Source organism: Phaethon aethereus, assembly GCF_964289735.1.
Source record: "Phaethon aethereus genome assembly, chromosome: 25".
Classification (NCBI taxonomy): Eukaryota; Metazoa; Chordata; class Aves; order Phaethontiformes; family Phaethontidae; genus Phaethon; species Phaethon aethereus.
Genome location: NC_138601.1, coordinates 6,426,029 through 6,569,807, shown reverse-complemented (window position 1 = coordinate 6,569,807; position 143,779 = coordinate 6,426,029). Strand labels below are relative to the sequence as shown.

The window sequence follows — 143,779 nt, the reverse complement described above, 5'->3', positions numbered from 1 at the left end:
CCTGGCAGCGGGTGTCTAATGCAGTTTCAATGCTTCTTCTCCGATTTAGACTATTGAAGCATTAAAATCTGCCTCAGCAATGAGATAGAATAAATTGTGGCACGGAAGTTTTTAGCTTCTACAGGTGTTTTAAAAGTCACAGGCTGCTGGGGAGTTTGTGAAAGGTGATGCTGTGATGCAGGTGCCACTGGAAAATGGTGGGCATCTGCCTTGTAAACTGACTGAGAAACCACTGCTGTAGGGACTTTCCAGGCTCTGCAGAGAGATTCACCCTATGCCAGTACGCAAGCAGAAATTACTGGAGGTTCTTCTCTTTTGAGTTACAAGATTTCTGCCAAATTCAGGACACAAATACCGCCAGGTCTGTGCTTGTCCTGGGACAGAGGTCCTGACGGGAAAGTTTCCATCTGGCTTTGGGTCGGCCCATATGAAGATTATGGGTGCACAGAGCTCTTAAGTCAGCAGCTTTCGTTGGCTTTAGACTCTTTAAAAAACCAGATAAATAGATTTGTAGGTTTTTAATGATATAAGGCACTTGTGAGCGACTTGGCATATCACAGAGGATTCACTTCACGAGGGAGCAGCGGGGTGGAGCTGGAGCGAGCGCCTCTGCGTCTCAGGTGCAACAGCGAAATGCTAAAACGTAGCCGTGAGCAAGGAGCCTTCGGTCTGAATCACGCTGGGTGTTGGGAACTCAAGCGGAAGGAGAAGATCCTGTGTGTGCCGTACTGCTTCTAGTGGGATGTGACAAAAGACGTGAAATCGGGGAGAGAAAAATGATGATTCTGGAATTTGGCTCTTGCTTTCAGGGGTGACGAAAAGCGCCGGCAACGCCTCCCGCCTGGGCTATAAAGGGCCCCGAGCCAGGGGGAAGCGAGCACTCGCTGTCTGCGCCGCCGAGCCGGGTGTCTCTCCCCAGCCCTCCAGCCTCCACCAGCCTTCGCCATGAGCACCACTGTCAGGCAATACTCCTCCTCCACCTCCCTCAAGGGCTTCGGTGGCCTGGGGGGAGGCTCCAGCAGGCTTTCCTCCGTGCGTGTTGGGGGGGGAGGGTACAGAGCCCCCAGCGTCCACGGAGGCTCTGGCAGCTACTCCGTCTCTTCCCGCATCGTCTCGGGGCTCGGAAGTGGCTACGGGGGCAGCTACTGCAGCAGCGTAGGAGGGGGCCTTGGCGGCGGCTTTGGGGGTAGCTATGGGGCTGGCTTTGGGGCTGGCTTTGGGGCTGGCTTTGGAGGCGGCGATGGCATCCTCCCGGCTGGCGAAAAGGAGACGATGCAGAACCTCAACGACCGCCTGGCTGCCTACCTGGACAAGGTGCGAGCCCTGGAAGAGGCCAACACTGACCTGGAGGTCAAGATCAGGGAATGGTACAAGAAGCAGGGACCTGGCCCAGACCGTGACTACAGCCCCTACTACAGGACCATCGAGGAGCTCAGGAACAAGGTAGGATGCTGTGATCGACACAGGGGGATGCCTTGTTATCAGAGAGGAAGCAGAAACACTGACTGCCACCTCTGTAATTAGGAAGCGCTAACTATGTCGTAAAAAGTGTCTCAGGTGCACATGCAGAGTGCCAGGCTGGAAATTCAGAGACGTCTCAATGTCAGCTTTTGGTTACATCCTTCTAGATGGAACGAATGGCAGTTTTCCCTGGATGAAGCAGGTATAAAAGGACATAATGCAAAGACGAAGAGGGAGGGACAAGTCTGCATTGATAATGCACATGTGTTTGGAGTTTAAAATGAATGTGCAGGGCAAGTTGTAGGTGTGCCCAAACTGTGAAAGGCTGATGTGGTGTTTGCAAACATTCAGTTACAGCGTTTGCAAACTGGTTTCAGCTGCTGATATTGATGTCATTTAGATGCTAAAGAGAAAAAGAGGGAACTGACCAATACAGTTTTTCACCTCCTTTGGGCAGTCACTGCCCCAGGGCCCGGCGTGATGTGAACCCACCAACCCAGGCAGCTCTGGGGGCATTCCTCTCGGATCTGATTTGATTCCCACCACCCCATTTTGGAGGAAATACTCAAGAGTTGACTTTGTTCTTCTCTGTTACTTCGTACATATGAATTGCCCTCAGTAAACATGAAGGAAGGTGGTGTACAGCCAGAGCTGGCACATGATGCAGGGAATCTACTTCCCCCCCCTCTCCTTGGCCCCATAACTGATGTCCTCCCAGACTCTGACTTGAATCCTCTCCCAGTGTGGATTATTTGCTCCTATATTATATTTTATAATATAAAAATTAGAAGCTGTAGGCGCCTGCTCACTGCATTTTGCTCCATTTCTGCAGTCAAGAAATTAAATCCATCCCAGAACAAATGGCCACAAGGTTTGCCAGGCACAAACAGCCTCCTGGTCCATCTGTCCTGCCAGAAGAGCCGCACAGTGCTGTGGAAGGGGGAGTGGGTGACGACTCCTTGCCCCTTGCATTATCAGCACCTCTCCTGAAGCATGGGAACAAATGCCATCATCAGGTCTCACACATCTTACGTGGCCTCGTGCTGCCTTTTGAAATACTTACTGAGGGATTTTTGGGAAGGGAGGTCACAGAGTAATCAGCGCCTTCCTGCAGTCAGTCTCAGCCGTGTCTTACTCATCCTGATTCAATACACACTTCTGCTAAGGAAACCCCAAGCTTCCCCAAAATGATTCCTGTCCCGACAGGCTCACTTGTGCTCCCATCCCTTGCTCAGCCAGGAGGAGTTCCTGACACTGATTTAGTGCTTTTGCTTTATCCTCCACCCTCCAGGTCCTGGTGGCCACAGTCGACAATGCTAACCTCCTCCTGCAGATTGACAACGCCAGGCTGACGGCTGATGACTTCAGGACCAAGTAAGCCACATTTCCTGGCAAAATGGAATAAAGTCTGCTGAGGTGTTTGATGAAATGAGGAGAAAATCCAATCCAAATATCAAAAAGGCAATGTGGAAACAAAGCCTTCAAAATGAAGGCGTAATTTCCAAAGCAGATGGTTATCTAAATTTTAGAGGTGCTTAGGGATTGTTTTGCTTCTGTCCAAAACTTCACTATTTTATTCCCATTGCTTGTTCCTCTGTGGTACGACCTCTCCTGCGCAGAGAAGTAGCACTGTGCCTCTGCTGTGAATTCAGCTTGTGTGTGTATAGCTCAACAAAGCCCGGACCCGTAACAGGGCCCAGTGCTATCAGGAGCAAGGTGATGCTGTGGACTCAGATGGACACTGTTTTATCGGTTGCTCCCCTGCACTCACTAGCTTTCACCATCAGAAGGTTGTCCATGCACCATCGGGATCATGCAGGGCTGGCACAGTGCCAGCAGCAGCATGGGCGAAGCGAACAACAAAGGTGCTCTGTCCGCGGCTGTGCAAGATCTTGTGCAACTTCCATGACTGTTCTTGTGCTTCCAGGTTTGAGACAGAGCAGGCTCTGCGCCTGAGCGTGGAGGCCGACATCAACGGCCTGCGCAGGGTCCTGGATGAGCTGACCCTGGCCAGAGCTGACCTGGAGATGCAGATCGAGAACCTGAAGGAGGAGCTGGCCTACCTCAAGAAGAACCACGAGGAGGTGAGCACAGAGCCAGGCTCAAGAAGGTCGAGCCTGGGCCCAGAAATATGAGGCCTGGTCCAACCTTCAAGACTATGCTGAGTTTTGAACTGCTGGGAGGAAAGATGAGAAGTGCTGGCAAGGAAGTAGAGATGGTGCATTCTGGATAACAGCGCATCCTCTCCGCAGCCTGTATAAAACCCACTCACCACTCGTTATTCCAGTAGTGTCCACTGTAGCTGTTAGGGATTCATTAACAATCCGAGCAGCTTCAGGCCCGGAAGGTCTGTCTCCTGAGAAACAAAGACAGCTACAGGCTCTGATTTATTCTCAGAAGAGTTAACTGAAAAGGAGATTTCTTAAGAATTTGGATTATTTTAGTTGTGAAACTGGAGCAAAGGCCCCAGTTTGCTCCCTGCTGACCTGCCCCTGCCAAAGGATGCTACCTTTCCTGAAGAACTCGGTCTTGAGAGGAACATCTTTATATGCTGGTTGTTGGATTGCATGAAGATGTGTTTCCCTTTTGTGCCAGGAAATGAATGCCCTGCGCGGGCAGGTGGGTGGAGAGATCAGCGTGGAGATGGATGCTGCTCCTGGAATTGACCTCACCAAGATCCTGGCTGAGATGAGGGAGCAGTACGAGAGCCTGGCGGACAAGAACCGCAGGGATGCCGAGCAGTGGTTCTTCAGCAAGGTGAGCTGGCTCGCCAGCGGCGCAGCGGGGCATGTGGGACCTGAGGCTGTGCCCACTCGCCGGTGCCGTAACGGCATGGTTTTGCCTTGCTGCAGACAGAAGAGCTGAACCGGGAGGTGGCCATCAACACGGAGCAGCTTCAGAGCGGCAAGACGGAGATCACAGAGCTACGACGCACCATCCAGAGCCTGGAGATCGACCTGCAGTCCCAGCTCAGCACGGTAAGAGGGGCTGGCTCCATGCGGGGCCGGGGGCACGCAGGAGCATGGGCGAGGGGATGCACGGGTGCTCCCATCCCTGCCGCCCTCGGTCCCCTGCTGAACGCGTCCCTCTCCTCCGCACGCAGAAAGCGGCGTTGGAGGGCACCTTGGCTGACACAGAAGCCCGCTACGGCACCCAGCTGGCCCAGCTCCAGGGGCTGATCACCAGCGTGGAGGAGCAGCTGGCCGAGCTGCGCTGCGACATGGAGCGCCAGAACCACGAGTACAGGGTCCTCCTGGACGTCAAATGCCGCCTGGAGCAGGAGATTGCTACGTACCGCCGGCTCCTGGAGGGCGAGGACGCCCAGTATGTAGAGGGGCTTCGCTTGGGTGGGCACATCGGGAGGAGACGGGTAATAGCGAAGGAAATAAAAAATGAACAACCTGCATTCCCCGGAGGGTCCTGTGTGCCCGTTTCCTGACCCATGGCATGCAACAGGGTCTCCCTTTTCTGTCCTACTAGTCCAGAACGGCCCAGTGGTTATCCCAGCGCCGCAGCAACCCCAGGATCCATTTCCCCTCCCTCCAGAGTCTGTGTTATCCTGGGGATGGAGCAGCTACCGCAGCTGCTCGTTGCAGCTGGGACGTGTCCTGCCTTTATGGCTGAATCCCTGTGGCACACATACATCCTTACCATTTTCTTCCTTTCAATTTTGAGATTAGGCAGTTTCCAGAAGGCGTTTTAATCACATACTGGTACAAGAAGAAAAAGTGGGGTTTTAAATAATGATTTTGTCTTAGAGACTACTCACTTTTTTCCCGTTTCTGACCGTTCTTTCTCTCTTCTCCTCCTGTAGCATGTCTTCCCACTATGTCTCGCAGCCTGTGAAAGACGGTAAGAACATAATCGTTCAGCACTGATCACACATAGCTCTGTCATATCCTTAGCCACCTTAGCACAGGCTCTTTTTACTAATGTACTAAAATTACTATTTTATTATTTTTTCAAAATGTGAATTGACATAAACCACTCATAATATACCAAAACATCTTTCAGAAGATTCTTCTGTGCAGACTGAAATTATATAATAAAGTACTTAGAGGTAGGAATGTGGTGGTTATATTGGGTTTCTGAGGCAGTTGGTAATAACAATTCTACCCATGAAAATCTTTAAGACACCTTCTCCTTCCTTCCCCGTAAATAACGGTTCCTTCTTTCTCCACTGTAGCACCTGTAACTACCCGCCAAATCCGCACAATCTTTGAGGAAGTCCAGGATGGGAAGGTGATTTCATCCCGCGAGCAGATCACCCAGGCTGCCCACTGAGGCAGCTGCGTGGTTTGCTGCAAACCTCGCACAGCAAAGCAGCAGAAGATTCCAGCTTATGTGCTCTGGCTATGTAGATCGCAAAAAGCATCTTCTCTTTTTATCACACTCCTGCTTCCCTCACCCTTTCTCTAAGCGCTGTGCTGCGCTCAGAAATCAAATAAAGCTTTTCTTTGCACTTGTGCAAACCAGGGTCTGGTCTCGTTGCTCTGAAGGGCCAGGCTGTCCCGTCCCGCTCCTGGAGCTGTGGGACAAAGCTCGTCTCTGGAAGGAGTAATATTCTCCATCTTCGGTACCCAGGTGGTGGGGCCAGTACACCTACACTTCCATAAAGCCGGAGACCTGGCTGAAGACAGCTGATGCGTGTGGAGGTTTAGAAAGGAACCGATTACATGGGTCGTGGGAGGTGAAACCTGTGGGAGTCTTTGTATTTCGTCTCAGATTTGGCACCGTGACTTTCAGGTCGGGGCAAAGTGCTGCTTTCCCGGCTGCAATGCACAGCAGCAGCAAAGCTGAAGCTTTAACGCAGCGAGTCCAAGCGAGAAAGTGAACAAAACCCAGGTCATGCAGCCAGGACCCCGCAAACGATCCCCTTCCCAGCTCTGCCTCAGCAGCTGCCGCGCTGTCCAGATAACAAGCGTTGTGGGAAAATGCAATTAAGCTGTAGATGTGGCAGGGATACACGGGCTGACGCCCATCCAGAAATACATCGGCTTAGTTTAATTCTTGCTTCCAAAGGCACTGCTAAAGGGTGCGGAAAACAAGTGGTGGTAAACGGTGAGTATGGTTGGTACAAGCAAAAAGATTAAAACTCTTCTGGGAGTTATTTCTGGCACTCCCTGGCCCTCGGTGGCTGCTCCTGACGCAGCAGTTCACGTTGCCGTCAGCTGGCCCAGCCATTCCTGGAAAGCCAGTTCAGACACATTCTTGGCTGGATCTGCCACATTTATTACTTCATAAATCCAAATTCGAAATCAATGGGATGATTCAGCGAGACGCTACTGAATGTGCGTAAGAATAGAGCTGGCCACACATTTTTAAGACCCCTTTCCAGAAAGCCTGCCTGGATTTCATGGGGAGATCGGAGGGAATTGGGGTTTTATTTCAGAACGCCGCCGGCATCCCCGCAGCGCATCACCCGCACCCACGCCGGGGTAGCGCGGATGCGCTCTGGAGGCACGCCGTGCTGCAGCCGTGCGGCTCTGCCCGGTGTCGGCCGGGCCGTATTCCCCGTCCCCACAGGGCGGACCCTCTGCGACCCGCGCGGGGCGTCAGCTGCCCTGCGCACCCTGCGCCGCAGCCCTGCGCGCCGCAGCCCTGTGCGCGCCGGCTCGAAGTACTCCCGGCATCCACCAGCTTGTGGCGGGTGGGGCTGCGGTTTTGAAGCTTACCGCTGACCAACAGCGACCTGGTTTCCAGTCAGGTTCCACCAAAGGACAAGTAGACGCAACCCAGCAAAGGAGCGCTGCGGTCAGAGCGGCTCCCACCGCCGCAGCAGCCCGCGCGGTGCATGGTGCACGGGCCGCGGGTGGACAAAAGGGCACAAGTCCCGACCCGAGGTGGGTCCAGCCCCGCAGCCTGCGCCCTCTCCCCTGCTCCGTGCACGAGGAGCCCCGCGCAGCACGCGGCCTCCCGCAGGCGCCGTGCCCACGGCTGGGTGAGGGCCGGCGCTGGGCGGCCCGAGCTCGGATGCCTGAGAAGGGCCGGGACAGACACCGGGCCTCCCCGGCCACCTCTTAGGGACCCCCGCTGTCCCCACGATGGCGCGGGGGCCGTAACACCGTCTGCAGCTCCTCCCAGCCCACCGCGGTGGTCGTGCCCCGCCGGCCGCCACCCTTGAGACACCCACTGCGGGGTGCTGAAGGGGCCCTGCTGGAATTCGTCCTTACTTGATGTTTTTCTCCTGGAAAAGTCTGGGCACACCCGCATTGCTATAGAAACGACAAATAATACTTCGCTAACAAAATCCCCTGTTTTAATTACTCCTGCTACTGCAAATTGTGAGGGAGGTGTGGAAAACAGGTGTTGATTCTCCCCTGCCTTAAGCATTGCTAATTAGTCCTGACCTTAAGAAACCCACGAGGAGGGAGCTGCGGGTGGTGGCTCATGCAGACAGGCAGCGGCAGCTTGAGGCAGGTTTCAGAAAGTGGTATTTTATTCCAGCAAGATGGTTTGACTTCTCAGGCTACACTGAGTTAATCTGACGTAAAAGACCACTTTAGAAAGAGACATTAAGGTGTGGCTTTTCAGCTCATTTTAGGGAACTTTCCTATGATAGTTGATACTAGGGCAAACTTTATATGCACACGAAAATAAAGAGAGATTTTGTCCAGGTACGTTCATCCACCGGCTCTGCTGATACGTATGTTTGGAGCCAGAACTTCACCTCTGTTCTCCTCCTGAAGTAAGACAGCGTTGCGTGTTTAAACACCAATGTGCTACCATGAAATTACTGTTATGCCATAGAACTGGCATTCTGACTTTGAAATGTATGAAAACCAGGCTCACGGTGTGCATGTGCTCGTGAAACGGAGGCAGAATCTAATTTAATAGTCAGCCTTTTATTTAAAAGAGAGTGTGATACAAACAATATGCAGTCATTTGTGGTTGTGTTCAATGGGCGGTCATGTAAATAATGTCTTAGAATTTTTAATATGTTGTTTTAAGTCTTAATTAACACTTCACGATTTTAATTGCTGCTTTGTGGTATTATCAAAATATCATAGATATTTTGAGCAATATGTATTTTATGACACAGCGGTTAAATAGGAAACAAAAGATGAAAGAAAAGGCAACTTCATGTAAAGGAAGAATATGCTGGTAACCTGGTAATGTGACAGTTATTCATCCTACAGCCAGTCTGTGGGAAGCTGATTACTCCGGCCGGCTGGCCGGCCCGAAAGGCTTTGCTCAGGTCAAGGCTGAGCGTCTGGACTTGCACAGGGGCTCCGTACTGGTTTTGTCACCGATGTTGCCCTTTTTCTGTGCCACCGCTGCACTCGGCAAGGACAACCCGTGAGCTCTGCCCTTTGGTATCACCGGGGTGAAGGCGAGGAAATGAAGACAGGGAGAAAGCACGCTCCTCGGAGAAAGCACGCTCCTCGGAGCGACACGTCCCAGCCGCCCCCGCGCTGCTGCGCCTTTGCCATCTGCAGCTGGGGAGGACGAGCAGAAGGTGGGCGTGCGCTGGCTCCGTGCCCCGTCTCCTGGCGCTCACGCGACAAGAAGATGCTGCCGCCAAGAGACTGAACCCATCCTCCAGCCAGAGCAAACACGGCAGAGGTTCCAGTTCTCCACATCGTACAGACTTGTCTCCGTTCACCAGCAGCAAATGGGAACGTCGCTAGCTGTGCTTCTCCATAGCAGCCGGCTCCTGATATTCCAACTCCTGTACTGTTTCCAGCTTTCTTCAGATAGGGGGGAAGGGAGTCATGCCCTTTAAAGCTACTTAGAAATGTACCTTTGTTGCCTATTTCCATACTCGCTCCCCCCTCCTTTGGCAAATGATCTAAGGAAGAACTTGGCTGTTGGGAAGGGGTTGTTGGGGCCTGTCTGCGAAGACAGTCAAGCAATTCACCATGTACACACATGAGAAATATCTTCTCCTCCACACCCTGCATTATTAGCTAGTGACACTCAGGTCTGTGGTTTCTGCCCGTGACGCAGGCCAGCACGGAGAACAGACAGCGGAGCTGGACCATGCCTGGTGCACTCGGTTTTTGAGCCGTTTTGCTCTTCAGAGGCAACTGATATCTCTCCTGGAGCCCTGTTTACATGGGAGCTGTAAACACCAAACTCACGCTGCCATTGTCGTCCCTGGTCACAACTGACTGAGACGTTCATCACAGAAAACATTGTTAGCATTAGCTGCTAAGCTATGTTACTGCCAATTTTGCACTCTTGTTCACAGTGCTTAGAGTCCAGGAGCTTTTCTCCTTACATCCTTCATCTACTTTATGCTATTCCACATTTTGTCCTGGAGCATCTTATAATTTTTAAGTTATGCCAGCTAGTAGCCACACCCTGCCCTTTCTGAATGGTTCGCTACGCTCCCATTCACAAAGAACAAGACAAAATATCCGCTGCTTACTGCATTTTCATATTCCTCCACTCTTGGGTGGTCTCTGAAGTGAAGAACTGAACGAGCCCTGAAGCATGAACTCCCTTTTCATTGCTTTTTCATTACAGAACATCCCTCCCTCTGTGGATAAAAGAGAGGACTTGCATTTCCAGGATTGGTAGCCAAGTTCCTTCTAGCACCATTGTACTCACGGGACTGTAGATGTGCATTCAGGGCTTCGCGACACGGCTGTTGTCCCTGCAGGTGTGCTGTGTGTACAATGTAAGTAGAGACAGGAAACTGCGGTAGCTGGGACGAAAAGACACAGCAAGAAAGATGCTGACTTACTCCGTCGAAACATTGTCTGAGCAGCTCTGTTTTGGAGCTAACAGTACGAAGCAGTATTAAAATGTAGCCCTGAGCAAGGAGCCTCCTACTTTGAATCACACCTGACTATTTACTTGGAAACGGAAGAAGCATAAAGACGCCCTTTGTGAGATAAAAAGTTTCTAGTGGAATACGACAAAAAGCATGACTAGAACAAAGGCAAAAATGACGATTCTGGAAGTTGGCTCAGATTTTAGGGGTGATGAAAATCATCGGGAATGCAACAGAAAAAAATGCACCGGCAACGCCTCCCGCCCGGGCTATAAAGGGCCCCGAGCCAGGGGGAAGCGAGCACTCGCTGTCTGCGCCGCCGAGCCGGGTGTCTCTCCCCAGCCCTCCAGCCTCCGCCAGCCTTTGCCATGAGCACCACTGTCAGGCAATACTCCTCCTCCACCTCCCTCAAGGGCTTCGGTGGCCTGGGGGGAGGCTCCAGCAGGCTTTCCTCCGTGCGTGTTGGGGGGGGAGGGTACAGAGCCCCCAGCGTCCACGGAGGCTCTGGCAGCTACTCCGTCTCTTCCCGCATCGTCTCGGGGCTCGGAAGTGGCTACGGGGGCAGCTACTGCAGCAGCGTAGGAGGGGGCCTCGGCAGCGGCTTTGGGGGTAGCTATGGGGCTGGCTTTGGGGCTGGCTTTGGGGCTGGCTTTGGAGGCGGCGATGGCATCCTCCCGGCTGGCGAAAAGGAGACGATGCAGAACCTCAACGACCGCCTGGCTGCCTACCTGGACAAGGTGCGAGCCCTGGAAGAGGCCAACACTGACCTGGAGGTCAAGATCAGGGAATGGTACAAGAAGCAGGGACCTGGCCCAGACCGTGACTACAGCCCCTACTACAGGACCATCGAGGAGCTCAGGAACAAGGTAGGATGCTGTGACTACCGAGACATCTTAATTAAAGTCACTTTTAGAAAGATGACTCTGTTCCTAAAAGCCGAAGGGTAGAGTATTAACAAGTGACAGGTAATTGGTCTGAGATGGCAAAACTGAAAGAGCACGCTTGGAAATAATGGTCATAATTTATGAACAGCAGTTTCTTGATCATGTCCTCCGCGAGGCACAAAGATGGGTTTTCTGTCGCTTGTTCAGTTGCAGGGAGAACGATGCGCTGCAAAGCAGGAGTCAGAGGCTACCAGATGTTGGTTTGGGCTACCTGATGCTGCGGGGTGCGTGCTGCCCCATTTCCCACCTTTCCTCCACGCTTCTTAGGCCCCCAGTAGGGACTCCCTTTGCCAGACTCCTGGTTAAGCCTTCTGCAGGCAGGGACTCATTATCTCTTTAGCACTGCTCACTACTGAACGATATGCAAATGGAGATGCTAAGTCGTTCTCATAAATATCCTGCAGATCCGATCTTTTCTAGCCTGATAGGAGGCTCAAGGTAGAAGTTAGAACAGAAAGACGCTGCCCTGTGGGATGCTTGTTCTTTGGGCGGTGCAAACAGAGACACGAGTGACACTCCAGGAGCCGGAACGTACTGGGTTGTGGTAGGTGGCTTCAGAGGTGCTGAAGTCAGGTTTGTGCCCTGCTCTAAAATGCGGGAGATGAAATCACGGCCAAGCTTGTTTCCTTATTCTTAGCAGCTCCCTGGCTAATTTTAGTCAAAGGTGCTTGAACAAAAGCACCCAGAATCTGTCCTTCCTCTCCTACCCTGCCATCGCTGTCCTCCCTCTGCCCACACTACTCATCATGAGCTGGGTCCTTCACCACGGCCCACGCAAGGTGACAGCATCCTTCGTCAGCTCAGGCTCGGCTGGCGGGGATGGAGGTGTGGGCGGTGGGGTAATGACAGTACCTGGTCTGTGAGCGTACATGCCAGGGAAATGGGGCAGCAGCCGCTGACAGGCGCAGGGGCCGGCCCCTGGGGCAAATCGCATACCTAGAATTTTTCAGTTCTTTAACCCTTCCCTTGGGCTTCACCTTGGGGGAAAGGCTCTTGCTTGATACACAAAGCTTCTCTTCAAATTCCAGCTTGCCAGGTGTGCTCTGATCTGCAGCACAAAGCATGTGGAGGCAGAAGCTGTCTCCAGATTTGAGCAATGAAGTGCCGGGTCTCACAGAAACCTCCTGCTTGTGATCCAGAGGGAGGCAGACCCTTCCCTCCCCTCCTGCACCGCAGCTCGGAAAGTACCACATCAATATTCCCGAATTATTGCTTGAGTATCCTCTGAAGCATCAGAACCCAGTGAGAGTTTTTCATTAGCTTGTGGCTACAGAAATTACTGCTCATTAAATGGCCAATCATTTTCAAAATCCCAGAAGAAATCTTTGCACCTCAGGTGTAATTACGAAAGCGGAACGATTCAAGCACAAGGCACTCCTTCCTCAACCCTTTTTGCCTTCTCAGCTAGGCTGTTCAGCACTGCCAGGCAAAGCCCAGAGCGCTGCCAGGACTCCGAGCGTGGTGTGAGCGCCTGGAGGTGCCGCTCCGGCAGGGGCAACAGGCTGAGGCATGTGCGCACGCCAGTGCGTCACCAAGACCGAAGCGGTGCCGATGGGAGATTGGCACGAGTATCCTGTCTCTCTCTTTGCAGAGTCCACGTGGAGGTCCAGCCCGACAGGCAGGAGCTTCAGTGCTGCCCCAGTCCTTCTTCTAAACAGGAACTCAGGCAGCGGCATGCCATTTTTTGGAACTACTTTTTCATCATTCGCTTCCTTTTATCTCCCCCCAGATTCTTGCTGCAACTGTTGAAAATGCCAACATCGTCTTGCAGATTGACAACGCCAGGCTGGCAGCTGATGACTTCAGAACCAAGTAAGTCCAACGCCTTTGAGAGCTCTTAGGAGAAGGGAGGGAAAAGCCAGTTTGTTTAAGGCTTTCTTTTGCTTTTGGCAACTGCAGTCGCTCCACCAGCTCACTGCTCACTAAAAGTGTGACATTTGGGAAGTGTACACCTCTTCCTGGACATAGCATTATCTTGGCATTCCTGCACTGTGGAGCGCTGTGCATGCACATTTCATAAAAGATGCTTGGCAGGAATACGCCAAGGTGGGGAAGGAAACAACAAGAAAACATGTGTATCAGCTGCGCTCCGTGGTGCAACTGTGTGTGTCCCCAGGTTTGAGACGGAGCAGGCTCTGCGCCTGAGCGTGGAGGCCGACATCAACGGCCTGCGCAGGGTCCTGGATGAGCTGACCCTGGCCAGAGCTGACCTGGAGATGCAGATCGAGAACCTGAAGGAGGAGCTGGCCTACCTCAAGAAGAACCACGAGGAGGTGAGCACACAGCCAGGGTCAGACTGGGACCTACAAAATGTGTCTGGTGCACAGTGGAAAGGGGTCAGGTCAAATGTGCAGGTGTTTGCAATTAGGGCTGTCAGGAGACACTAGGCTGGGTAAGGGAGAGGGAAACAATCCCTCCAGACAGGACCTCCAGGAGGAGGTCTGTGGGATTCATACCCTAAGTGCAGGTAAGAAATTTGACATGATGGAAATATACTGGTTTCACTCTGATGTGCATCATGTGTCTCTTTTGTGCCAGGAAATGAATGCCCTGCGCGGGCAGGTGGGTGGAGAGATCAGCGTGGAGATGGATGCTGCTCCTGGAATTGACCTCACCAAGATCCTGGCTGAGATGAGGGAGCAGTACGAGAGCCTGGCGGACAAGAACCGCAGGGATGCCGAGCAGTGGTTCTTCAGCAAGGTGAGCTGGCTCGCCAGTGGCGCAGCGGGGCGTGCGGGACCCGAGGCTGTGCCCACTCGCCGGTGCTGTAACGGCACGGTTTTGCCTTGCTGCAGACGGAAGAGCTGAACCGGGAGGTGGCCATCAACACGGAGCAGCTTCAGAGCGGCAAGACGGAGATCACAGAGCTACGACGCACCATCCAGAGCCTGGAGATCGACCTGCAGTCCCAGCTCAGCACGGTAAGAGGGGCTGGCTCCATGCGGGGCCGGGGGCACGCAGGAGCATGGGCGAGGGGACGCACGGGTGCTCCCATCCCTGCCGCCCTCGGTCCCCTGCTGAACGCGTCCCTCTCCTCCGCACGCAGAAAGCGGCGTTGGAGGGCACCTTGGCTGACACAGAAGCCCGCTACGGCACCCAGCTGGCCCAGCTCCAGGGGCTGATCACCAGCGTGGAGGAGCAGCTGGCCGAGCTGCGCTGCGACATGGAGCGCCAGAACCACGAGTACAGGGTCCTCCTGGACGTCAAATGCCGCCTGGAGCAGGAGATTGCCACGTACCGCCGGCTCCTGGAGGGCGAGGACGCCCAGTAGGTAGAGGGGCTTCGCTTGGGTGGGCACATCGGGAGGAGACGGGTAATAGACACAAACCATGCTGCCTGGGGACTCAGTCCGACTGCAGCTCTCAGGGCTCGTCTTTATGTTCACACCAGCCAGGGGTGCCCAGAGGCTCCGTCCCCAGTTTCTGTCTGCAGTGAGATGGTGTAACAGGCACCTTTCCCTGCTGGAAGGGGCAGTGGTGCCTCTGCCTCCAGGAGATGCAGAGCGGAGCAGTAGCTTTAGCAACCGCTACGAGCTTATTCTGTTTTTCTCCTGCCTGAATACAGAGCCTGTGTAAGAACAACAAAAAGCTTGTCCCTAACTTCTCTTTGTTTTTCTCCTTCTCTCGTAGCATCTCTTCCCAGTACTCCTCCGCTATGTCCTCGCAGGCCGGCAGAGACGGTAAGAACCTATCTCGCTACACGCATTTATAGCAGACAGCTTTGAGACCTGCTTTTAGAGCAGCTGCCAGACTGACGGGGACAAAATCACTCCTCGGGCGTGCTGTGCCGCCTCGCTGGCTGAATCAGAGTGACGGCAGTCAAGAGAGCTCGTGTGCATCTTACAACTGCTAACCACAGGGAAAAGCGGTCAGGAAGGGAAATACCTCGCGCTCCTTTACCACAAGAATGATTTGCCCTAAACAGCCCTTGTGACTGAGCAGCCAGCGTTCTGGCTTTACACAGTCCTGACAACTCAAGCAACACCATGCGTTAAAGGAGTGTGCCTTTCACCTCCGTGAGCTTTCCCGTCAGCGTGGCTCTTCCCTCCTCCTAGCCAACGTAGGGCTGTTTAAAACAGCATTTTCCAGTACCTTGTGGAATTTCTGACACCTTCCTGAAGAACGTGCAATATCTGATAATGTGTTAAGAAATTTCCCACCTTCCTGCCCCCCAAATAACTGTCCTCCACTTTCCTTTTGCAGTCATGACATCTTCCCGGCAGGTCCGCACAATTGTTGAGGAGGTGCAGGACGGGAAGGTGGTCTCCTCCCGGGAGCAGGTTGCGCTCACCACTCGCTAGGAGGGCAAGCAGCTTTGCGGACCCTCGACCCCAGGCTCAAGAGAGCGGCGAGCTGAACCAAGCACTCACCGTCTGAGACCATATGTGGTGGGGTCGTGTCACAGAACGCAGACTGCTTCGCTCATCTGCTCCTCCTCCCTGTTTCACCCTAATTTCACGCGGGTGCCATTGTGCACTCTGTACACATTTAATAAAGCTTTTTTCCCGGTTCCTGCAACTGCAGACTTGTCTGTCACTGATACATGATCTCTCAAAGCCTCAAGGGTTGTATGTTTGTGCCAGGGAAATTCCTAAGAAACAACAAGAAGCAGCCAGTGAGAGGAAGGGAACGGAGGGATATGGGTTCCACCTGGAGCAAAAATAATTTGAGACAGCTTTTTCTACAGAACTTGTTGCTCCTAAACACATGGGACTGACTGAGACATAAACCAGGTAAGTTTGAGACAAAATGAAGGCAATGATGGAAGGATGATATTTGAGGTCAATGTGCCACACGACTGATAATTAAAGCCAACAAAATAAAGCCCAATTCTCTAACTCTTGGTATCATAAAGAATCACTTTCTCCTGTAAGTCGAACTTGAATGACTTCAGCAAGACTACTCCTGTCACGCGTACCATTCTGAGACACGAGCACAACCCCAGACCGGTTGGCAAATCTTACACGGGCCTTCTGTCTTATTTGATTGCCTTTAAATCATGCTATTAGGCACACTGTACGAAAACTTTACACAGGCCTTTTCATGCTGCCCGAGGGCTGCACTTAACAGGTTCTAAAGTAACCATTGCTTAATCCGCAGAGGGATGAGTGGCAGTAACTTTTTTATCGCTATGGCATCTACCAGATCACTGCGAAAATCCTTCCGGAAACACACCAGCTGGTTATCGTATGTCAACACCGTCTGCGGGCAAGCTGCCGCTCGGGAGCGGGCGATGCCGCTTGTGCGCTGGCAGCCAGGTACCAGGTCTGCCTCTGCCCGCTCGCTTCCCGGAGGGGGCCGAGGAACCAAAGGGTGCTGCGCGGGTCGCACGGCCACCGAACGTGTCTTGCGGGCTACACGGGAAAGGAAGTAATTTTAGACCCAAAAGCCTGATGGAATCACTTAGATCCAGCCTCCTGCTTTCTAGCCAGCGGCACTTTTTAGCCAGCTCTGTCCAGTTTTGGACCATGGCCTCACGTTCGTCACCCACGTCAAGAATACAGATTTGGGCCTTAGGCAAAAGGACAAGGTAACAGTTCGCAGTAAATCAGCTTCCCTTTGCTTACGATGATGTACAAGGGGCTCCTGTGGCTGAAGTCAAGCACGCTTGCCTCGTGGATTATTCTTGATGATTCATGCTCCCGCGGCCTCCACAAAGGCATTGCGGTCCTTATTGGACAATTACAAAGGCGTGCTCCCCGCCTGAACGCTCTTGGAAAGAGCTGATGATGTCATGCCGGGCACGACACGACAAGCAAAGGAGAGGGAAGGAGATCGAAGAAGTGGGAAGCCGGCCAGGTCTTTCCAGAAAAGGGAGTGTGAAGAGATGTTATCATTCTGTATTACTGCTTAGCAATTACAGAAAAGGTAGGAAATGAAACACGTACCAGAGCGCGGAGTTCACTGACTGCATCAAACTTGTCTCCTTGCTGGAATACCAGACCTTCTGTGCAGAAATAGGAAGTCTGCCAACCCACGTGAGCTAGAGCCACCTCAAAAATAACTAGATCAAGCAAAATATACTGTAGCATCAAGCTATCTTAGACTTTATAGCAATGGGCAAGGGTGCAGGCTGGAAATGCTGATTAAACTGCAAATGTGCTATTTTTTTTCCACCAGAAGAGAGTTGTTGTATTTCAGTTGTAAATGACAACTTTTTAACTCTAGAGCCATCTGCAGAATGCCCCGAGTGTATGAATACAGCAAAGCTTTCTGAAAACCACAAACATTATGGATTAAATAGGACACTAAAAGAAGTTGTCAGTCCAAGAGTACCTGGCTCTGCCAGCAGCACAGTAAGGCATGGCCACTTCTGCAGCCAAAAGGACACACGGGAGAGATGTATCAAGCAGCATATTTAGTTATCTTTGCTATCTGTCACCCAGTGCTGAGATACCCATTTACATCTGTCAGCAGGAACGGCCTGAAATGAATACCTGAGAAGAGCTGGGAGAGCTGATGGAAAGCCCAGGCTTGTAATCAGTTGATTCAGTTCCACTGGAAGGATCTTATGGGGAGTTTTCCTTATTCACTAACATATGTTTGCGTCAATGAAAAAGGCTTAAATTCTGCATACAGCTCCGCATAACACATAACACTGTTATCACAAACAAGAGACAGGTCCAAGCTCAGGATAAGTAATCGCTGTGTTACGTTACAGTGCTCCCAAGAAGGAAAATACCATGCAACTATTAGGCAATTCATTTTCTATTATTATTCGTCAGTACACACTGTTTGTATCTGTGAAACACGAACAAATTATCACATCCAAGAGATCGACAAACACGGGTTTTGGAAAGCATTTTTCAAATTTTCTGCAAGATGCAAGCACAACAAGAAGTCTCTTGTCAGGATTCAGCAAGGAGCTATAGAAGCAAGTCCTCAGTGAATAATGGTGAAACTTGAATGGATAACAAAACAAAAAGGAAAGCCAAGAACGTCCTTGAAAGGTATTTCATTAGCTGAGAGACAGAGAGAAATATGTAGGATGTGCCAGTGCCAAATTTAATATATAATAGCAAGAATCCTCACAATGATTAATACTTAAATTGAGTATCGTGTTTCCCATCTTTAAAGCTCCGTGTCTGCATCAGACAGTTGTTTTTACAATGCCCTTGAGAAGGAGGATTACTGTTATTATTGCTTCCATCCTACAAAGCATGAAATTGAGACTCGGAGAAGCTGAACGATTTGCCTGGAGTGATTTGCAAAGCTGGGATCAGAACCCTGGAGCATCTGGTGTCCTCAGCAAGATGGGGATCAGTTTTGGTACGCCAGCAACATGCAGAAAAAGAGTGGAATGACAATCACAGCAATAGCTAGGTAAGAAAATACTTTGTAAATAGCAAACCCAAGGATTTTCCATAGGCGAAACGCTGCAGTTTAGCCAACAAGGAGCAGCCGGGAGCCAGGGCTGCCATGTCAGGGCCTCCCGATAAGGCTCTGCAAGCCAGGGGCCAGCCTGTGCGGGCCGGAGGGGCACGCACGAGCCCGGGCTGGCTTCGGGCGCCAGCCAGCGCCTGGCCCCAGCGTCTCTGCCCTGGCACTCCCCGGCGGCTGCTGCGAGCCCAGACCCGGGCTCGGGCGGGCAGTGACGCAGCGGCACGGACAGCGGCTCGGGCTCCGGCAGGACTCGGGGCTCGGTGTCGTGCCTGAGTCACCAAGTCTCCAGGGAAGTTCTCTTGGACATGAAAACAGCTAGTGACTCAGGGCGTGTTTGTACCAACGCGAAATGCTGGATCTCCTTCTCGAGGGCACGTTGTACTTTCTGTGCTTCATATGCAGTAGCTTAAGAAACAGTCTTAAGCCTTAAAATTTCCCGAGACTACCAAAGGACTTCCCTCCGGGGAAACCCAATCTTTCTTCCCCATTTTCAACGCTTTTTTGAACCTGATCATTTTGGGCAGTAGACAAACCCTTGGGGATAACGCCACAGTGGCCACCTCTACCACCGTCCTACTCTCCCCTATAAAGCACAGCACACGACGCAAACGTAAAGCTGAAGTAGAATTCCTTTCTTTCTATTTTTTACAAAGCTCATCAGATGGGAACAGCACCTTTGCCTAGGGGAGGCTTTTCTGCTCATTTGTTACTTGAAATAATAATTTTTCCTCGTCAGGCCTGCACTGCTGTTTCTGAAATGCCTGCCGGGAAACACTGGCACGCCGTCGTTTCTCTCCTCCTCTCACTCCCGGGGGGCACAGGGCTGCCTGCGAGGGGCTCCCGGGTCGGCCGAGGACGGCTCAGCAGAGGCGTTGCCCGTGGCTGGCTACAGGGCTGTGGTGAGCAAATTTCCCTCTGTAGACTCCAGTCTGGAAGTCAGTAAAAGTTAATTCTGGAAAGAGCCTTCCATTATGCATGTAGATACCATCATTAACAGATCTCCTCATACAACAAATGGAAATCTCTTTTAATAAAATGAGGACTGTAACTGCTGGCGGATCTGGAGGTATGCTCTGGTGTAAAAGCAAGAGCTGGTTTTCATAAAAACTTTGAATTTTGGAAAGGAAAAAAGCTACCATGAAGAACACACAAATGCAGTAAAATCAAGAGTGAAACTATTGTTCTCCTTTACAAAGGGTGTAGAAATTCTGATCACCGGTGGCTACACAGACCTATGGGAAGGTCTGAAGTTCAAAAAGGAAGGAAGAAACGTGGACGTCTCTGCTTAGTTTTCGACAATTGAATAAAAACTTCCACTCATTAACGTTTTAACTTTTCTTCTTGAAAAATGGAGTGCCATACATTTCTGAATTAAATGACGTTGAATTAAATGACGTTAAATTAAATGTTAGCTTTGCGTTATTTTTACAGTTCTTCTATGGAAAAAAGACGGATTCTGGCGAGTTCCGCTCCTGATTCACTCCTGTTCCAGCAGCGAGAGCAGCTGCAGGGCTGCTGCTGGCTCCACAGCAGAGGTGCCCGATCCTGACCATGCCACAGCCTCCGCTCAGGATCTCGCCAGCAATGAGGCGTGCCATGGCACCCTGGCACAGGCTTCACTTGCTAATTATGGATGTAACAAAGGATGGACATAGACAGAATCCACGCCACATTTAAGGTGTTCTGGATTTGCACTGTCAAGATAAAATCAAGGCTAATGAACTTACCCAAATGGCATAAGCAATATTTCTGAAGCGGGTTGCACCTGACGCATCCTTTATGTGATGTGTCCAGGTGACCTGGATGCCAAAACCGATGCTGAACACCACACGGGTGAAAGCCAGCCAATATTAGCATGGCTGCATTAATATTATTAATAAAATGAAAGATTCAGATGACAAAACATTTTAATTATTTCCCTTCTTCCTCAATTCAGCATTCCAAAACTAAAATACAGATCTAGTATCTTTTTTAAAATTATCTTTTCTAGTGTCTTTTCAAAATTTAACACATTTCCCCTAGATTATATTTGGAGAATTTCCATGGTGCGAGTCGCAACTGGGTCAGACCTATATGGGATCCGGCTGCTTCTGCGATTCTCCATGTTACTGTTTAGAAATCTTATGAAACATTTTGTGTGGCTGTTCTCTCTTGGCAGCGAATATTCATAGTTAACTGCAGCATTTGCTACTCAGGAAATATCCTTTCCTCTGTTATTTTGGATAAGTATTTGAATATTTTGTCTGCCCTCAGAAGCAGCAAAACAAACACCACTCTGAAAGGGGATGTTTTGCTGCGTGCAGGAGAAGCCGAGGTAACGCATGCTGATGGGTGCACTGCGGTGCAATACTTCCCCGTGCTCTCCAGGAGAAGAGCGTTTCGAGGTCTGGTGACCCCGACCCCAGCAGGTTCTCACGCGGCTGGCGGCCAGGCAGAAGGGGATGGACCCTCCTGCGGGGCACCCTCAGCGAGGCAGCCCGGGCCAGGGCGGTCTCCTGGCTCTGGCCCCAGGGACCGCGCGGCGGCTGAGCGAGGGGGCCGCCTCGCTTCTGGTCACGAGGGGGTCGGACAGGCTCTGTCAGAGAGGACGGCTTTCCCACAGCTTTCACTTCCCGGGTAGACTCGCCCACACCAGGGATGGGTAATTGCTATGATGTTTCACTCCCCGGGCACTCTCGGGTATCGTCGTTTTTTGTGTCACTGTTGTTTAGTTGTCATCACAAGTCAGACCTGATGATTCAGGAAGTAACATTTTTGATGTAGTTTTGAAACACGCTTCTGTTAACCAAAGCATCTTTCTGTTGTGGGATTTCTGGAGACAAACGCCTTTGGGGAAATATTTCCGGCTGAAAAAAAAAATAGCACTAGCCAGGTCACAAGGAGGAAGAATAAACAGCCCTTCTCCGGTGGCAACATCCACAAGGAACGGTATAAATAGAGGACTGCGGGGACGGAGGGCTCACAGCCGGATCCCGCAGCGACCTGTGCAGCTTGCCTTGGGCTCCGAGCTGGATCCTCACGCGCTCACCATGAGCTGTGCCGTCAGGCAGGTCGTTACTACCTGTTCCCAAGGCAGGAGCAGCGCGGGCAGCTCTGCGGCTGACAATGGAAGAAAGGTCTCCTCCACCTCCTCGGGAAGACACGCTGCCTATGACTTAGGTGGTGCAGCTGGCAATTTTTCTGGTGGCAGTTTAAGCGAGGGATTACTTGGGAAGCAGCTGAGTGCCGGCAGTGCCACCGGTGGGAGCTTTGGAGCTACCCAGAGGGCTTGTTCCATCCTTGGATTCAGCGGTGGAGGCATCTGCACTCGAGGCATCGGTGGTGGTTTCACCAGGGCTAGTGCTGGTTGCAGTGATGGGATCTTATTTGCTAACAACGAAAAGGCGACGATGCAGAACCTCAATGACCGCTTGGCCTCCTACCTGGACAAGGTGCGACTCCTGGAGGGGGACAATGCTGACCTTGAGTGCAAGATCAGGGAGTGGTACGCCAAGGTAGGGCCCAGCTGCGAACCACGGGACTACAGCTGCTTTCATAAGGAAATCGAAGACCTTCAAAACCAGGTAAATCATTGTTTTTCAAGAAAATCCTGGTATTTCTTTGGGCTTTGCTTTCACATGTGGATAGACCAATGTCCAATGTCCAATGTCTATGTCTCTGGCTGTGCCCATGAAGCAATGCAATGGTTTAGGTGAAACGGATGGTTTCAGGGAGGAGGTTTCTGCGCTTACAGAGACCTGGAGTTTCAGCACAGCCTGCTCCCCCAAGCTGGCACGCGGGTTTCCCCAGAGTAATGCCAACTAACTGATTAATATCCCAATATATGGAATTGTTGTAAAATAAGCGGGTTGCATTACCCCAGGTAGGTGTTTCCTCCAGGGCCTTCTGTAGCCAGAGAACGCCACAAGCCCACATCTCTCTCCTGAATTTTCTTTTCCAGATCCTCTGTGCAGCCATGGAGACTAACAAAATCCTTCTGAACATTGATAACAACAGGATGACGGCTGATGACTTCAGAGTGAAGTGAGTACGGTCCCGTGCTGGACCGAGGGGTTCGCACTGCCTGTGGAAGGGTCGGCGAGCGATGGTGACGGGGAAACCCTAACGCTCTGCTTGTCATGCTGCCGCATTAAAACGCAGACCTCTGTGAAAGGCGTGGGTACCATCGGCAGTGTTCGTAGCATTGCATGCCTGATGTGAAAGAAGAACTTGGTCCTAAATTTTTTCCCCACAAACTCAACTCAAGGGCTTGCCAGGGTTTGCTGACATGCTGACCTTTCTTTGTTGCTTGTGGCTTAAGGTATGAGACCGAATGTGGTCTCCGGCAAAATGTGGATGCAGACATTTGCAACTTACGCCCCGTCCTGGATCAGCTGGCCAGCTGCAAGACCGACCTGCAGCTGCAGTGTGAGGCTTTGACTGAAGAGATGTGTTGTCTGAAGACAAATCACTCGGAGGTCAGATTTCTCCTTCCTCTTAGAAAGAAAAGAAGAAAGAAGAAGGAAAGTCCCCCCGAGTGTGAATATTACTGATGCGGTGCATGTGTTCTCTGCAGGAAATGAACTGTCTGAGGAAACAGGCGACTGGAGATGTGAGCGTGGAGGTCAACGCCTGTCCTGGCCCAGACCTGAGGAAGATCCTGGAGGATCTGAGGTGCCAGTATGAAACACTGATGGAGCGCAACCGCAAAGAGACTGAGCAGTGGTATGCCTGCAAGGTACTGCGTACATGCAGAGCTGTACGCTACTCTGCCTGTCGGGGGAAAAGGGAAAAATGGGAGATTAAGAACACGTACGGGAAATGTCTTAATATCAGCAATTCTGTCATGGATGTGCTCAGCATCTAATGGTACTGCCCACTTTGAGTGCTCTTCTGTTCATGGCTGAGGAGCCACCGCATGGTGTTACAGGGTCACAACGGAATAAACGAGGGTCTTTAGATTCGGGAATACTCAGGTGCACTGCAGGGTGTGCACAAGCAGTGCGGTGAAGCCCGTGCCACAGTGAGATGCTGTGGCGAGGTGAGGAAAGGGCTGCTCTTTTCTAACTCTGCAGGTGGAGGAGGTGAATCTGGAGGTCATCACAAGCAGCCAGGAGATCGAGTCAAGCAACAAACAGGTCACTGAGCTGAGACGTCAGCTGCAGGCCTTGGAAATCAATGTACAAGCCCAGCTCACTATGGTAGGCAATGCCACTCCGATCCACACCTGAGAGTCCCCCGCTCTCTTTGGAAAGCTGCGCAACCGGAGCTGTACCTGGAACCGGGTGGGCTGAGCTGGCAGCATACCCAGGTACCTTTGTGCTCTTTCCCTTCTCAGAAAGAAAACCTAGAATCCTCTTTAGCGGAAACCGAATGTCGCTACAACAAATACCTGGCTGAGCTACAGAGCCAGATCTCCTGCGTGGAGCAGCGGCTGGCTGAAATACGAGCAGAAATGGAGTGCCAGAACCAGGAATACAAGAGCCTCCTGGACGTCAAATGCCGCTTGGAGCAGGAGATTCAGACCTACCACTGCCTGCTGGAGGGCGGGCAGCACGACATCATGTACGTAGACTACAGACAAACCCGGGCACAGTAAAATCTCTACGCTTTGACTTACAGGGGTACGAAAATTCATGATAGAAACGGTAAAAGCAACACTGTGGTGAGGAACCAGTATTGACCTGTTACCAGACAGAGCCTATTAGCAACCCACGAGGCATTTGAGGATTTGGCTCTGACGAGCGTCCGGAGCACAAGCCAGAGAGCGTTCCCGCTCCTGGGCCGGGGAAGGCAGCCGGGGGAGCCCCCCCGAGCTGCCCCAGCCAGCTGGGCAAGGTGCAGCATCCAGCTCGTTACAGGGCGGTTTTGGCTATGCGCTGGGCAAGGTCTTTTGTGAACGCTGTCATTTAACTGAGTTTTATTGGCTTTGCCACAGCTAGACAGGATTAGGGACTGGCAGTTAAATTAACTGAAACAATAAATTATCTAAACATTTTCAGTTTCACACAACAATTTTAATTAAAGTTTTAGGAAATTTAATTTGTATGCAAAGCAGTTGGCTCTTCCCTGCCTCCCATTGCCTGAGATTTTGAAACAGTGAGGCATGCTGTTAATCTCCTAAATGCCTGCATACGCACATAACTGGCCTGAGCACCCACCTGCTCCATTAGTTTGGAAAAAGAGATATTTTAATGGTGGTGCCCCGAGGTGGGCTCTCCTGGACTCTCCAGTCCTAAATGAGTTACATGAAAAATCAGTTCTTGTTCCAAAACGCCAGTTGCAATGGATGAAACAGCACTGTCAGAGCCTGTCCCGGAGCCTCGGGTAATCCCGAGTGTGTCAAGATGGAAAAGCAATCGCTGTCAACAGACAGGCAGGATGGAGGATGTGCTAATTGTTGCTCTTAATGACCCTCGTGGTTCACAGGGGAAATGGCCAACAGTGACTGAAGAGACACAGCTAAAGCCAATGCTACGGGTAGCTCTGGGTCATGGGGCAGATCTCCAGGGTGGGAAAGTCGGGGGCTTTGGCTACCAGAGCTGTCTCGTCTCCACAGAGGGCCGGTGGGGAGAGGAGTCCCTGCGACACCAGCTGGAAGAAGCGGTGGGCTTAAAGCCAACCTGTGTCAGCCATGCCTGCCCTAAGCCTGTGTGCTCTGAGTGAGGACGCGTAAGGTGAGGTGTCCTCTCGAAGCCTGCGAGTGCGGCCATGAGTCGCTGCTTTAGTCCTGCTACATACCTGGGGAGAGGAGGATGGGAGATCTCCAGGCTTTTCCAGGTGGTGAGGAGGGGCTGGAGACGGTTTCTTTTCCCCAGAGGGAGTCAGACGTGCAGGATTGCGGTTGTGACTGGTGGTAGAGCACGGGGATTAGTCGGGCTATGGTAGAAGGCAGTGGGGAGGGATGCATCTTTGGTACATTTATAAACCTGTGCATAGGAAATATTTTTGAAACTGAGGGGTTACCAGTCGTAAGTGTGTTTGAATAGGACCTTCAGCACAACACAAAAATGAGGAGCTGGCAGGGGCAATCAAAGTCAGTTGTGAGTTTTTCACCAAATATATAAAATTACGCAAACTAGGGAGAAGAGGGAAAAGAAAGGTCAGCACGAGAGCAAGGGGGGTGTGAGAGAAAGCCAAAGGGGTGTGGAGGAAACCCCTGACAAAGTAAAGCTTCCTGCTCTTTCTCAGCAGGTCGCTGCAGATGAGAACGCTTCCCCGCCAGCCCCGCCGCACTCCCCTGGGGAGGTCTCTTGAAGAACAAACCATTTGGAAAAAGAAGGCAAAAATAACCTGACAGTTCTCAGTTCTGCTTAGGGCTCCAGTTGGAAGGGGCTTTGCAGAATGGCTGCCTTCCTGCCACCCACGCTGCCTGCTGTCTTCACCGTCTGCTGCTGCTTTGATCCACTCACTGGTCTTCCCTTGGGCTAATCTGTTTTGAAATCAGTTGTTTGACGACTACCAAAGCTTGTCTCTAATAAAACGTTGCTACTACTGACACAGCCTTGAACTTGAGCAATAATTTCTACAAGTAAATGAATATACAAGTATTTACAAAATTGTTACACAGATATTTCAATTTCTCATACACCTTGGTGAGAAATCTACCTCTGATCTTTTTCCACAAAGCAATCATTACAGGGGAAAAAGAAAAATATGCAATGTTCCTATCTGTGCCAGTGCTCCTGCTGAATTCCATGGCTGCAGAACGGTGATGGAGGGGCAGCTGCACGAGGATGGAGGAAAGGGACCAGCTGATGCTGTGGAAAGGAACACTTGCAACCACAGGAGGAAGCTAAGCTAAGACATGAAGTAGGTGATGAGGAAAAAAACATCCAGGGAGGCTGGAGAGCGCAGAGGAAGAGTTTCAAGGCAGTCTGACTGACGATCTTCTATTGAAAGACACTTCTGAGCAAAAATCGAGTTTTCATTAAAGTAGGTGTGTGCTAATATAACACAACATAACATAATGTAATGTAATGTAACGTAATGTCATACACAATACCTTTGAGTTGTTATGAATGTGCAGTAACAGCATAAAATCAGGAACAACAAGTTTTCCCAAATAATACTGAAGTAGTAATTTTGAAAGCAAGGCTCTGCTGGACTTGACACACCCTTCTGGTGGAGGAAAACAATTCCCAGAGAAAATGCTAAAGAAAGAACCCCTAAATGGATTTAAAAAAAAGACAAACAGGAAGAACCAGCTGGCAACATGTGGGTAGATAAAAGGGTGAAACAAATTCATACGTGGGAGAGGATTTTTTTAAAAGTAAGATATAATAAACAGCCAGAAAAAAAAAGATGCTGGTATTTTATTACCACAGAAAAAGGAATTACAAACACATTCAGGAACACAACTGCATTTTGCTGCTTGTGCAAGCAAAGACTCAAGATCCAGCCTGTCCCTGTTCACTGGTGGCAGTACCCAACACACGCGTCAGGCCGCGAGCGGCGCTTACAATCTTTGCCCCTCGTTACGTGGCTGTTCGCCATTTTCTGTAATGAGATATTGGATGGGGACCTCCTCCCTGTGCAGAGGTCTAATGTGAAGGCTTCTCGCAAGACTACTTCAGGAATCTGACGAGTGAATTAGCGTCCATTTCTAACAAAAGAAACAGCTCAGAGGTTTCTGGGATGACAACATGGGACAAGCCAAAGCTTGACCACACATTTCTGCTACTCTGGGCAGAAACGACAGCAAAGATGGGACTTTCGTTTCTTGCTCTGCAGAAAGCCTTGTCTGCTCACGTGTTGCCCCTCGCGCTCTAGGCTTTCAGCTCCAAGTCGCATGTTGTGTCTTTACGACGGCACCAGCCGGGGGACCTTTGAGGGATGGCCTCTCCCCGTCCAAGTAACAGGCACTTGTTAGCCCCGTGGGGGTAATTGCTCTAACGAGCTTCTGGACAAGGCTCTGTGTTAAATACTTTCTCTACTGAGTTCTGTATCTCCCATTCCTGCAACACTAATTATGTTGCGCATTTCAGTATTATTTAACCTGCCGCCGTGTTTACACCGCACCTCTGAGGTCACCGCATTAAATGCAATGCAGAAATAAAAAGATGCCTTCCACGCCTAATGAGTTTAGAACCCGGGCAGTGATGGGGAATGGTGACTGTGGAAACAGCGTAGCAAGAGACAGGGAAGAGAGGACAAATGAAACGCAGACGACGCAGTGCATGGGATGACAGGAGCAGAAATGACCTGGGAGACGGGCTGCAGCCTCCTGAAGGCAAACGGCTACCGTGTTCCGCGTACACAGCCGCTCATAGGTATTTTTTATTTTCTAATGTGCGGATCTTGTAAAGCAAGAATGAATGGAGTATCTCAAAGACAGAGGGAGACTTAGGCTGAAGGTATAAGATTGGGAAAGGAATCTAAGGATAAAAAGAGCAAGGGTGGGTGCCGCAGGGGGGGGGGGGAGTTGCACCAGCCCTCGAGCTGGTAAGCAGAAGCTATCAGCATCACGACCAGTGGCTGCAGATGAAATGTGCTGTGATTGCTCTAGCAGATACGGTCTCTGTCTCACGGAGAGAGCAGACACGTGTGAATTACAACACCATCAGAAAAAAACCCTGAGGAGTGAACAAGCCAGAGGTTTAAGACATCAGTGAAGAAACAGACAGAAAACAACTAGTTTTGCAAATTGCCAATGCTGGAAATCAGCCACGAGTTAAGGACTGCACTGCACAAGCGATTATACCTGATTACAGGCACTATGCTTTTTTAATAGTAGGCCATATTCTGGTGTGATGTATAAACTATAATTTCTCTGTAAAAGTCTATTTCATAAAATACGCAGACAGGTACAGTCGCACTCACGCCCATAGTAACTATCTGTGGGGTCTGTGTTTTTGTCTACTTGCTTGTGGAACTTCTATAAAGAATTACATAGATGAGTAAACTGCTACTATAATCAAGCAGGAGATTTCTCAGCTCAGTACACTGAATAATATCCTTTAAACCGCCACTATGAACCACATATTGAAAGTTTATTGAAATTAAGAGACTTTTTAGTACAAGGATGAAATAAAGATAAAAAGACGGCCCTCTGGGAAGGCTCTGGCTGGCCTCCACCTCTGGCCATCTGTCTCTGTTGTATCGCTGGATGGTATCTGGGTGCAGGAAGCACCCGAATACTCCAGTTCTGCTTGTCAGGTTCTGGCTGGACCCACGCGGCTCTGCCAGCAGGGACCCCAGGTTAAAGCCTTATTTTTCCTCCCGACGGGCACTGCACTCAGCTGTCCATGCAGGAGTGAAGCTGCTGTAGTTTTGTTCACCCGTCAGTATTCCCGTCTGTCCTAATACAAATTCTCTCGTACTCTTCTTTGCCATGATAATCAGTAGTGCTCCCAGAGATGCAAATGCTGGGAAGTCTGGCTGCGCCGTCATCTGGTAGGCGCTGGAAGGGAATTAAAGCCCTTCACAAAATGAACCAGGGAAGATTGTGAGGTTCAGTAGGAAGAAATCTGGTTCTGTCCACCTCCATGTTCTGCTGAACTTCTACTTCATCACTAGCAAATGCTCAGAGGTAGTTTGGAGATGTGAACAGTCAGCAAGAAAGAAACTGAAAGAGTAATCACCTTGGTCTCTGAGGCACATTTAAGACCTAGGATCATGCTGTTACCAAACACATTGTGATAATTATTTCACTTGCCTTACAGGAATTTTGCTAAATGTGGTGGTATAAACCAATGAGTCATTAGCCAGAAAAAAGTCATGGTCTGCATTTGAAAGATGGGATCATGAGGTCTGGAGCCAGCAGTATCACATCAAAGAAGTGTTTAATAAGTGATGCCTAATGGCTATTATGCAAATTATTAACGGTAATTACAAGTGACAAGATAAAATCATATTCTAGTAGGGTTGCACAAACATCACTGAAGCAATGCTTATGAAAGCAAAGGTCTGTCGAATTAGACACACCCCTCTTGTAGTTGACACAAGAAAACATTATCAACTTCGATAAGGAAAGCGAGCGGAGCGCGGAAGAGACGGGCTGACGTTCTGCAAAAAGGCTGCACAGGGACGTCGCAGTTCCCCCGGGGCAAACCCCACTGCCCACAGCATCTCTTGAAAACGTAACACCGTCCTGCCTCCTCCTGAGCTGCCCATCAGCGCGTGTCAGTATTTACACTTACTACCTCTTCGTCCACTTTCAGATCTCTTCTTTTCCGTAATGCCCACGAGACTTGCCGGCCTTTGCACTGGCTCTGTGCCGAGAGCAGGGCTAACCACGCTGGCTAGCAGCCTGTCGTTGCCTCCTCTGCTTCCATCTGTATGAAACCATTTGTTTCCTCCTGTCTTATATTTAGGTTGTAAATCCTTTTGGGACCTTTGTATGTCTTAGACTTGCACAGCCCTTTCCCACGCAGTGTTCTGCCCCAAGGCTATGCCCCTAGGCTCCAGGAACATGAATAATAACAAAAGTGGAGGTTTAGTGGGGAGAAAAGCCGCTACTGATGGATGTTTCAGGACAAGACGGTGGCTCACAGCTAGAGAAAGAAGGGAGCCATTCAGGCAGCAAACACACACGCCTCTGCCTGGTGTGGCGAGGTCTCAGTACCAAGCCTCTGAGCCTTGACAGCAAACACAGCTGCAGCTATCCAGCACATGAGTGAGAAAAACGATCTAACTGGTTTTAAAATATGGGCTGGTTAGTCAGGGACTGGCTTTTGGATGTGTTTGCTGTATCAGACCCACGTTCCACATCCCAGTGAAACTGGCAGGAGCCCAGTAAAACGCCAAAGAATGTAATTCTTTGTATTATGTAAATATATATGTAAATATAATATGTAAATATCCCAAATATGAGTATGTTGGACATTATGAACAGCTGAATCTTTACTGCTAAAATGTGATTTGGTAGCCTGTGGACCTTGCAGCCAGGACATATGTAAGAGGTTGATCAATGATGCAAACCAGTTTGTTTTCTGGAGCAAGACCTATTCCTTCTTCCTCTTAGGTAACTGCTGAAAGAAGTGGGTGCCCACCCATAGAGAAGCGCTCGGTATCTGCAATGTCCCCTCCTAAACCGAAGGTTCTGAAGGGGAAAGAAAGGCAACCTCAGCCCAGAGCACTGCGCTCTGTAGATTGCTATTAGGTAACTTCTGAAAACCTACACAGCAGAAGCAAAGCTCCAAGCGATCCAAACATTATATTAATTTCTGTTGGCTCTTACAGCCACACCCAGTCTTCAATTATATTCCTCAAAATGACGGATGAAAGGAAGATTTACTCCCTATCCTCCTCTTTGCTCGTGATTTTCAGTACTGTGAGTCCAGGCTGCGTGGGGAGCACGGGAGATGTGCTTCTATGGGGAGGATGGACTTGTATTTCAGGCACTGCAGTCTTAGCTAGCAATCTGCGCTCCGAGAGACCCTGTCTCTGTCCTTGAGCAAGTTATTTCACTGCACCATATGAATAATGAATATCCTAGGATGCTGCCAGCCTTGGGTAGGCGTCTTTTTATCATTTCTGATCTAAGAAATAAATTATCTCACTGGAGAGCGCAGAGTCCTCACTTATGCTGGTGAGAAGGTGAGCACATCTATATATGCCTGGGGACACTCTCCGACCACGGTGACAGAAGCCACCCAACTGCATTCACAGTACGCCTTCCCACCAGTAAATGAGAGGTGGCTGAGCGTACGAGCGTAGGTTTTCTCTGCCCATCTGCCCGGAGGCGACGGCTGCTCTCCAGGCTCCCTGTCGGGTGTCACACTCACTGCCAAAGAGGATTTATCACGACTGCTCCTGTAAGTATGGACATACTTGAGTCAAAGGTTACTTGTGAGTAAGAGTTGCTTGGAAATTCCACGCTGTAGGGAACAGAGGCCTCCGTCCCCTGGAGAGCAGAATATCCTCTCATTACAGCAGTCTGCTGGAGAAAGATACTGGCACTGGCAGAGCCAGTTCTCCGAAGGCTCCTCTGGCTATTGCTTGCCTGGTTTTGGAGATCGCGCTCCCATGGCTAGCGATCTGATACGACGCTGGCAAACTCAGTTAAGAAATGCGGAAAGCTTTTCTCCTTCTTATTTTGTGCTCAGCACAATCTTAGTAATGGCAAACACCTGCGGGATCACATCTCAGTCCACCCAGGGAACTGGATCTGTCGCCCATGGATACTCCCTTTCCTGTCATCTCTTTCTTTATCTACGATCACCACAAATTGAGGCAACATGGCCAGCAATTAAAGTAATCAGAAAAGAACTTCAGAGAGGTACTTCATACACTTCAGCTTACATCAAATCTGTGTAACATCTAGACACAGAGGACTTCCAACATTTAGCAGGCCTGATCTTCGCAGACTGTGAGCAAGTTGACTTCTTGTGTTTGCATGACCGGAGAAATATAAGCCACAAATGGGGAACTAAACCCACTCAGTGATTTAAGAAATCTCCCAGTAAAGCATGTGTTAGACCTACTGTCTGTCACTGTGCCAGGTGACAGACATCTACACCACGATACCCCATGTCTTTTCACTGCTACAGTCACTATTATTCACACTGTTCAGAACTGAGAATTTATATTAATTTCCCATTTTTGTTCCACGTACTCTACCATAGCATGTGATATAAAAATGTTTATTGGACTAAGAATAAAATAAATACAAATTAATAGAAGATAAAAGGCACTTTGATGTTATAAATACCAATGTTTCTTCTTTGTACATAATCTAGGGCAACTTTTTTTCTTGACTTGTTGTAAAGTTTGCATCATACAAAAAGCTGATGACTCATAAAACATTATTTTACTTTTTGGAATAAGCTGCTGACATGTAAAGTATCTTCCTTGTGAACTGGGATTTCTAGAGGGAAACTGCCTATGGGCTATTTATTCTTGGCATAAACAGCACGACTAGCCAGCCCCGTGGGAAGAAGAAACACCCTATAGGTGACACCCCCTTTGGAAGGTATAAATAGAGATCTGCGGCAACAAACAACCTACAGTCTGATTCAATATCAAGCTGTGCATCTTGCTTTGGGCTTTGGGTTGGATCTGCAGCTGTCCTCAAAATGAGTTGTAGTATTAAGCAGACAACTGGCTCTCTCAGGGGCAGGACCAGCGGTGGCAGCTGTGTTATTGGTGGCGGTGGTGGTGGTGGAGGAGCACGGATCTCCTCAGTCTCTTCTGGAAGATACACGACTTGCGGGATAGGTGGTAGCCGAGGGTTTTCTGGTAGAAGCTACTGTGGTGGTGTGAATTACGGAGGAGGACTGAGCACTGGCAGTTTGGTTGGTGGAAACTATGGCGGTGGCTTAGGAGCTGCTGTCCTTGGAGGATGTTCAGGCATTGGATTCAGCGGTGGCAGTGCTCGCTTTGGCGGTGGCATTGGAGGTGGCCTTGGTATTGGTCTTGGTGGAGGGGTAGTTGGAGGTGGTTTTGCTGGTGATGGCATTCTTCTTTCTGGTGACGAAAAGGTCACCATGCAGAACCTTAACGACCGCCTGGCTTCTTACCTGGACAAGGTGAGGTGCCTGGAACAAGAAAACGCTGATCTGGAGTGCAGAATCAGGGAGTGGTATGCCAAGCAGGGCCCTTTTTGTGAGCCACGGGACTACAGCTGCTATTACAAAGAAATAGAAGATCTTCAAAATCAGGTAACACCATTTCTCAGCTGCTTTTTCCCTTGTAAGCTTCTCCCACGGTGTCGGTTCACAATGTAATGCAGTTATGAAGAGTAACCTTTCATTGTTGTAAAATGTTTTTTGTAAACAGCCATTAAGACAACTGCCTGTAGAAAGCCCTAGAGCTCGAAGGTAAAAACCCTGAGTGTTTGGACTGCTTCCATTGCTTTTATTCATCAGATATATTTGAAGGGGAAAATGTTATCTTCATGGAATACATCTGGATTGGCTCAGTAGTCTTTCGGAATTAGGTTTGTGCCAGGGTGTTTAAATAGATGTATGCCAAGAAAGCAACTAAAAGAGAAATAAATAATGTATCGCATTAATTTGCCTGAATTTATATTATCCTGTCATCAGTCTTGCCGAATTCCAGTTAAACGTTATTTCCTTTTTTACAAGTTTACTCCTTCATACAGAATTGGGAAATATCAAACATCTAATTAAAAATAAGAACAGAGAGAGCATTGCCATAACACATTTTGAGTATGCAATTTAAAATTCAAAACATTTGCAAAGCATGTTTGGCAAAAATTCTAGGACATCAACGCACAAAGAATAAAGCGAAAAGACTGCAGGAAACAGACAGAATGAGGCAGACATAATTAAATCCTGAAACAAAGCTTTTAAATCTCTTATTCGTGCAAGTAAGATTTAGATTTAAAAGGTTAGGTGGAATGTGGCAGGAGCTGGACAACACTAATTATACCTCCCTGGCTGTCTGCATCTGAACCACGTATTTTATCATTTTCATGCCTTCACCATACTTCACTGACCACTCACCCCTGTGCCTGCTGCACTCCTCAACTCCCCCGCGCCTGCTACCCAATATTTTTAAAAAGAGAGGGAGAGGTTAGGTCTACCAGCACTCAGGGGTGAATATTCTTTTTCCAGATTGTCTGCGCAACCATAGACAACAACAAGATCATTCTGAACATCGACAACAGCAGGATGACAGCCGACGACTTCCGAGTGAAGTGAGTGCCCCTCGGCCGTCCCCCTCCCTGCCGCCGCGCTCCCGCTCGCGGAGCCGTGAGAAGGAGCTCTCGGGCAGGTCTCCTGCGATCCTCTAGTCAGGACAGGCCGGGAGCTGTGCAGAAAAGCTCTTTCCTCCACTGCCTCCAGAGCTGCCCTGATTAGTGGCAGTTCCACGATGGAAAGTTTGGGACAACAAGATGTTTTTGAGTGGAGATTAGAGTTCTTCAGAAAGCAGAAGGGATCTGCAGGCAGGGAGCAGCATGGGTTCACCCCGGCTGCCATTCTGGCTCGTGGTGTCTGTCAAAGGGGAAGTTTTTGGCTTTTTCCTGCTGGAGCGCAGAAACGCGGTGAGTGACACCTCTGCCCCAGCGAAAAGGCTCCGGAGAAGGCAGGCTGAGAGCAGATTTGTCGGAGCAAGCCTCAGACTGCTTTTCTTAGCATCCTGTTAGGCTAGTTAGGAAAATACTGTAAGAGGGATGGATGGTCAAATGGAAAAAAAAAGAAGAGCAAATGGTGGTGGCAGACACTGACAACTCTTCCTGGCTTTCTTTCTCACTCCCAGGTACGAGACGGAGCTGGCCCTGCGCCAGAGCGTGGAGGCTGACATCAATGGCTTACGCCAAGTCCTGGATCAGCTGACTCTCTGCAGGTCTGACCTGGAGGCACAGCTGGAGTCGCTGCGGGAGGAGCTCTGCTGCCTGAAGAAGAACCACGAGGAGGTACGGTCCTGCCCCTCTCCTGTCAAAAGCGTTCACTGATGTGGGACCCATCACCCTCCCTCTGCGTGGTGCCCACCCTGGGGTGCTGCCTGCGGGGGGGCAAGTGGCTGATGGTGACGATATGCGCGAGCCAGGAGCTGTGACTGTCCAGAGAGGCTCTGTGCCAGCGGCTCTGCTCTTCCCTAGCTCCTTCTTCCTAGCTCCCGCAGATTTTTCCATCTTTTTAAAAAATGACACGATCTGGGCGCTGTTTCCAGGAAATGAACTGTCTGAGGAAACAATCGACTGGAGATGTGAGCGTGGAGGTCAACGCCTGTCCTGGCCCAGACCTGAGGAAGATCCTGGAGGAGATGAGGTGCCAGTATGAAACACTGATTGAACGCAATCGCAAAGAAGTGGAGGATTGGTATGAGTGCAAGGTGAGTAAATTTACTCAGCTCTGACTTTCCCAGGCTGACACCCAGGCAATGGTTCCACAGCGATTTATCACATGTTAAAACCACAGAGCATACTGTAACAGCGTTCAGCGTTGGTTTAAATCGACTGCGGGGATACTGCCGCTCTGTGTCCTGTTAACGTGGTGACAGGAATTGCTGCAGGTCAGCGAGACTCGGGGTGGGAACTCTTTGCAAAGCAGTAAGGAGTGAGAAGAACAGGACAGCGGTACCACTGGCAGAGCAAGAGGAATGAGAGAGTTCACCCACACTTTTCTCATTTCATGTTTTCTCCTAGCTTCTCTGTTCTTTCATTGATACTTAATCTGACTTAACATTACGCATTCTCTGAAGCTCTTTACTCTGGATTGGTGATTTTCAGATTGAGGAGGTGAATCGGGAGGTTATTACAAGCGGTCAGGAGGTAGAGACGTGCAACAACCAGGTTACTGAATTGAGACGCCAGTTGCAAGCCCTGGAAATCGATCTCCAAGCCCAGCTCAGCCAGGTGGGTGATCTGGTATAAAGCTCAGCTGTCTCACAGCTATGCTTTGATGTAAGAATTTGTAGCCACATGCAGTGTTCCTCATGCCTGTACTTGCGTTGTGCCACATGTCACTCCTCAGAGGGACAACCTGGAATCCTCACTGGCTGAGACGGAGTGTCGCTACAACAACCACCTCGCTGAGCTCCAGACCCAGATCACATGTGTGGAGCAGCAACTGGCTGATTTGCGTGCGGAAATGGAGTGCCAGAACCAAGAGTACAAGATCCTGCTGGACGTCAAATGCCGTCTGGAGCAGGAGATCCATACATACCGCTGCCTGCTGGAGGGCGGACAGCAGGACCTTATGTAAGTAGGCTTGAGACGCACCAAGTGATTCAATAAAATACCTGTGTCCTGGGAAATTTGACATAAAAGCAAAGTGAGCAATAGGTGGAGGCACCGCGCAGCTCCTTCACCCTCACTGGCCTGTTCTGGCTGCCTGGCAATCAACGGTGATAAGCTGCTTCCCTACCCTGTGCCAGCCATTGCCACAAGAAGAAAGGTCACTGCAATATTCTGCCAATTTTGTGCCAAAGAGGAAAACAGATTGAGAGCAGCAGGGACAATGAATAAACTGTAGTTCTAGTTTATCCGTCATTTCCTTCACTAAAATATTATTTTCCTGTTCCCATAGTCAGCAAGGAGGAATTGGTCAGTCTTCGGGTCTAGGAGGAGGAGTTGCAAGAACAAGTGGAATAGGAGGAGGAGGTATCATTAGAACAAGCCACACGTACACGTCATCTTCCCAGATGCCATCCTGTGCAGCTGCGGAGATACAAGGTAAGAACTACAACACTCCTCAAGATTTCCACAGTCTTCTCTATTCTAATGCAACAAGGACAGGCAGCAAGAACGACCTTTCCCACTTAGCTTACAGGTGCTATTTGAAAGTTTTACTGTCAGGCTACTGGGAAAAACATGATGGGAGGCCACAGAGGACCGGCTACGACGAGAGCTTTTCAGGAGCTGTGACGCTGCTAGGAGGCATAAGAACTGCAAAAAGGGAGGAGAGGGGAGAGCGATAGGAAGGAGAAGGACAGAGTCAGCAGGCAGGCAAGCCACAGAGAACATGGAGAAAGGACTGCCATGAAATCTGGGACAAAGGAAAGGGTAGGAGAAAGCAGAATGCCAAGAAATCGGGGAAAAAAAGCAGGAATCACAGGAACACTGGCAGAACAGTACCAGTACTATTTCAGGGGGAAACTTCCAGCCAAACTGAAAAAAGAAAGAAAGAAATATGGTGACAGTTGGTCCAGGAGAATGAGTGTGAGCAGGGGCACTGTTCTGGCAAGGACCCCGACACCATTCCCTCATCCAGATTGCTGCTGGTGCAATGTCTGCAGCTTCCACCGTTTGGCATTTTTATGTAAAAGGACAGACCATGCTCCAGCTAGCTACAAATCCCACCTGCCTGACTGGCAGGCAGCAATCGGACCTTTCCAGGAAGGAACGGAATTTATCTGAGATTCTAATTGAATTGGCTTGTGAAATGTTCATGTGTGTAGAATGACAGTGTGGGAAATAAACTATTTTTGCTATAAACAAAGTAATGTTTCCTTTGATCTCTCTAGTGCCTTGCAGAAGGATTTGTGATTAAGGAGAGAAATGAGAATATCCAACAAGAGAACCCTAAAGCAGAGCCATGGATGAAGAGACAGAATATTTACTGTATGCCTCTGCAAAGAGCAAGGAGCGTGCCCTTTTGTATTACTCAGCAACGCTAAGCCATGTGTCAGAGGGATAAGCAGACCGTTGGGCCACATTCTGCTTTATTTTGCTATTTGCTTTTTCCAGTCTGTATTGCTGCGTGTGCCCAACCACCATGACTATTGCTGGAGTTAACCAGTAGTATGATCACTAATGTAGCTGCTGGTGAAAAAATTTCTCTAATAAAACTTTGCTTCTGCCTGATGCAATCAAGAAACCTGTGTCTGGAAACTGAGTTCCTTTAGAAAATCAGCTGCTGATCCATGCACAGGGGTCACCTAACCTGCTCAGGATCATACTCCACTGGGAACAAAGCTGCTTGGCCGGCGGGAGCCAGAGAACGGCCTCGCTGACCTTGCAGGTCTTGTCCACCTCCTCCCTGTCAAAGCCTGTAGTGTACCTTGCCCATTCTTGCAGGACATCCTCCATCATCTACACAGCTGAGGAGGATGCTGTGTGTTTCCCACAGAGCATTGTGCTAAAACACAATTTTAGAAAAATTTTGAAAGTCAGTGATGGAGCATCTGGAGACAGGTTGCCTTGGCCACTGTCTAATGCTGACACATCTGGGCTGTGCCCTCTCATACTTCATCATCCCGCCTGGAGACTGTGATTAGGTTGAAGAGGAAATCTTGGTCTCCACAACTGATTCAATTTCTGCTGACATGCCTTATATTCCGACCTATCCCTTTCATTTTATAGGAATCTTCCCACTGGGAAAAGGACTGGAGGCAAAAGGCTACTTTCCTATCTACTAGGGACTGAGTCATTCACTGGTCATCCTTCTATTTCAAAGAGTTTCAACCTGAACGTCAGGAACTTGTTGAAAGATCATACTTACTTTAAACATACCCTCTTTGCAGAACTGGAGAGGGCAGGATGGGAGCTGAAAAAGTGCAGCTCAACAGACAATACAGGGGAGAAAAAGGGCCTTCGGATACACAGAGCCATTATGTATTAAACCTCCCAAGCAAGGCAAAGATCACTCCTCCTTTGGGCCTTGAGCAGCAGCCGTGTAGCTGATGCCGAGTCAGTGTGGACTGGCATGGTAGCGTGCACGCGTCCTGACGCTGCCCTGCTTAGAGAGGCGAGGGCAGCAGTTTGGTAACTCAGCGCCCTGGAGCACTTCTGGTGGGTACAGCCATGGGAACCGGCCGTGGTGAGCTTGCAGAGTCGTTCTGGGTTTGAAGAATTTTCAGATAAAAGCCATTACAAGCTGGAGGGTATTTGGAGGATTAAATTGTCTGTTGGCCCAGAAAACCAAGCAGGTCAGTTTGACATGTCCACTCCACCCTGCAGGTTCACAGCTAAAGGGCAGCACTGGATATGGTTGCTGTTACTTCTGGTACGCTGTGATGTGGCTGTTACAGAAAGAGTCATATTCACTTATGAGGTAACTTGGAAAAGCAAAACTCCTGGTTATTCCTTTGCCATCAAAAGCTGGAGGCTATGGAACAGCCAGCCTCAGGGGAGGAGAAGAAAGAATATAAAGACAAAAACATTTCAGGACCATCTATACAGTATAGTGTGGCACACTTTTCTAGAGTCAGTTCTTTTATATAGACACCAGTTTCTCTGTTGCTACAGAAACAGACTTAACACGACCTGAAACCTCCCAGGAAAGCAGCATCTCCAAGACCCGTAGGTAGCAAGTGTCTGAAGAAGCTCAATCATTAATGTATTGGGGAGCAGATGAAAGGTGCCCTTCTCCTGCTGCAAAAGACCATGGAAAAGCCAATGTCTCGGTGGTATTTCTTTTATTTCATCTACCAGATACTAAACCAAATAGTATCCAGGGGCTAGAGCAGAATAAGAAAATGCAGCACTGCAACAACTGCAATAATGACTTAGAAGAGTGGCCATATATAGAAGTTTTTGAACTCTAATTCAAGTCTTCTTTAAAGATCAGTTCCAGCCCTACAGAAAGTCCTAGACTTGATGCAGAAATCTCAGTAGATGTGTAAGGCCAGTGCTTCACAAGAGATCACAAGAGATACTTATCATGGTTATAATGGCAAATTTCCATTGGTTGGACTCCTCCGTGTTCTCCTCCTCCCACTGTTCTCAGAACTCTGGCTGAGTAGAAGCAAATCTTTCCCTTTTCCTTTCCCATTGCCTTCTCCTGACTTGTTCAGCGCAAAGACAGACAGTAAGATAACCCACTGCTGTCCCTTCTGGCCTCAATCCTTCCCAATCTACGAGTCCTCTCACTCTCATTTCTAAAAATATAGAGATACTCTACTGACGCTCTTCCAGTTTTCAGTCTTCTGGAAACTCTAGGCTACCTACAATATATAAAAGCTTACCACTTTCTTCTAGGAGCCCCAGTTGATTCCCACCAGGTCTGGGCTAGTCTCCTCTTGCGAACTGCTACTGACATCTAGCTGCTCCATCTGATTCCCTGTATTCGTATCAAAAGCCTTCCCACCCTTCCCACCAGGTCCGGCAGGCGCAAGGCATGCACTTTCACAAAGGAGCTGTCCTAAATTCCTGAGAGGTGAAAGAGACCTAATGACATGGCCGGGAGGACTCTAATGATCCAGACTTTATGAATATGCCTGTGGGAAGCCCCTGGGGGTGTACAGACTCAGCTCCTAAGACACTGTGATGTTGTTTGTGGACCTACAAGTTGGGATGCGTCTGGAAAGCATGAGAAGGTAGCTTGTGATAAACAGTTCCCCAGCAGAAAACACCCTGGAAACAACCCACATATTAAAGAGCTGCAAATTATGGAGCAGCAAACCTTGGGCTGGAAACTGCATTTCCATGAGATTTCCATATTTCTTTGTGCTAATGAGACAGACCCAGGAAGCTTATGAGTTCAAATAACTGAATGAAAATAGTAGGGAGAGCTTAATTTATTTTTTAAGGTCTTCAGAACAATTATTTAATTTTATCCTAGCTTAACTAGTGCACCCATTTCCTGGAGACAAAAAGGAAAAATAGCAAGAAAGAGAGCAAGCATGTGCCATGCAAGCATCCTGGGCAAAGATGCCTGCTGAAGGCCCGCAGCAGAAAGAGGTGGGTCTAATGGATAAAGCTACAGGCCCACAGGGGACCAATGTATCTCAGAAGAGCAGGAGCCATCCTCTGCTCTCCGCAATAATTACTGCAGTAGGCATGTAGACATCCTCCACTCCCGTAAAGGAGTAAGTCATTCCATGTTTCTGCCTGCGTTATTCTGATGTGCTAAAATGATAACTGTGGAGCAGGGGAAGGAATGTGTGCTCACTCAGAAAAATGCTTGCTGCAGACAGCTGTTGGGAAACTCCTGAAGAATACGCAGGACAGGCAAAGCTTCAAGCGATGCAATATTACATCAGTTTCGGTTCATTCTTACCACCACACCCTGGCTCCAATTATGTTCTCCAGTCTTAGCAATGAAATCTGGGTATTCCTTCCTAACTTTATTGGAGTTTTTACCTATTCTTAGTTGTGGTCCTTTGTGTTTAGGGACTGAGTGGAGCACAACTTGGAAGGCAGGCAGGCTGACATTCAGGCACTGCAGTCTGATACAGGAGACCTAGGTTCAACTGCAGACTCTGCCAGAGGCGTGCTCTTTGTCTTTGAGTAAACCACTTAGAGCAAGTCTCTCCACACCTGTGTCTCCAGCCTGCTGGAGATAACACAGGAATGCTGCTGGCTTTCATTGTACTGGATAGGTAACATCCAAGGGTGCAGAGATAAGGGGAGGCTTCTTTTCAACAGAAGAAAGAAGAAAAAGAGCAATAAAATGATGGGCAAATCCATGGACACAGGGATACTTCAGCCCTTCACTAAGTGGGATTATTTGCTTGCCATAATAATAGCTATTCCAATCCAGAATCCTGACAGAGACTGAGGATTTGAGCAAGAGTTTGAGCTCACTTGTTCCCTGGCTTGGAGAATTTCTTACAGTGAATGGTTAATTTCAGAAAGCTGCGGAACACCTGTCCTTCTCAACGGCCAGTAGAAACAGGTTCTCCCTAGAGAGAAGGTCATTGCTCTTGGGTCTTAGCAAAACATCTCATGAAAATGAGCTTAGCCTGAATTTTGATGTCAGAAGAGTGAAAGGTTTCTTACCTTTTAATTTCTCTGCCTGGCTAAGAATTGGAGACATTAGTGATAGAGAAGAACCTCTAGCTTGTACTTATCCATCTTCTTCAAGTCAGTGTAGAACTGTATTGGGCAACGATTGCTATGCCAGCTGTATCAGCAATTCTGTCTTTATATTTCGCAGGACAGTAGTCCCAAACCTCTTATTAGAATTCAGCACATATTGAGAGAGAAATTGCCCATAGGTTGTTTCCATTCCCACTCACTGTTTCAAAACACCCACCCTTCCCCAGCAACAATCACTATCCATAATGACGAAAACTGCAGAAATACCTTTCACTGAACAACAGGAAATATTTAAAGTACTTTTACCTTACTTTACGCTCTCTGCATAAAGAAACAAATCCTTTGTGAATTACTGGAGAGCCACAATCATATGTGAAGAACCTTTCATCCATGTCCATTAAGAGATCACTCCACGGTCTCACTTGTCTCGTAGCAGAGTGTTCTGGAGTTGTCATTTTGCCAATGGAGACACTTAAAGGTTAATCTCTGTGTCTCTGATCTTTCCACAAAGTTCTTACATCATTCCTCATACATCATTCGAGAGTCAAACTTCATATTTATTCTTTCTTTTTCATCTTACATATTCCAACATCAGCACCTTGCATGAAAACTGCTTATTCAACTCAAAATAAAATGAAAATAAATTAATGAGAGATAAAGAGCTCTTTGATGCAATAACCTTTAATGATTTCTTCCTGGTATGTAATTTAGGACAGTGTTTTTCCTGGCTTAATGTTGTAAAGTTTGCATCATAAACAAAAAGCTGATGATTCATAAAACATTATTGCTAATGTATTTTTGAAATTAGCAAGAGACATGTAAAGTATCTTCCTTGTCTACCAGGATTCTTGAAAGGAAACTTCCCTTTGAGAAATTATTCTTGGCACCAATGGCTAGAGTAGCCAGCCTTATGGGAAGAAGAAACAGTGGTGACACCCACTGTGGAAGGTATAAATAGAGTTTCGCAGCAACGGACAACTCGCAGTCTGATTTAATATCAAGCTGTGCATCTTGCTTTGGGCTTCTGCTTGCATTTCCAACTGCTGTCGCCATGAGTTGCAACATTAAGGAGACTATTACGGTGTCTAGCAAAGGCAGGAGCAGTGGTGGCAGCTGTATCATTGGTGGTGGTGGTGGAGCACGGATTTCTTCCTATGGGATAGGCAGTGGCAGAGGTTTTTCTGGAAGGAGTTACTGCGGTGGAGTGAATTACGGAGGGGGACTGAGTGTTGGTAGCTTGGCTGGTGGGAGCTATGGAGGTGGCAACTGCTATGGCAATGGCCTTGGTTTTGGCCTTGGAGGCGGTGTGGTTGTTGGTGGTCTTGGTGGCGACTGTTTGCTTTCATCCTGTGATGAGAAGGTCACCATGCAAAATCTCAATGACCGCCTGGCTTCCTATCTGGACAAGGTGAAGTGCTTGGAGAAGGAAAATGCTGAGCTGGAATGCAGAATCAGAGAGTGGTATGCTACACAGGGCCTCTCCTGTGAGCCCCGGGACTACAGCTGCTATTACAAGGAAATCGAAGATCTTCAAAATCAGGTAATCCTCCTTTTCAGTTGTTCCTCCTCTATTTAAGGCTTATTTCTGAATTCGTGCTTAGAGCCTACTACAGTTGTTAGAGGTAGCTTTGGTGCTGTTAAATGCCCTTGCAAACATAAATTCTGGCAAGTTCCCCCATGACATTGTTGAGTGCGGGTGCGCTTTAAAGATGCATGCTGCGATGTTGTACAGGTGGGATAATACTCTTAAGAAGGAAAAGGATGCTTTGTTACGTTGTGTTTTGGCTATACAATTATAAATACGATATTACCAAGCGTGCTCTGAGGAAATGTGGTGTCAGCCCAGTAGGAAGAGAAAAGCAAAGAGAACTATAGAACAAGAGTAAAACATACATGTCAAATGCTGTATCAAATGAAGCATTATAAATTCTAGGTGAGAAAAATTGAGCATTTAAAATTGATTGCTGCAGTGGCACAAAGAGCCTGATATGTGCACAACAAAAGTTATGGCTGATCTTAAGGCTCAGAGGTACCTTCCAACTATCTTCCCTGAAGATCCTTAAGCTGGAAGCCAAGAACACACCAGCCTGAATGTCAGCGGAGCCTTGACGTCTCAAGGAAGGTTCTTTAGGTTCACTTCTTTGGAAGGCATCTTTAGAACTTGCTTCACACCTTGAAACTGGGAAGTCCCATCTCACAGCTCTTTAACTTCCAACCTCTGCAGAGTCAACCTCTTTTCTCTACTGACTGTGTAACGAAAGTAAACTCACTTGACTGTGAGTTAAGGAGGCAAAGCTACCTCCTGCAACTGCTCTGCTCAAGGAACAAGGTTACTTAAGCAAGAAGGTAACAGAAAAAGGAAATTGTGAGAACTTACTACCTAACTGCAATCTAGATACACTTATAGACTATAACAGCAGAGGGGAGCGAGACATCTGTCATGGTTTGCTCTTTTCCAGATTGTCTGCGCAACCATCGATAACAACAAGATCATTCTGGACATTGATAACAGCAGGATGGCTGCTGATGACTTCCGTGTGAAGTGAGTGCCCCTTGGTGTAGACGAAACCCCTTGCCCTCCTCCCTGCTCCTTTACATCATACTTGTGGAAGCTCAGGGCACTAATTACAGAGGCTGCAGATGAGTCTGACCACACCACCACATTAGGACAGGATGGAGTGATGAAATGCGTTTTGCTCTTGGTCAGCAGCCCTCCCTTAATTAGTACTCTCGGGTAAGACATTGGGCAACAGTGTTTGTTGGCGAGGGCTGGGGACCAACGTCGGAGGGAGTGGTCCTTGGTGGTATAGCTGGTGCATTTCCATCACAGCCCAGTGCAGACTGGGATCAGCAAACCAGAAATGCAGCTGAATAAGTGCTATCAAACATACAGTGATCAGGAGCAGGAAAAAATAGATGAGGAAGAAAAGCCTTCACATAACAGACATCAACTGCAGTGCAGAAATCCAAATGCCCACTGCATCCAGCTCAGGCAACAAAATACAGCTTAGAGCAGGTAGGTGGGAAAGGAGATCTTTGTGTAAACTGAGCACATGTGAGACGTTACCGTTCTGAATTTCTGCTTTCTTGCACAAACAGGTACGAGACGGAGCTGGCCCTGCGCCAGAGTGTGGAGGCTGACATCAATGGCTTACGCCAAGTCCTGGATCAGCTGACTCTCTGCAGGTCTGACCTGGAGGCACAGCTGGAGTCGCTGCGGGAGGAGCTCTGCTGCCTGAAGAAGAACCACGAGGAGGTACGGTCCTGCCCTTTCCCTAGGAGCACCATGGCCCTGACATAAAACTTATCCCACGCAAACGTGCTCTAAATTTAAAAGTAAAGATCAACCACTTCCAGGCCACAGCTCTCCCATCAAACGCTCCTGGGGTTCAAACCCGTCTGCCTCATGGGTGACGCGGGAGCTCTGGCGGAGGCGGCTGCTGCTCTTGGGGCTGCGCTGGCGCTGGGAGTGCCAGAGGGGAGTGAAAGTTGCTGCTGACTCCAGTGGATGAGCAAAGAAATTACCCAACAGACTGACTGGGGAAAACACTTACACCATCTTCCAGGGCTCTAGAGCCACAGCTGGGAGCACCCCTGGCAGCGAGGGCTGCTCTTAGCCACCAAGCGCTGCTCTTCTGTGCTGTCTGTCAAAGCCGGTATGTGTCTGACCCGGGTTGTATTGCCAGGAAATGAACTGCCTGAGAAAACAGTCAACTGGAGACGTGAGTGTGGAGGTCAATGCCTGCCCTGGACCAGATCTCAGGCAGATCTTGGAGGATTTGAGGTGCCAGTATGAAACGCTGATAGCGCGCAACCGCAAGGAAGTTGAGGATTGGTATGAGTGCAAGGTGAGTGCCACGTACCTGCTGCGAAACAAACGGACATGCACATTTCAGAGCACAGGAGCATTTCAGAACACAGATACTGAGACAATAAGCAGTTCTTCCTTTACAGTGCAGCCCGAGATCAGCACTCATTTTACCCTGTGTTCCACAGGAGACAGCCCTGTCTGACCAGTTTGTTATGTCCCATCTGGAACAGCCGCATTTGCCGCAAGGCCTTGTGGTGTGTTGTTGGAACTGAGATAGTCCACATTTGGATTAAAGAGACTTAACAGCCAAGAGGTTAATGAGATTTGTAAAAAGAGCAAGCAGTTGAAGCCAGCGGTTAACGCCCAGCGCACAGAGAACTTGCCCTGCTCACTTTCCTTTTTGCTAACTACTCACTGTATTCTGCTTCTGTAAAAGCAAGTTCAATTTACACAGATAGTCTCTGAAGATCTTTACTCTGGATTGGTGATTTTCAGATTGAGGAGGTGAATCGGGAGGTTATTACAAGCGGTCAGGAGGTAGAGACGTGCAACAACCAGGTTACTGAATTGAGACGCCAGTTGCAAGCCCTGGAAATCGATCTCCAAGCCCAGCTCAGCCAGGTGGGTGGTGAGCTTACTTACAGCTCTGACGTGGTTACTGCTGGATTTCTTAGCATGAACAGCCAGACCGACCGATCAGCATGGCGGTGGTGAATAGCTCTTTCATTTTTGCATTGGAAATAATAACCTCCAGGGTGATGCTTAAATGAATGTTGTTTCTGTGTTTGGTTGTCTTGTTCATCAGAGAAATAATTTGGAATCCTCTCTGGCTGAGACTGAGTGCCAGTACAACACCCTCCTTGGTGAGCTACAGAACCAGATCACATGCGTGGAGCAGCAATTGGCTGAAATAAGAGCAGAAATAGAGTGCCAGAACCAAGAATACAAGACCTTATTGGACGTCAAGTGCCGTTTGGAGCAGGAGATTCAGACCTACCGGTGCTTGTTGGAAGGAGGACAGCAGGATCTTATGTATGTAAATCTCTAAATGAATAAATGAAAATAGCAAGGATCTGTATTAGGTATTGGGAATACGAGATAATCTTCAGTCCATCTTAACGCTTTCACTGAGATGAAAAATTTGTCTCATGAGCAGCTTTACTGTGATGAACATTCAAATCTGAACTGTATGTCACTCCTTGGTATTTGCAAAGCAGAGAAACCAAACCTGTTAACTGCTATTTACAACACTGCAACTACTACTAGTATTATGTCAGCATTCATAACAACCTCATTTCTATAGTAAAATGGGCGAGAACTGTCAAAAAAAGAATTAATTGCAAAGCTCTGCATTGCATTTTTGTGCCAAAGGAGGGCACAAATGCAAAGCAACTCTGAACATGAAAAAAGAACGCAATGTGAAATGCCCTAACCCCTAGAAAAGACATAGTTTGAGACTTTGTGTCACGTAGTCAGTCAGCAGTGTCATGTAAAGTTCTAAAATCCCCTATTTCCTTCACCAAATTTATCCCTCTAGTCATGGAGGAGGAATCGGAGTCGGAACTGGTGTAGGAGGAGGAGTCATTAGGACAAGCCACACCTATACTACAACTTCATCTTCCCATTGCCAGCCCCAAGTCCCACCCTGCAAGACTGGAGATATACAAGGTAAAAGCCGCGTTTCCACAAAAAGAAAACTGTTTTTTTCAGTTTGTTCCTTTGTAATAAGGTCAGAAGACAACATACTCTCCTAGGACGTGTTATTGGTATCTTCTCAGAGAATTACTATGCTTTAAGGTATGATCTGTACAATGGATCCATCTGCAGGGCAAAACTGGCTGTGTCACTAAGAAATAGGTGTAAAGAGAGCTCTGACTCAACATTGAGTAGCAGAGAGCAAACGAGAGACAAGAGGGAGCAGTAGGACTAAAAGGAGAAAGCTGAGGAAATGAGGCATAAAGAAAAGATCTGGAAGTAGAAGTAAAGAAGGTGACAGCCAAACAGAGCCTAGGAAAAGAGTCTGGGAGGAGTGAAAAGAAGAGCAAATCTGTAACGTTACAAGTGCAAATTCCCACTAAAACACAATTATATAGGGCATTTCTGGGGTTTCCTGGGTTGTCTGCCAACTGCTCTTGTTTAAGAGTGTATTCTTGAAATAAGGGCACTACATAGACCAAATTTTTATTTGAATGATTTTATGTCTCTTCCAATCAAATAATGCTGCTGTATTTTTTCTCCAGTGACCTGCAGGAGAATTTGTGATTAAGGAGGGATGGACTAGAAGATGATATACAAAGGAACCCACAGACAAAACAAGAACACTCGATGTTCACTGCACACCTCTATGCAGAGAAAGTAAAAGAAATTCAGCAATGCTTTGCCGTGTATCTAAAGGGGCCCACTGGGGGCCACCTTCTCTGTTCTGCTACTTCTGTTCTGTAATGCTGTAATCTCTAGAAGTTACCTGAGTTAGTCAGGATCACTAATGTACTTGCTGGTGAAAAAAATTCTCTAATAAAACTTTGCTTCTGCCTGATGCAATCAAGAAACCTGTGTCTGGAAACTGAGTTCCTTTAGAAAATCAGCTGCTGATCCATGCACAGGGGTCACCTAACCTGCTCAGGATCATACTCCACTGGGAACAAAGCTGCTTGGCCGGCGGGAGCCAGAGAACGGCCTCGCTGACCTTGCAGGTCTTGTCCACCTCCTCCCTGTCAAAGCCTGTAGTGTACCTTGCCCATTCTTGCAGGACATCCTCCATCATCTGCACAGCTGAGGAGGATGCCTGTGTGTTTCCCACAGAGCATTGTGCTTAAATTCATTGCGGAGCAACAAAGGAGGAAGTAAGCGGAGCTGGAGCTCGTCAATGAAAGGAGAACAGAGAGATGAGTGCCAGAAATTTCCATGAAAAAGCAAGCTCAGGATGGTGTATATCCATACAGTTATCGGCTTAGCAGCTGTTCCTGGTGCACAACTCCAACTGCTGTCCGGATGTGTCAGGCATTAAATTGTGAGACGTGTTGGCTGCTGGGGAGTATGATGTCAGTCATACACATCTTAACAGATCTGCATCACAGCCATCAGGGGAGAGGGGGTGTCTTCTGACCTCACCTGGGCTTCTGTAATGTAAGCCTGTCTGAGTGAGTCTGCCCTCTGCAGAGCAAATCCCATTTCTTCTGTGTCAGATCTGCCTGGGGACAGGGACAGTGCAACGCAAGTGCCTCCGCTCTTGGGTGACTGTAAGCAGAGCCGAGAGCAGGTGCTGAGATGACAGCATTCAAATTTCATCATGAATCTCCCCTTCTCTTGTGACAGCCAAGGGGTGGTTGGACATCCATAGCTGTGCAGAGACACCCGCAGGACGGAAAAAGCAGATGGCCCGAAAGCCCTTTTTCTAGCCTGTGTAACATGGCACAAACATTTCTCGCACCTAAACACATGCAAAATATTTTTGGAGTCCTTTGCTGAGAAATTAAAAAATATTTGAAGCATAAAAGCAAGTGCATTTCCCCAAATTCCACTCCTGAATATACCACACAACTGGAAGAGTAGCGTTTCTGCCTCTGCTCCTGGTTGGTTTATGCAGTGCAGTAAGCAGGGAGACGGGGACGGGGGCAAAGGGAGGATGGTATTTTGGCTTTGAAGCAGAGAGGCAACAAGGCTGATGCCCGGTGGGCAGGGCTGTGAGAAGCAGTGGGGATGCGGAGCGGGCAGAGCTGGGAAGGCGGCGCTGGCTCCCTGGCCTCGCCGGAGCTGCTGCCGCCGCACCCCAGGGACCCCTCTCGCGGCTTCGACCAGAGCCTGGGAAGAACCGGGCAGCAACGGCTGCCAGCAGGTGCTGGCTGATGTGCACCAGGGACGAAGGGGTCAACGCCAGCAGCACGCACCCCTTCTCTGGCTTTGTGCTGGGTTTGCCACGTTGCTCTTCCCAGAGAGAGGTTTCTCCCTGGCAGCTGCCCCCCGTCGTACAAACCACCCGCGTTCTGCAGACGTGCCAGCTGCCGCTCGCTCCTCCGACTGAGGATATTGGCCAAAACAGCATGAAGCAAATCCTGCCTGAAGTGAGAGACGGTTCCCCACTGAAACTAAAATCCTGTGAATTTGGCACCTGAGTTTTCACTTTTCAACTGCCATCAGCACTGGCATTTCCCTCTTGCCTCCACGTACGGAAATATCAACCTGAAACACTTGTGAAAACATTTACACTGTTTTGGCTTGGGTTTTTTTTCAGAGGAAAAAGAGAAACTGAACGTGTGTTTGCCTGAGAACAAAGGGCAAAACGGGTAGTCTGCCCAAGACTTAAGCACTGTATTTGATTTCAGATAAAAACTTAAGAGGAGCTGGAATAATAAATTATCATTTCATGCACATGCTGCTTGTTCCAAAGAATAAGGAAACGGAGGAAGCACCTGGTAAATACCAGCAGCCCAGGCATCCTGGTACTTTCCAGGTCTCTCCATAAGGTGTCAGCTGTTCTCAACTGGCAGAGCCAAACGCAACGCCGACCTGCTCCCAAGCGCCTGGTCTGGTGCAGTCCTCCCCTGTCCTCGCTCCAGCCCACCCAGGGAGGGTAAAAGGGCATCATCGCAGCACGTGGGACTGAGAGCAGACACTGCTTCATGTGAGACCTACATCTTACTGAGGCCAGGAGGTGCAGATAAGTTTGGCTAGTACTACCTGTGGCTAAATGTAAGTTACCATTAGACTATAAAGCCAAAGTACAATAATATGTAAATAAAATAATATTATATAAACTGTAATGATACACATATAAACTGTAATGATGTACAGTAATTTCAGTCCTCGTAACGCGTATTTGCAATCACTGCACGGCAGCGGCGCGGGGAAGCATTCCCCCCCGCTGCTGCCGATCCCTGTGCCGCGGCGCTGAGCGATTCAGACACATTTCAGGTTTCACTACATGGGATCTTTGGAGATGCAGGAGGACATCACAGGCCCTGGCCACGGCCTGCAGCCTGCTCTCTAGAGGGCACTCGGCTCTCACCGAGGCTGCAGAAACCCAGCTCTGATTGCTCGGCTAGTTTTCTGCTCACAGAAACACTTGCCTGAACAGATGAAGTAGTGTCTGCGGTATGTGCCGGGGAGATCCTGCTAGCTGAAAACTCGGAACAAGCTATCAGCCCTGACATCGTGCTGCAGCTCGCTCGCCTGTGCTCGGTGGTCACATTTGCAGTGAGGTTGACATGACCCGATTCTGTGTGTGTGACTATTGCAGGAGACAGTGCAGGCTTCCTCCCCGCCTCTTTGCAGGCCCCGGCTGTGTTCTCCTGTGTGTAAGGGCACGGAATGGACGCCAGGCTGAAACTCGCTGCACCAATTTGCTAATACCTGTTTATATTTTTCGAAAGGCGCTGGAATATTTTGCATCATGCCATTGGGCAGGAGCACAGTGAAACCCAGGCTCTCTGTAGGCGTTGTGATTGTGTTACAACAACCCTTGGCTGACGAAGGTTTTGCCAATGAAGTAGCGTTAGGTGAGACCCCAAGGAGTCAGCTGTGAAAGGGGCTGTTTAGACCCAAAATGAAGAAGTTCCCAACCAAAGGGTTTGTACTCTAAAAGTCTCTTACAGCTCTGACTCACCTAATTACTGTTCCTATCATAATCACCATCGTTCCATTGGGTGGTGGATCTTCTGAAGGTGTCCTTTCATGTTTCATCAGTCCCTGCAATAACGAATGAGTAACAGATCAAGTATAATGTATGCCAGAATTATTTTTCTTCCTACAGGAGAGATGTTTGCTGGGTTGGATGCTACTGACCACCCTTACACAGAGGGCAGCAGATCACCTCCCAGTGCTGCGGTCCAGCTTTAACTGACAGGCGGGTGAATGGGCTGTGTCAGGACCATCAGATGCGACAAGGATAGGTTCCAGGGGTATTCCCCATGACCACACATCTCGTGGAGTGGGCAGATGCCAAGACTTACACCCTGCCTTGCAGAAGAGTGCAGGAGAGGTGGGGACTTACTTACTCTCTCACTTCAAAACAGGTATTTAAAAAACCTTCACTTAAAAAAAGCCTATGTATGTTTAGGCATGCAGGGAATGATCATATGCAGATGGTTTTCATAGAATTTCACCGAGCTCTAATAACGCACTGCTTTATTTTATTAGATGTATAGATGGCCGTAAATATACAGAGGAAGAAAGAAACAGAATGAGCAATACATCCTTTAGTATCACTAAGTGATACTAAAAATACTTGAAGATGCTCCCACTGGGCACCAGGGGTTCATGACAATTGCACAAACTGCTGTGGGAACAAACCAAAGTCCACTGATTGAGTGTCCCACTGCTAGGAAAAGAATGGGGCACAGCTTTTTGACACAACTATTTCTAACTACAAAAACTCATTTAGAGAAAATGAAACTTTTCACTGAAATAGTTGGTATTGCCAACATTTTCAACCCCAAATATTTCTGGATGGAACTGCTGCCAGGCACCAACAGCTGAGTTAGTGGGAAAAAAGATTCCAAAGCACATCGTGCCCTCACTATCGAGTAAACAATGGGGAAGCATTAGGTGGGAATTACTTTTTGTTTAGAACTCTCAGTTAATGCACTATTAAAATAGTAAATGTCATCAAGCCCTAATATGTTTCAACTAATCCGAATCAAATTTTCTTAGATTTTTCAGTTTTCAAACATCTAGCTTTTTATTGGGCTAAGAAAAAACTCCTCGTCATTTAAACTTAAGTGGAAAGGAGAACAATTTCATGCTAAGTGTTAGGCAGCTGAACCTCAATGGAAGGAAGAGCAGCGTACATCCTCAGACCAAGAACAGTGTTCTGCCTCCAACACAGTCATACTTCTTTAGCGTGGAGAAATATTTTTCTATGGGATTATCTGGTGTAAATAAAATTGCTTGATGATTATATAATGGAAATTAGTTTATAATGTATAATTACGAGAATGAGTCATATTCCCCAGATAAATCTTCCACAGTTTTTCTCTGTGTAGCAACATAAGCAAATTGAATTTTCCTGACAAGAACTGACCAGAGGTAGGAAGGACGAATGAGGGTTCACCACCACAGAAAAGGGTGGGCAACAGGCCAGTCGTACCCCCACAAACACGCTCAGCAGCCTCAGCAGCTTCTCCCAAACACATCGGTCCGAAGGAGGCTGTGAAGGCAGAGCTCAGGAAGGTGGTGCCACGGGAGCCGACAGGAGCTTGCGCGTGCTCAGCCCACACACCCGTCACCGTGCCATCACGCCAGCCTGCCACCGAGGCCATCTCAGCCTCACCCCCTGCAGCTGCCGCACACACCCCAAAGGAAGAAGACTTCATTCTCTCCTAGCCTCTGCTTTCAGCCAACGCACGTCTGTGTTACCGCAGAGCACATGACAATTCTGCCATTTAAGTGCAACTGGGTGAATGCATGCCCACACCGGGTGAGCCTTTCAGGCTTAAATATTCCACCGTCCTCTTCTGGGCAGGAGCTTGTCACAGTTTCAGCACAGGAAAAGGGAAGAGGCCTCATTGCAAACAACTATGGTGCCATCCGTCCCCAAGGCATCTTCCCCCTCCTCCCCCTCCTGTCTTGGCTCTGACCTGAAGCATGTCAGTCAATGCGCAAGGGCAGGTTTTCCTGAAGCCATTAAACTCTCAGCTTTGAGAGTTCATTGTAATTGCATGGTCTCTCCACTAGTCATGTCCAGGGCAAAAAAACCCCAAAAACTGTTTCAAAATAAGTCCTGTGTTTTAAATCTCACCTTGCAGTTCAATTCACACTTTTTTTTATACCAGTGTGAGAGGCACAGATGATCACCGCTTCTCTGGAGCGGCCTTTCAGAGGTCTCTCAAGCAGAAAAGAATCCCAAAGATTAATTTTTTATTTAATACTCATAACCAACACACCTGAGACACCCCCTGAATACCTGCAAGCAGCCAGGGCTGAGGATGCACAACTCAAAGTCTGTAAGAGACATTCCCTGGTGATAAATGAAGACTCTTGCCTTGTCACGCTCTTCAGCCTCTCCCTAGACACAGCCACAGCTGCCTCTCAGCCCCTGCTTGTTGCAGGAACTGAAGTTTTCTCAGCTTTATTCATCTGCCCATGACTGGGAACTGTCCTCAGCATGGTCAGAAGACATGTCAGTGCCTGTTTCCAGCATTGGTAAGCCCACTGAGGCGGGCAAGTAGAGGAAAGTGAACTCAGGTGCTCGGCTGGTTATGAGCATCGCATCATGGAGTGATGCCAGGCAGTTTTCAGCAACGCCTGAGGAAGCCTTCCCGGCTCCTTGTGCTGGACTCGTCGCACCGCAGGGTGTGACAGCAACGGGCACATCAACTCAGGGTGGATGTGCCTTGATGTGTCTGTGGAGCAGCAGCTTGATGCTGCAATACGCAGCACCAGCCCGAGATTTCATAATGTTTCACTGTTCCATTTCACAGCTACTACTGGGGCTCCTTGCAGTTCCTGCAGAGTTTATTGAAATCTCTCTTCTGCAGTGCTTATCTCTAGATTTTGCTGGAAACGTTATCTAAGATCATCTAGTTAGCTCAGTATACTTGCAGATGCTTGGACAATCCTATGAGACATAACTGCAGAGAAAACTAACACTTCATAAAACAGCTTCCATCTTGCAGCAAACTTTGAAATAAAACATTCATTTCAGGAGCTATTTGTTCCATAAATTCTATCCCTGATCCTGGCCAGTCATTTCCAGATACACTGAATCCATCAGGCTTCTTGATTTTTGAGAAGCTAACCTTCACTCTTGAGGGATGTTGCCTGCATGAATTCTAGGGAAAAAATGGCATTAAATCTTCCTTCCACGAATTAAGCATGAAGCTGTGAAGCATGTTGCACACAAGCATCCTCACTGATACTGAAACTACCCGCACATGTTCTTTTTGTGAATGGAAGCCAAGAAGTTCAGTCAACCTGAAAGGAAGGACTCATACAAACATGTAACAAACATCTTTCCAGACAAAAACAACCCCCTTACTCTTCTGCAGAATTCTACGGAACAACATAGAAACGTATCCATGTGCTTATAACATGGGTGCCAGCAACTGGAAGCTAACAGTTAAACAGCATGTAACCCAATAGTTTCATGAGCCAAAGTAGCTGTTAGTATAGAGGGAATTTTGTGCACTTCAAGAGAAAAGGATTTCTCACTGGAAGACTTAGACGCCACTAATTTTTGTACTGAACCACTGAAATTTCTACAAGCCAGAGAAGGCCTTGCTTCCTCGGACATTTCAGAGATGAAGTCTAGCTGAAGATGAAACTTCAGGTGTGTCCTACTGTGTGGGCGAGGGTGTGCTGGGAGGGGCATTTATAAAAAGATGTTTCCACAAACACTTGCTATAAGTCATAACAAACAAACCTCTAAATTAGCAACAACTGACATCATAAAGGCTGAGTGAGAAAAGAATAATACAGTAAATCAATACAGGAAGTTGGCTATCACACAACTAGTTCAACCTACAAAGAATGACAGCTAACAGACGGCGTTTTGCTAAAGACCATGAGCCTGGGAAGGAGGAGAGGCATGGGAGGCAGTCAGGAAAGAAACACCACATTTTTAAGGCTGAGGTTGCTGTTGGAGCTCAGAAGACTGATGCTCAGCTGAGCTATCCACTGCTACGTATTTGAAAAAGATACAGTCTTAAAAGAAGATGCAAGATAGCAAATATTTCCTAGTTGTGGGCATGCTGTGTCCATGAATGGAAAACAAAACCAAAGGGAAAATGCTATTCTGATGTACAGTTTATCGACGTAATCCCCAAACCAGGAACTTAACCTTTCTCCTCCGAGTAAACGTGTTTTTATTTATTTACACTGCAGAAGGAAAACATCCTGACTGCAATGCTGAAATCCCTTCAGGAGTGAGCACATTACCACTCGTATTCACAGACATGTCAACCGAGGCGAGCCCAGAGCCGGGATACTTCCCCGGGTCTCTCGACCATCCTGTAACTGCATTTGGTCCGAGCACATGAGGAGTTATTCCCTGCAACAACCTGTCATGCTTCCTTTCCTTACAGTCTTACACAGAGATATTTTCCAGTTGTTGTCATCCAATTTTTCGTAATTAAGTTGTTATTTATAAAACATAATTTGGAATAAATTGATGACACATGATATTTGCCAATGTTCCCTAAGTTTTTATGAGAAATTACAAAGATGTCAGAGTGGTTCAGTGTGCTTACAAAATACATCCTGCGGTATGTTTTCAAAAGGCATAAAGCAATAAAGGAGTAAAACCAAGGAGCATACAGCATAAGATAACCATAAACCAGAACCTATTAAGATATCATTTAAGTATAAAAAAAATTAGCTGGTATTCCTTGACAGATATCTGAAAGGGGAAAGAGCATGAGGAATGACTACATTAAAAGAAAAATAGTAACATTCATTACTGTCCCATATTATGACAGTTTATTGTTGTGCTGAAAGAGATGTGAACAGGACGAGGTGAGTGGGATGAGTTTGATTCAGGTGACTGCAAGTCTGTGGACTAGATCACAGAAAAGATCTACCTAATTCAGAGCCACCCAATAGAAATTACATGTTTTGTATTAATAAACAAACGGTCATGAACACTTTGAGTACGGGTTAAGCTTCCTGACACCGTCAAACATCTCCCTTTGGCAAATTACCCTTGGCGTAAAAACTACGGCTTGCAAACACACATGGAAAGAAGGTACTCCCTTTGACAGTGACACCCACGATCTCAGGTATAAATGCAGACCAGGCAGGGTGGAATTTGGAGCTATGATTCCAGAACAACTGTAAGACCAGCTTTGAGTTCTAACCTGAATCATTCGCTGCTGCTGCCACTATGAGCTGCGGCTCCAAGCAGACCTCTAAAAGCTGCCTGCGAGGGAGCAGCGGTGGCAGTGCTGGCAGCGGTGGTGGTGGAGGGGGCAGCAAGTATTCCTCGGCCTCCTCAAGAACAGTCACTTCTAGGACAAGTGGTGGCGGCCGGATTTCTGGCAGCAGTTGTGGCGGAGGAAGTTCCAGGAGCAGCTACGGTGGGGGAGCTGGCAGTGGTAGTTACGGAAAGATCAGGCGCAGTAGTTATGGAGGAGGAATGAGTGGAGGTTATTACGGAGGGGGAATGAGCGGTGGTGGTTATGGAGGGGGAAGGGGCTGTGGCAGCATGGGAGTCGGCTTTGGATCCAGTGGGAGCGGGTTTGGTGGTGGTTATGGAGGAAGCTTTGGTGGAGGTGGTGCTGGTGTCAGTGGTGGCAGCTTTGGCAGTGGTGGCTTTTGTGGAGGGATTGTGGGAATTCTCTCCAACGATGAAAAGCTGACCATGCAGAGCCTTAATGAACGCCTGGCTTCTTACCTGCATACGGTCAGAAATTTGGAAATGGAAAATGTTCAGCTTGAACAATTAATCAGGGAGTGGTACCAGAAGCAAGGTCCTACTGGTACAAAGGACTACAGCCACTATTATGGAAAAATTGAAGACCTTCAAAATCAGGTAGGATGTTCTTTGTCAGAGAAGGTTAAGCATTGACAGACTTTTTGTGATTGAGTAAAATGTTTGAGGCATGGACACTTTCAAACTCACTAAGTGCCGCTCTGGAAGTGCCTCTTGTACTTGCAATTCTGCCTTCTGTGTGTGCATCCAACGATCTCCAGCTACAGGTGGAGAAACAATGCGCACCCCTATAGCACACCCCACAGCCCATTCACTGGCAGCAAGCGCAGACTCTCAGAATGCCTGTAGTGGATTTCAGAGCATAGGACAGATGGTAACAATTACCTTCTGGGATGTGCAGTGCCTGACGTGTCAGTGTGGCCCTCGGCCCGCGGGCATGGAAGTTGAGGTAGAGCTATGGTGGTGACATCAAGCCTCTTGACAGGACCCTTGTACTCACAAATCAGTTTTTGCAGTTCTGATTTCACACAGATACCTCTTTGTTTTGCACTGTAGATGACCTTCCCAGGCTGCTGTATGTAGGAAATGCTGCTCTCGTCAGACACCTGGGAATTATAACAAGAAGATCTCATTCATATTTCTGTCTCTTGTGCAAACCTGAGAGATTCACAGGGAAAATTTTCCTCAGCATATCATCTTCTCTTCTAGCTTGTGACTGCGGCTGTAGAAACCAACAGGGTACTTTTGGATCTGGATAACACAAGGATGACTGCAGAAGACTTCAGGATAAAGTAAATATATATTCCTCTTTTTCAGGCACTGACTTCCTTTCTCCTACTTTCCTCAACTTAGTTTCATAAATTCATTCCATAAACAAATATCAGTCCACAGAGACTAGGGCTCCTCCTGGTTCCATGGCAACACAACTGAAATAACGTGTAAGACTCAAAAATTCTTTGTTATTTCTATAATGATCTTCAATGGGAATAATCCCTATGGCTGTGGAGTCAAAGCTTAAAAACAACTTTATTTTTCAGGAAAGAAAAATTGTGATTTTCTCTCACTGACAGTCAGATGAAAAAGATAGGTGAAACCTGCACAAAGTCTACAGTAAGAAGAGACAATGAAAAAGAGCATAGAATACATTTTAATATTAAAGTTTAATGTTAATAATTAAACTTTGAGTAGCGGCTGCTGATTTCATAATTCTGCTGGTTGAGAGATGCTATGTACTACAAAGTATAGACACAAAAGCAGACACTGAGATACTGGAATATGTCAACTTTTTCATAAATAAAGTCAGTGAGAGAAGGACTGAGAACCCAAGATCAGGGCTGACCTTTCTGCACTGTCCTTGGCACAGGTACGAGACGGAATATGGTCTCCGTCAGAATGTGGAGGCTGACATTAATAGCTTGCGACCCTTGTTGGATAATCTGACTCTGAGCAGGTCCGATCTAGAAATGCAATTTGAGTCTCTGAAGGAGGAGATGATTGACCTCAAGAAGAATCACGAGGAGGTAAGAGCCAGCTCCTTGAAATGCAAACTGAAGAGGAAAACAAGAACAATTACAATATTGGAAATGTGGGGAGGTTTCGCAGGTAACATCTTATGCACTAGTCTTCCCTGCCCTTCTCATGTGCAGCAGCTCGGCAAGGGGCCTCCTGAGACAGGCTGACTGCCAGGCCCCGCTGCTCCCAGGCACCTCTTAGCATGGTCCCTCTCAACAAGCAGTGACTGGGACGTCAAGGCCAGATAATTGCAACAAGAAAAAAACCCAAGCATACATAAATACGTTGTTGAAAGGATCCAGGATGGCTTATGACGTCAGAGCAAGTTAACTGACTTCAAAACTCTTTTACAAAGTAATTTCACCATTTTTGTTTGTTTGTCTTGGGCGTGGGTTTTCTCTGCAGGCAATGAAATCACTGCAAACACAGTCCAGTGGAGATGTGAATGTGGAGGTAAATGCTGCTCCAGGAGAGGATCTGCTGAAAAAACTGAATGATATGAGACAAGAATATGAAAATATTATTCAGAAAAACCGTGAAGAGGTTGAAAGGTGGTATGAAAGCAAGGTAAATGGTTACAGTTTGAATGCTCACAGTACAAAAGCAAAACAATACCAACTTTTGATAAGAACTTCCTGTAGATGAATGACACTTTGAACGACAACATCCATTGCTTTTAGGATATAATGGTAGAATCCCTTTGACTGAAATAAAGGAAATCACAAGTGGGCTTGAACTGCACTGTCAGAGCCATATAACAGGTTTAAGGAGCCCCCATATTACAAGCGGCCCTGCTTCAACTTGTTGTGTTGCCAGATGCTTCCATGATAAACTACAATGCTGACATTGTAAGCACAGCTCCAAAACTCCAATTCTGTATATTAATTTTTCAGATGGAGGAAGTGAGTCAACAAGTCCATTCAAGCGGCCAGGAAGTGGAATCAAGCAACCAACAGATCTCTGTGCTGAGACGTGACTATCAGAGCCTGGAAATTGAGCTGCAGTCGCAGATCAGCATGGTAGGTAACGATCGCTTCTGATCCTTGGATATGCAAAGAACTCGTGAGTTGCTGGAATGACAGATCAGTTACAGCTAGCACCCCATTTAATGAAGACACCTGGCGTGTCTGACACCATGTAACATTTTTCTTCTTTGGGGCATAAGAATGATCTAATCCTGCTACATTCCCATAAACACCATATTTTTTCCTTTATACTCAGGTACAGTCTTTGCAATCCAACTTGGAAGACACAGAACGTCGCTATAACATGCAGCTGCAGCAGATCCAGTGTATGATCGGCCCCTTGGAGGAGGAGCTGGCCAGCATCCGCTGTGAGATGGAGAGTCAGAACGAAGAGTACAAGATGCTCCTGGGCATCAAGACCCGCCTGGAACAGGAGATTGCTCAGTACCGGGCACTGCTTGAGGAAGGGCAGCATGACATTAGGTACATACATTCAGATTAATTAACATGTCATCTTTGCAAACAGGTGAAGATGAAAGTAGCAATATTTATATTAGGAACTAGTGCAACTAATTTGTCATCAACATATTTACTACACTCACAAGAATTCCTACGGAATCTAAATCTTAGCTGGCAGTGTACAAAGCCGTATTATTCCATACTTATGAATTGGACAAAAATGTTTACAAAATTATTTAGAACTATAATTTGCCATTTCTTCTCCTAAGTACAATCAGGAAAATGAATATCTGAATATCTGAAAATGAAAGGTAAGCAAGAAAACAAGTGTCTGTTATAAACACTCAAGGCACCTATTTTGAAAGACTTCTAAAGCCAAGCGTTATCTTTCTTTTTCTTCTTCTGTGCAGATCAGTTAATTTGTCCTTAATGAGGACAGCTTAAAACCAGCTCTCTGGAACATGTTTCATCCAATAGTACTTTCTCAGTCATACCAGGAGCTCAGAGGGAGTCAGAAAGTGGCCTCGATACAGCTGATAGGATGCCAGACACTGGTCATGTTGCTATGAATCTTATACATAACATGCCCTTTCCTCCTTACAGCATCTCACAGGGAGCTGGTGGTGGATCTTCAGGAGGAGGAGGTCATGGAGGAACTAGCTGGTCTTCTGGAAGAGGAAGTAGTGGAGGAGGAAGTAGCTGGTCCTCAGGTGGAGGAAGCAGTGGAGGAAGAATTGGAGGATCCTACGGAAGAACTTCCTCTTCTGGAGGTGGAGGAGGAGGAAGCAGAGGAAGAACAGGAGGTGGAGCCTGTGGTAAAACTTCAGGTGGAGGAGGTGGCAGTGGTGGAGGAGGAGGGGGCAAATCCTGCCACTCCCACTCTTCATCTTCCCCGTCCCAGTCTGGCAACTCTTGTGAAAACCAAGGTAAAAATTGGAATAAGAGAGTACATCCTCTCATTCCCTTTTCTCTCTGAATAGCAGGAAAGGATATGACAACTTCCTTCCTTATTTAGAAATCTGGAGATATTTTTTCTATTTTTTCCCCAACCGTGTTTTCAGTCCACTCTAACATTTGTTCTTACGCAGTACCATATCAACATGGTAATATTTTCACAAGTGACTTGAATGAAGAGGATGTTATGCAGAGCTGTAGCAGAGGACATGTAGAAACAGGAAAAGAAGGGGAAAAAGGAAAAATATTCCCCAATGCAAAGCATGCAGGGAACTAGAGAAGTCAGTAGTTTTGGAATGAAGCCAAATGTTAGAAATGTAACTGGTATTAAGGGGGAATAATAGTTAAAAGCAGGGTAAAGTAGTTGCAACACTCAAGACATTTAAAATATAAGGGGTATTAGCTGCAAAATCCAAAATCCTGAGTAGTGAAAGAAAGGTCTTCTCCATGTCTGATTTCACGGCTGTGGTTCCAGGAGGTGCTGAAAACATGAAGCTCTGCCTGGAAGGGGATAAAACATTGGAGAGAGGAGCAACAATGGAGGAAGTGTCTGAAGCCATAAAAACAATGAGATTGGGTAAGGCTCCGGGTCCCGACAGCATCTCAGACAAATGCCTGAAAATATTGAAAATGGACAGGAAGTTATAATTTTTAGAAAGGTTTTCTTCCACTTCTGATTTTTTAAAAAGAGATGGAAAATGATCCTGCTTTGAGGCTTCCATTTATTCCTTCTTATCAAGGAAGTAGCAGGGATATTAATCTTAGTTAAAGATGTAGTCTGTCTCATAAACATGCTGTTTTCCATCACAGACTGACAGTTGGTCATGAAAATATTGGCTATAGAACAAAAGCCCTGAAGCCATTAATATGGAAAGTAAGAACACTATACAGACTCTCTCGATGCTAGAAACAAAGGCAGTGAATTCAGAAGGATTTTGTGTAATGAGTAAGATTTTTTGGTAAGATTTGGTGTAGATGAGATCTAGGTTTTAAAATATTAATAGGCTTTGCAAACTCCTTCGTAAAAATTTACTCCTTTGATCAAACATCCTATCTGACTTGCAACAGTCCTACGTATACTAGTGCTTGGTAGGCAAGATTAAAATATATTATGTGCCATCCATCTTTGACTTATAAAAATTTCTTGTAAATATCCATACACACATAAACACAGATTCTAAGTTCATCTGTATTTGATTTATACTGCTACAGTCACTCTAAATTTAAAGAGTGATTTACACTTACACAGCGTAAGGAGTGTAAGTGTACAGGTCCATGTATCTAATACAATTAAACTGCAAACACACATGCTTGTACAAATACTAAGGAAGTCTGATGTGGTTCTAACCTTTCCAGAACACTGGGAAAAAAATATAGTCCACTAAGAACTGCACAGTCTGCAATTACGAAGTAACAAAAAGATTAAAAATGCTGAATGAGATAACACTTCTTCAAAGAAATTCTTGCTTCCCTTCCTCTTTCACCAGGGAGTTTTAGAAAGTCTGAGGAGTGATTGGCAAAACCAGCATCCTCCACTCCAGGCCCTTACCAGGGGGCCTTTGGACCAAGCAAGACTACACCTAGCAAGTCCGATCATGCCTCTGTGAAGAGCAAGAGGAAAGACTTGTTCAAATTACTCAACACTGCTCACTCCAGGGGCTCATCAGAACTCTCTGGATGGCCTACCTGCTTCTTCCATCTGAATTTCTGTGCCTAATCACTGTTATCTGAGTTAATCTTTACTGTGATTGGTATTTCTGTCAAAAAAAAAAAAAAAAAGAAAAAGAAAAAGAAAAAAACACCCCCCCCCAAAATACATGCTAATAAATCTCTGCTTCTCTCTGATGCAACCAGAAAGCCATGTCTGGGAGAAATTTCCTTTAGCAGACATTTTTGTTTGACCCAGTTACAAATATCAAGTCCTACCTGTGGAATACATAACAACATGTCAGATTATGTATAAGACCTAAAAGTTTGCAGCGATGTATTCACCATTTAAGACTAACTGGGCAAAACTTTGAAGAATACACAGGTACAATGCTCTGGTGGTCCCTGCAATGGGAAAACTAACAGCCAAAAAACCTACTCGTTTCTGCTATTAACTTCTATCAGGGAAAGAGAGAGTGGGTTTAAGGAACTGACTATTAAAAAAAATCTTCCTAAGGAGTCATAAAAATGCATTACGAACTTTTTTATTATGGAATTCAAAGATGGAAATTTTCAGCTCCCAGTGCCAAAACACCCCTGAGTGCCAAACTGAAATCTGTACAATTAATTGTACAAAACGAACACATTTCGAGCGCTACCTGCTTGGGTACACGTTGGATAACAAGTGGATAAAAGCTCAGTAATAGGATATCCCTACTTTGTGACAGTAGTTATCTGTACTGTAAAATAAATTCATAAAGTTGGAGTATGGACCAAATTGCATGCATAGACCAAATTGCATGCATACGGTCTTACAGGAGAAGGCATTCACAGGCTAGTTTTGCTGATGATAACCATGCCTTGGTGTCTCGTAGCTGTACAATACCCGTCTTCTATGTATTTCCACTTCAGGGCATGTCTAAGTATGGACAGGTATACATTTTACAGAGGAGACTGGCAAATTGTTCATATTTAGGATATGATTTTACAAAACCCAGTGGTAGGTTAAGAGAAAAAAAAAAAAGACATCCAAGAGAAAAGATTCCCAAACCAATTTTAAGGGGTCTCTACCAATCACACAGTAGAGGGACTGCTCATAGCAATAAGGGTGCAAACGCCCTAAAAGAGAGGGAGTGAACTTTCTGTCTGTGTTTTAATTACAGCCACGTTTCCCTCCTTTACGCCCCGGGCGGCTGCCAGCTGGCCTGGGGGTTCCCCTGCCCGCTCCCCCATGCCGTGTCCCTTACAGTGCTTTTCACCCCCGTTGAGGCTAATTAAAGTGTGGGGTCTGCGTGGGCAGAACTTCTCTGGGCTGAACTGCTGAAATGAACTGCATGGGGAATTTCACTGGGAAGTAATTCAGAGGGCTGCTGGCACCCCTGCTCACTAGCACGTTCTTCATCCCGTGCATTTCTCCACTCATCTGCTTAAACACAAACGAAGGGAACCAGGTAGGAGTATCACTGCGACAAGTTTTTCTCTCTCAGTTTTACAGCCATGAGTTTTGTTTTTTCACTCTGAGGAAGGCATCACCCACTAGAGAAGGTTGAGAAACAGAGACTGAGTGTGAGAGCGTGGGAACGGGAATCCTGAACGCCCGAGTCCTCGGCAGATCTGTGCCGGTGATTCACTGCATTGCCTTATGCCAGGCTCTCAGCCAACGTGATTAGTATTTGAAAAGAAAAAAATCTAAGAAGAAATTTTTTTTCTGACCAGTGTCTCTGTGAGGTCCTGAGGAACTGGCTAATCCCCAGGAAGGGCTATTTTGTACATAAGCATGCACTGATATCCCTGACCTGACACACAAAGGGGCAGTGTTCATGACGTTTGGAAGGATACCCCCACCTCCCTCCTACTGCAAAATCACCCACTTCATTTTTAAAACCCTTGCCGCAACAAATCATACTTGTCTCTATACTGCTAGCTGTCCCTTAAACCTGCTTTCTCTGACTGCTCTGCTGGTTTTACACCTCTTGCAGGCTGTGACAATTCTTTCTTGGACCTGCCTATTCAGGACACTAACCAGCAGCCCAAATTAAAGAACACTCCCAATACAGGAGCCCTGCTTCTCATACCTCCTCTAAGAGCCTGCCCAGTTAATCTCAAAAATGTTTCTGCTGAGTGCATGCTTCCTGGCTTTTATAAGGTGATTTACAGGCCATCACCTGGCCTCTGGCCTTCCAGCAACACCCAGGCGCCTGTTAGATATAATTTACTTGGAGGAGCTGTCTGTGCTGGAGCTTGCTGCTCCGCACCATCGCAGCAGCTCTGAGTACTCCTGATACCTCTTGATCCTGTCCTTCCTTCCAAAAATGTAACTTACTTTTAGTATTTTTACTGCCAGTTATCTAATTATCTAGCATTCGTGTATCTAATCCTGCAGAAGAAATTCCACCAAAACAAGTCCTTGTGAGAGCAAAGCGGAATGAAACTGGGAAGAGTTGAAAGTGTGGGAAGGAGAGTCCACGGGGCAGCGAGGCAGTGCCGCACCGCCGCTGGGAAACCAGCACCGCAGAACACACACGCAAACGTTGGAATGGGATGTGTTGGTCTCTGCCATGCCCTTCTGCTGCTGATTTAAATGCTCACACTGATACGTTATAATCATGCACAGAAAGAAGTAAACATTTCTGAGCATCTAGGGTAAATAATATAATATTACTTTTACTACTTTTTCGACTCAGCACGGATTGTACTGTCTTCTTCCCTACCTAAAATCTTTACCTTTCTTAACAAAGTGTTCTTATAATGTTCATTGCGTGTAATGAGTCTGCCTCTATAATGTAAATAAGCTTCAAAATAAAGTTTATTTGCTATACATTACAGTATGTGACAAAATAAATACAAACCACCAATAAACTTAAAAAAAACCTACTTAATGAGCCTTAGTGCTCATTACAGCCAAAAAGGAGACTGAATTTAGATGGTTTCTTACCACACCCTGGAAGAAAGTGCCAGTTTAAGTATTCGTTCCTTTTGCCATTTTGTATATTCAAAATCTGCATCTAGGTTATCCCTAGCATTTGCTTACTGAGAGAACAGGCTTGTGATAACAACAAGCATGCAAAAAAGTTACGTGGAGGAACAGAGCTAGAAAACCAAAACTACGGCAAAGCAGGAGTAAGAAATACAAATATTGTAGTGTCAGGTGTCAAAGCTTAGGGCATGCTTAAAATGGGACTCCAGCGATATTAAGAGTAGTGAGGAGAACTTTGCACTTTTTATTTGCATGCATTTTGTTAGGCATTAATCAGCATAATAAGCTTTAATTTTATGAGCACAAAATGTTGCAATTCGGATACTTATCTGTTGTTTCTATTAGTGCTCTGAGAAGAAAATTGTGGTACGTGTTAGAACAAGACCTTCAGAACAACCTTAGGCAAAAATAAATGGGCACACACACTCCTCTCTGTTTGGCTTCAGCACTCCCAGAGCAATTCCATTGTCCATTTGAAGGCACAGATGTAATTTCAAAATTGCCTATGCATATATTCTGCTGATCACTCTTTTGTTCAGCATTAATTGTCAGTCCTATTAATTGTCAAATGCCACACGGGCTACATTCATGGGCTACAGAATTAGTACAGCAAAGGCTGCCGTTTCACTGCACTGTTGGGGGGAAGGAGGAAACCAGCAAATCTTTCTAAAGCCCACCCAACTCTGCATGAAGGTCCTAGCGGGTTTGCTTCACTTTTATGAGGGGGTAACACAGCGTGCTTAGGCAGTCATTTGCTTTGTGTTGGGTTTTTTTTTGTGATAATTCTCTGTATGGACAATCAAGCAGGGGAGAATCCCCAAAGGCAGACGGCATAAACAGGATTTAGTTACACTTAGACTGGCTAAAGTCCAAAGCTCTGATTCCCAAATCCTGGCTCAGCGGTTATTTAACCACCTAGAATTATTACATTCACTAAATTTTACTTTTTGACTCCTAAGTGCTTCCGCACTTGCTCAGACCAGGCTGAGGCTAAGGGGAGCAAGTCCCAGCTCCTTCCCACTTCCCACTGGCAAGCAGAGACCACGCCGGTTAAATCCTGGGCAGAGCCCAGCGCAGCAGCGTGCCTCCCGCAGGCCAGCGTGACCTTCATCCCCGTGAAACACTTCAAGAGGAGTGGGTGCCTTTCTTTCATACACCACCTCTGGTTGTAGTACCAGAAAGTACGGTATGTGGATTAGCGCCTTTGCAGGCTGGGATTCAAATCTCCCAGCTCCGTCTCTGGGATGCTGCAGCACCAAAGCCGTTAAGGTGACAGACCGGCTGTAGGTGCCCACAGCCTGGAGGGCATCTCGGGTGCTCATCCCAAATGGACTGAGGCACCTGAACTCTAGAGAGAGGCAGGAGACCTTCTTGGCAGATGCTCTTATCGTGCCCTTCAGCTGTTATAGGCAACACAAAAAACACTGTTCCAGTTTGGTACCAACAAAGGAAATTATTCCAATCAAATTAACTTCACCCTGCAGGAGACTGGGGTAGTCACAGAGGGACATCCCCCTGATTCTGGCTCAGAAGGGGATAGGAATGGTCACTGGCAGCTGACAGGCAGTAATTCGCAGCCTGTAAACTGCCTGTCAGTGGCAGGGCACGAAAGCCTTGACCCACGGCTGCCACATCCAAAGGACAAAAACGGTGTGTACATTTTCAGGATCTGAGCAACAAGCATTCTTCCCATCAACCTGCTTGCATGGAAGATCCAAGTTATCCTGCACAAAAGTGTGTGCTAGGAGAGTGTTAGAGGTTTTAAACTTCACAGGCAAGCTCACTGCTGCCTTAATAGTCCTTGTTTCCTTTGCCAGGTCTAATCTAAATTTCTGTGATTTCACTAGAACATTATGAGATGAAGTAGGAATGACGAGCAAGCACAGACTCCTAGGTGAAAACAGATCCTCTCTTCCTACAAAAATTTCTGGTAAGAGTGATGGGAAGAGATTATTAAATAGCCCAAGAGAATAAACTCCATCACTTGCCTGAGGCATGGCATCAGAGTGACATTAAAGTAAGGGGGAAACGTTTCAATTTTTCGGTGCGCAGACACAAAAGTGAGAACACATTTTCTCCAGGACTGTTTTGGATGCAGCAGCTCCAGCCTGTTTTAAAAGTCTCCCAGTTTTGCTAAAATATACAGCGGCGTGGGCTGCTCACAGAGTTTGTCTTCACGCTAAAGCCAGGCAGTCGCTTTGATATATATCACGGAGGGCGATTAAAAGGAAAACAGTAACAGAGAGAGAGTGAAAGAATGTTGGCTGTACTTGAAATGTGGCATGTGCTGAGCTTAACAAGAAGCAGTACGCGGTGTCAAAACATTCAGATACTCTGCAGGCTGAGGAATGCTGGTAGCTGTGGTAATACATGTCTTTATTCTGGTCTGATTTGGAAACAGCAATGTTATATAGCATACTGGATGCCGTACCAACACAAAAATGTTAATGATTAAACTGTGATCATGTATAGGAAAGAGCTGAGAAAAGGTCCTAAAATTGACGGCTCCTTTTAGGTAATTCCATAAATATAAACTTTACATCATCTACGTAACACATTAGCGGAAAGCATCAGAGAACAAAAATTTCTGAAGGCTCTTTAAATGAGCTCAGAAAGGAAAAATTCATCCTGTCCACAGAATGGCTCTTCTCTAGTTTGTAAATATTTGTACAGTTCAATCTTTAATAATCAATAAATTAAAACATGCCAGGAGGGAATTAAATGTATGCAACTTTACAAGAGGATGAAGTACTCATAGTTCACCTGTATTTTTCAGGTGCCTTTAGTATTATAGTCCAAAGAACATACTACATTTGTGAGAACTGTGAAAGAAACAAGATAATACAAGGGAAAACTCTCAGCTGTTAAGAATGCAGCATATCCTAATGGCCAGCGGGTTTTCTATAAAAGCACTAAGATTTAACTAGTAATAAAAATGAAATAATAGCAACACTAAAGACAAAAAAGGCACATCCTATGAACCTAGGACTTAACAGCTACCAAAGATCTAAAAGCAAAATCTTGCATTTGTGTTCCTCCTTTATATGTAAGCAGTGGTAATAATATAGAACTAAAATGAAATGTCGAGGCTATTTAAAGTTCTCCACCCTCAGTGGCTTGACTCTTTGTTTTCTTTCATTGCTTTTATTTTTCAAAGTATTTTCCAAGCATACAGTAAGATATGCCCTTATCAGAAGAACCTTCCAGTATGGACAAGACCCTGCGGTGAACAAGTACATATAGAAAAAACCCCCGATAAATAAAATAGGAAACAATGTAGATTCTCAGAAGGTACATAAACAGATTAAGAGATTCTTTTGGCAAATGTTTGTACTCTTGTTTTAATAATTCCAGAGAATTTTTTGCTCACTATCACTAACAAATCCATAGATTGTTCTAGCTTGTCCATGAGAAGCATCTATAAGGAGTATCACCAGAATCACTGATGGAAATTTGAATGTGATAATCAATTTTACTTACCGTGGTGGAATTTGTGAAAAAAGGACCCCATTGACCAAAACGACATTACCCAGACACAAAGGCAAAACAACATTAAAAAGAAGAAACATTTTGCACATAGTAAACTACATCTTTCAGCGCCAACAACAGAACATGCAGAAGCCCAGAAACTGTTTTTACACTGCTGAGGTGACACTACCATCCTCCAGCTGTGAATCAAGGAGAAATTATCACTTCATCAAGCTACTTGAAATCTTTCATCATCTTTGAGCCATTGAGCATATCAAATAGCAAGATAAAATCAGAGAGCTTTTGAAAGAGATTGCATAAGCAGCAATAAAGCAATGCTGGCAAAAGCACAGTGCAAAGGACAATAGATTCACCCAGAAAATGTTAAATGACATTTAATTTAACAAAAAAAAGGCCAGAGGTTAAGAGGCAGAAATACACTTTGTAAAACAGCCACGCACATGGAGACTGATAGCAGCGTGCAAAGACCAGCAGCAACATCCAACCAGCTTCCAAACCAAGGGGACCCGTGGAAAGCGGGGGCTGCACTACATTGCGTCTGCAAGAGCTCTCTGTGAAGACGCTGAGGCAAGGATGGCCGACAACAAACGACAGTCCCCCGGCTGTGCCCTTCTTTGTCCCCTGCACCCGCGGTTTCGGGGGGATTGCTAACTCTCACAGATACCTTACAGTCATCAGAGGATCAGTGACCAGAGAGGAAGAAAGGCAATGAAGACATTTCAGTAACACGGAACAAAACTGTCACTGGAAAAAGGTACACTTTCTTCCAAGCACACCGTAACAGTCTGGGGTCCATCTACAGCAAGACCACAAACGCTGACTGCTTGCAATCAAGTGGTAGGGACCGGCTGTTCGCACGAACGAAGTCTCTACTGTATTAAAAACAAGGTGTAAGTTTCTTGTAAAAGCTTGCTGTGTAAGAACGGCGCTGAGCGGATGCTGAGGAAACAAGATTCTGCATTTGAACTGGAATATCTAGTTTTCACCCAGGACAAAGATGAAACATTATAACACGAGTGTATTTTTGTAGATGAATCTGGAATCAAAGAGTCAGTCAGCACCATTTGCCCAAGCTCAGGCTCTTCTTATAGCTTTTTCAGAAACATGTAATTCTGTCTTTAGATACTCTAACATCAAATCTAACAATTGAGATGAAAACCATTTACAAGTCCCTCCTGGACAAACTTCTGGGGATCAGTGCAAGACTGAAGTGTAGTGTAGTTTCTTTTGTGGTCTCAACAGTCGGATTTCAACTATTTGTGTAAAAAGCCTTTCAACTTTTCTCAGGATACCATTTTAGAGTCTCAAGGATCTCTGCATTAAGAGCAGTATATACAATCATTTTATCACCTGTAATATATGACACAGTAACAATAGAGAGAATGAGCGGTTTAATATTAAACCATAAAAGATCTTCCCACACAGTAGTTTATAGGTCATTGTCTGCGTTAATATAGCTTCTAATTGTGCTACAATTGACTTTATAATACAATTAAAGTATCCTTAATCTTCCTATTATTTTAGATCAACAGCTCTTCGGTGAAAAAAATCCAGTATTTTTTTTCTCTTTCATTTCTAGGACTTGGCTGTCTATTGTGCTGTATTATTGCTTTCTTCACAAAGGAAGAATTTTGATTTTTAAATAAGAAAACCACTGCATTGCTTGAAAGAGACTTCTCATATAAATAAATATGTTCTCTAAATGATGGCAGGAGTACACAAGTTGGACAATCTAAATAGACAAGCTATTATTAAATAATATAATATTAATAAACTTGCACTATCATGTATAGTGAGAAAAAGAATATAAGCAGTGTAGAAGATCTTAAATGCACAAAATATGAAAGAGCAAAAGAGAACAATGTCTTTGACAATAGCAGCTACAAAAATCTGAGCAAGGGAAGTAGATTAATAATTGAACGCATAAATGCACAGTCTAACATGAGAGATTTGGGCCTTGTTTTCTTTCCTTTAGGGAAGAACTGAGAACAAAAATTCTCTCTGCCTAGTTCCATCACGTACACATTATCTCAACCTTAGCTTCACCATGATACTGTATAAAGTGGCTTTGCCATCATAACGCAGATCCAGGCAAAAGACGACCTACTCCAGAAAATGCTAAATGAAAAGAACACCACCCAAAAGAAACCAAATGTTCGGTCTTTAGCAAACACCATAAACCCAGCAATGGGCTAGACTGCTTGAGATATCAGCACAAAAATATCGTTCAGCAAATTATTCTTGGCACAAACAACAAGGCTGGTAAATGCCCTGGGAGAAGGAAACACCCTGATGGTGACACCCACTGTCAAAAGTATAAATAGAGAGAGCTGGGGATGAAAATTTGCAGTCCTGAATCTTATCAGGCTGTGCATCTACATTTGGGATTGTGGTTAGACTCGTACCTGCTGTCACTATGAGCTGTGGCACTAAGTCTTCGACTAGTACCACTAGAATTAGCAGTGGAGGTGGTGGTGGTGGTGGTGGAGGATGTAGTGGTGGAAGTGGTGGAGGGGGTAGCAGCTGTGGAGTACGTAAGTCTGGTGGATACTCCTCAGTGTCCAGTAGAAAATACACCTCTTCTGGAGGAAGCGGAGGTTTCTCTGGGAGAAGCTTTGGTGGAGGAGTTTCCAGGAGCAGCTATGGAGGGGGCTTTAGCAGTGGCAGTTGTGGAAGGATTAGCCGCAGTTGCTATGGTGGGAGAATGAGTGGTGGTAGTTACGGAGGAGGAATGGGCTGTGGCAGTATGGGAGGAGGATTTGGATCAGGTGGGGGTGGTTTTGGGGGAATGGGAGGTGGTTATGGACCTGGCTTCGGCGGAGGTAGTTTTGGCAGTGGTGGATATAGTGGAGGTGGTTTTAGTGGCTTCGGGGGTAGCGGTGGCTTTGGTGGTGGCAGCTTTGGTGGTGGTGGCGGCTATGGTGGAGGCAGTTTTGGCGGAATGGGCTTTGGTGAAGATGCCGGCTTGCTCTCCACAAATGAAAAGTTGACGATGCAGAACCTTAATGATCGCCTGGCTTCTTACTTGGATAAAGTGCGACGCTTGGAGGATGAAAATACTCAACTTGAACAACTGATCAGGGAGTGGTATAAAAATCAAGGTCCCACTTGTAGCAGGGACTACAGCCAATATTACAGAACAATTGAAGAACTGCAAAACCAGGTATGATGTAATTTGACTAATTTTGTAGAGATTCTCATTAGAACGGCACTTGCCTCCTGCAGCACAATATCCCTATTTGGGGTGATATATCCCCTTTTGTTTTAGCTAGGAAGCAGACCAGTGTGGTGACAAAGCTTGACTACCAGGTTTTCTCTGCTGTGGGTGATGTGCGTATTCTGGCACGCTTGTATTTGGCGCAGGTAGCATTGTTTGGTGCAATGGCAGATCATTACTAGTGCACCCATTACAGGGCCTGTCCAGTGCCCCCTTCAACGCTGTGCTCTTGCTTGTTTGTTCCTTGCTCTCTTGAACAGGAGCTATAACCATTGCTTGCTTATGTTGTGCTACCAGTGGCCATATTAATTGCATCTTTTTGTGACTATACATGTGCATTTAGTATAATTCTAGTCCTCAGCCATTTAATAGTCCCATATCTCCTACATTAATATGGTTATTGCCAATGCAATGGTAATTATGTTTTCCCACTGTTTCTGGAATATGAGGAGTTTACTTAGTTATTCTTTCCAACAAGGTATTACAGTTTGCATGGATATTTGTAAACCAAAATTGACAGCAAAGGCACTTCTTTTTTAAATGGAAGCAATAAACTCTTCTTTCTATATATAGCTCCTGCAGCACTAGTCAGGCTTGACGTTACCATAAAGATATTCTGAAATGTGTTTCTGCATAGGTATTTCTTCCCTCTACCTGTGTGTCAGACTGAAAAGACAACTGGATGAATAACATCTGCCGTCTCCCTTTCAGATTGTTGGTGCAAATGTGGACCTTAACAAGATCCTTCTTGACATTGACAACACCAGAATGACCGTGGATGACTTCAGACTGAAGTGAGTCTTTCCCTTCCTGTCTCACTCCATCTTGCCTCCCTCTACTCTCTGTGAGTTCATATTGCCAATTAATCTCTGTAGATGCTGTAGCCTCTTGGCTCCAATGACAGAATATATAATTGTTGGGAAAAGCATTCTCAGAATTATTTTGTTAGTCTTTCATTATTATTTTTCTCCAGACAAGTTATTGAAGAGTGCCATTTAAAGGACTACATTTTAAGTTTCTCCATCCTTGCATGTAGATTTACAAGCATAAACCTCATGATATAAATCTCATCGAGAGAAATTCTACTGAAATCAAACAAACGTATTGGAGATGGAAAGAGAATTAGGTCCTTCCTTTCAAGAACTGAGCAATGGGATTAAAGACCAAAGATGTACTGATGGGAACTGTTCATAATCAAGATAACAAAGAGGTCTGGCGGCACTTTTACTATCTTTCCTGTCTGTCATTTAGGTATGAAACTGAATGTACTCTCCACCAGAGTGTGGCGAGTGATATTAATGGATTACGTCCACTTTTGGATCAACTGACTCTAGCCAGATCTGACCTGGAGACACAGTTTGAATCCCTAAAAGAGGAACTGATCTATCTCAGGAAGAACCACGAAGAGGTAAGTTTCTCCACACTTGAAAATACTAACTAACAAAAGCTCAAGACTCAGAGAATTTCCTGTGGATTTCTTCCACTAGTAGTAACCAGATTTGAGCTTTGATGATCCAACGTGACAGAATTTGGCTTTGATTTTCAGAAGTATGTAGCATCCATAGCTGCCCGCAACTGATGTAAAACGACACCTAAGTCAAAACGTGGCAAAACGAGATCAGGGAAATGAATGGCTTTCAGGACAAATTACAATTTTGTTGATGAACCCATGGAAGGAAAATTGAATAGAATATAGAGATGAGTCAAAAGAAAATATTTATACTATCTTCAATGATTTTTCCCATTGAGAAGAAAAATATTCATAAAAGGATTTTCACAAAGAGCACGCTGCATAGGATTCCTTATGACCTTAAGAAGAAAATGTCAGGATCAATGTGTATGTGGCGCCTGGCTATATAACTGTAAAGTTTGGCTTAGGAATGGCAGAATCATTCCCTTTCATGACCAGGGCAGATGAGGCCCCCTTTGCAGGAGTGACACAGCTGTGTGAGGATTTGTGTCCCCTTCTTCTCCTTTATTTGAAACAACAACATTTCTCCATATCTTCACCCTTTGACAACCTGGTGATGTTTTTTGTGTTTTTTTTTCAGGAAATGAAAGGACTGCAAACACAGTCTGGTGGTGATGTCAATGTGGAGGTCAATGCTACTCCTGGCATTAATTTGATGGAAAAATTAAATGAAATGCGCTGTGAATATGAACGGCTTATTGAGAACAACCGGAGAGAGGTGGAAAGCTGGTATGAAACGAAGGTAACACACAGGGATTTTTCAGTTACAAACTATTTCACAAAGGATTGGTCCTATTTACGTCCAGCGGAGAAAAGGCAACTTACCACGTATTATTTAGTGGACATGAACTTTAAATTACTTTAAGCAGTTTGCTGTAACAGGTCAGTTCTGGAGTATTAAGGTTATGTAGTAAAGCATATAGAATCTCTGTGTTCCAGTAGCAAGGTGAATTACACAGAGTGAGCTAGTGGAGTGGCATGTAGGAAATATCCATAGTCAGCCTACATTACACCTTTCTGCATTCTTATTAATTGCTTTCTGAATGCTTTTATAATAACCCCACAATGTTTTCTTATTATCAAAAATTCCTCAATTTCGTATGTGCATTTTTCAGATGGAAGAAGTTAATCAACAAGTCCACTCAAGTGGCCAGGAGATACAATCAAGCAACCAACAGATCTCCGAGCTGAGACGTGAATATCAAAGCCTGGAAATTGAGCTGCAGTCGCAAATCAGCATGGTAAGTAAAGGTATTTGCTTCTGCTTCACCTGTGACACAGGCTGTATGTCTCACTAGAATGAAAGAATGGTTACATCTAGAAAGTACTCCATCTGTAGAGAATGGGATACCAGCTTACTTGTCTTCAAACATATGCTTTTTCCTGGTTTGTGAAGATCTCCAATTTTTCCACAAAAATGAGTTAAACTTGCCACATTCCCATAAACACTGTATTTTGTTTTCCGTTTGCAGGTAGACTCTTTGCAATCCAACTTGGAAGACACAGAACGTCGCTATAACATGCAGCTGCAGCAGATCCAGTGTATGATCGGCCCCTTGGAGGAGGAGCTGGCCAGCATCCGCTGTGAGATGGAGAGTCAGAACGAAGAGTACAAGATGCTCCTGGGCATCAAGACCCGCCTGGAACAGGAGATTGCTCAGTACCGGGCACTGCTTGAGGAAGGGCAGCAAGACCTTGTGTATGTAAACTGGCAAAAGAACACAGCATTATGTGAAACCCAGGCTTGCTAGATTAGCCACAAAGACAGGAGATTAACAGTCTAGATTTGCAAAACAGATTTTGTACTGAAATGAGGCTAATTCAGCTATCTTGACCAATCACCTCCCACGTTTGAGGTACTATACCTTTCTTGGCAAACCCGTTCAGAGTATAAATCAAGTGAGGAAAAATGAACACAGAAATTCTGAACTACTGATTTGGGGCTGGGCAGGGAAACCCATGTACAGAGCCTTATACCTTCACCCTGGGTCCAGAAAAGACCAGGAACTGAACAGACAGAAGTCACCTTGGAAAAGACTGTAAGCAGAAAAATGACCATAGTTTTCCAAACATCCACAGAAGTCTCAGCGTGCAGTTCTCTGAAAGTTCAAGCTACTTCGGTTTCCCTTATGCAGTGAGCCTGCTTCTGCTTGTAAGTGGTGCCTGAAAGAACACCTAAAGCTTCATGTTCTACCTTTCCAATTTGGAGTGCAGTGACACCATACACTGATAAAGCAGCAATGCTAAATCTTGCCAGAAATACCTCAGCAGAATGTGGGAAAAGCAAAAACTCTTGCATTCAAGCTGATATTGAAAGGGAGGTTGATTTTTGGCACTGCATCAGTTGTCTTGCTGATCTGTGCTACATTCTAAAAAGAAGTACAGACAAAAGAAGTGCAGGCTTCCGTGCAGTATCTGTAGATAGATTTCCTTCTGAGATCAAAAATGCATTTGATTAACTTTTTTCTCCTTTCTCTCTCTTTGCAGAATCCCGGCAGGAGGAATGGGAGGAGGAATGGGCGGAGGCATGGGAGGTGGTAGAATAGGAGGTGGTGGCTATTCTTCTGTAGGAGGAAGAGGAGGAGGAGGAGGTGGTAGCATGAGTGGTGGATATGGAGGTGGTGGCATTTCCTCTGGCAGTGGAATGGGAGGAGGAATGGGAGGAGGAATGGGGGGAGGAATGGGAGGAGGAATGGGAGGAGGAAGTGGTGGAGGAGGAATGGGAGGGGGAAGTAGCGGTGGATGCAGTGGTATTGTTGGAGGAGGAGGAGGAAGGATGTCAGGAGGTGTCAGCAGTTCCCACTCCTACTCTTCATCTTCCCAGTCTCAGTCCTGCAGGACTGGTGGTGAAAGCCAAGGTGAGAATTGTTGCATGGTCGCACTGTTCCCTCAGTCCCATTCTTACTAATTTATACACTATATCAACATACTCTTCCAGAGGTACACAGTACCGAGGATAAACTAAAATCTCTGGAAAGTGCTAGACTTACTTTTATTAAAAATTCTTTCCTATTTGTGTGCAAAGGATCAACCCTGCTTAAGAAACACACATTCAATTTCTACTCCATTTTGTGGGTGACATCAGCTAATCATGCAGTTAAAACTCCAGCTGTTTTTCTTCATCTCTCATTCTTTGCAGAACCTCATAAATACCGCTGCTTTTGTACCGTGCTGAAGTTTTCCTTTATGCTTTTGGAATGCTTATGGTCACCTGTCACATAATCAAGCTTCTTTTCTTGTCTGGTAAATACTGGTGCCTCAGAGATTCAGTGCTAGTACTGAAGAAATTAATGCTTTCCTGATTTCTGAACAGGGTATGGAAGAAAATCTTTTGACTAAGAATATACATGGAGGATCCTACAGCGCACGACCTTTCGAGCGGAAGTTGGCCCAAACCCTCTACATTCGCCATGCTCCTGCGAAAGACAGGCGCTCCCGGCAGTTCCGCAGCGCTGCTGATGCCACCTGCCCGCGCAGGCCCATCAGAGCGCCCCGGACGACCGCCTGCCATGCCCCACGCGCTGCTTCTGCCCGGAACGCTTTGCGGCTTCAATCGTTGGCACTTGAGCTACTGGCTTTACAGATTCAACCTGTTTGTTACGTGGGTTGTTCTGTATCCGGAAGATGTCACTAATAAAGCTTCATTTCTGCCTGATGCAATCAAAATCCTGAGTGTAGGTTTTTTTCCATTCTATAGGTCCAAACATTTAAGAAGAAAACACAAAGCCATGCCAACACATGCCTCCGAGTAGAAAAGTTGATGATATGTTACAATAGTTAATAATGAAATTTAGAGTTAAAGCCCAATTTCTGAGTGTTCAGGGCAGATCATAATCTTCTTGGAGCATCCTGTGCTGTGCCTTTGTTTTTCAGTAACATGCCAGATACTCTTGTGGAGCTGAGCTCTCAGACTCAGTAGCAGCTGAATATCAGCCCGGAATAGACTGTAGAATCTCACGATTCTACACAAACGCTAATAAAGCTGGCGTCAAATGAGTGCCCACCCAGGCCTGACACAAAGCAACGTGAATGATTACAGAACCATGATTGCGAAATGAGAGGAGCGTTTCAATTTGTGATTCACAAAAACTTAACCAATACATACCAGTTTAAACTGGAAACGCACAAACTTGGGATCTGCTGTTGAACACACAAGAAAAAGAAGTAAAAAAGAAATATAATTTGCAGGATCTTTACAAAGTTCTCCTCCATAAAATGTTAATACTAACAGCAATATTTGCCTTCCACCTGTGACAAATGAAGTACATGTGAAAGTACCTGGAACGTTCACTTTTGGATATAGGAAGATCTATACTGTGAAGAAAACTAACATAAACTTTCAGCCACATCCAACTGTTACTTAAAAACATTCCTGACTACAGTTTGCAAAAAATTGATTGTCTGGCTGCTGCAACAGCTTGGAGCAACTCAACAAACAAATAATCAGAAAGCACTCTCTTACTGTTAGCTACCTTTTGGGAGTTGCATTTGCTTCTGTCCATCTTTTTTATATGCTTTTATACGGTCATTATTTCAAAGAAATTATAGCATAGCTTTCTCCAGTTGTTGGGACAACCTTGTTCATGAAAACAAACAGTAGCTTGTTTCATTGCAGCCCACGCCCATGGATAAAACACATGTCCAGAGACTTAGGTGAACAAAATAACTTTGCCTTCTGGAGACTAACAAATTCAGAGATCAAGGGAAATGAAATATTTTGTCCTAGGCCTTTCAAAGCAGTCTCTTGTGCACGTTTGAGGAATCTCAGGAATTTCTGCATGATATTTTGGAGGAGACAGGGCTGCCAAATTAGGCAGATCGTAAACCACAGCTTTACTAATTTTAACGAGAAGCTGGCATCTGAATTCCTCAGGCTCATTTGAAAGTCTTAGTCCATTGTACAGCTACCGCCCACACAACACAGCACAGATGCAGCTATAGGCTGTGCAGCTCCCGAGTAAACCCAGCAGTGGCAAGCCTGGAAAGGCACATAAAATCCGAGTGCCGGCCCCGCAGGCCGGTCTGCCATAGCTCCCCGAGGCAGCTTCAGCTCGCAGCTGTTTGCAGCGGGCTCTGGCCTAACCCGGCCGGGACAGCATGTCTGTGGGGAAGCCACGTTCCCAAAGCAGGTGCACAGCGGTCCCAGCTCCAAAGGCTAGCAGGGCATCCCGGCAAGCCAGGGGCCAAGATTACCCTGAGGCTGCGCAAGTGAAGGGTGTATCTCGCTCGGACGTGAACTTGCAGGCTTTACTGACACAGGGCTGTGTGCTCAGGGAGTCGCCTCTAGTGGTGAATAGAAAAGAAAATGAGGATTGTGAGGAAGAGGAGCTAGCACCGTCGATTAAAGGTAGAACAGGTCGACACACGATGGTGTGCATCGAGAGAGACCAGATGGAAAATTCATTTCAGAAATACAGGTCACATTGCTGTGCAAACTTTCTCAGCACTTGGAAGCCATTGAGGGAAACAGAAATACTTGATCTACACCAAAGCAAAGTCTGTATGTGTTTGTGTTGCGCTTGCACGAACTAGCTTTTGCAGACTTGTTGAACAGACTTCGTGCTACACAAATACTTCCAGTGACACACAACAGGAAGAGTGATATTCTAGTAATGCTAATTTCTATTTCTTTGGTTTTATTTAGATACTTGGACTACACATATCATGGAGAAAGAGATGTGATCTTCATAGCAAGTGGTGTGTGGATTGTTTCAGAGTAATCAGCTGTGCTTATGCCAGAGCCCTCTAGAGGGTACTGTGTTGTTACCTCTTGCACTTTATACGTACAGCTACCTCCACATATGTCAGTACACACTTCAAATTAACCTTTAAAGAGTATGTATTTTCCTGTCTAGTAATTAGCTTGCTCCCCAACAGGCACCAAGTGCTACGTATCACATGACGAAGTTCAGAAGGGGTTAAAATAGGCAGAATGGAGACAGCACCTAGTAAGACACCCAATTTGGAGAATGAAGGATTTTCAAGAGAAAGTCACTGGGCTGGCTTAGGAAATTAAAAGAGAGTGTGAGAGGGGAATAAGGAATCTCACCGTATCTTGAACAAACATTGAAGAAAACCCTGTGGATCTAGACAATGAGAATGTTTGGATGAATGCGATAGAGCTGGGATCTTCCATAGACAACTATGGAATTTGGGGATATGTGATATGTCCCCCCAAAGGCTGTGGTCACAGAGATGATCCTCCATTCAATATACAGAAGATCAAAATGAAGAACATCATTAATTCCACTGTATCAGTCTAGGGCATATGGATATCCTGTGCTGTATTTTGAGTGCTGTAATTTTGGTGACCCTGTCTCAAAAATAACACAATAGAGCTGGAAAAGATTCAGGGAAAGTGGAAAAGGTATAGAAAAAACTTCTGCATGTGAATTAGATAGTATCCTAGAGTGTTTCAGCCTCAGAAGGAGGCACATCCTGACCAAGGAAACGACAGCATTCTCTCTAAACACAGCAGTATGCAAAATCACAACTGACATGAAGGTGTTTCTAATTAAAGTTATTTAACTCTAATTAGAGATAGTTGACAGAAAGTTGATATGCCATAATTTTGTAGATTTTTTCATTATTCAGTTTCACTCTAAGTTCAAAATTTTGTTTCTATCTTAAGGCGTATTTCCCACATATTGAAGTCCCTTCCCTTCTGGAGCCACAGCTAACACCTCTAGGTTCTTTGGAAGTCACTGGCAGTACCTCCAAGGACATGCCTTTAGGCAGCTGAATTCAAGCTCTGGGATTCAGCACCTCAAGTTTATATCTCATCACATATTAAGCCTCTAAAAACGAAGCACTTCTACAGAGAGCAGATAGATAACGTTCTAGTGGTAACAGTTCACACTTCTCCCCTTCCAATTCAACAATATTTTGTTGACAAGCCTTTCTATATAATTCTTATGATAAAAGAAGAAAATTAGGTGTACAGATATACAAAAGCCTATTGTAAAATCATAAACCTGTTACGAAAACCAAACCCAGAAGACTCTACAAGAATATGGCTTCATCCAGGGTGAAGCTGTGCTATTTCCAAGGAGCCGTCTGTTGGTTTTCAGAGGGGTGGTGGGAGCAGGAATCTTGTTTGTAACCAGCCTCCTTTGGCACCTGTGCTGCTCCAGGAGATGGGCAGGTAGGAGTTTCACTGGGTGTTTGAGAAGCCGAATGGCAGCAGCTACATGCCAAGAGCAAAGCACAAGCGAAAGGTGCTCCTTTCAGGAGTTCAGGACTTCAGCCCCAGCTCTTTTTACATCCATGGGGCACATACAGGCACACCGTCTTCATATTCAAACAATCCTACTCCCTCCCCTGATGCATACCTTCATTTGTAAGGTGACTCAATCCCTTCTCACTCTTCTTTGCTAATTTTATGAGTTTATTTCTTCTTCTGTAATATGGAATCTCTTCTGAAAATAATTCTACATTGAATTCATCCTCCCTCACTGAATAAGCTGATTTTGAGGTAGTCATTCACAGGAGGTTCCACCAGCTCGTTGTGCTTCCTTTGTACTAGCCAAATGACTCCTCTGTAGGAGTTACAGAGCCAATATTTAATGCACAGCTGGAAACCCGAGAATTTGTTTCTGTTCAAGGCTTTTCTCAGTTTCATAGAAGCTTGATCGGTAAAGATGGAAAAAGCAACTCACTGAAGATCCCATATTGCATAGGCAGTGGAAAAAAATACACAATTGTTTCTTACTCTGTGTTTTGTTTTGTGTTGCAAGATATTCCCTCACCGTTGGCAAACACAATTCATTGTAACTAGTTCAGATAATCATTATGTTTTTTCAGATCTAATCTTTTGCGCTGTACCTTTTCATCAAACTATTTTTTACTGCATCATATAATTCAAGGACATATTCTGAGAAATGGCTATTTTCAATATGATTATGAAAACATGAAATGTCAGAAATTTCTCCTCTAAATTTCTTCTGAGTCCATTTAAAATAGTTAAAATAAAAGTAATGGCTCTTTCATAGGAAAAGATTTAATATGTTTCCCCTTGCAAAATTCTACTTTTGTGTCTGTCACACAGTTTTCTTCAACAAGAAAGACGACTGAAATCACTCTCCTGCATTTTCAGAAAAAGATAAATACCACCAGGACCTTCCTCAATATAGGCAGTGACAACAGAGTGAAAAATTCAGTGTAATGTTCTCTTCTGTAACACATATGGGAATGCAGTTTCTAAAATCAATAATTTATTTCAGTATATTAAAGTAGATTTCTAAATAGCTAATGTAACTTTCAAATACATTAAGGAACGAAGAGTCCCTCGCAGGCTGCTAGTCCTGCAAATCATCATCTGTGATCACAGGAGGAAGACAAAAGCTGAAACACCAAATTTCGCCACACAGAAGACAACCAAGGTGGAGCCTTCATTAACTCCTATTACTAGCGATATATTGCCAGATTAATAGAAGCTATGAGATATTATATTATCCAACAAAATATCCAACAAAGAGCCACCCACATAAAATTACAGTGCATGCTTTGTGTGAATCAACTCAGACATACTTGAACAGAATGGTAATGCGTTTTACTTACCTCAGACAAGATTTCCTCAGCACATCACTTTCGGCATGAGCACTATGGCTGGCAGGCTTCATGGGAAGCTGGACCGCCTCGCAGGTGACACCCACCCAGCAAGGTATAAATAGCTGCCAGCGAGGACACAAGGCTGCAGTTTGATTTTCTGCGTCCAGCTGTGCGGCGGGCTTTGCCTTTGGGGCTGGATATCCGATTACTTCCAGCATGAGCTGCAGCATCAAGAGAACGTCCAGCACCTCCTACAGGAGCGGTGGAGGTGGAGGCGTCTGTGGCGGCGGTAGCGGCAGGAGCTCCTCCGTCTCCTGCAGGCGATACGCCTCCTCTGTGATAGGCGGTGGGAGCTATGGCGGGGGAGCGTGCAGCACTGGCTACGGAGGGGGCATGAGCGCCGGCAGCCTTGCTGGTGGCTTTGGTGGAGGCTTGGGAGGAGGCTTCGGTGGTGGCCTGGGAGGAGGCTTTGGTGGAGGATTTGCCGGAGGCTTTGGTGCTGGGGGGGACATCCTTCTGAGCGGCAATGAGAAGGTCACCATGCAGAACCTCAATGACCGCCTGGCTGCCTACCTGGACAAAGTGCGAAGGCTGGAGGAAGAAAATGCCCAGCTCGAGCACCACATCCGGGAGTGGTACAGGAAACAAGCTCCCAGCGTTTCCAAGGACTACACCTCCTACTACCAGACCATCGAACAACTCCAAAACCAGGTAGGAACGCCCCGCTTAGCGTGGCTCCATCTCCCGCACGCACTTCTCCTCCGTAAGGACTTCCTCCTTCCCTCGCGCACGGGCTCTAACGGGGGGGAGGGAGCGACCGGACGGCCTCGCTGGTGGTGCCGCAGGCAGAAACCTGCTGAGCTGCGCTCCCACCTCTTGGCTAAGCAAACCCCCACCCCACAGGCGAAAGGGATGCGCGCTGGGGGCACAGCCCGAGGCGTCAAGGAGTGCCCTGCCAGGCCCAAACGTGCTGGTGCACGTAACTGAAATCCCAGCAGGCATGTGTGGTTGCCAGTCCTTCCCTCTGCTCCCACCCAGTTCAGCTGGATGGAGTGCAAAGCCAGAGCACCTGGACTGCAGGATCGGAACTCCCTTTTTCCCTGCACACTCCTACAGAGACCAGCTGGGAGGGCCAAGGCCTTCCCGTACAATCAGCTCTACACTGGTCCCAAAAAAATAGAGTAAACAGAACATGAAGAAGCACATTGCAGGAAAATGGCTGAATAGATTCATTGGGACACATGGAGAACTCTCTGTAAGTTGAGAAAACGAAGCAAAGAGTTGGGATTTGGGAGCATGGTCTCTGTTAGACTGAGTTTCCTTGAAAAACAAATTTGGAGCACTACCCTCTCATATGGCCCCTGCATTACTGCAGGAAATTCCAAGACCCACAACAACGCCCTACTAAAGCTATAGGTCTTTTTTCTCGCCCTGGATGTCTAGAACACAGAAAGATTTCTCTCTAACTTCTTTTGCAGATCATTTCTGCCACGGTGGACAACAACAGACTGCTTCTGGACATTGATAACAGCAAGATGACTGCTGATGACTTCCGAATGAAGTGAGTAACTCTCTGTGAACCTTAAATATCTTTCAAATACTACTCATCATCTCAGGAGATAAGGCAGTGCGGACCCAAGTGGTGTTACTAAGTTGTGTTTTATTGGGATACTGAACTTGGAAGGATGTGTGCTACTGACTGTCATAATCGCATTTCCCCATTGCTCTCATGTCTGTGGGAAAGGTATGAGAATGAACTGGTTATCCGTCAGACTGTGGAGGCTGATATCAATGGCTTGAGAAATCTCCTGGATGACCTGACTCTGGTTAGATCTTCACTGGAATCCGAGCTAGAGTCCTTGAAGGATGAGCTGATTGCTCTGAAGAGAAATCATGAGGAGGTACGATCCAATGATAAATAGCATGGCCAAGACATAGTCCCTTGATTCCTCAGGGTTCCCAAAGTTGCGTATCAAGCAAATTCAGCCTTATGTCATGTGATTGTCATTCCTTGGTACCTTGATACTGCTTTGCCCACTGTCCCCAACAGAAGAAATGACCTGTGCTCTTTGTTCCTCTCCTCGCACTCTCTGCAGGAACTGAGGCAGCTGCAGTCTCAAACCGGTGGCGACGTGAGCGTGGAGGTCAATGCCGCCCCTGGAGAAGACTTGACAAAGATACTGAACGACCTGAGAAACGAATATGAGCAGATCATCGAGAAGAACCGCAGGGAGGTTGAGCAGTGGTACGAAGTCAAGGTACGTAGCAACGCAGAAAGTGGAGTCTCCTCCTGGGCAAAAACCCAGACAGCCCGGTACTGGGCATGCAATGCCTTTGGCCGAAACGGGGAGGCTGCTCACCTGCACCTCACCTGCACAGCTGGGGAATGGGAAGGAAAGAGCTGCTGGGGAAAGGCTGCAGTGGCAGAGGGGGAGCAGGCCAGGTCTGACGTGCACAGGTGGGTGCAACGTCAGGGTCGATGCAGCAGAGGCTGGGCTGTCCTTGATGAGGTCAGGGTGAAAGGGGGAGGCTCCCTGGCTACCTTAGTTCTCAGCCAGCAAATCTGCTCCCTGAGGGGACTTTCTTACTCAGAAAGTGTGTTTGCGCTTGACTCCTGCAGATTGAAGAAGTCAATCGGCAGGTCACTTCTAGCAACCAGGACATCCAGACAAGCAGCCACCAGCTCACTGAACTGAGACGCGAAATGCAGAACCTGGAGATCGAACTGCAGGCGCAGCTCAGCACGGTACGTGGGGCGGGATCGCCGAGGGCCCTTCCCTCCTTGGAATGGATAGGGAGAGGTAGAGCTCTGGTCCTAAACTCCTGCATTTCCACTTCCAGAAAAACTCGCTGGAAAACTCCTTGGCAGAAGCCGAATCTCGCTACGGCTGCCTGCTGCAACAAATCCAAGGGCAGATTAACGCTGTAGAGGAGGAGCTGGCCAGCATCCGCTGTGAGATGGAGAGTCAGAACCAGGAGTACAAGATGCTCCTGGGCATCAAGACCCGCCTGGAACAGGAGATTGCTCAGTACCGGGCACTGCTGCAGGAGGGACAGCAAGACATTGTGTACGTCTTCAATATTATAACAAGGGAATAAAACAAAATCCTTGTGTACTTAATTGCTAATAGAGACTTCTTGTCCTTGGAGCTACATCAACGTATTTTTGACAGATTATCCAGTGGTTAGGGTTTTTTTGTGAATTAATTTCTCTCCTTTTACAGTGCCTCCCAAGGAGCTTTCCAAGGAGGTGGAAAATCCTCCCATTCATATTCTTCTACTTCCTACTCTCATTCCCCGTGTGGTGACATGACAGGTAAGACAACACTTTGTAAGGACATGCTTATTAGTAGGCTATGTCTACCCCAATGTCTACAATATTTTGTAAGAAAAAAATTTCGTATTTTGGGTTGGGCAAGATTCACAGGTCTGGTAGCCCAGGAGTGAGAGAACCTCACTGACTGTCATGGAGGAATCAGGGGTTGAAATACAGTTAAGTCTTGCCCTTCCCTCTACTTAAATATAAAACAAAGATCATAAACTTTACAGGATGGGATATGCTTTTTTGCTCATTGGAATTAAAAAAATACAGTTCTGAGAAAGTGCCTAGGGTGCTGTTGGGCTTGGAGACTGTGAGCTCTTTCTAACGCAGCATGTTAGGCAAAAGAATTCACGCAGCAAAGATCAGATTTCCCCCTAAGGCAGTGATTTGCCTGGTCTTTACACAGGACAGTCAAGAGTGTGCTAGAGCAATGGCAGTGACGCTGGAATCCTCCAACTAAGACGCACTGAAAAAGGACAAAGCGAGACTGAACCAAGCACTTCTGCAGCATAGCTCATGCAAATGGAACAATCTGGAAGGAGGGTCTGGTCACCTGCCTCATCACCCCTTCTTCCATTCTGCAATCCTTTTCTCACTCAACTTGTCTTTATCAACTGGTTCGTTGTATAAGGGCTTAAATTCTGCTGATAACACTGCCTCTAATAAAACTTTACTTCTGCAATGCAAATAAAAAGAATGTGTCTGAGAAATTTAATTTGACAAACTTTGAGCAGGTATTTACCAAGCTAACCAATCGAATATGGGTTGTCCCTTCATACTTTGTAACATAGTCTCAGGACAATTGATTTTGCATTAAGAAAATGGACACCACACTGAGATAATATCACTGGGTACAAGGAAATGTCACTAATTCTGAGCATGGCTGTAGGAAGGCTGTGGTGAGACTGTCAGAACTCTCTGCTCAAAAGCAAGAGGTATAACTGAAAACAGAAATCCATTCTTGACACAGTTTTTCTCCTTCCTGTGAAGTTACAAACCATTCACCTTTTTGTTTTCTGATGGCCACTAACAATTGCCTTCTGGCCCCTTGCTGCTCTTTACTGAAGACACTGAGTGAAAGGAGAAAGAAAATACAATGATGGGTAACTCTCCGAAGATTATTTAATTAACTGTTAATGTACTGAACTGTGTTCAATGCCACTACTATGACTCATCTGAGTCCATTAATCTCTGGCTTTACTCAGCTCATAATAGCTAGAGTTCCTGCGGGAAGGTGTGACTCAGTATAGGTTGTTCCAGTACGTATGGGTTTCCTGACATCCAGTATTTCTACACCTTTGACTACACAGAAAATTACGTATTGCTAACTTCTGTTAGGAAATACAGTCAACAAGGCAATGTGCCTGTTTCCTTCAGTGTCATGCACCAAAAACTTTCCTATGTTTTATGATAGAAATTTCAATTTAAATACCAATATAACACCAAGAACCCAAATTTTGTCAGTATACTCAATTGAGTTATACTATGCCTTAAGAGGAATGAGAGACACATTTCATCCATGGAAAGTATTTTCTATACTTTATTTTTTGGCTTAAGAAGATAAAATATGCAATAAAATTGGAGCTGACAGGGCAATGCTAAATTAGAACAGCTATTTCATACATACTGTGCTTCCTGAAGATCACAGTGAAGCCCCTTTTCCATCTGTAACTGTGTGCATCCGATGCACAAGATCAGCCAGGTTCCATTCAGCTACAAGTGCCTGCTGTTCCCTTCTCCACCTGTCAAATCTAGTCTCTAGTATTTGCTGTTTCATTTAAGACTGAGGGTATTGTTCTGTTAGACTAGCAAAATGAAAGGTTTGCTCGTCATAAATAACTTACAAGAATATTATTTAAGTTAGGTTTTCTTTCCGTAATCATGTGGCTTGGCTCTGCCAAGACAGTATCATACTTGCAGTCTGTAATGAGTATCCACAAAGAAGAGATACTTCCTATTCACATTGAAAAACTGGGTTTCCAAACTGACTTTTTTCAGTCCAGCATCAGGAATGTGTATGAATAAAAGCCCTTCTCCAAAACAACAAAAAAGCTCATTTTGGGTTTTAACAGTATAGAATGTGATGTAAAGCAAATGCAAACATGACTTTCATCTCCAAAGGCTGCCAGAATTCATTCATGTCTTCACTGTACTTAACATAGCCAAAACAGCTTAAGAAGACATCTTTTTTGGGGCAGGATTATGGAAACTTGAACTACAGTTAATGTATATAAATAAGCGTTGAAAGGTTATTTTGCTTCCTTCTAATCTTTCAGAAGCACAGAGAAGTATCAGAATGACCAAAAACACAGTCTTCCACATCCAGAGAACTCAAGGGAACACCAGAGCTGCAGTATGTCTTTCCCCATTTCTGAACTAATTCCTAAGAGCGTAAGGTCTTTGTGAAATAGGCGGCACTAGGAAGAGTCTTAAGTCTGCAAAACCAAAGCTATGCAAAATCTTCAGACTGAAAGCGGTGGACATGCTGCAAACCTGCCAGTCACTCCAGCAGGATTAGATCGCTGGTGGAGTCCTCCTGCCGCTGGCAGTACAACGCCTTTTGCGTATCACCACTGATTCACGAGGCCCTAACCTCCATCCAGGTACGGGGCAAGGGCTGTCCTGGGGAACATGCCATAGGCATGCCAAAAGCACAGCATGCCTCACTGCCTCCATCTGAGGCTGGCAGATGCTCCAGAAACCTTGTAATATGTTCAATCAGGTATCCTGATATCACTGTCTGCTCCTTGCACTCCCTTCACTTCATCCATGGTTCTTAGAAAAACCGATACAGTTGCTTATTGCTCTGAAAAGATCTACAGGAAAGAAAAGAAAAGGCTTTGGCGAGGAGGAATTTAGAATTCAATTAGTTAACATCACAGATAATAACAGCATATTCTAGCAGGCTAGAGAGAAAGAGAACAGGAAAGGATTGCTATACTGGAAGAGCTTAATTTCTCTTGGGAATTACTATTAAACTTTTCCTTTTGTGGAAAAGTGGGTAGGAAGGGTTACTGAACTAACAATTTAGATAGACTGTAGAATTAAAATAGCTCACATTGAATAGGATTTTCTGTAGGTCTACACATGTACAAGGTATAAGGGTCCATGCCAGGGAGTCACATAAGAGAAAAATAAGAACAGAATCCAGGGCTACGGAGATCGTTCATCTCTGAACAAACTGAAGAAATGCACAGGTGAGTGATGCTGAAGGGTGATGGGTGAAGGATGAAGAATGCACAGACAGAGTTCCTGATGAAACTCATGGGAGTAGCACTCTTCTTACCAAGACCACAGCTGACTCATTTGTTGTAGAATAATTAATTCCCAGTGATTGTTTCTGAGGTTTTCCTCTCTCTCTCCTCTCCCTGACATATATTCAGTAATGGCATCATAGCTTCTGTGAAAACCACTAACTGCTTTTGATTCTTTTGCCAATTTGGAGTATCTGCTGTGGCTCTACGTCCAACTTCACCAGTGAGAAAACAGCACTTGGAAAGGTTTCATAACACTGTCACTGCAATCAAACTTTTCTGATTTACAGGGTGCGTTATGAGCAAAAAGTCTTCCGGGGGAAGCTCTAACAGTCTCTTCAAATGGCTGAGGAGCCTCTATACCCTCTACAACAGAAAATGTCTGACCTTTTTCTGTCATCACAACGTTTATGAATGTTAATGGCACCTTAAAAGACCTGGCTCTTTTGGCTAGCAAAGTAAATCGGTATGTACAAATTGACTCACAACAGCCATCTCAGGCCGAAGAGCTGTGTCCACAGGATGGTGGACCAAAAATGCATAGGAGACATGGAAATACCCATGAGTTAGTTACAGAATAGAAAGTCTAAAGTTTAAGTCTTTGAGATACAGCAGAAAGCATAGTTAGATCAGCTATTCAAAAAACAGAAGAGAGGGACAGAGACAGAGAAAAGGCATCTGTTGCTAGTACAAAATTACAGGATTGGGAAATGTTTGGAGTTATTGGGTCAGATGTTATGATGCAACAATGCCGAGAAGGAGATATAAAATCAACACCTCTGGCATTAATGCCACTCAGCAATAAACATCTCATAAGGAAGAATAAAGGTGCATTTCAACGATCTAGTGAGGAAAATATGACTAAGGAATCACACCCTGTGAGAAAATAATTTTTATTTTTTAATAATGATGACTCAGTTTCAATAACATATGCAAAACAACTGGTTCTGACGTGCAGATAATTAGAGAGCTACCAATAAAAGAACAATCCTAATTATGAAGATCAAGGATATTACATTATCTTCAACACATCTATGAAAATGTGTGTAGGGGTATCAAGAGAGAGGATAAGTGGCTTTCCATGATTCTTCAGTCAGCCGTAACACACATTAGTAACTTTTATGGGTCTCATAATCGTTGTGGCTAAGAGAGAAAATGTTGCTCCAGCCACAACTGCAAGCTGTGCGTTAGTAAGATCACAAATGAAGAAACCAACAACAAAAGGAACTAGTAATTTCTAACTTCCAAATAGAGAAGAATTCCCATCAAAGCTTAACTCTCACATAAAGAGGCCAGTTGTCTTTCAGGCTTAAAATTTATATTTTCCAAAAGTTATTTAAAGGCAAAATTTTATTTCCAAAGAAGGGTTCATCACATCCTGTTCTTTTACAGAAATGCTGCAATTGTGCAGCAGTGTTAGAGACCTCTGTGGTGTTAGAGAGAGAAAAGATAGAAGGCAAGGGGGATCTAAAGGGTCATCACAGCTGAGTCTCTACTATATGAGGATAAAATCCCTACCATCAATCGGTCAATCCCAAAACTCTTTCTCTTTTCCATCCAAAGCTCCCACAATGGAAGCACCTTCCAGACCCTTATGCCTCCCACAGATAAAAAGCTCCCCTTAGTTTCCAGCCCAAACACACTGAAAAGCAGATTATGACCCTTCCTAGGTGGACAACAGGGTTGTCCTTTATTTTAAATAGCCCTGGCACCTCCTCCCTTGAGAGCAAGCTGATAGTCATCTTAGCCTCCATTTTGCTAAGTTGAAAAGCTGAATCCTCTCCTCTCCCAGGACAGAGTGAGTGATGCCTTATAGATTCTACCCATCTATTTCAGTTTAAAATAATCTTTTCAGTGACTGGAAATTTGCACAAAATTTTTAAAAATCACAATTTTAAAACTACATCACTGCATGTCCAACACTGTGTGCAAGACATAGGATTATTTTCTGGAAGTGATACTACCAGAGTTTGGTGAAAACAGAAATATTATTGCTTCTTCAAAGGTTATTCTATTGAGATTTACCACTAAGCATTCTGAAAGGCAGTACCCACAATGAACTTTCCTTGCAGGGAAGGACCTAAATTCTTACAGATTCTGCTTCCAAAAGTGTCAGTTACCGGCAGTTCTGCAGGCAAACTGGAACAAGACTCACACTCAGGGTGCCTGAATTCATATTTCTCCAACTCTGAAAGAAAAGCAGAGTAACTAGGTGGTGCTTTCACCACCTGTTTTCAGGACAAAAAAAGGACTACAAAGAACAAAGAGAAACTATTAAAATGAGTCTCACTCACTAAGTAGCCAGCAACATACTATCTGAAACAAAATCTAACACACAGCCACCCACCAGAAATTATAGTGCATGCTTTGTGTGAATCAGCACGCAAACACAATACCAATGGGGAGGGCTGTCCCAAGCCCCAAAAGAAATTCCCCTTAGCACATCACTTTCGGCATGAGCACTATGGCTGGCAGGCTTCATGGGAAGCTGGACCGCCTCGCAGGTGACACCCACCCAGCAAGGTATAAATAGCTGCCAGCGAGGACACAAGGCTGCAGTTTGATTTTCTGCGTCCAGCTGTGCGGCGGGCTTTGCCTTTGGGGCTGGATATCCGATTACTTCCAGCATGAGCTGCAGCATCAAGAGAACGTCCAGCACCTCCTACAGGAGCGGTGGAGGTGGAGGCGTCTGTGGCGGCGGTAGCGGCAGGAGCTCCTCCGTCTCCTGCAGGCGATACGCCTCCTCTGTGATAGGCGGTGGGAGCTATGGCGGGGGAGCGTGCAGCACTGGCTACGGAGGGGGCATGAGCGCCGGCAGCCTTGCTGGTGGCTTTGGTGGAGGCTTGGGAGGAGGCTTCGGTGGTGGCCTGGGAGGAGGCTTTGGTGGAGGATTTGCCGGAGGCTTTGGTGCTGGGGGGGACATCCTTCTGAGCGGCAATGAGAAGGTCACCATGCAGAACCTCAATGACCGCCTGGCTGCCTACCTGGACAAAGTGCGAAGGCTGGAGGAAGAAAATGCCCAGCTCGAGCACCACATCCGGGAGTGGTACAGGAAACAAGCTCCCAGCGTTTCCAAGGACTACACCTCCTACTACCAGACCATCGAACAACTCCAAAACCAGGTAGGAACGCCCCGCTTAGCGTGGCTCCATCTCCCGCACGCACTTCTCCTCCGTAAGGACTTCCTCCTTCCCTCGCGCACGGGCTCTAACGGGGGGGAGGGAGCGACCGGACGGCCTCGCTGGTGGTGCCGCAGGCAGAAACCTGCTGAGCTGCGCTCCCACCTCTTGGCTAAGCAAACCCCCACCCCACAGGCGAAAGGGATGCGCGCTGGGGGCACAGCCCGAGGCGTCAAGGAGTGCCCTGCCAGGCCCAAACGTGCTGGTGCACGTAACTGAAATCCCACGTGGTGCAGGTGGCTCCGAACCAGGCATGTGTGGTTGCCAGTCCTTCCCTCTGCTCCCACCCAGTTCAGCTGGATGGAGTGCAAAGCCAGAGCACCTGGACTGCAGGATCTGAACTCCCTTTGTCCCTGCATACTCCTACAGAGACCAGCTGGGAGGGCCAAGGCCTTCCCATACAATCAGTGTTCTTTATGAGACTAATTACAGCATGAGGGACAAAAACCACATTTCCTTATACACCCAGAGAGCAGAAGCCCACAGATATTGGTGATCTCCCAGTATAGATGTACTTTTATTCTTTCCTCCACCGAAATATTGTTTCATCAGAATGTTTCAGAAAGCCAAAATCTTCCACACACCAGTTCTTTCGGTGTGGCATTTCCACAACTTTCTGTGGCCCCTGCATTACTGCAGGAAACGATTCCAAGACCCACAACAACGCACTACTAAAGCTATAGGTCTTTTTTCTTGTCCTGGATGTCTAGAACACTAGAAACACTTCTAACTTCTCCTTTTGCAGATCATTTCTGCCACGGTGGACAATAACAAACTGCTTCTGGACATTGATAACAGCAAGATGACTGCTGATGACTTCCGAATGAAGTGAGTACCTCTCTGTGGACACTGCATCTGTCATGTCATGAATTTTACAAGATTAATGAATGCAGGTGATAATACCCAGTCCCAAGTGGTATGACCAAGCCTACACGTTGTGATGAAATGATGTGTTTCTCTTTTCTTTGGTACAGGTATGAGAATGAACTGGTTATTCGTCAGACTGTGGAGGCTGATATCAATGGCTTGAGAAATCTCCTGGATGATCTCACTCACACTCGGTCTTCACTGGAATCCGAGCTAGAGTCCTTGAAGGATGAGCTGATTGCTCTGAAGAGAAATCATGAGGAGGTACGATCCAATGATAAATAGCATGGCCAAGACATAGTCCCTTGATTCCTCAGGGTTCCCAAAGTTGCGTATCAAGCAAATTCAGCCTTATGTCATGTGATTGTCATTCCTTGGTACCTTGATACTGCTTTGCCCACTGTCCCCAACAGAAGAAATGACCTGTGCTCTTTGTTCCTCTCCTCGCACTCTCTGCAGGAACTGAGGCAGCTGCAGTCTCAAACCGGTGGCGACGTGAGCGTGGAGGTCAATGCCGCCCCTGGAGAAGACTTGACAAAGATACTGAACGACCTGAGAAACGAATATGAGCAGATCATCGAGAAGAACCGCAGGGAGGTTGAGCAGTGGTACGAAGTCAAGGTACGTAGCAACGCAGAAAGTGGAGTCTCCTCCTGGGCAAAAACCCAGACAGCCCGGTACTGGGCATGCAATGCCTTTGGCCGAAACGGGGAGGCTGCTCACCTGCACCTCACCTGCACAGCTGGGGAATGGGAAGGAAAGAGCTGCTGGGGAAAGGCTGCAGTGGCAGAGGGGGAGCAGGCCAGGTCTGACGTGCACAGGTGGGTGCAACGTCAGGGTCGATGCAGCAGAGGCTGGGCTGTCCTTGATGAGGTCAGGGTGAAAGGGGGAGGCTCCCTGGCTACCTTAGTTCTCAGCCAGCAAATCTGCTCCCTGAGGGGACTTTCTTACTCAGAAAGTGTGTTTGCGCTTGACTCCTGCAGATTGAAGAAGTCAATCGGCAGGTCACTTCTAGCAACCAGGACATCCAGACAAGCAGCCACCAGCTCACTGAACTGAGACGCGAAATGCAGAACCTGGAGATCGAACTGCAGGCGCAGCTCAGCACGGTACGTGGGGCGGGATCGCCGAGGGCCCTTCCCTCCTTGGAATGGATAGGGAGAGGTAGAGCTCTGGTCCTAAACTCCTGCATTTCCACTTCCAGAAAAACTCGCTGGAAAACTCCTTGGCAGAAGCCGAATCTCGCTACGGCTGCCTGCTGCAACAAATCCAAGGGCAGATTAACGCTGTAGAGGAGGAGCTGGCCAGCATCCGCTGTGAGATGGAGAGTCAGAACCAGGAGTACAAGATGCTCCTGGGCATCAAGACCCGCCTGGAACAGGAGATTGCTCAGTACCGGGCACTGCTGCAGGAGGGACAGCAAGACATTGTGTACGTATTCTGTTTGCAAAGTGGATAAAATCTATCACAGTCTTTTCTCTGTTAGGACACACAGAAGGCTGAGTCGGAAGTTTTACCAGTCTGTACTTGAAATCTAAATAGAACATATTTTTTCACATCTGCATTGAACTGTATATATCATAAAGTTAATAAGCACATCAAACACAGAGGGAAACACAGAGCACATAGTTACTGACATTTTTTCAGTTAATCATAATGTGCAGATTGAATTCCATGAGAGGAATCACTATGCAAAACCAAACTGTGATATACCACCTTCTGTCAGCAGATGAGCGAGCATAGCTGGACTGTGAGAGTAGGAGAATTATACTTCTACAGTCTTTTGTCATTTCAGCTTCTACAACTTTCTAGGAAAATATAGCTTAAGGGAACAAAATAAAAATAAAGAAATATTTGCAAGATCCAGGAAAAGCTGAGCTGTTACAGGCACTGCACATTACATCACAGTGTGTCTCTTTATGAATGTATTTATCATTCCCTTCATTAAAACTCCTTTCCTTGCACAGAACATCTCAAGGAGCTCTCCAAGGAGGGGGAATATCCTCCCACTCTTATTCTTCTACTTCCTACTCTCACGGTCAATCTGGTGAGAAGACAGGTAAGAAACACCTTCCAAGGAGGATCCTAATTTATCGTGTCCCCATGGCTTTCATATTTTGTATTTAATCTCTTTTTTAATTTGTTAATACTATCCCTTGTATTATGACTTCCACATTTGCAGTTGCAACAGGGATTAAACAATACACAATCAAATCTCTTCATTTCAAGGTGTCTTAGTTTCAGTTACAGAAACAGGCTAAGCTCCTTTCCCACGCTTCTGCTAACGCAGATGGACATTTAAATAATTGATATATCTGAAATATCAGTGCTGCAAGAGACTATTGATTTCCTCATCACTAATGGTTTCTTCTGTCATTCCACAGGGCAGTCAAGAGTGTGTTAAGATACCACCGATGCATTGGTCTTCCCGGATTTACCTACTGCCATCTGAGCAGCCCGGCCTACAATGCGATATTACACACAGCACACACCCTGTGTATCTGCCCAACATACGGATTGCCCTACAAACGTTATTCATGAAGTCTAGATGAGTAATTTCTAGGACTCTCCTAAAATTATCTACTTCTTCCTTTTTATATTGTTCTTCATATGCAATCACTGTATCACATACACTTATCTGAAGTGCAATTGGTGCAATATACTTTCTGCTGATAACAGTGCCTCTAATAAAACTTTACTTTTCTGCAATGCAAAGAAAACTGTGTCCAACAATCTCTTTGGTATATTAATATTGTATTTAAATTTAGGTGGAACAAATGAGATATACCTTCACAGAGAAATTCAAGCTAGGTATATTATTTAATAATGCCCCAAAGAGAATTGTGTATCCTAACTTGATCAGATGATGTCTGGATAAAAGATTGGAGCTGAGCAAATACATTCACATTAAACTCAAGAGTGACACCTACAGGGAGGAAAAAAGGATGGGTGAACGCCTTTTTCATAGAATACATTGCAAGGGATGTGCAAGTAGTTGATTTGCCAGTTCAGCAGCTGAACTGAAACAATCAGGATTAATTAAACCCAAAATTCCATGAAAATTTTGGCAAATCAAAACATTTTCCTTTGGGTCACTGAATGAGAAATCAATCATATTCAGGCAGCCCTCTCTCCCAACTTTTAGATGAAGGCTCTACCTAATCTTGTTCAATAAAAGCGAAGGATTAGATCAGGAAATGAGTGATGAGTATGCAAAGAAGTTCTTATAATACAAAGTTCAGTTGTTAGGATTATTCCTCCTGACGTGCTAGAAGATCTGGGCTCAGGTCTTTTATCAGATGGTCCAAAATAAAGGAAGTGTGTTCTCTTATTTCATAAGACAGTGTTCCTAGCTCCACGGCTGTACAGTGTTCTGGATGGACGGGTGCAGCATGGCGAGGTGGAGGCAAGGTTCAATCTTTCTTACTAAAACTGCTCCACTTCATGTAACACACTTAGATTATTTGGTCTTGACAGAGGAAGAAAAATCGGTGAAATGTCTCACTCGTTTAAAAGTCACAAATCTGTATTTTAGTCTTTGATTTGCAGCAGGCTGAGAAAGCAGCTGAACAGGGTCTACAACATACCAGGTGAGTGATTCAGCTGTTGCTCTGTAACAAATAAGGGTGGGTCTCACAAGCCTTCATTGTTCTCCAAACAGCACATAAATCACTAACATTTTTTTTCTGTCAAATACCTTTGCACTTGCACTTTGGTTTGCAAAAGATTCAGGTCAGGTAAGATATCATCTTTTTGGATAACAATGTATTATTTGAAAAAGGCATCAAACTGCCTACATGCTACAATCCAAAGCCAAATTCTCAGCACGGTAGAAAAAAAAAGAGTCAGAGAAACTCTTTCTGTAGAAAACAAAGGAGATTTGTAAAGTCAAAGCAAAAATACCTCTCCCTTGAGTCACTACAGGGCTCTCACGCTTCTGCAACAATCTAACAGAGACTCATGTTCTGCCTTACGCTCCATTTTACTTCTCCTATCAACCAGCACTGATTACCTCAAAAAAAAAGGGTCTAAACCTCAGCATTAGCCAGCTATAATGGACTTTGGGATGAAATACCTTATTTGACCAAAGTTTAACTAGAAAGAATGTTTCTGATCCCAGAAAGAAGCCAATTGTGTTCTAGGCTGTCTGTCAGGAACATTCTCGAGTCTCCTGCTTCCCTTCCGCTGCCTCTCGTAGGTGGGAAAGGGGAGAAACCTCCGTGCTGGGTGTGCTGCCTTCAGCCTCTGCAGAGCATTTTCACAGCAATGAACCGAGGGTGCATCCACCGCACACCCGCCTCCGGCTTTCCTTTGACTTTGCTGGATGGAGTTATTAGGCTGGACTTAAGAGAGCATAATTTGCCCATTGTAATATCAAAGCCCATCAAAACAAGATGGGGTGAGCTGAAATCAGCCTACATTTGCAGTGGCAATGCAAGGGAATACTGTACTCTGCTCTTTTGTGGTTCAGTGTAGTTCTGTTCCTTTGGCTAACCACACAGCAGAAAGAAGTTCTACCGTTTGGTACAAGCGATAGACTTTCTTTGACGCTGACAATGCAGCATCTCTGTCCATACAGCATGCCGGTTTGCAGAGCATCCTCTAGTGGCAAATTCAGAAAGCATACAATAGCATTTGTGACAGAAACTGTTCAATGTAGTCTCAAAACGAAACCCCAGCCTCAGACGTGGGCGGTGGTTAGGCCAAGGAAAGAACAGCTTAATAATAATAAAGTCAATACGTTTTTCACAGGGGTAACACTGTGATACCAGAGCAGGTAATAAACCAAATTAATAGACATACAGTGAAAAGGTTAGAAACTAATTTGTTACGAAGGACAGGGAAAAGAAAGAGAGGAAGTATCTGCTTCACATAGTCCTGCCTGAAGGTTTTGAGGTAATTCCATATGAAATCAGCAAATTCAGATTAAGTCAAAACCTCGTGGATCGTTCTTGCATGTGTTTAACTAGTATTGAAGACGTTTTGTCTCTGTTTTCAACTCATTTAGTAGCAACAGTGGCTGCCATAGACAGACAGGGAGCCTGGTATCACCAAGTGAAGAGGAGAAGAATTTTGTTAGGAATAAGGTTAAATTAAATGGTGCTGTGTTTAAAAACAAGACCTGTAGGGGGGACTGTGGAGATACTGACATTTTGTACTGTTATCCCAAAGGAAACCAAAGGTGTTGTGCTTTATAATCTTCGCATGTATTCGAGTTTCTTAATTCTGGAAATTATTCATCTCCACCCCATTTTCAGGGGGTTAGAGGAAGATGAGAGGGGGAAATAGCTGGACTGAGAAGAATCCAAAACAAGAACCAGAAGTTAGCAGACTGAATTCTCTGACGGGCTTCATGCTGGCTCTGGACTATTATGTACCTGCAGGATCTAGAGCTGCAGCAAATGTTTTTGTTTGTGAAGGCAGCTGTCAGGTATGCACAGGTACAACAGCCCATTGCTTCTAAGTCTTGCAGCTTTGTGCACACTCTTTCCAAAGTCTCTTACACTCTTGGCTACAAGGAAATGGGATCACTGAGGCAGGGCCTGCTGCCTGCAGCCTGGCCAGCCCCTTCACTTCAGACAGCATTTTGCAAGTTAGACTTCCCTCTTGGCCCCCACCACTGTGTCAACTAATGAAAAATGAAAATCCATGATTAACTGTGCCTCTGATACAAAATCAGATGAAAGGAAGCTAGTTTTGTGATATTTCTCACACATACCAGCCGACCACAACAATGAAAAATAATAGAGGTCAAGTTAAGCAAGTACAAAAATTATTGTAGGAAAATCCATTCTTTCTATATTCCAAGTAACATATTTCTATTAAGTTTCATGTAATGCATAACCTTTTGGAGTGGTAATCCCAACAAACTTCTTAATTTCTTTAAGTATTCTCACACTATGACAGACTTTAAAGGCAAATGCTTCTCATGGTTGATACAGTGAACACGCAATTTCAGGTGCACTGGAGCTGACTTTCATCACTTATTTAGTACTGCCTAAAGAGAAGTTTATGCGCTCTGCAATTACTCCTAATAACCCACTATTTATGAGCCCACGCTCAGAGATGCATTGCAAAGCCTGGCTGCAGGGAACACCTTTCCACTGGCATGCGCGCCTGCGCTTAACCAGCCCTGGCAGCAGCAGTGCGACTGTGGATAAAAGGCACTTACAGCCCTATTAATCAACATTTTCTTACAACACTTCTAATCTTAGTTCAGTTCTTTCCCACAACTCGATGTCAGATTGTCAAAAATGATGGCAGTATCAAAAAGTTCATAGTGATTACACACACGGAAAGATTTTAAACAAATGCTGACAACTCCTTTCTATTAAAAATGCTGTTAGAAATCATGTCACCAGAATCTTAGAGTTTTTATTAATTATTAAAGCTGAATCCACTAGAAAAGAGTGAAAAAGCACTTAATCTAGACAGTCAGTGCAGACCTTAGTGTTTAATTGAAAGAGGATTTAGAGCTGAATGCAAGTGTCAGAGGCTGGTGGAAAACCATGGTTCTCAGTTACAGTTAATAGCCAGGGCTGTCCAGGAAGGTAACCAGGTAACCTACCTGACACACACCAATACTGTGAAATTTGCCTATAAACTACTTCTTTTTGAAAATGGAGCAAACTGTTAGGAGTAGTTAGAAATGCCCTTTTCTTTCCCTCAGGGTGTGCAGTCATTCTGGGCAGACAGAACCGGGGCTGCAGAACGTGTCTCCCCTGAGCCAAGAGCCGCTGTGAGAACAAGACCTTGTGAAACGCCGCCCTGGCAGCAGCTCTTCAAAGTCGTGCCCACAGGACTTGCCCTCGTAGAGCAATACAGAGTTTGATTTTCTCACTGAGTCTAACAGAGATCTGCAGGCTCTGAGAATTTCTCTCAAGTTAAAAACAGTATGAAACCACCTGCGGGGTCAGGAAAGCTCAAATCCAGTTGACAGCATCCATCAGCAGGGTACAAAGAGAGCTCCTTGTTTTCTAATTTGATCCAGAACATGTGCTTAATGCTTGTCCAGTAAAATCTCTACTGGAAGCTGTGGCTTGTCACTATGATGAGAACATATTCTTAAAAAATTAGCACAAGAAATGATAATATACAAATATATAAATATATGCATATAAGTATAATATATGAGCACACTAAATATAAATAACACAAATACAAATATGCTCTCCAAATATTTTACAGACATGAACAGAATAAAATAGCTCCTCTCTCTGTGTGCTATGAAACCCATCTACTCTGTCTTTCTACCAAGTCTGGGATTTTTTTTTCAGCAGGAATTTTCCATGTGGCCTATGGTAAAACACCCTCTGAACAGCCCTAGGCCTCCTCCTTCAGCAGGAACGATTGCGAGCTGCAGCTGACATGGCAAGCGTTCAGCATGTACTTGGCTCCGCTGAAGCCTGGGATGGGTTTAGTCTATTCGGTTTTGGCAGTGGCCTCTAAGTTGCTTATTGCTGCTGCCTGCAGAAACCTGACTTTTGGAACACATCCTCTCATCAGTTAGACGCTTGACTCTTAATAATAGTTTCCAGCCCCATCATACCTTGCTGAGATTTACCAACCAGATAACAGGTTAAAGGAAGTGTAAAAATACATCCAGTGACTTGTCTTTCACTCATCAGGGCTTGGTGTCCTAACTGAGCCTTTCTTCCCGCACAGTTTTTAATCATGCTCTAAGAAAATCTGTTATATTTTCTTATCTATCTCAGGTACTTTACTCCCTGATGTGCATCATCATTACAGTCCTGGACTGACAGAGAAGTCAGGAGTTTAAAGCTATTTATGTTTCTAGGGAAGCAGAGACAATAACGAGGCATTTCTAAAAGTAACCACATCCAGTTTCAAGTATTTACATTGTTCACAGTTATTTAAGTGTTTGAGTTCTTCATGATGTTTTAAGTATTTTCCTCATACTAATCTATTCAAATATTATATAAATGACAAACATTGAGAAATTAAAATATATGTCCCAATATCACTAAAGAAGCCTGTAGCTGAAGAGGAATCCGTATCTTCCAAGTTCAGCTCAAATCACTGAATCGTTTCTTTTCTGCCATGAAAGAACTAGACCCCTGGATAAAAATGAGTTGTCCTGTGTCTTACTCTTATATTTTCTTTTAAAACTGAACCCTTACCTGACCTTCTTTCTCATCTCTTTCAATGCAGAAAACATGCATTTCCCTTCACCAAATCACATTCCCTCTACTTTGCAAAAATAGAAATTTTGATAAAGTTAACAGTTGCTCTCTGCTCTTATCTACCTTCTTTTTAAACTGTTAACAGCTGTATGTGCATGTGCTAGGACCTGCCTTTTCAGCACATAAACATTCTTCTCTTTGAATCTGTTGGCACATTCAGTGAGTATGTGGCAATGCAAGGTTTGTGAGGATTAAAAAAAAATGATTAATTATGGGATATAAAAGGAAGAAAGCTAAGAATCATATCTTAGGCAGACATTCAACACAGTCATTTCAGTACCAGCTGCAGAGCAGTTCTTGTTATCATTGGTTCTTCCCACAAGGAAGTTAAAGAAAAAATAGAAAATTTTGTGTTTGAATCAAAGAGATTCAAATGTTTCATGACTATGATCTTCAATAGGAGAGAAACACATACAAAGCTGTGATTTTAAGAGGGCATATGACATGATCAGTAGGGTGGGGAGGCCAAAGTTTTGATCAGCAAGAGAAGAGATGAAGACCGAAAATGTGCATATAAAAGAGTGAAGAAGCACATTTTCATTGATGGAAGCAGAGGTAGAAAGGAAGAATTATCAGAAGGGCCAAACATTTAAAGATTTAAAAGGTAAATTCAGAATAACAACCTGACTTTCCTCATTTGTCCATAGGCGTATCTGTGGAATTGCAGGCACCAATAACGTAGGTTAAGATGTTCACAGAGTTCATTTAATTGTAATTGCATTAGCAATCCCTGGAAGCAAATTTAGCAAGATGTGAGAAAAGTCAAGTATATGCCAGTGTCACTCAAGGGCAATAAAAAATGGTTTACAGGACAACTAATAAAAACACCCGTGAAACAATATGAACAATTTTACAGAGCAGTCGTGACTGGAACCAGGTCTCAGCCAGGAGCTTGGGCGTGGACCGTTTCCACCAGGCCACTGGATGACTTCACTTCAGCAAATGTGTCTCCCTCGCCCTCAGATAAGTTGCAGATAAAGGAAATTCCTTTGTTGACCATTGCTTATATTTTCTTTAGGGAAAAGCTGACCCTGCAATAAATTAGGTTTATTGTAGTGGGAGAAAAAAAAACCTATGCAGAATGATAAAAGCACGTTCTTTCTTGAGCAAATACTTTGCCATACTAAAGGCTTTTCAAAGCATTAAAGTACATGTTATCACCTTAAGGGAGCCTCAACAAAACCAAACACATGCAGCCATTGAGGCAAAAGAGCGATGTAAAGTTAAAAGAAAATCAAAACCTTTCTGGAAACTTGAAAGCAGTTTTAGTAAACGTGCTGCATGAAGGACTGATTTGCTACTAGAAGCTTATGATATATTTGGTGGTATAAATAAGATTAAATAGTTGCTCCATTTGAAAGTGTCTCCCAAGCTTTTCCTCTCCTGACACTTTCAGATGTACTTCCAAACTGCCATGAAAAACTGCAATTCATTCTTTGGGAAATTTTTCCCTGTATGCTGAAGCAAACCTAACCTGCTTGCCGTATATTATCAATATTCTAACAGTAAAATGTGTAATTGCTGCTTTTACTCAAGGGTTTTCAGAAGGAATATAGAAGCCTTCCAGATCCCAATTTTTATTAACTGGATGATAACATATTATGCAGCTTCATATGTGTGCATTTTATTTTGCTAAACCACAAAATACACTGCTTTGAGGACCTGACATGGGCGTCTAGGGAATGATGGCGTACCTAGAGGGAAGGATGTTCCTCTCTCATTGCAGCAGGAGACAAATCACAACACACCAGTATTTGTTTTCCTTTAAGCTTCTTGCATTTCTGTTCAGTGAAGAAATGCACATGGACTTAAGTTCTTTATGTTCTAACTATGGACTTCAATATTTAACAATAAAATAACTGTTCTTCTGTAGCTTTCTGTCTGCAGGCGGACTGTAACTGTCTGCTACTATTATTTCACCTATCCGCAGGACTTGGAACGGTTACCTGCTGGGCAGGTTTTTCCTACCCGGGGCTGAGGAGGACATTCAGATCTACAGAAGGAATGGCCAGCATGTCTTTGGCAGACAGAAGTGTCCTCTGTATCTCTTAGAAAAGGCTGCACAGTTTTACTGTGCGAGTCGCAGACTTGTGTAAACGCCGCAGTCTCTACAGAAAGAAAAGAACTCAGCTATGATGTCCCTCGGCTACAGCATCACAGTCAGCCGAGGTATGTACATACAATGTATGTACCAAGTGCTACATTCTGCACCTGAGTCATTGCAGAATTCCTCTTTCCGACACAGCCTCACAATTAGGTACAGACCAACGGGGCTGTTGATACAGGTGCCTTGGCCAGCTTCCAGCTTCTGTGTTTGTTCTCCTACCCTCCCTGTATTTGCCCTGCAGTTTGGCATCTCTCTCTGTACAAAGCGAGTGCAGCACTAACGTGTGGTCTAAAATACCTGATGCATTTTTATGGCTATAGAAAGACTAGACAGGCCCTCGCACAGAGCATGCATTTCATTCGGCTTATCTTTAATTCTTTTTTTTGGTACTAAATGGATTTCTCATTGAAACACCACAGCATACACCTTGCGGTCCAAAGGTTCTGGAGGCACTTGTAGGTGGCAGAATTTCTGCCCAGGCCTGGTTGCTCCCTGAAGGCTGCAAATGCTGGTAGGTCAGCTTACTCCCTCTTTCTTTAAAACAGTTCTCCTGGGAAGTGCCAGAGGTTTGGAGCGAGTGAGGGGTGGCGAGGGAAAGAAAGAGAACGGAAGAAAAGATGAAAGTATCCACTCGTATGTTAGGGATGCTCACGGAGGAGCTTGCAGTAACAAAAGCAACATTGCTTTTGAAAATTCATCTTGGATTAACAGAGGACTTGAACATATAAGAAACAACATTTTAATGAGTCTCAAAGACCAGAAGAATAAGTGATTATGTTTCGTACGTTTACTTCCCTCTTTCAGTAGCACTGGAAGGACTGAATGTATAATCAGGCTCTTGTTTCTGTTGTCGGTCACTCCCCAGGTACTCAGGGGAGTGGAATGCTTATCTCTGCTACAAACACAGCTACCGTTCCTTGAAAAGGATTCCTGTTTCTGTAGAAAACCAGACTCTTTCAGACAAGGCATATTCTCTGTCACACCCCCTCTTCTACTGTCAGCCCAAAAGAAACTGAGAGCAAAGAAAGAAACAGTGAAAATGTTGCTTCTGAAAGGAGAATTTTTCTCAAGAGAAATAAGGAAAACAGAGGGCTGGGAACCTGTTTTCTCAAGGTCCACACATACTGTTCACCATTTGGGCTCCTTTCAATCTCTGTTATCCGTCTACCAATTACTAACTTGAGCACTCTGTGCTAAAACTCTTTCCTGAGATTACCCGCAGAAAATCGTCGTGTGACTTCGCTTGGACGCAGCGTTGGCTGCAGCAGGGCTGTGCGCTCCCAGCCCTTTTGTTTCCATACAGGTAAACTATAACCAGATTTATGAATGCCCCCCTCAGCAGGGTGACGCCTCCTCCGAATCCCACCTTCTGCTTCAAGAGGCAATGGCGGGGGGAGGGAATCAGCTCCTGCCTGTGAAGGTATCTGGGCAAGGAACACAGCCCTCCTGGTAGCAACTGACCAATAAGAGGAACTGCCGTGCTGGCAGAGGCTGAAGGCTGATAAATTCCGCGGGTCTCAGATAACACATTCTGGAGACAACTCCCATTGTCACAGGCATAAAAGAGGTGGGGTGGGCGAACGGAGCATGCACTCCTGCCTCAGGGTCACAAGGTGTGTGAGCTGCAGCTTGGGTCAGGTCCGTGGTATTTCTTGCCATGGCCAGTTACAGCTTCAGGCAAATTGCCTCCTCTGCGACAGGGGGACCTGGTGGCTCCTCGGTCCGTTTCGGTGGAGGGTGCTTTAGGGCTCCAAGCATCCACGGGGGATCTGGTGGCAGGGGCGTGTCAGTCTCTTCCGCTAGATTTGTCTCTTCTGGCCTAGGAAGCGGCCTGGGTGGTGGGTATGGGAGTAGTTTTAGCAGCAGCTTTAGTGGTGGTTACGGTGGTGGTTTGGGGAGCAGTGATGGCCTCCTCTCGGGAAACGAAAAGATAACTATGCAAAACCTGAACGAACGCCTCGCATCCTACCTGGACAAAGTGCGTGCACTGGAAGAGGCAAACTCTGATCTTGAAACTAAAATCCAAGACTGGTACAAAAAACAAGGACCAGGCCCAGCTCGGGACTACAGTCCTTACACCAAGACTATTGAAGACCTTCGAGACAAGGTAGGTGTTAATATTTATTAAAAACCCTCTTAGATTTGCACTTAAGAAGGAAGCATAAAAACCCAAAGATAAAAACTTCACTAGGAAAACACCCAGAAGGCGTTCCAGTTTACGAAAAGGAGAGGAAGATGAAATGCATATGCAATGACTGGGCAGGGTGGATAAAGAAAATTATCAGTATGGAATTACCTACTTTTTAAAATGCTAGCTAAGAAAACGTACAAAACAGTCAGTCTGAGATGCCTTAGTACTTAATTCTCTGATAATGTTTGCTTTTAATAAAGCTTGTTTTTAACAAAGCACATTATATATATATATGCACACACGCACACACATATATACACATGCTGGTCAGATACACATATATGGCCAGTTAATATATATATGACCATATATATACCGATAAATATAAAGAGAGCCAAACAATGACAGCAACCTGCCTATCTCTGTAATCTGCTACCTTTCATATAGCTTGAAAAATTGAGAGGCGCATACACACTGCTTTAACAGTAAAAATAAACGTTGCTTAAGTACAATTTTGTAAATGTGAAGATAGCAGCTCAAGATTAGATCACCATGCCTTTATTTTTCTTTCACATTTCACTTAAGCTTGGAATTGAAATAAGAGTGCTGAAACATTTGGCTTATGGAAAAAAGAAGCAGCAGACATGAAGTAATCAATCCCATGTATAAATGCAGGATTTGCCCCAATAGCCCATGGGGTACCTGGTAACAGATTACTTTGAGATGAAACACACCCTGGAAAACATAGGTACTAGCTGATTAAACTATGTAAATAAAGGAAAGAAAACTTGAGGTTTAGTTTTCACAGTTCAGCTTGGAGTTCATGACCACTCCCACACAGTTTACTTTTCTCCTTGCTTCAAACCCATTCACATTCTCTACTGATTTAAAAAAACGAGCTCCAGTAAAGGCAGAACTGGCAATTAGACTTTCTCCTTTTAGTAGTCTTTTTCCTCCTGTCTTTTGCTCCCCTTAGTTAGGGGAGAGAAAGTGTTATTCCAGCTGTTCTTGTGGATGACCTTTTAAGTTTTCAAAGTGGCAGGCAAAAAAAGACGTGCTTTCTAGGTAAAAATTAACAAGGACTACTTCTAAATAAACAAAACTTCCTTTAGAGGCTTTCATGATGCTTTAGAAGAATCAATAAACACTATCTTGGATATTCTAGGAAATAAAAATGTGTTCAAAGACCATACAAAGGAAATATGAACCCATATTGTTTAAGAAACAGAAACATCTGATTTATTTTAAAATCACACAGACCTTGGAACCACTTCCCACTTTTAAGAAAATGTGTAATGTGAACCAATTCTGCCAAAGAGGGGTCTGCAGACTTTGCTTCCTTTGCATCTCTCCAGGAAACAGGTTTCTTGCCTCAGTCCTCAAACATCACCTACCCCCGGCTCACCGAAATCCTCTCCCTCTAAGACAGCATGCAGTTTTGTCTCACTGTGAGACTTCTAGCTAAAAGCCACTTCAGATGCCAGGCAAGAGTAAGAGGACCTGTCCATAACTGACAATCATAGCAAAAGTACTGTGATAAATCTGTGCTACATATTTGCTATAGATCATTGATACTTTCCTCAGAGACCAAATAAAATACATTTTTATTTGGTGTAGCTACAGATGAAATAGAATCTTAACTCTTTTATCTTCAGATCAGGAAAGAAGATAACATAGTAGTTTCAGCCTCAGCAATGAACTCTCATTGTCTGTAGATCCTTGATGCCACTATCAACAACTCGAAGATAGTCCTGCAGATTGACAATGCCAGGCTGGCTGCTGACGACTTCAAAACCAAGTGAGTAATTTCCGAAAGGAAAAAAGTCTCCTGAACAGGCAAAAATCCTTGTTAAGCCAAAGAAAGGGCAGTGGCTGTGAAAAAAGAAAGGAATGCCTATAAAATCTCTGTATGAACACTAGTATGATCCTGTCATTGCAGTTCAGCCCTTTATGTATTTGCTAAAAGCACCACGGAAAATTTTGTATCGTGTAATATGTGGAGAAAAGTTTAATGCTGGACAACATTTGCTACATCATAAATCCTACAAAACCAGACACATTTATAGCAAATAATGTGTTTCATGGTGGGCTGGCTTAGCCAGCTAACCTGCTTCGTTTTGTTTTGCTTTCTCAAGGTTTGAAACAGAGCAGGCTCTTCGCTTGAGCGTGGAGGCCGACATCAACGGCCTGCGCAAGGTCCTGGATGAGCTGACCCTGGCCAGAGCTGACCTGGAGCTGCAGATTGAAAACTTAAAGGAGGAGCTGGCCTACCTAAAGAAAAACCATGAGGAGGTAAAAACCCCCAAGAAACATGTTTGAAAGTGACACTAGTAAAACAGCATGTGGAGTCCCTCAGGGTTGCCCTGGGCTCTCCATCAGTGAGGAGAAGATTTCTGTGTAGACTGGGAAACTAAAGATACCCCCTGCAAGTATTTACAGGGAGTTAGTCTGAGCTTAGCCCTTGAAGAAAGAACGGAAGGTTCATAATGTTTTCAGTTTCTGACTGTACCCTCTTTTGTCTCCTCTGCCGTTTCCACATAGGAAATGAGTGCCCTGGGAGGGCAAGTAGCCGGCAAAGTCAGCGTCGAACTGGACTCTGCTCCAGGCATTGACCTGTCCAAGATCCTGGCTGATATGAGAGACCAGTATGAACACATGGCTGAGAAGAACAGGAAGGACGCTGAGGCCTGGTTCCACAGCAAGGTAGAAAAACTCCATACTATACAAACACTAACCAAAAAAATCCATGAAAGAAACAAGATAATTATTAAAACACACAGAAAACTGCTGTGAAAGCCTTATGACCTCTGCTTAGAGGCCCCGTATTTCTCACGTAGTGTTGTCCCTGTTTCAGACTGAAGAGCTGAACCATGAAGTAGCTGCCCATACTGAACAACTGCAGAGCAGCAAGTCTGAAGTCACCGACCTGAGACGTACCCTCCAAGGGCTGGAAATAGAACTTCAGTCCCAGCTCAGCATGGTACGTTAAAATTCGCGCCCCCACTCAAATGGGTACATATTCCCCTCCCTGCAAGGAGTTGTGCATCTGGCAGCAACCTTTCTGCGGTTTCCCCCACCCTCTGCTCCCAGAGAGCCGCGCTGGAAAGCACCCTGGCAGACACGGAAGGCCGGTACGGGGCCCAGCTGGCGCAGATCCAGGGCCTGATTGGCAGCATCGAGGCGCAGCTGGCTGAGCTCCGAGCTGACATGGAGCGCCAGAACGGCGAATACACGACCCTCATGGACATCAAGACTCGCCTGGAGCAAGAGATCGCTACTTACCGACAGCTCCTGGAAGGCCAGGAGTCCCAGTAAGTAACTCTGCTCACTGCAGAAAGCCTTTTTGCTTAGTCTCATGAAGTTTGACCATGCCATGGCACTATTTGCCACAAGCACCACAGCAAACACAACTTCAAATACTCTTGGGGTTCTAAAATTTTTAACAAATTAATTTTTCTGGACCGTGGTGGAGCTAGAAATGTTACAATTCCCATTTACATTGAGTGAGTACCTCAAAGAGTTTCTAAACAAAAACGCAAACTGACCTTTGCAGTGCAAGCGATTAAATGCAACTAACAACTAAAGTGATAACTAATCATTAGCTGCTTGACATTCAGGAAACATAGTGCAGTTAGTAATGTTTTATAGAATGTAAGGATTGACACCACATTCCCATAAACCTCCCGTTACCAGTTAAATAGCTCTTGCCTATAGGAATCAGTGTAGAATAAAATACTCTGAAGAGAAGTGAAGGCAGACAAGCTAGCTTTTTTCAGACAGCCATAAAATGGACCTCCCACATGGGAGAACAGCTATGTCATATATGCTCAAGGAGGAAAATAGAGCCTGGAACAAAAAAATTAGGTAGGAGTCGAAAGGTTTTGATTTCATCTATACCTTCTTTTCCATAATTGTCTTTTCCCACTGCAGTTGTGTATTTCCTACAATTCCCTCTCCTGAGCTGAGAGGGAGAGCAAGGAGATGACCGTCTCTTCTCTGACTATATACAAAATGTACCTGGTTGATAGAGAATTTGCTTTCATACATCCTCATCTCACACAGCATTTGATGTGTTACCTCCTTTCAACTGTTCTCTCTTTGTTCTACAGGTTGTTTGGCTCCCTTTCTGGACCTGCTGGTAAGAATTCTTTCTCTTTCACAAAACCTTTAGGAGTAAAAGAAGTTTTAGTTTCTAAAAGGAACTATATATACACTATGGTAGCTGTGTCCATTTCTAGAGACTGGGCTGCTGCACTGATTTATGTCACAGAAAAAAGTCTAATAAGTAACAAATGAGGACTCTGGCTGGAATTTAACAGATTTCAGTCATTAAATGTTAGACATCAGAAAAAATCTCAGACTACGCTACAGTAAAGACTAAGGAAAGCACAAAATGCTTAATCATTCCCCCAGATGAAAGGATACAAGAAATTTGAGCTTGGCCAGCTCAGGGGAATTGTATGAACATGCAAGTAAAACTTGCCTTGAGCTTTTAAAGGTCATCTGTATTGTAAAAGTGATGTATGATTCAAATCAATGCTATGAATAAGAAAACTTGTGAGAGAAGGGAATGAGAGACGAGATATAAACTAAGCTCAGCGCCCATTGCAGAGTGGTCTCATGTGTGTTATGCTTAAGTAATTGCTGTTCTTTCTCTCCATGTTATTGTAGACAAAAGAGACAAGCTGGCAGATGGAAAATAGTACTGAATGTCCTCCAAATGTCATCTTCAAAATGAGAAAAAGCAGATGACACACAGGAATTGAAATGGAGAGGAATCACTCTAAGCTGCTCGAAATTACTATCTTAAAGCACAGGAAATTCCTGGCCACACAAAGTTTATGTAGATTCATCCATTTAGTTGTGATTAATTTGCAAATTGGGTTAGCTTTTCAATTATTTCTAGTTCTTTCATGTACTGAATTGCTGTATCTACTCTAATAAAGATGATCTTCTTGCAATCTTAACTTTTTGGGGTTATTGTGATATTGTTACTAAAGTTTGTCTTTAATCAGGCAGGAAATACCTAGCCAGCCTCCCTGACAGGTTAATGCTCACAGTGTCCGGGTGGGTGGCTTGAGCTCCATCTCTGATTCCTTCCAGCTTTTCTTGCTGGCAGGAGCTCTGATTATGGAGGCAACAGCATCCTCAGCCCCTCAGAGTGGGGAATACAAGAGTGACTTACGTTTCTAACTACAACAGCTGTGCACTCTGAAGAGCAGTAACAGTGAGAAGTTCAGTGACTCTGGTAAGAGTCTGGGGGATGTTTTGTTAGGGTACGATATAAAGCTGTTAAAATGTCTTGGAGATAACTCCTGCAGAAACAAATAGGAGTGAGAAACACTTGCGAGATTTCTTCACTCACTTTCCCAGTTCATATAGAGGTAACAAACACTTAGCTCCAATTTTAGCTACCTTCATTCTCATGCCGTTGAAAGGATATATGGATATAAGGATATACACTGGAGTACTGCATCCAGCTCTGGAGCCCTCAGCACAGGAAAGGACCTGTTGGAGCGAGTCCAGAGGCGGCCACAAAAGTACTCAGAGGGATGAAACAGCTCTGCTGTGAGGACAGGCTGAGAGAGTTGGGGTGGTTCAGCCTGGAGAAGAGAAGGCGCTGGGGAGACCTTATTGCAGCCGGCCAGGACTTACAGGGGGCTTGTAAAAAAGACGGGAACAGACTTTTTAGCAGGGCCTGTTGCAATAAGACAAGGGGTAATAGTTTTAAACTAACGGAGGGCAGATTTAGACTAGATATAAGGAAAAAAAATTTCACAGTGAGGGTGGTGAAACACTGGCAGAGGTTGCCCAGAGAGGTGGTCAATGCCCCATCCCTGGAAACATTCAACCTCAGGTTGGACAGGGCTCCGAGCAGCCTGATCGAGTTGAAGATGTCCCTGCTCATTGCAGGGGGGTTGGAGTAGATGACCTTAAAAGGTCTTTTCCAACCCAAAGATTCTATGATTCTATGATATGATTGTAGCTGAAATTCTAAATGTAATCACTTTTAGTTCAGGTCCCTAGAAATCAGTAATTTAATTTCCAGTCATCCCTCTGCAAGCTTGCAGCCGAGGAAACTTGTCAGGGTTTGTGTTAGAAGAAAATCATGGCTATAGCCTATTACATTCCCACCTCCCGCTATTACAAAAGGCACATTTCAACTGAGGGTGAACTTGAAATGACAGTATGCCCAGACTAAAGTACCCCAGTACTGCACTCTCACAGAGAGGATCATCCTGCAGTCTGTGTTTCAGGGAGACATCATCAAATCCATCAGTACTTCTCTCCTTGGACTTGGGAGGGAACAATTATCTCACCCTTGCTCATAACTAGTTTACAGATTAATGGAGTGTTTGCATAGCAAGGAGTATCCCAAAGCTATGGACCTCCTCTATCAAGGTTGGGCAATCCTCTTCAAGCAAGAGGCACTGGTCCTTGGTTTTGGTTCAGCAGTGACTCAGGTGACCTGTCAACATCAGTTGTCAAGTACTGACAGACAATCCCAGCTTTACCCCTGGAAATCTAGCATGACAGCATTAGGCAGTGGCTTCACTATGACAGGGAAAAACTATGACAGGAAAGAAAAACAGTCACGAAAAGTAAGAATCAGCAAAGAGATCTAGAGAAGAGGGGACTAAGAACAGGGGGACTAAGGGGCTCTGGTGGAAACAAGTGCAGAATCGAAAGGGAGCAGTGGCATGAAAAGCACTGGTGTACATGAGATGTAAATGGCTCTTCAGAAGCTCCCCCAGTTATACAGTGTCCGCTTTTGGAAGAGCAAGGAGAAGAAAGCTCTTGTGCGTTAAATGCTTCAGTACAGGCTGTTTAATAAATGCTTGGTACCAAATTTATTCCCTACAACAGTTAGGCTTGGAATCCCTTCCAGATGAAAGAACAAAAAAATCCAGGTCTGTTTTTTAAGCTGAACAAACCCCATTCTCTGAGAGCAAGTTCTTGTCACAAAACCAGTCAAGCGTATGAGATTACTGGTGCAGATTTCTTGTGTTGTATAGCTGCAAATGTGAAAGTCTAACAAGAAATTCTCATGCTCCAAGAATGCAAAGTCTATTATAAGGGCACTTCGCAGATGTGTATTTTGACCAGAAAGTTTTATTTTCAAAGACTGAATTAAATGCATGTTTAGAAAAAATGTTTAAAAGGTTAACAGTTTAAAAGTGTTTAAGAGTTTAAAAGTGTATAAGAGGTTAAAAGTGCCAAAAATTGAATGAATTAATAAGCTCTGCTAAAGAAATTGGGGTCTTCGGACTGGAAAGAATCTTCAAAAAGGCTTGAATTCTTGTTTTCATAGCCTAATTTGAATTTTAGTTTATAATTTTATTTGTTTTGCCCCATATTTGTAGGGTAATGAAGGATTTCTGGTGAAATATTTAACATAAAATCACTCAGAGACTATAATTTTAGAGTTTGTTTCAGTAAAAATTGTTTTCTAAAGGTATGGCATGTCTGAGTGATGGTTTTGTCAGCAAAGACCGAGATAATAAACAAACTGCTTCTTGAATGGAACTCTCTGTCCTCTAAAAGGAGAGGCTAAAGTGTGTCAGCTCCATTAAGCCCGGAACAGAGGTAATAAAATAGTTTGCACAGCATAGACATGTCAGGGAACATCCTTCCTCTGTGGAAGCATTACAAACCAAGGAGTTTATGCACCACAAGTACAATGCCGGGTACTGTGCAAAGCATGAAACTGTCAAGACACTGGATAAGAAAACTTAGAGTGAAGCTAGTGAGAACAGAATAAAGGCATAAGCTTGAAATAGCGCTCTTTTTTTTTTACTTCAGAAGGTGATCGGCTTCAATTTCCTTGTATACACTATAAGGAGAAAGTTTTTTAGATTGAAGTTCACGTTCCAGTTTCAGAAAAGAGCTAAGTGAAAAATGCAGAGAGCAACACAGATCTCTACCAGTACAGAGGTAGCACCAATTTGAGACGTTCCTTTAAAGTTCTAAGAGGTTATGAATCAGGAAGCATTCCAAACCTCATGACTTTAGAGAAATGTAACTGATCTTTTTACAAAATGATAGATAGAACTACCTAAAATGCAGAAATAATAATTGTCAAGAAGAATATGACTGTATGTAGAATTATACCTAGATCCAGAACTCAACTAAAGACAGATGATCATCACATAGTTGTTCAAAATCAGATATTAAATTAGATTCATCAAGACACTTTTGATTTCTAAACTTTTACTAATGTAAATACCAAATCATATCTAATTTTTCACCAAAGCAAGCTTTTCCTTGTACAGTCTATTATAAAATGCTACAATGCATGTAGGTTTTTATATACAAGTCTTCAACCTGAAGACAGTAATAAACCAACAAAATCTATATACCTAAGACTGTGAGTGAGCGCATTCTGAATACACATAAGCATTTGCCAGCAGTCTGCTCTCAGCGTAGAGGTACAGACAGATTTACCATTTCTCTCTCACCAGAAGAGGCAATGTTCATGAGTAAGCTCTCAAAAGTGAATTTGATTTCTCTTTAGGAAAATACCTGTGAAGCACAGCAACTGACGCAAGCTGCAAATAAATGACCCCTAACCGACCACCTCCAGACTTCACAGTGCTTCGCTGAGGCACCTTTCCTTCGCTTCTCCTTTGGTTTGAAATACTACTGACAATTTCTAGTAAAATGTTTGGAACTATTTAGAAGTAGTAGTCTAATATGAAAGAATGAATAGCGCAGATGATGAAGGCAGGGATAAGCCTCATGTCTGCAAGTGCTGCACTCTGCATTTACAAGCTTTTGGTCATGGGGGACACACTCTGAAGCCACAGAATCCCCACCACTATGGTGTTCTGAATTATGTTATTAGGACATCATTTTTATTGGCTGCTCGATTTATGTTTATTTTTCCCAATGGTAAATATTCTACAGGAAAGAAACATCTTTATATCTCCTACCTGTTTTTTATATGTGCTTATCTGATAACAACCTAGAATAACGCACAGGACACTTTAAAAACCAGTAAAGTGTATTTCACAGCAAGCTTCCAAAGAAGTTATAAAGACTGAATGAAAAATCCCCAAAGTTTCCTATTAAAGATTATGGTGTTTTCTAGAAGCGATTTTGCTGGATTTTTTTGTAAATGGAATTTGATCTTGCTTATTGTGGGGTCACTCAGAGTTAAACAGACCCTAGCAGCACGCACACCTCAAGATATTTACATTACAGGGGTCTTAAAGAAACTTTTTTATCTTTAAGAGAGTTTGTCTAAACTTGTTCCCTGAGATAGTAACTCTTGGAGATACAACGATTTGGCAAGCTACGCAGAACCATTAATCTGCCCAGCAGCAAAACTGAACTGCTGTGGCAAAGGTCCAGGTTCAGTCTGAAACATGTTTCCACAACTGTGAAACATGCCGTCTTTTCTAACCAGGTGAAGAACGAGTGGACATTCTCAGAACCAGGCTGTTAAGCTGCGTGTCACAGCTAGATCTTTGACATTTCTTTCCCCCCAAGTACAGATCTTTCCCAGTAAAAGGCTGGGTGTTCCCGGGGGCTGCATTAAAGACTCAATGGGAAATTTCAGAAAACCCCTCAGTTTGTTCCAACAACTGGTACGAGCCTCAGTTTACCTGAAATCACCCATCCGGAATTCTAAGCTCATTTTCTGTTGATACGTACTGTCAAAAACTGTGCTAAAAACAACACTCTTCTCATTATGTTGTTATGTCCTTTTTCTTCTTTATTTCAAACAATTTTGGTGGCTCCTCACTAGAGAACAGAGAAAGTTCCTCCCATCTTCACTTCATCCCTGCTATTCTCCCTCCTCTCAACCCTCGGTTTCCTTAAACCGTTGTGCCCCTCAGTACCAATTTATTGTCTTGCCATACCCCTGCTTCTTCCACTGCAACTTCTGGCTTTCATCTGAAGAATGCCAGCTTGTTGTGCAAAGAGAATGGGGCTCGCTCTTTAATCTCCACACTGTTGCCAAACTCTCCACACACACATTATCCCCAGTGCCACTTCCCAGCAGGATAAATAAGCAGTTAATACTTCCTTAAAAATCTCCCAAATCTGTTTTTCCATAATTATGCAATATTGAACAAAGCTGTTTTACTGAATTCTTTGAATTTCACTAGGAAATTATCAGATTTGAAATTAGATTTACTGGTGTTTCAGACTCCCATTTTAAATGAAGGATTAGGATGACTCCTCTAAGTGCTTCTCAAATCTTATTTTCAAGAATTACTTCATTTCATAGTTCATACTGACATTGAAGACATTAATTGCGATCTGAACAGTTTCATCTTAAAGTCAATTTGTTTATGTTTCCCAAAAGTAACAAGAGCTTAGTCCTCCCACATTTCTTCTTTTAACTGAATTCTTTCAATCTGGTATTACCCTTCGTGACTATTTCACAAGATTAGCAAGTTAACTATGCCCACTCTTCCTTGTACATTGATGGATGCTAATTGCTCCTCATGCAATGCTATGATGATATGCTTTTTGTACTAAAAAATCAGACTCCAAAATCTAAATATTAATTCCAAGCGAAGAACAGGAATACAAACATATCAAATGCAATTCCAAATTTTTTATGGGAAAAAATATGGATAGAAAAAAAGAAATAATGGTGAGACGAACTGATGAATGTACATTTTTCAGTGAACGGAGAATTTTACTTAAAACTTCATTTTTAGAAAAAGTTGATATTCTTAAAATAACCATGGTGATCGCTGTAAATGAGTAAGTAGGTGTGGTTGAATTCACTTTGTTTTTCCATTCTTAAATGTCAGAGAAGTAAACTCCAAGTTTCAGAACTATAGCCTGAAGAAAAACCACTTATCTGAGTCATCCCTTTTGTTTAATTAAAAAAGAAAACCCAAGCCCTAGCCCCTGAGATGTACAGCCAGCTCTCTTTGTGAGGAATGTCATCATAATTGGCCTCATCTCTAGGGAGGAGAAATTTTGGAGGGAGGGTTGCAGGTTGGGTTTGTCTCCTAACACCCTGTCTTGAGGATATAAAAGAAGCACCAGGGCAGTGAAGGCACATCTTTCCTCTTCTTCACCGAGCTGAATAAGTGACTGTAGCCCCTTCTTGTGCTGCAGCTATGGCTACTTCCTTCATGCAGAGCTCTTCTTCTACCTATGGGGGTGGCTTTGGGGGTGGTGGAAGCAGCAGCTCTCGCCTTTCCTCAGTCCGAACAGGAGGAACCTGCCGAGCTCCAAGCATACATGGAGGATCTGGTGGCAGGGGTGTCTCCATCTCTTCAGCTAGGTATGTCTCCTCTTTAGGAGGTGGATATGGTGGTGGCTTGTCTTCTGGTTTTGGTAGTGGTTATGGAGGAGGCTACAGTGGCTTTGGCGGTGGTGCAGCCTGTGGCTTTGGTGGAGGAGCTGGCTTTGGTGGAGGGTCCGGCTTTGGTGGAGGTTTTGAAGTTGGTGGTGGCTTTGGTGGTGGTGATGGCCTTCTCTCTGGAAATGAGAAGATAACTATGCAGAATCTGAATGACCGTCTGGCTTCGTACCTGGACAAGGTACGAGCACTGGAAGAGGCAAATTCAGACTTAGAAGTTAAAATCCGAGACTGGTATCAGAAGCAAGCTCCCACCAGCCCAGCCCGGGACTACAGTAATTATTACAAGATAATTGAAGATCTCCGAGACAAGGTAGGACATTCACATGTGGAGGACTTATAAGAATGCATTAGACTTGTGGAACTGCATATCCCACTTCTTTAAAATAAGCTAAAATAATTACAAAACAAATACTGAATTCCCCAACCCCAAGTATCTTGTGGTTATGAGCATTCTGGCAGAAAAGAGTAGCTTTTTCTCAGTTTAAAAACCAAATATGTTACCCTGAGCATGTGAAGTTTGTTGAAATAAAGAGATTGCACTAAACGTTAGCAAAACATGGCAAAATGTGTTTAGAATTATAGATATATTTATTCAGTAATCAAATAGTAAAGAATGTGACAGATAGGCCTCAAAGGCTGAAAAAATAATTCTCCTAGCTACAGATAAGATCAGGTGTTGTACAAACAACGTATTTTCTAATTATGTTTCTAATTTGTGTTACACAAACGTATCTCAGCTCTCTGATTTGCATATGGAATGTCGAAAAGAGCTTAGCATTTTTCATTTTTCTCTGCAAAAGCTGTAAGAATTACAGCGTGACCAAAGAGCAACACAATAAATTGAAATGGCTATTGCAATCCAAAAGGCATCTTTAACGGGTGACATCACAACAGAGGTCCAGCTTTTCCTACCTTCTCTGATGGTTTACAGCCTCAATAACTACCTACTATGGACTCAGGACCACGGTATTTCACCACTATTCACCGGAATCTTTTTCTGTGTTTCTTCATTGCCAGATCCTTGCAGCTACTATTGACAATTCCAGGGTCATTTTGGAGATTGACAATGCCAGGCTGGCTGCAGATGACTTCAGACTGAAGTAAGTTTACCTGGAGCACATTTGTCTTCTCTCCTTGTCTCTCTCTCTCAAAACAGTTTTCTAAGTTTAGTATTACTTTTTATCTAGAAAATAAAGTTCTTCAGTCACTGAAGGACACATTTCAGAATTATGGACAGGTATTTTTCCTTGATAATTTCTGATTAAAAAAAAAACATGCAAACAGAATTGATGTGATGAAGGATCTGTTTGGAATACAAACCTAATAGAACACAGGATCCAATCACTGAGCTGTTTACGTAACAAATTATAGATCATATCTTAGTTTTTTACTGATGCTCTTGACTATTTTTACTAGCCTGTATCACAGGGGAAAAGAAGACAGGAATAGGCTGGGATTTTCACTTAAAAGGAAGGGACTGGCGTGAAGAGATCGGTGTTCAGTTGCAGCAGTTCTCTTTCACAGAGTCTGAATTTTAGAAAAGAAAGACAAAGAGTAATTTTGGGCTTATCCAGCTCATGGACTCAGCAGTATATCAGGCACTGCTGAAAAGATGACGAAGATACTTGCACAAATGATTTATCCTGCAGTGATGTACCTGCAAGCTTATATTTTCTCCTCTAGAGTCCTAGGCAGAACTGGGCAATCTGTGCTTTTCTTCACATCAAATTTGAGAGAACACTGCAAATGGACAGTGTGTGACAACTTTTCTATTGATGCTGATAATCATTACCAGGTTCTGCAAAGTGAAATGTCTTGTACTCCTCAAGAATAAAATCAGATGGTGGTGCATGTACTTTCATATGTCATAGTAGGATGTTGGAAAAAAACATCTTTACTCCCTTTACACGTCTTTTTAGTATATGTTTTCATTGATAGCCCACTGTTCCTCCTATATTCAATACAAAATTTCACAGATTTACAGCTCTACTGAATACAAACTTGTACATATTCCAGTGCTTGTTTCTTTTTTAAACTGCAGATATGAGAATGAATTATTCCTGCGCCAGAGCGTAGAGTCCGACATTAATGGCCTGCGCAGAGTCCTGGATGAGCTGACTCTGTCTAGAGCTGACCTGGAGATGCAGATTGAAACACTGAAGGAGGAGCTGGCTTATCTAAAGAAGAATCATGAGGAGGTGAGAGTCCATAATAGTGCAGAGAGGAAATTACTTCCCTTTGAAATGTACACCTCTTGGGTGGGGAGGGGGAAATCCAAACAAATAAAAAACCAGAATGACAACATTACAGCTTAATAAGAAGAAAACTGTAATATTAAAAGAATCCAAAGTGTGTCCTGAGAAGCATTTCTCTGATTCCAAACTGTATCAACCCATTAGTTTGTTTGACATTGTTTGACACGACAGGTCACTGAGATAGTTAAGCTCAGTAAAAGAAACATACATATAAGTTACATGTAAATATATGTGTGTGTGAGTACACAGAGTAGAAAAGCATGTGCAATGAGAGATAAAATTTGATAAACATTTTTATGTGTGTTCCACCTATGATACTGGATAATTAAAGCACTGCATACCACTGCATGGATTGTGGATGGCAGAAAGTATATGAGAAAAGAGAGCCTCATCTTATTTGTGCTCTCTGCCTTCTGCCCATGCAGGAAATGAAAGAGTATTCAAATCAGCTAAGTGGAACAGTCAACGTGGAAATGGATGCGGCTCCTGGCATCGACCTGACCAGAATTCTCTCTGAGATGAGAGAACAGTATGAAGCTCTGGCTGAGAAGAACCGTAAAGATGCTGAGGCCTGGTTCTTCACTCAGGTATAGTTACCCCAGTAAACAGCAAACTGATGCATTGCCTCATTATTACTGCCCCAGCAGATGGGACGAGCCCTCCCTTTCTCAAAATCATTTAAAATTTTGTTATACAATATGCATGTGATTTTACTTTTTTTTTTTTTCCAGACTGATGAGCTGAACCGCGAAGTAGCCACCCACACACAACAGATACAGACCAGCAAATCGGAGATCACGGAACTGAGACGCACGGTCCAGGGCCTGGAGATTGAGCTCCAGTCGCAGCTCAGCATGGTATGAAGCTGTCCCAAGCTCGTCACAAGTCACTATTAGTACACTCTCCCCTTCCTCCCTCTCTGTCTTGCCTTGGACTCCCCCTCTGAGGGACAAATCAGCATGCTAACCTATTCTGATGTTACTCTGCTTTAGAAAGCTGGACTGGAAGCCAACCTGCGAGATACAGAAGGACGATACTGCGCACAGCTGGCACAGATTCAGGCCCTCATCACCAGTGTTGAAGAGCAATTGAGTGAACTTCGATGCGACATGGAGCGTCAGAACCAGGAGTACAGAATGCTCATGGACATCAAAAGTCGCCTGGAGCAGGAAATCGCCACGTACCGCCAGTTGCTGGAGGGCCAGGACTCTCAGTAAGTTACTGTATACAAACCCTATGATGATTAGATAAGATTAATAACATGACACATTGTAAAGCAGTAATTTGTGGTTGCTAAGCCGACTCCAGATTACTAAATTACATTCACTGCATACGCAGCCTTTTGAGTACTGGCAAAACAGACACACGGCAAAATCCCAGGCGTTGCGATAACTCAAGCTAAATCTCCAGATCAGTTGTGCTGCTGATTTGAAAATATAAATGCAATCGTTTTGACTACAATGAGTTATAGAAAGTACCAGGCACCATATGTATGTCTTATGTAATCCTCTTGCTGCAGTGGACCAATGGCCTTCAGCCTGAAATAACCTCTAAAAACCTGTATTTCTTTAGCTCCTGGTTTTCTGCACTTGTGCAGAGAGGTGAAAATATTCAACAACATAGACTAATATTCTCAACTAGAAAAGAACTTGGTATAGACGACAGCTTGCTTTAGTAAAATCTACATTTTAGTGCCCATTTCTCCTATCTGATCTATACATGGAACTACTTTTTACTTATCAGGAGGAATCAGCTCCATATATTGTTTCTAGATTATGACATTTTGAGAAAAGGAAAAGTATATAGAGACGTATCAGGACCAAGAACTGGTCTGGCTGCTGTTCATATTTCCTATTGAGTATATAGGAGTGGCCTTCAAAGCAGAAAGCACTGTAACAATAACACTAGTAACAACACACCTGAGAAACAACCTACTGAAAGCAGCAGTGTGAAATCATGGCTATTCACAGGTGGTGGTTCCTAAACGGATCAATGGTTTCAGTGGGCAGGGTCAGTGATCGTCATTAATCAAACATTTCTTCTTTTCTACAGGATGTCAGGAGTGAACCCTAAGGATGGTAAGAAAATTTTGATTTAAAGGGGCTGAAATGAATTGACAAAATAGGATTAAATAAACCTATATTTTTTTGCTTATGATTTCTTCTTACTAACACAGATTACATTCTCTCTGCAATGACCACGTTCTTTACCATATAGAGATGAAAATATAATACTTTATCGTATCTTGCATGCACTTTTCAAACCAGTAGCTTGACAAAATGATTGCATGAACTCCCTATGGGATTCTAAAATACAGAAATCACCCAAAGATTTCCAAGTTCCCCTGCTCATTCCCACAACATGCAAGACACATCCAAATCCCACATGTGATGAGCAGTCTTAAGCTTTATTGGATGGGGAGCAGTAGGGAGAGAAGATGAGATGAAAAGGCAGTTCCCCCTTTGATATTTGAAAAAGATCTTGTGAGGAAACAAACAAAAAAACCTCCATCGCACGGGTCTTCAGTGTGTTGGCAGTACATTTCTTTTTCCCTAGTTGATTTTTTATTTCTCCTACAACAGCACCTCTGAGCAGTGGACGAGTTCGTATGGGTATGGAAGATGATGGAAAACCTGTTTCTACTCGTGAAAGGAGATTCCAATAAAGAAATACTGAATCTCCTCTTGCATATAACACCATATAAAACCAGTGCAGCCTACACATTGGCTAATGCTAAGAGGAATATCCTTTTACTTTCACCAAATCACAAGAATGTAATCCAAGAATGTGCAACAGCTTGATGTTCTTCCTTAAATTTGCTCTCCTTTTTTACATGATCATTTGGCTCTATGGGTCAGAGATGACAAGCTTGTTTTCTGTCAGTAGCTATATAGTTTCCTTACAAAAGAATCTACATAATAAAGTTTCTGTTCTGCTTGTGCAAATACGTCCCATCTAATGTTGTTTTTTTGAAGTCAGTATGGCATTGCCACACACAAGACCACACACATGACCTAACACAGGCCTCCTGTAACCCAAATCAAGAGATGCTCAGTGGATAACAGCAACAATAACAATAATAACTTTAATAATAATAATAAAGATGATGATGAACGGACAGATAGAACATGCCATTAAATTCTCCCAGGAATCTGAAGCTAATATTGGTTAAAACCTGAGAAGATAATGCCAACAAGTCTTAAGCTCTTTGTTCTGAATTCAAGGTGCACAACATGACTACAATTCATGCATGAATAAAATGCACCTCTGAAAAAAATGCGTATTTTTCTATATATATATTTAAGTTCCTGCACAAGCTGGTGAGGGGTCTGGAGCACAAGTCTTATGGGGAGTGGCTGAGGGAATTGGGGTTGTTTAGCCTGGAGAAGAGGAGGCTGAGGGGAGACCTTATTGCTCTCTACAACTACCTGAAAGGGGGCTGTGGTGACGAGGGTGTTGGTCTTTTCTCCCAAGTAACTAGTGATAGGACGAGAGGAAATGGCCTTAAGTTGCGCCAGGGGAGGTTTAGATTGGATATTAGGAAAAATGTCTTCACCGAGAGGATGGTCAAGCATTGGAACAGGCTGCCCAGGGAGGTGGTGGAGTCACCATCTCTGGAAGTGTTAAAAAAACGCGTGGATGTGGCGCTTCAGGACATGGTTTAGGGGACATGGTGGCGCTGGACTAATGGTTGGACTTGATGATCTTGAAGGTCCTTTCCAACCTTAGTGATTCTGTGATTCTGTGATTCCTTCAGCAAAAAAGCAAATACCCTTAGCTCTTGAGGAAGCACTAGGCAAGGTCCAGGTGAACTGAACTGTTCAAGCAGGATTTGCTGTGGCTGTTTTGGTTTTCATGGCTAAGGAAGAAAGTCACCAGCCTGTGTCATTGCTGTAGCTGTTGTACCAGCAATGCTGTCTCTTCTCTGCAGTAAGCTAGTCTGCAAATCTACACTAGTGTAATTCAGGAGAGAGGCTTATAAAGATTTAAGAGGCTAGTAAATCCCAACTTCAAGAAGCATATAAAACATTTACTTAAATGCTGTATTTTGCTAAGATAACCTGTTTGGAAAATTTGTTGTTAGCCTCCTCCCTGGGTATTTCAATCCACATAATAGCATCTACAAAAATGATGCCATTTCAGAATTATGTATTTTATCTTTCTTCCAGCCTCCTTAGAGCCACTATTTTTCTGTCTTCTATTTTCTGACATTGAAAAAAAAAATCTACACTACTGGCACCAGCCCCACAGTTCAGCTGTGAAGGAGGCTGCAGGGTCATTGGTATACCACTGTTAAGAAACCAGTACCTGCTGCTGGTATTCTCACTGGAAAGAACTGAGACGAGGTTCTTGCAAACTTCAGCAAAGCAACGTCGCAATCTGGCAGAAAAGACAAACCGAACGGTACAAATGACATTTTTTCCTGATCCAGAAATCAGGTGACTATTACATGTGTCGCTCGGACAGCAAGAGAGAGACATGGTACAGCCAATTTGTACTTCAGGTGGAGGAGTTGAATCAACAAGTGATGGTCACAGCGTATTTCCCTGTACAATGTAGGTGTCAAAATGTTCTGCCTATACTTAAACGGCAGCCTATAAATTCAGTTGCGTTCGCTTTTCACGTTCCAGTTCAGTAAAACAAGCCCGATTCCCAAATAAAGCAACCCGGGGCCGCGCACTCCTCAGCCCCCGCCAGCTTGGGCCTGCCGGCAGCTCCCCGGCTCAGGAGTGCGGGCTGTGCCGAGCGAAGAGCGGTCCCCGTCTGATGGTGCCATCTGCTGACAATGTTTTGGTCTCTTACGCTGATCGCTGCTTTCATTCTGTACTCTGCGGATTAAATAGGTGACTAAAACCAAGTCCCACAGTGCCAGCCTGACAACGGAGAGCTGTGTCCAGGTTTGAAGTAAGTTTTTTGGTGTTTTCCATGGATCCTCAACATGTGTTGATGAAAACTGTGTGGCATCTTTTCCAGTTTGAAAAGGCTGAGCTTCAGAGGAAACACTTCCTAAATGCCAGATCACCGTTGTTTTGTATTACTTGCCAGAAAAAATGCAATTCTGTTTTTCATGATGGCATGATATTCCATGAAACTATTAGGAAGAAAGACAGAGGCCATGCTGTCTCACAAACTGTCAGCATCACTGCCAGCCAAGCTGTGAACCTCACTGAGCAATTTCACATGAAACAAAGGATTAATTTTATTTCATGTAATATTACATACATATGTATGTATTTATATTTCAATGCAATATTTCATAGAACATTAGCTTGCTGAACCGCTAGGCTAGAAAATTCAATCTGAAATTACTCTCTGGTGAGATGAACTGAACAGCAGGATATCATTGGTTCTATGATAATTTGGGGTTTTCTTTCAAGTTAGGCCTTAATTTTTTGGCTGGTGCTTCAAGCTCCTCTCACTCTCAAGCAAGCAGGGCCGATACCAAACTGTAACTATTAATAGTAGCTGTTACCGGCTATTTTGTGATAGACATACCTGTTGGAAAACCGTATCTTCGATGATTAATCTCCCCAAACAATTTAAAATGGTAGCATTTCTATACAATGAAGTGTATGGGGAATAAGGAGGAGTATGTACTCAATGGAAACATAACTGGCAAAAAGAAAATCAACGGGTGCTGAGTAGAGCTGCCACAGAGCCACAAGGAGGAGCTCAAAACCTGCCCTAGTCAGAAAAGGAGGACTAGCAGGCATCCCAGGAAAGGATGAAGTGCAGCAATACTTTATTACTGGAAAATTTCAAATGAAACAGAACAAAAAAGACTCCTTCAGGCTACTTCCAGGATAGTGTAATTCTGGTTTGTACAGTCTCTCTGGCCCCACCACTCAGTGACAGTGCGAAGTAAGATCTTGTGTCAAGAGCTGAGCCTTCAACTGCTGTGAAGAAAAAGAGCTGCGCCGTTTCTGAGAGCCCGTGCCCACGCAGCTTTCCACCTCTTCCCAAATCTTCTATCGTACCCCTCAGGTGCGCCCTAGAGCTACTGAAAGACACGGCAAACCCAAGAACCCAGCTGCTGCCATGGGAGCGCTTCACAATGTGCCACCTACTTTTCAGCATGAAGAATAAGAAAATCTTTGCAGAAGCCAGACTTGCCTGTTCTGCATTTGATGGAAGAAGTTCGACAGAAGGTTACTGAAACTTTTGAGAAAGACAATTTTGCATGATTGCCAAGTCAATTTTTAGGGCTGGTAGCTTTAAATAATCACTTGAATTTTTCAAGTGTTGTTACAAACTCATATTCTAAGTATTTTCTATACCTAAACATAGAAATATCTTCATAGTATTAATACTATTAGCAGCAAGAAATTCCTGCATTACTATCTCAACAAGACTATTGATATGACTGCACCTCAAGTCATGAAAAAATCGCTAGAAAAGATTGTCAAGTACCTAATTCTCACGTCTTTCAACTGGAAATGGGCAGCTGAAAAGAATAGCTGAGCCTTACTCACTTTGGACTGGAGTTTTAGTCAAATGACAGAGGTTGGACAACTTCATTAAAGCCTCATGTCTCATACAGGGTGAAGCTGTTCGGTACGTTAAAAACAGCTTTATAGGACATGCTGCGTTTCAGGATTCACAGACTGCTGTAATGCTATAGCCTGAGAATTACAACAGAAAGTATCTTGAGAGAGCCATGCCTGCCCCAGCTCTCCATTCATTCTGTCATGGATGATACTCTTCCCCCTCATCAGCAGGAAAACATTACATATTAACTACAGGGTTAGAAAAAAGTCTGAGGCAGAGCTGATCCTGTTCCACACCTACTGATCTTAGCCACACCTCACTATTACAATATGAAAAGAAAAAGAAAAAAAAAAAAACCCCAAACCAAAAGGAAAGCAGTCGGGTATGTGGCTGCGATTCCAAATAACAACAGTGTGTGCAGGCTCATAAATGCTTCAGAATTGACCAAGAGGAAGCACGTTTCATGATGACACAATCTTGTTGCTGTAGTCATTCATCGAAGGGAAACTCCCACAGGAAAAGGCATAAAGCTGCTTAGGGAAGGCTAAGAAGCTGCTCAGTGCTAGCCAGTCAAACATTGAGTTAGATTCATAACAGAGCGAAACATGAGTACCAGCCAAAGCCCTTTTCAATTTTTTTCTGGGTCCCTCAGGGGTAGTTCAGGGTGTGGTTTGGCCCAGCAAGGAACTTCTTACAGACCTTCAAGTGCAGACGGTGGTGCCAGCAGCACACATACCTCCTTCTCCTCTGCCAGACCCCTCTGGCTGGCAACTGGAGGAGGGGCACCCTGGGGAGGCTTCGGCGAGCACCATAGGGAAAGCACCTTCCTGGGTGGGAATGAGAAACAAACTATGCAAAACCTGAATGACCGTTTGGCTGCCTATCTGGACAAGGTCCGTTCCTTAGAAGCAGCTAACGCTCAGCTGGAAAGCTGCATCCGAGAGTGGCACAAGACAAAGTCGCATGGAAAGAGGCATGACTTCAACCAGTACGAGCAAAACGTCACTGACATGCAAAGACGGGTAAGTCAGAGCTGTAGGTGACTATGTCATTCTATGCTCTTTTAAGGAATCTGGGTACTCATTTATGCTGATGGCTTTCCTTTAAAGAAAGTTAAATAAAACCTTTAAAATGTTAGAAATACTAATGAAAGCGGTTACAAGACTGGGGCATATACATTCTTTGTGTTCACAAGGAGGAGAATGGGATACAAGAAAGAAAGGCTGGAAGGAGACAAGGGGGATTCTGCAAAGACTGGTAGTATAAAGAGATTTGTATGTTGCCAAGTGTTCGTTTCTGTACATGAAACTGTGGTTTGAGTAACTATGTCTGGCAGAATTTGGTCTTTTTGACTGCACATGTATTCAAGCAAATTACAAAGCAGACAAACTGAAGAGACTGCCTTCTTTCATGCATGCTGGCTTTAGACATACTGTTGCATTTCATTTCTTTGATTCCTGTGGTAGCAGTCAATGAAACGACAGGAGTTTTGGGTCCAATGAGCTTATGTAATCAGATGGAAAAATACTTCATTGTAATTAAGAAAATAGCAGTGACAAATTCCTTGTGGATGTTTTCACTATAATTAAAAGGAGAATTTCTGGTTCCTGCCAGTAGTTAATATTAATGTTCAACAGTAACTCTTTCAATCTCCCAAACTCACGTGTCTTCAAATTTAAGCATAATATTAATCTGTATTCATAATGAATGTAACCATCTGTAACCATCTCTGTGACTAATCAGCGTAATTAACTTCACATAGCCATATGGGGCAAAACCCAAAGCTATTCCAAATGCAATGTTGTAGTTTTCCCTCCACTTTTTATAATATGGTTACTTGGCATTCTCAAGACCCTGAGAATTTTTTTTCAAAAGGGTTTGGAAATTATATTATCCTTCACCTTTGCTGATTGAGGCCAGGGACTTAATCAAAGTCCCTGCTCACTGTTAAATGTGTTGCCTGCAGGCAGAGGATGAGGCACTCCGACCACAGACAATGTGTAAGGAGAGCCAGAATTGTCATCACCCATTTCTGTTTTAAGGATAAAGAAAGGTCATCTGTCTCCAGACCCATCACTTGAGCACTTTTTTTTTTTAACTGATCCGGATAAAAAAATTTGTCCATCAAGAATATAAATGTGTTCACATTGACTTGGAATTAATAAATCAGAAAGATTTAGGAAGACAGTAAGACTAAAAACATAGCGCTGATTGGGGCAAAGCCCTCACTCTTGAGTAGGTTGTACCCAAGACACTTATTTTTAACACTCACCACTCAAACACCAGCTATCACCGGCTCCAAGGACCTGTTAGACCAATAGCTGTCTCAGCCAGTAGGCACTGCCTGCCATGCTCATACTGGGGAGGAACGGCTATTTAAAGAATTATTTACAGGTGACAATTCAGGGATTTAACCCAGCATTTTTACTTTCTCTATAAATTATTGCAATTAGCACCATGACTGCCAGCAAAATGAGTGAAAATATAGCATCTAATTATTAACCATAATTAAATTAATTAACCATGAATTAAAAAGCTGAAACTAATTTAGCACCTAAAATGAAATTTAGACAAACTTTAGGATCCTATATCCAGTAATCTAGAAAGTCTACGGTATACTGGCTGTCTAAACTTGGAGGCATATAATCATTTGGGTCCTACGTTTTGGACCACGCTCTTCCCTGGATACCTGAATTCTGGATGAACATGCCAGTTGGAGCAATAAGTTGCCTTGCTCCAGCCTGACTCCATTCTAACCCAGATACAAAGTAAAACAGCACCAGTTCTTCAGGTAAATGTCTGATTCAAACATCTTGTACTGCCAAATAAACAAACTCATTTACAGAGCATTCAAAGAGACAAGATCAAGGCTGTTGGACAAAGGACATAAGACATGCTGAGGAAGAAGTCAGTGCAGGAAGCCTTCTTGAAAAAAATATGTTCTGAGAAGGAATTTGAATGTATTTTGTATATAATAATGTGTGAGTTCTTAATTAAGTTATCTGTAAGTTTGCAGATTGATATTAGTGATGCACCCATACTCATGATGGATGTGGTGAAGAATGCTGTATAATTATAAACAGATAAATGTCCACGTGTAGAATGCACTGCTAACTGGCACAGCAATCAATATCGTACAGCAGTTGGCAAAACACTGACAATTGTTCAGATTGCACAAAAAAAGTCATAAAGCATTTATATAAACGTGTTACTGTGTTGCATGATTATGAAATGGCACAAAGTTGAAGAACTCATATGCTGCTTTCTCATTGCCTTATTACCTTCCATAGTAAAATTTACCATTCTCTAGGGATGGATTCAAGAATTGCCTCTTCTCTGACAACAAATTCCAGGCAGCGACACATTTAGGGTATGGTTATACTTCTTCAGCTGTCCTTGATCATGTCCCAGGGCAGTATCCGGGGTGTGCTGCTAATTGCTCAAGAATGTACAGTCTGTTAACAGATTAGTTAAAACGTTCCACAGGCACCTTTTTTTTAACTAGGAGAGGTAAACTTTTGACACTTCAGGACAATTTTGTCATTTCCTTGTTTCTTTGTGATTCATTTAGGTGTGGGAAGTTTTACTTCAAGGTGCTGAGAGCTCTGTAAATGGCTAATGATTTCTCCACAGCCATATGCACCTTGTTTTGCTATGTAAGTGTTGAGTGAAGGCAGCTGTTGGAACTGCAGCCATGCTTCTCTCTCCTCTTTGTTAGAGAAGGACATGATGTCCACAATTATTAGTTCCTGCTAATTATGTATGAGTTCCTGCTAGAATTCTTTCAAAAATTTTTAATGGAATACTGAGCTTTTCATATTCAGATCTATAGTTCAAAGCTATTTCATGTTAACAGGGACTTGCAAGTCATTTCAGGGCATGCTGAGCACACTAAATGAATGATGCAGTGCACTTTCTCCTGCACCTTTTAGGGCAATTTTCAACATCCCAAAGCAAAATCAGAAACATGAATTAATCACTCGATGCTGCTAGACAATTCAGTACAGTTATAGGTGAATAACTGAATGGACCATGACAACTAGGTGCCAGCTTTATTCTCAAAATGACAATAATTGCAACTCCAGGCTGAAGCACATGGTGGACTTGAGGGGTCCTGCTCATGAGGTGCTGCTACCACTGTTGTTATGCCGCTGATTCACAACACTGATTCAGCAAGGTGTTTATGCACATGCTGATTAATTGCACCATTTTGCTTGTACTCAGACACAGCTTAATGATTCTTGCTGAAATTTGCCCTAAAGATGACCAAGGCTGCTTTTCTAGCAATGCTAAACAGAATCAAAATCAGTTCACAAAAAAAGAGGAAGACAATGATTGTTATTCTGTAATGTACCATGAAGTTTGCGTAACATTATTCATATCCTCTACCTGGCCAGGAATAAGATGACTCCTCCAGTTTCATATCCAGAAAAGTAAGACAAAGAAAAAAGTAAGATTATGCACAAAAATTGCAGACACATCTAAGTGAATCGGGAAACTAAGCTTCTTTTATTCATGTACTCTCCTTAAAATGGGAATTCTACTATTTAGATGCTTCCAACAAGCAGCAGGGAGTCTAAAACAGCACAATCACCATATGGCAACACTGAGTCTCCTGTTGGATTCTCTGTTTTCCAGATTGAGGATGGCAAGATCACCAATGCCGGTATCCTTTTACAAATTGATAACGCTAACATGGCATCTGAAGACTTCAGGCTCAAGTAAGCTCTTCTTTGGTTTCCTGCTTAAGTTTGAAAGAGGATTGAGCAAAATATTGCTTTTTCTTGATAATCCAATACGAAACTGATTTTACTGAGATTTTCTGGTGATACTGGATAAATAAAACCAATGTAGAACAGAAAAAAAAAAAAAAAAAAACAGGATAAAAAGGATGTAAAAACCACAAATGATTCCTGAACAATCTTGAGTCACCCTGTTTATGATACTTAGTTCAGGTCCTGAAGAGCAGGTTTTACAGCAGACACTTGATACTTGTGACAAAAGGCATTTAAAACTGTCATCTGGGAATACAAATCAACCCTTCTCTGCACTAAGCTTCCCCAGTGCAGCCCAGTTCTACTTCCTGTACTTCTGTCCAGCTCTGCAGGAAATACCCGTCCTTCAGTATCTTCTGCTTTGGAGTCTCATGAGTTTTGCCACAGTAAATGGGCCAGTGCTTCCTTGGCTACCAATACACAGTCTGATCTTTCAGTATGTTGTTGAAAGATAGTTCTGAGACCAACTAAAACGCCAAAATGTTTGGACATTCCAGGCAGATCTTTGCAAAAGAAAGGAATTTACATTTCTGTAAGTTAGACTAGTAGGAATCATGAAGAGTTGTCTTATTTTCAACAGATGATGATCAGCTATTAAAAAGATCTCTCAGCTTTTGGTACTATTGTAACAAAGACTCTGAACACAGTAGGCCTTATCTAGCCTTGCCTTTCTTTATCAAACAATAGTGTCAGAAAAAGGGAACAGTGGAACTACTTTGAGAGACTGGAATCATAGAATGAGTCTGACGGATTGAATGTAGAAACATCAATAGAGCCCACAAAAATGAAGTAAGGGGAGAGATTCTGAGGAACAAAAGTGCTTCATACGGCCAAGGGAAGATACGGCAGTGTCTTTCTGACTGGCTCACTACAGATGGCAAACTGCAAGAAGTTAGAGAGGAATGTTAATAACTGGCTTCTCTGACATTTTTCCTGTTTTCTGAAGGACTGAAAAGTTACAATTTCGGAAAAACTACAGAAAGCATTGATTGTTGATACTGTTTTCACATCTTCATTGGCAATTTTTTGAGAATCATATTCTCAAATCTTTCACAACCTGGTGAACGTTAAAATGCAAAAAGAAAAATGAAAGAAAGAGCAATTATTGCATACTGTGTAGGAGGAGTTGTGAAGAAGAAAGAAAAACAATAGAGAAACCCATCTTATTTTTAAGAGTATTCAAGAACATTCAAAGAGTATATTTTAGAAACAGAATTTGTTTCCTTGTTTTTTTTGTTCTTTCTAGTTCCCTAAGAGAGGACTTAAGCAAGTCTACTTTTCTTTGATACTACTTATACAAGAGGCTAGGAGTGATCTGTTCTCAACAAGCATGCTTTATCTCCTTTTTCCTCATAAAGGTATGAAGCAGAGAAGTCTCGCCGGCAAGGAGTGCAGCTTGATGTCGAGAACCTGCGTAAGGAGCTCGACAGCCTGACCATTGTTACAACAGATCTGGAAATGGAAATTGAAGGCTTGAGAGAAGAGCACATCCTCAGAAGAAAAGACCATGAGGAGGTAGAAAAAGTTCCACTTGGTAAAATCCTATCACACAAATCTTTGCTACCATGTAATTAACTTTGAGTAAGATCCACAATCTATAAATGGGATTGATGATTCAGAACCTAATCATGTTTCTAAAGAAGCCAATGAGAGTTGGATGAGGCACAAAGTTTGTGTACTACTCTATCAATTAAATTGGGATTTCGGAAAGGATAACAAATTGCTGTATTTTCTCCCACTCTTTTCTAGTCACCTACCCATCTGTCATACATAGCTAATAATAGCTTACATATCTGACAGAATATTCTTAGAAATACTTAAGATATAAATACACAGAGATTTCAAGTAAATAGGAAATGTTACTGGTTGCTGTTGAATTTCACTCATCACAGACTTTTCCTTCAACTCCAGATATATCATCTCACAGAATAGCAGAAACACAGAGTGGTTGAGGTTGGAAGGGACCTCTCGAGGTCACGTTTTCCACCCCCATAGCTCAAGCAGGATCACCTAGAGCAGGCTGACTTGAAGTAAACAGACCTTGAATTCTTCAAGGATCAAAAGTAAAAAGAATGGTTGTTGAAGTCAAGTAAAATTACTTATTCTTGCAAAATCCTAAGCACAATAATTAGATAATAATTGTCAAAACCCATGCTGCTCTGAATTCTTCCAGAGCTATACCACAGTGGTCCCTGTTATTCCCACATATATAATACCACTGCTTGACAAGATGCTGTTTTCATTTTGCTTGATCTGATGTTGTTCTCAGTTATTACCTAATGCAGAACCAAACATCCTACTCAGTATCTGTGGATTGTTAAAATGGAGGATAGAAACACAAGGATTACACAGCAGTAGGTGAAGCTGTCTTTGGCTGATCCCCTTAATAGCCAAGGACACGACTGAACAGCTATAACAAAACAGTTCTTGGAAGCAGAGCAACCAACAGACATCAGTATGTCCAGCTGATCTGCATTTTGGAGGCTGTGATGTCATACCCTGAAATGCTATTTTGCCTGGGCGCTTTTGAAAATGGTACCTAGCACATAAGATTGTGCTACACCAAAAGGAATGTTACCATACCTGCTTGACTTGTCCTGTAATTATGTTGTTTACACAGTAATTATATGCTTTAATCCAATTATTCTTTTAACAATTACATAGAACTTTTACATTACTCTCCTGTAAACTTAGCTATAGTTCCCTAAATATTAACACACAGGCTAAGAAAGATGAATTACTGCTAGATTTTCATCAAAGGTCTTGGGTTCCTAATAGATAAATAAATAAAAAATGTCAGTGCTTCTTCATTAAGTATATATCTTCCAGAAACATTATATGAAAAGATCTTCTCACATGTGTTTTTATTGAGTTCTCTAGCACAGTTCTGCCACAGAAGCAGATATGTCACTGGTTTAAGTCACATCATAGTATTACCCATATATAAATCTTCCAAAGAGTGTTAACTGAATATATATAACAATTAACCTACCATAATGAAAAAAATATTTTGAGTATTGTGAGAGGATGGAACTGAAGAAGACAAGACAGGAATGAAAACTTTCCACTTTCATAAACAAGTTTACCTGTTTCCTCTGCTAATACATGAATAGGATATGGAAGCAAATCGCTCATCACAAGACTTCAAAGTCAATGTGAAAGTAAATGCAGCTCCTCCTGAAGACTTAGCCAAGATTCTAGCAGAAATAAGAGAAGATTATGAAGCCATAATTGAAAAGAATCGTCAAAGCCTGGACAGTTGGTACAAAGAACAGGTAACAGCTATCTTCTGCTCCTTTCAAAGATCCCTGTTGCTGTACATGACCGACCAGAACCAGTAAGCTTCTCTCTTGCTTTTGCTCCACAGAGCGCAGCTATGTCTCTGGCAGCAACCCCTAATTCAGAACAGATACAGCGCAATGAGAACGAGATCAAGGATCTAACACGCACTTTACAGTCCCTGGACATTGAGCTGCAGGCACAGATGAGTAAGGTATCTATGCAGGCATCTCTGGCTGGTCACTGTTACTTCATATATTCTCAGAAACTGTTGTGGACCAATTCTTCATTTAAAACCATAGCCCAGCATAACTTTATTTTAGTTATTAAAGCATCAGTGAAATTGGAATTTGGACCATGCTTCATGTTGCCAGAATATGCAAAATAGATTCAGCAACCATCACCAAGAAGTGAAAAATTTATGTCTCTCTTTAGAACAAAATATAGGGAGGAGAAAAGAGATGGGATAGCAGACTCCATGATCTCGAAAGAAAAAATGTCCAAGATGACAGATAGTAATATAAATTTCATATTCACAACCCCTATTATAATGCATGAAATATATGAACTGTGAAAAATGTTGGTGGGGATTCTCCAAAAATGTTGCTCAGCTCTTGTACAGGTTAAAGCTCACATACCCATGGCTTGGAGACTTTGGAGCAATTCTGGACAGTAACTGCAGAACTGACGGAAGAGTTAACAGTTACAGAAGCACAGCCTTTGAGCAGAAGATTAAATGGCAGGGATAAATTACTCAGCTTTTGCCTCTCATTATGCACACACGACACAGCTTCATGATTCTGCTGTCTTCACATGAATAGTCATGCAAGGGCATAAGTGTTTAAATTACCACGGTCTTAATTTTGCAGTCTTCTACCTAGAGCCCAATTTGCTGGCATTTCTGCATTATATCTGCCACTTAAATAATAATCATAGTATTGGTATTATCTGCTCTGCAGAAACACATGCTGGAGGACACCTTGGCTGACACTCGGAATTACTATGCTGTTGCACTTCAAAACATGCAGCAGATCATCTCCAAATGTGAGGAAGAGCTAAACCAGGTTCGCCATGACATTAAGCAGCAAAATAACCAATACAAGGTTCTTCTTGGGATCAAAACCCGCCTGGAGAAGGAGATTTCCACCTACCGCCTGCTGCTGGAAGGGAATGTTGACAGGTAAGGCAAAGCCACCCTGACTGGAATAGATGAGAAGAGAGTTCTCATATTCGGGTTGTTGGTTTGTTTGTTTGTTTATGCTTAATCAAAGCTTGTGAGTTCCATACTACATCAAGGGTTGGTATTTTAATGTGATGGATCATAATAAAAAGCTTGAGCCACTTAGTATACAGAGAAACTTGTATCCATGTAATTTGGATTACCTAAATTAATATAACTTTTTATTAAAAAAGAAGCTACATTCCCACAGCATGCCTATCTCAGCATAGGAACAAATGCCAATTTCAGTAAAATTCATAGTCATTTATTATCTTCAAAACAAGTTCTAGAACAAAAAGAAGCCTAGAAACAAGTTTAGAACTTTTTTGGTCAGCCATCTGCAGTTACAAATACCAGCATACAAAATCTGTACAGTATGTCCCTCTGCTGATGGGTTGTTTGGTTTCCCTATCTCTGCCTTGTCTGAAATCTTGGCATTCAGAAATCTTTGGGCTTCTATTCTTTATTCTCTCATCTTATATACAGAGCATGTCTTATTTGTACAAAATCAGGAGGAGGAAGATTAGCAGCCTTTGTAACTGAAAATCTCAGGGAGGCAGGACAGTATGGCTCCAAGTACGGGTTTATTTGTCATAAGCCAAAATGGGATCAACTTGAGCAACTCAGAACATCTAAGAAACAATGCAACTGTCCACAGTAGAAGCAATAATGAATGTACACAGGAACAGTTTCAGGTGAGAGTATCTGTACCTAAGACTATCGAAGAGGAAAAGTTCTCGTGGTATAAAAGCATCATTCTTTTTTTTTTTTAACCTCTTTTCATAGTGGTATGAGGTCTCCTGAGAATCAGTGAGAAGAAGGGGATGAATAACTTCTTGAAATTAGTATAAACATTATTTTTCCTCTGTTTTATTATCTTTACAGGACAGCAAGAAAATCTGAATTGAAAGCTAAAGGTAAAAGTCCCTTACTTTGTTCTCTATAGTGACTCTTAATTATTGTTATTTCCAATCAAATTTTACTCAGAATAATCTTAACCTTACATGAATGAACTATGAGAGGTTTGCATAGCAGTTAACTCATGTAGGCCATGTTTGAGAATAATTTCAGTGATTCATCAGTCTTGTGAAGGCCTGCACTTCAGAGCACATTCTGCTGCGTCTGCCCACTTGTGGACTATCTTCAGGCTGACCTCTGTTAGTCAAACACATTGTCCAAAGCTCAGGCTCAAGACTAAAGCTTTCATGGTATACGAGGAGGCATAGAGACTCCATTTGGTGACTAAAACAGGGTTAGGGCTTGAGAGCAAACAGAAAATCTGCATGTCTGGAAACTCATATTCTGGCATGAGCATGACCTACGGACATTTAGGATAATCTGCTCTGAAGTTAGATTTGCATTGGCTGGGATATGTCTGTATTATTCATTTGCCCTGACCTGGACAAGACTCAGGGTGACTTTCTGGCTGTACACTTCACAAAGAGAAGTAATAAGTATTGACTTAAAGGGAAACATGTAAAGATAAATCAGTTGAGGAGGTAGCTGGTAAATTACTGTAAATGAAGCTTTCCCTGCATCAGCTTGTCTCAGCATTGCTTCTTGTCTAATTAAGCTTTCTTTGTCTTCCAGAACATGCTGGGCTGCCCAATCGAAAGATCAAAGCAATTGTCCATGACAGTGTGAATGGGCAGGTGGTATCCTCCACCATCAACGAGATCCACCAGCAAGCATGAAGTAAAAAGTTCTGCTAACTACTGGCTTTCCTAGTGGGCTAAGCTCTGACAACCCTTCTGTGCAACTATGTGCTGGATGTTGGTCTCCCTTTGTGTAAAATAGGGATACTCTAGTGAGCTCTCTCCTGAAATGATTTGCAGCCTAATAAAGAAAAATGCCATACAGAGCTAGGTATAGCTGATATTGTTAGCTTAAAGAGCTTTTAGTCATCAAAACACCGAAGAAAAGCTATTCAATGAAAATGGCTGGCTGAGCTGGTAATATATGTATTATGCACATCTCACTGGGGCATGAATCTCCATCTGTGATTCATTATTGCTCTTCAAATTAACTATAATTTAAAGTGAATAATCTCTCAGCTTTTCTCCTGGTCTTATGTATCTCATCATATACCTCACTGCAGCCAATAAATTCTTTTGCATTACTTGTTCTGGTCATTGTAATTTCTGATTTTGCTTTTTCTTATATAAGCACCAGCCCAAAGTAGCAGTGTTACTGACATAGGTCAAGACTGCAAAAGCCTTTTTTGTTTCTGCAAAAGCCTCTGCATTGTTTCAGAAGGTATAAAACTGGAAGGACACAAAAAAGAAGAAAAGAGGTGACACAATTTACGGGTGACATTTACAGAAGCAAAACTATTAGACTTCTCTATATACAACTTTTCAATGTCACCGTTTAAAACAGCATTATTACTAGGATTGTTGTAAAGTACACTTTACTAAAACAGTCACCCTAGAAACATTTCTCTATTCTTCAGCTTTAGAGAAATTTTCTTTTAACTGTCTTTACACACTTTCCTTCAAAGATTGTAAGTGCTTTTCCAGATAACCCTTATTCTTTCTCAGCGACCCATTTAATAAAAAAAAAAATCAGTTATTTGTGTTCATATTAATGTTCATTGTTTTTGTTGATGGGTTCTGTAGTCAGGATAGACTGGTATATGCAATGCATACTAATGTAAGGGGAGAGGCCCAAGTTATTTAGCCAAATCCAAGCTGCTTCCCCTTTCTCACATCAGCCCAAACACCGACTCAGCAGGACACCCTATCAGCAACAGGAACATTTCCAGTGATATGCAAAGCTACAAACTGAGCAAGAAAAAGATAAATATTATTAGGACTGTTGAGATGAGGAAGACTGCAAAGCAGAACAAAGAGAGACAAAATGGAGCATAATGAGTGTCTGTACGGATTTGCATTCCAAAGTCAAGGTCTGCATATAAAACGGTGTGTTCAGGGCAGTCTCATATTCATGAGCGAAATCGTCATTGCACTCTCTCGTACCCACTCATAAGGGACTTTCATAAAGGATTCCTGTTACCTGCTTTGCTTTGAAACCAGGCTCACAAGAGAAAGTGAACATTTCAAAGAAAATGCAGATTTAAAATAAACAAAGTCCACCTCTATGGTACAATGTTTTCTTACTGGCATGTTAGGACCAGTTAATGATTCCCCTTCGCTCCCCCCCCCCAACTCTCCACCCTTGTTGCACAAAGAGATCCCAAAAGCATTGAATGGATTACCTAATGGTTTCTTTAAATTGGGTAAAACTTGTAATACAGGATTAGTAACTCTTGGATAATTAACAATGTCCTTCCTTATGGCTTACCAGATCCAACAAGCCAGACCTGGTGTTTGTAGCATCTGGACAAAACGTGCCTAGGTTTTTGTCGTGGTTTAACCCCAGAGAGCAACTAAGTACCACGCAGCCGTGTTATTTAAAACTATATTCATTTATCAAATTTACAGAACATAACCACATTGCTGTGATACAGATACTGAGAAAAACTTCTAAGTAGCTCCTTATTTCAAAATGAAAGGAAAGTATCTATGCTTTGTGCTAGGTCTTGATTGTGATAAGCTACAAGGAAAGAAGGAGGAGAAACGAATCATTGAAGTGCTTTATAGAACACGCCTCTCTCCATTTCACATTCTTGAGCAATGCATTGGCTTTACTTGTGTCCTAGTGTCTTCTCATGCAGAGGTAAGAGATGCACTCCCTGCATCCCTGTGTTACGCTCAGCTACGGTCCAAATGGTACTGGCTAAGACGTAGTGGAATCCCCATTCCACTCCAGTGCTCTGATGATTTTAACCTTCTCTTACAACTGCAGCATTGCATTCTGTAATGGGCAGACCAGCACAGCGCACAACACTGACCTCATAGTTCACTCCGTTTACTAACATCATCACACGTCGCTCAAACACATCCATTCAAGTTCCTGTCTTTTAATAAATGAAGTAAACTAATTAGTCCTTAAACATATAAATATCAGTTACATTACATTCTGTTTTCTAAATGACAGCAAGTATTCTACAGCATAAATTGCTTATTTATGGAGAATTCTTCTGGGCTTTATAATACTATGTATAATTGCAGATTTCCTTTTTGATGAACAGCTTATGATACTGTATCACTGGACATATATTGCCTTATATCTAGTGGTTATTCATTGCTTCTGAATATGTGTTCTGGTAGGTAGATAAGCTATGCATTTCTAAATGTATTTAGAGTAGGTCTGCACCCGAAATAATAAACAACGATGCTAGTATTTACCACTCGCATGCACTGTTAACGTTATATTCTCACAACATGCTGAGAGATGAAGTTAAGGAGATAATGAATGGGGGTAGTATTATCATTCCCATTTTATTGCTTGAGAAATTGGAAAAAGATGACACAACTTGCTCAAGGCTGCAAAGAAAGTCCGTGATAGCAACTAAACTAGAATTCATCACTTCACAGCTTCTACTTACCCCAGCTATTAGATAATACAACCTCCGCAAAGAGCCATTCTCTAGTTACAGCAATCCTTTCTGTGTCTGATCGCACCGAAGAGATAATTTGATTGATTCATTTCAAGTGTGTACTGCCGGTCAAGACCCTGCACATACTTTGATGATGTTCTTCAATTTACATGTGCCAATAGCCCTACGAAAATTAGTCCTGTACGTATGCCTGGGTGTCTTTGGTGATGTTGTAGTATTTGCGAAACTTTAAAAAAGAGATGGCGTACATGCTTCTTTCTCTTAGTCTCAGATCAGTGTCTTGAAGGAAAGGAAATCTTCAGGAGTGTGATACTGCATCGCTTGACAAACTATTTTATTAATTCACTATATTAAAACTGATTGAGCTCTGATAGCTGGTATTTATTCTACCGCAGTATTAGATATACAGAGAAGCGCTGTTTCCACATCAAGGAAGTGACTGACCCAGGCCCAAAGAAACTGCAATTTTAAAAATTCAAAGTATCATAAAAAATAACATACTCAACGTGAATATATTCTATTTCCCGTAAATGGAATAAGATAGCAAAAAAATATCAGTAGGAGATAATGTCATTTCTAAGTCTAAGTGAATGATGTAACAATTTGCAAACTAACAAGAGACAGGAACTCAGGCTATAAAAGGAGGCTGAAACCACCAGCGTTCACAAATCACTTCTTGTAGTTTCACCTGCCATTTAAGGAAGTCCTGCACTAAATAATCCTCCAGCGTGATTTCTAACAGACTTGAATGCGCTCCAGAATGCGTATGAGTCACAGCTCATTTCACTTGGAGAAATGTTAAAACTTATTAAGGTGTATTACAATACGCAGCTCTGGTAAGTGAATTGTTGATCCTGTGGAAGAAGTTTGCAGTGAGGTAATGCAGTAATGGTTTGTGCTGTTAATCACACATTCTTTCTGGTGATGTGGCCACACTTTGGCAGGTTTCTTTCTTACTTACGAGCATGACATTTCTGTAGAATGCAAAATTTTTGCTTTCTGCCCGCCTTGTTAATACAGATGCAAAATAAATGAAGCCATTTCAGAAAGAGAAGAAAAGAAAATCTAGCATTTATAACACTGCTAAAAGCACTGTTTGCATGCTATTATTGAAGCAGGGAGAATAGGTAGAAGAGCCGGTAAAACATTTCACAATCTCCACACCCTGACCTATAAAGGTTTCTAAAGTTTTGCTGGGAGATGCTTGTCCCTGTGTATGAATCATGCAGAAAAGGGAAGGATCTATAAACAGGGAAGCAAGGAAAGAATAATGCTTGAGAGGCCTGCACCCCCCATCTTCCCCACATCCTGAATTATACAACAAAAGCATCTTAATTATTGACTCTACTTATACATTTGGCTTTGTGAAATCATGAGTACTTTTTACTATGTATTGCTTCCTCATAATTCCTTCGTTGGTGAAATTTTTCGTTTCTTTTCAAGTTGTATTTTTATTATATTTTTAATTGTATGACTATACTGAAATTACCTACTTGAGCTACACATCTAGGTTGGCATAAAAGAATTCTTTGCAAAAATATCCCATCAAACATAAGCATCAATATATTACAGTTTGGACTGCCCTCATGACAAATGCTCATAGTACTAGACATGACCTAATGGTGAAACAGGTGCATGGCTGCTTCTTCTGGACACCTTAATTTGCTTTTGAAAGTCTGAATATGCATCAGAAGCTTAAAGGCATGAAATCATAACATCATCTGTGGTAAAGACACTTTCAATAACTATCTAGACTTCAGGGGTAAATCTTTCTGCTTTCCAACGTCCTAAGGACAAGTCAAAAGGAGTTAATTTGACAGGCTGTTATTAGGTTCTATAGAAAGCAACAAAAATGAGGAATATAATTTGAGAAAAATGTATTTCAATTTAGAAGAATAATTATTTGGAGCAGGCAGGGGAAAGGAGAAACAACAAGGTAAAGTAGCTGACAAGCTATACAGTACTTTAGAAGTTAATAGTCTGCTACTTCTAGAGGAAAAGTACCACCTTTGGCTCAGATCTACACCCTAGAATCACGCATACAAGAAACTAAAGCATAAAATGCATAAAACAGATACACTGGAAGCAACTCTTGCCAGAGCAATTTCAAAGAAGGAACTATGTAATGTTGCCGCAAGTAGACAGAAATTGCCATTTTAAAGATACCACTGCAGGAAAAAACCCACTTTTTCATTCCTTATTAGTGAGACAAATTATCAATTTTTGGAAGCCCAGTACCCAGGCTCTGTTTCTCAGTTAATCTTACCACAGAACAGTCTCAAGCCAGTTACCAAGACATTTTGTGAATGGACGTGTTCTACCGGAAATAACATTGCTACTATGCAGAAAAAAAAACCCATAAAAACAAAACCAAAGAAAAATTTTCTTTAACGTCTAGAGTTTACTGCTGTCTAAAAATTTAAGATACTCAAGCATCAGTCATAAAGAAAGGAGCATAATTCAAAGGGATAATGAACATACCTGTCCTCAGAAATTCAGCTTTCAAGATTTAGAAAGACAGATACTACTTGTTGCCATTGCTTACAAACTCACTGCCATACAAAGTGCTAAACTCTTGTAATTACAGCTTGTGACTGTGAAGATAAATATTACTCTAAACATTTGGCCACAAGAGTTATGCAAAATTTTTTTTCTGCTGGATATAGGACCAGAAAAGTAGGTAATGTGTGAAATTTTGTTAGGTAATGTGTGAATTTCATGAACCACGTTCAGGTTCCAGCAGGGATGCTCCCAATGGAGCAAATAATACGTAGACTTGTACACGTAACTCTGTTAAGAAGGCAAGTGGTGGCCTCTAGTGACAAACAGATATATCCACATTATGCTTCTGTTCCAAATGGCATGCAAATGGCACTGCTACGCTAAGCATCACCACAGGAACCACTCCTTCTGGTGTCCGTGCCTTCTGGGAGATTCCTAAGGCTAGTGAAAAATTTTTAAGCGGAAACGTCTCTTGAAGTATTTGTGTAAGCAACATTCCTAAAAAAAACTAAAAGTGCACAATTTTCTCAAGGGGAGTACTGAGAAGTGCTTTCAGCCTGTTTTCATTCTTTTTTTTTTTTTTTTTTTTTTTTTTTTGGATACCTGATTGCCTGACACAGATGCTGAAGCTGGGACAGCATATCAGGTTCCCCTCTACAAAGCAAGCAACCCATAGTCTGCTTCTGGTCATACAAATACCGGGAGAGGGGATGCTACGTGGTCACTAGAATGTACTGAAAAGATGATTTACCAGAGTGGTCCCCAAACAAAAAGCTGCAGTCATGCAACTGCCCAGGCAACTCCTGACAGTTATGAGTCCAATTATACCCTTGAAAACACATTAAGATTTTCTCCTGGTTTGGGGGTCCCAAGTGTGATACAAGTCAGGTCCCTGAAACCACAAGGATTATTTCTTTTAAAAGCTAGTGAAAAAAATCTACATGAATGTGAATACATGCAATACAGTGCGTTTGTACGTATCTTTTATGGCGTACTATCAGTGTGTGCATATATTTGCAAAGGGCCACGAAAATTGTATTTGCTTACTGAATCATATAAATATGTGATATTTTCTCATGGATACTGAACTATGCCAGCATTATGGAACTGAGAAAACCAATAAGCTGAAATATTCTCCAGCTTACTGGTTTTCTCATTCCACTGACACCTCAGTTGCAACATAATTTTTACAAGGGAAGAAGACCTGCCTGGTAGTCTTTTGGATTATATTAGAGCTGATATTAATGATACTTTTAGGGAATTAAAAAGACAAGGTTCATTTGTATGGCCTGGAGCTGTTATTGTTGGCACTGAAATTTGATTCTATTCGAGGAGAGCAGCTAAGACAGGAAAGGCAGCTCCTGACTTTCATTTTCAACCTGTGGTTGGGGAAAGATGTAACCAACACATTGTCTTATGCACCACTCCAAGATCTGGAACACTTCTTGAAGTATCATACTATTTAAAGTAACATTTTAATTTTACCTCTCTGGTCAAAAACTCAAAGCAGAAAGAAATAAGGTGTAGGGACTTGATGATTAAGATATTTTCACTGGACAAAAGAAAAAAAGGAGAGGGAAATGAGGAAAAAATACACATGTGAGGAAGACAGTGTAAGATCTTGTGCTGCAAAGATGTTCAGGATGTAAGTGAATTCAGTTGAGCTAGTGACATCATCTGGACCTGTCTCCTGACTGATTACATTCACCAAAACACAAAATATCTTTTCTTACTCCTTGGAGTGAGCAGTCTTCAAGGGTCCAGCATTTGCATCAACAAATTGGATGAGAATTGTCCTAAGCACTTTTTTTCACTCATTCAGAAAAATCTTAATTTAAAATCTGCTATTGGCTCACACCTACATTAAAAATTTACTCTGATTTTCCCCTGAAGGCTCAACTTACAACAGTTCCCTTGGCTGTAAACCAGTTGTATGGCATAAATCAGGAAGTAACTCCTTCTCACAAGTAGGTTAAGAAAGGAGGGGAATTTCTCAGTCACTGGAATGTGGCTGGAATATTGAACAAGGAATTCCTCTTCCTTGAATGCACTCTGTACAGTGGAAGCCCTTTCAGGACTGTATCGTAAGAGATCTTTCAGATTCAAATTCTTATGACACAAAGGCCAAGCTGAGATCAGCAACACAGTTACAGGGATTAATAAATGGGCATTGCATTTCACTCCTAGAATGGATCATCGCTAAAGACTGAACTAAAAGACTTTTCTTTATTTAAAACTTTAAGTCAGCCAAAGGAGAAGCCTATGTTCCACCTAAAGGCAGTATAAATGCAGAACCAAGGCTGGGTGTGTCTTTCTTCCTTGAACTCTCAAGACTGGTTACCCACGACTGGTTAGTGAAGGTGAGTAATACTAAACGGCAT

At 44.3% G+C, this 143,779-nt stretch overlaps 9 protein-coding genes across 9 annotated transcripts; all 9 read left to right on the top strand.

Moving 5' to 3' along the window:
- Positions 1-945: 945 nt before the first annotated feature.
- LOC309413443 (uncharacterized protein) lies at positions 946-15,427 on the top strand (the record flags this gene model as incomplete). The annotated part of the gene is made up of 17 exons (XM_082010565.1): positions 946-1,443; positions 2,753-2,835; positions 3,389-3,545; positions 4,057-4,218; positions 4,314-4,439; positions 4,565-4,785; positions 5,276-5,313; positions 5,648-5,733; positions 10,070-10,087; positions 10,534-11,049; positions 12,857-12,939; positions 13,244-13,400; positions 13,666-13,827; positions 13,923-14,048; positions 14,174-14,394; positions 14,757-14,806; positions 15,330-15,427. The coding sequence occupies 17 exons, from the start codon at positions 946-948 to the stop codon at positions 15,425-15,427; spliced, it is 2,802 nt and encodes a 933-aa protein (XP_081866691.1).
- A 6,111-nt stretch (positions 15,428-21,538) lies between these two features.
- Positions 21,539-36,103, top strand: LOC309413442 (uncharacterized protein; the record flags this gene model as incomplete). Its single annotated transcript, XM_082010564.1, has 13 exons — positions 21,539-22,072; positions 22,450-22,532; positions 22,810-22,966; positions 23,065-23,226; positions 23,564-23,689; positions 23,827-24,053; positions 24,111-24,136; positions 32,496-33,091; positions 34,010-34,092; positions 34,656-34,812; positions 35,070-35,231; positions 35,629-35,754; positions 35,873-36,103. The coding sequence occupies 13 exons, from the start codon at positions 21,539-21,541 to the stop codon at positions 36,101-36,103; spliced, it is 2,670 nt and encodes an 889-aa protein (XP_081866690.1).
- A 6,549-nt stretch (positions 36,104-42,652) lies between these two features.
- On the top strand, positions 42,653-47,678 carry LOC309413367 (keratin, type I cytoskeletal 19-like; the record flags this gene model as incomplete). Its single annotated transcript, XM_082010489.1, has 8 exons — positions 42,653-43,141; positions 44,061-44,143; positions 44,701-44,857; positions 45,288-45,449; positions 45,908-46,033; positions 46,218-46,444; positions 46,950-47,080; positions 47,653-47,678. The coding sequence occupies 8 exons, from the start codon at positions 42,653-42,655 to the stop codon at positions 47,676-47,678; spliced, it is 1,401 nt and encodes a 466-aa protein (XP_081866615.1).
- An 8,550-nt stretch (positions 47,679-56,228) lies between these two features.
- On the top strand, positions 56,229-77,387 carry LOC309413441 (uncharacterized protein; the record flags this gene model as incomplete). The annotated part of the gene is made up of 15 exons (XM_082010563.1): positions 56,229-56,876; positions 57,486-57,568; positions 58,141-58,297; positions 58,695-58,856; positions 59,183-59,308; positions 59,511-59,737; positions 60,317-60,639; positions 61,143-61,308; positions 71,178-71,943; positions 72,709-72,791; positions 73,249-73,405; positions 74,049-74,210; positions 74,584-74,709; positions 74,941-75,167; positions 77,342-77,387. 15 exons carry the CDS (start codon positions 56,229-56,231, stop codon positions 77,385-77,387), a joined length of 3,459 nt encoding a protein of 1,152 aa, XP_081866689.1.
- Positions 77,388-82,234: 4,847 nt separating this feature from the next.
- On the top strand, positions 82,235-85,766 carry LOC309413440 (keratin, type I cytoskeletal 19-like; the record flags this gene model as incomplete). The annotated part of the gene is made up of 8 exons (XM_082010562.1): positions 82,235-82,729; positions 83,497-83,579; positions 83,763-83,919; positions 84,115-84,276; positions 84,639-84,764; positions 84,860-85,086; positions 85,243-85,334; positions 85,747-85,766. 8 exons carry the CDS (start codon positions 82,235-82,237, stop codon positions 85,764-85,766), a joined length of 1,362 nt encoding a protein of 453 aa, XP_081866688.1.
- A 5,455-nt stretch (positions 85,767-91,221) lies between these two features.
- Positions 91,222-95,044, top strand: LOC309413439 (keratin, type I cytoskeletal 19-like; the record flags this gene model as incomplete). The annotated part of the gene is made up of 8 exons (XM_082010561.1): positions 91,222-91,716; positions 92,519-92,601; positions 92,748-92,904; positions 93,100-93,261; positions 93,624-93,749; positions 93,845-94,071; positions 94,608-94,699; positions 95,025-95,044. 8 exons carry the CDS (start codon positions 91,222-91,224, stop codon positions 95,042-95,044), a joined length of 1,362 nt encoding a protein of 453 aa, XP_081866687.1.
- Positions 95,045-104,608: 9,564 nt separating this feature from the next.
- Positions 104,609-109,785, top strand: LOC309413370 (keratin, type I cytoskeletal 19; the record flags this gene model as incomplete). Its single annotated transcript, XM_082010492.1, has 8 exons — positions 104,609-105,058; positions 106,798-106,880; positions 107,218-107,374; positions 107,624-107,785; positions 107,937-108,062; positions 108,173-108,393; positions 109,192-109,220; positions 109,754-109,785. 8 exons carry the CDS (start codon positions 104,609-104,611, stop codon positions 109,783-109,785), a joined length of 1,260 nt encoding a protein of 419 aa, XP_081866618.1.
- Positions 109,786-116,169: 6,384 nt separating this feature from the next.
- On the top strand, positions 116,170-119,889 carry LOC309413368 (keratin, type I cytoskeletal 19-like; the record flags this gene model as incomplete). The annotated part of the gene is made up of 6 exons (XM_082010490.1): positions 116,170-116,727; positions 117,435-117,517; positions 118,459-118,615; positions 119,098-119,259; positions 119,404-119,529; positions 119,665-119,889. The coding sequence occupies 6 exons, from the start codon at positions 116,170-116,172 to the stop codon at positions 119,887-119,889; spliced, it is 1,311 nt and encodes a 436-aa protein (XP_081866616.1).
- A 5,302-nt stretch (positions 119,890-125,191) lies between these two features.
- On the top strand, positions 125,192-136,128 carry KRT23 (keratin 23; the record flags this gene model as incomplete). Its single annotated transcript, XM_082010491.1, has 8 exons — positions 125,192-126,183; positions 129,800-129,882; positions 131,295-131,451; positions 133,050-133,211; positions 133,304-133,429; positions 134,175-134,395; positions 135,320-135,351; positions 136,025-136,128. Exons 1-8 carry the CDS (start codon positions 125,767-125,769, stop codon positions 136,126-136,128), a joined length of 1,302 nt encoding a protein of 433 aa, XP_081866617.1. The 5' UTR covers positions 125,192-125,766.
- Positions 136,129-143,779: the final 7,651 nt, after the last annotated feature.